General features: G+C 44.1%; 2 protein-coding genes across 3 annotated transcripts in view; both read left to right on the top strand.

The window, feature by feature from the left end:
- The window catches only part of LOC137377449 (dedicator of cytokinesis protein 11-like), a 322,059-nt gene extending 305,618 nt beyond the window's left edge, over positions 1 to 16,441 (top strand). The window contains exons 53-54 of the mRNA XM_068047028.1: positions 1,511 to 1,649; positions 15,718 to 16,441. Coding sequence (XP_067903129.1) covers positions 1,511 to 1,649; positions 15,718 to 15,828 — 250 coding nt within the window. The 3' untranslated portion in view covers positions 15,829 to 16,441. The remainder of the gene's footprint in view (positions 1 to 1,510; positions 1,650 to 15,717) is intronic.
- A 22,561-nt stretch (positions 16,442 to 39,002) lies between these two features.
- LOC137377801 (interleukin-13 receptor subunit alpha-1-like) lies at positions 39,003 to 114,116 on the top strand. Of its 2 annotated transcripts, none has more exons than XM_068047870.1 (10): positions 39,003 to 39,329; positions 70,085 to 70,242; positions 72,204 to 72,351; positions 81,445 to 81,565; positions 81,656 to 81,840; positions 88,216 to 88,367; positions 94,971 to 95,100; positions 103,781 to 103,883; positions 110,406 to 110,490; positions 112,210 to 114,116. In XM_068047870.1, the coding sequence occupies exons 1-10, from the start codon at positions 39,236 to 39,238 to the stop codon at positions 112,411 to 112,413; spliced, it is 1,380 nt and encodes a 459-aa protein (XP_067903971.1). In that variant the 5' UTR covers positions 39,003 to 39,235; the 3' UTR covers positions 112,414 to 114,116. The 2 variants fall into 2 exon arrangements, with proteins under 2 accessions (XP_067903971.1, XP_067903970.1); XM_068047869.1 differs by lacking the exon at positions 39,003 to 39,329 and adding an exon at positions 69,677 to 69,972.
- The last annotated feature ends 30,063 nt before the right edge of the window (positions 114,117 to 144,179 follow it).

Here is a 144,179-nt window from a genome sequence, read left to right as displayed (position 1 = left end):
AAAGACAGGCATAACTAGGACCCATGCGGGTACCCATAGCAACACCTTTTACTTGAAGGACGTGAGTGGAGTTGAAGGAGAAGTTGTTCAATGTGAGAACAAGTTCAGCCAGGCGGAGGAGGGTGGTGGTGGATGGGGACTGGTTGGGCCTCTGCTCAAGGAAGAAGTGGAGAGCCCTCAAACCATCCTGGTGGGGGATGGAGGTGTAGAGAGATTGGATGTCCATAGTGAAGAGGAGGCGGTTGGGGCCAGGAAACTGGAAATTGTCAAAATGACATAGGGCGTCAGAAGAGTCATAGATGTAGGTGGGAAGAGACTGGACCAGGGGAGAAAAGATAGAGGCAAGATTGGAAGAAATAAGTACAGTGGGGCAGGAACAGGCTGACACAATGGGTCTGCTGGGACAGTCCTGTTTGGGGATTTTGGGAAGGAGGTAGCAGCAGGCTGTCCGGGGTTGCGGGTCTATGAGGTTGGAAGCTGTTGAGGGAAGATCTCCAGAGGGGATGAGGTCAGTGACAGTCCTGTGGACAGTCGCTTGATGTTCGGTGGTGGGGTCATGGTCCAGGGGGAAGAAGTGTCTGAGAGTTGGCGCTGAGCCTCTGCAAGGTAGAGGTCAGTACGCCAGACAACAACAGCACCATCCTTGTCTGCAGGTTTGATAACAATGTCGGGGTTAGACCTGAGAGGATGGAGTGCAGCAAGTTCAGAGGGGGACTGGTTAGAGACATGGTACAGAGATTTGGGTTCTCGGATTGTACAGGATACTAATTAGAGAGAAGTGGATTCTACAAAGGCCTTAACTTAAATTGTCACTAAAAATCCCCCATTGATGTGGCCTGCTAACACTGCTTGTTGTGAAAATTGTTTTCTTTGGTTTATTTCATCAGTGAAAAATGAAACCTGTACATAATGTGATCCCCTAAACCAGCTACTTCATGTCATTTCTTTGCTTTCTCTTCACTCACTTTCCTCCTCTTACCTTCCTTTGCTTTCCCTCCCACCCTCCTCTTCTCCCCTTTTCCCACCCGCCCCTTCCCCCTCTTTCCCTGTTTCCCCTCCCCCTCCCCCTGCTGAGTATTTCCAGCACTTCCTGAGATTTAACAGAGGTTTTTAAATTCCTCATGTGTCTTGATAATCTGGCCCTATTCACTATTTTTCCTCTTGTTGGGTAGCAGGTGACAAGGGATCATCAATTTAATACTATGACTGAGAGTGAGGAGTGGGTTCAGAGAAATCTCTTGGAGCATGGAATATATCATCACAGGGTGTTCTGGAGACAAAGCATTTCACCACTTTTAAGAGAAAATTGCATAAATATTTGATGCAGATGACGTTGCAGAGCTTTGGAGAGAGAGTTGGGCAGTGTGATTAGCTTGGATTGCTCTGGCAATGACCAGGCACAGTCAAGATAAGCTGATTGACCTTCTCCTGTGCTGTGTATGTCAAGGGTATAGCAAATTCTGTATAATGTGGAACATTAAAACTGATCTTTTTCTTGAATTGTCCACAGGGAATTTGTTTCAGCCTGTAGCCTGGCTCTAGATTTGAACGAGCGGCTGATCAAGGAAGATCAGGTGGAATATCACGAAGGGTTAAAGGCAAATTTCAAAGAGATGGTGAAGGAATTGTCAGAAATCACCCATGAACAGGTCAGTGCCACAGGACTGCTGAGAGCTGATGTCACAACTTTACTGACTAACTGTATCCCTTTTGTATAATTTGTGCCTGCTTTAAAAAAGATCTTTAATCATTAATATTCTCTGTCATGAATTTTTGCATAGGCAAACTTTCATAAGCTGTAAGGTGTTAAGAGGTTATGTGTAGCAAAGCAATCAGAGGAGTTTGTCTCATGCTATGTCCCAGGCCCACACTGTTTCATATCACCAAAAACCTCAAGTTCTTTCATTGGCCTGGATTTTGCGGTCACTGGCGAAGGGAAGGTGTGCACCGTTAACCTTGAGTAAAGCTGCCCACAAAGTTTTAGCAGGCTCTCAAGCATAGGCGTCCTCTGTTCTGATGTCCATTTGAATTCCGCACCTTCTAAGGGGATCTGTGGCATCTTTCAACAGGGCAGCCAGTAAGCAGGCTGATTAACCAATCGGATTAAAGAATTCTCACAGATGGCAAAGCAAGGAATGTGAATCACATTTAAATCATAGTACAGACAGTGGAATACTGATTGGGACATCCACAGGGGATTAAGGGAGAAGCTTTAAATAGAAAAGTACAAGCATTAAAAAAAAAATTCTTCTGAGGGGATGAGGCTCCACATTTCTAAAATTAGTTTTTGCAGGGCCAGATAGGGCATTCAGAAGTAATTATCATTTAGTATGCCATTCAAAACTTAATTACTCTTGATTGAACAAAACAGTGAGAATTAAGATCAGGGCAAAGAATGAGAGTGAGAGAGAAAGCGAGGTCAGGGCAAAGAGAAATTAGTGCAGAGAGACAGAGGAAGGGAGAAATCAGAGCAGACAGAGAGAGAGAGAAATCGGAACATGCTTCAGGAGCGGAATGTGTGAATAATGCTGATATTGTGTTATAAATCAGCAAGTGAAAGATATTTTAAGAATGCAGCTGAAAGAACAGGTAGTGTTGTAACCACAAAAAGTGAAGCAAGTGCTGCAGGATACAGTGCCAGTATCACATTGCTGACAACTTCAAACCTGAGGACAAGTCCAGACATACCCAGGAAAATGGATAAGAAAAGGCAGCACGCAGATTTTTTCGAGCGCATCTTTGTTATTTCTGCAAAATGGGCTTCTCTACCTGACCCTGCCAGTCTTCCAATGAAGCTATTCTATCTTTCACCTTCCAGAACTGGCTGCTCTGTGCAATTTTTGTTTTACCAATGCTGTGCCTTTTCCAGCATTTATCGAATTCCTTACTAATGAATCCAACACCCTTTCAGGCAGAGCATTTGCAATCACAACAACTCACTGTGTAAAGACATTTCTCCTCATCTCCCCTTAGTTCTTTTCCCAATTATCTTCAATCTGTGTCTTCTGGTTATCGACCCTACTGCCACTGGAAGCAGTTTTTCCCTATCTACTCTAATCAAAACCCCTCTTAATTTTGAACATCTGTATTAAATCACCCCTTAGGTTTCTCTTCTCTAAGGAGAACAATCCCAGTTTCTCCAGCCACTCAGCATAATTGAATCTCCTCATCCCAGGTACCATTCTTGTAAATCTTTTCTGCAATCTCGCTAAGATGTGCAACACGTTGTATAGAAGTGGCACATTGATGTTAATCAGTGCTGTTTTCAATGTATAAATGCACAGCGTATGTACAATGAACACGCTGCAGCCAGTGACTGACTTCAAAACAACTCTTGCTGGAGCCTTCTGCCTTTCAGTTAAGGTACTTTATCTGAATTTAATGATTATTCTGATTTCTATTTCTTGTCCTACAGTTTTATATTTCCTTGAAATTTGAAGAGCCCTCCGCTCCTGTTGCCCCCCCACCTCAGAAAGGCTAAACCAATCCGTCCGTGGTGGGGAAGAGCACAGTTCAAGTGGTCATGTTCCTTCGCAGCCATTGTAGATGCCATTTTCTGATCAGATTCCTGCTGGAGGGCGGGGTGCATGCGACTGATTTTACAATATCTCAGTGGGACGTAACCTGTTGTATTCACTTTCTACCAGTCCAGTCTGAAGCTGAACTTGCAGCTTTCATCAGCATGTGACAGGAGCAACTTGAATTTATGTAATGCCGTCGTGGTAAAATATTTTGTATTTGTTCGTGGGATATGAGCTTCACTGTAGAGAACCAGCAATGACATGAGAAAAATTTTGTTTATGCAGCGAGTGGTTAGGATCTGGAATGTACTGCCTGAGAGTGTGGTGAAGGCAGATACAATTGGAGCTTTCAAAAGGGAACTTTTTTTTTAACTCATTTATGGGATGGAAGCATTTCTTGCCCATCCCTGCTTTCCCTTGAGAAGGTGGTGAGCTGCCACCTTGAACTGCTGCAGTCCAGCTAGTGTAGGTACACCCATAGTGCTGTTAGGGAGGGCATTCCCAGAGTTTGACCCAGTGACAGTGAAGGAATGGCAATATAGTTCCAAGTCAGGATGGTGTGTGACTTGGAGGAGAACTTGCAGGCACTGTTATGCCTATGCATCTGCTGCCCTTGTCCTTCTAGGTCGCAGAGGCCACAGGTTTGCAAGTTGCTGTCGAAGGAGTCTTGAGTTGCTGCAGTGCATCTTGTAGAAGGTACACACTGCAGCCACTGTGTGCTGGTGGTGGAGGGAGTAAATGCTTAAGGTGATGGATGGGGTGCTGATCAAGCACGCTGCTTAGTCCTAGACGATAGAAATCATAGAAAGTTTACTGCACAGAAAGAGGCCACTTGGCCCATCGTATCTGCGCCAGCCGATAAACGAGCCACCCAGTCTAATCCCACCTTCCAGCATTTGGTCTGTAGCCCTGCACGTTAGGGCACTTGAGGTGCATATCCAGACACCTTATAAATGAGTTGAGGGTTTCTGCCTCAACTACCCTTTCAGGCAGTGAGTTCCAGACCCCCACCATCCTCTGAGTGAAAACATTTTTCCTCATCTCCCCTCTAATCTTTCGACCAATCACTTTAAATCTATGACCCCTCGTCACTGACCTCTCTGCTAAGGTAAACAGCCCCTTCACATCCACTCTATCCAGGCCCCTCACAATTCTGTACATTTCAATCTAATCTCCCCTCAGCCTTCTCTGTTCCAAGGAGAACAACCCCAGCCTATCCAATCTTTCCTCATAGCTGCATTTTTCCAGTCCTGGCAATATCCTCGTATATCTCCTCTGTACCCTCTCTAGTGCAATTAAATCCTTTCTGTAATGAGGTGAACAGAACTGCACACAGTACTCGAGTTGTGGCCTAACCAATGAGTTATACAGTTTCAGCTTCTTGAATGTTGTTGGAGCTGCACCCATCCAGGCAAGGGCAGAGTATTCCATCACACTCCTGACTTGTGCCTTGCAGATGGTGGACAGGCATTGGGGAGTCGGGAAGTGAGTTACTCACCACATAATTTCCAACCTCTAACCTGCTCTTGTAGCCACAGTATTTATATGGCTGGTCTAGTTAAATTTCTGGGCAATGGTGACTGCCAGGATGTGTTGGTGGGGGATTCAGCAATGATAATACCATTGAATGTCAGAGAAATGGTTAGATTCTCTCTTATTGGAGATGGTAATTGCTTGGCACTTGTGTGGCGCGAATGTTACTTGCCACTTATCAGCCCAAGCCTGAATGTTATCCAGCTTTTGCTGCATGCAGGCACAGACTGCTTTAGTATCTGAGGATTTGCAAATGGTACTGAATATGGTGCAATCACCAGTGAAAATTCCCAGTTCTGATCTTATGATGGACAGACAGCTGAAGATGGTTAGACCTGGGAACTCCTGCAGCAATGTTGCAGGGTGGAGATGATTTTTTTTTATTCGTTCATGGGATGTGGATGTCGCTGGCTTGGCCAGCATCTATTGCCCATTCCTAATTGCCCTTCAGAAGGTGGTGGTGAGCTGCTTTCTTGAACCACTGCAGTCCATGTGGGGTAGGTACACCCACAGTGCTGTTAGGAAGGGAGTTCCAGGATTTTGACCCAGCGACAGTGAAGGAATGGCGATATAGTTCCAAGTCAGGGTGGTAGTGGTATTCCCATGTATCTGATGCCCTTGTCCTTCTCTGTGGTGGAGGTCGCGGGTTTGGAAGGTGCTGTCTAAGGAGCCTTGCTGCTATGCATCTTGTAAATGGTACACATTGCTGCCACTGTGCATCGGTGGTGAAAGGAGCGAATATTAGTGGATGGAGTGCCAATCAAGTGGGCTGCTTTGTCCTGGATGGTATCGAACGTCTTGTTGGAATTGCACCCATCCAGGCAAGTGAAGAGTATTCCATCACGCTCCTGACTTGTGCCTTGTGGACAGGCCTCGGGGAGTCAGGAGGTGAATTACTCACTACAGTATTCCTAACTTCTGTCCTGCTCTTGTAGCCACTGTATTTATATGGCTACTCCAGTTCAGTTTCTGGTCAATGGTAACCCGCAGGATGTTGATAGTGGGGGATTCAGTGATCGTAATGCCATTGAATATCAAGGGGAAATGATTAGATTCTCTCTTGTTGGAGCTGGTCATTGCAAATGTTTTCCAGTCACTGTTGATTTATTTAAACAAGTCATTTCTTCATTCCAGCAACAGTTTAAAATTAATGTTCATATGATGAAATTAATATGCCTCATTCTTGGCAGGTGGGGTCTTCATGACAGCCGGGCATACCCTCCTACACTCCTCATTGAACCAGGGTTGGTTCCTGATGGTAATGATAGAGTGAGGGTTATGTCAGGCCATGAGGTTACAGATTCATAGGAGCAGTAACCCCAACTGCTCTGTCCTCCTCTCTCATTGACCTTTTTTGTCCAGTGCACCCAGTGGGGGCTAATCTTTCCTACCTCCCATCCCATCTCACTCACCCCTCCCACTGTTGACCCTGTGGACTTTTCCAGTGTATTAGCTGTCACCAATCCTCTTTGCATCTCCCTTCGGAATGTCCATTCGCTTGTGAACAGCGCCCTTGCCATCCAGGAGCTAATTGTGGATGATTACATTGACATCATGGCCCTGTCAGAAAACGGTGTTAAAAAGATAAGGACTAGGAGCAGGAATAGACCACATGGCCCTGGAGCCTGCTCTGCCATTCAAGATCATAATTGATCTTTTATGTCAACTCCACTTCCCACCCCACCCCCCCGCGCCGCCCCTCCTCTTCCCATATCCCTTGATTCCCTGAGAGGCCAAAAATCTGTCCATCACAGATGAGGCCAAATCTAATCACTTCCTTGTAGCACTCTCCACCCACATGCACCTTCCCTCTGCCAACCTTACTTCCTTCTGTAATACGAACAGAAAGTGCTGGACATACACAGCAGGTCTGGCAGCTTTTGTGGAGAGAGAAACAGCGTTAACGTTTCAGGTCTGTGACCCTTCATCAGAACTGGGGTGGTTGGAAATGTAATAAGTTTTAAGCAAGTGAAAGGGCGGAGGTGGGAAAAAGAGCAAAAGGGAAGGTCTGTGATAGGGTGGAAGACAGGAGAGATTAAATGGCAAAAGGGTTGGTGGGGGCAGGGCCAAAGGGAGTGGCCTGGTAAAGAAACAGGTAAAGAAACAAAAAGATTGTTTAGATGAGGTGTGAATTACAGAACGATGAACAGCTACCATCTGAAAATAAAAACAGGAGAAAAACAAGAGAATAAAACCAAAACCAGCAAAGAAAAAGGAAACAAAATCAGGGCAGATGTTATGAACCAAAATTGTTGAAATTCTGTGTCTGCCCCCAAAATAATTCTCTCCCCATTCGTTTTCAAAATCCCAACTATCTAGCCTTTGGCCCTCTGTTTGCCACAACATTTCTGCAGCTACTGAATTGCTTGGCTGCACCCTCGTGCTCACCTTTGATGCCTTAGTCCCCATTAAAACCATTACTCTCTCCTCTCACCCAGGCCATTCCCCCGCTACAGTCCTCAGCTGCACTCCCTTCGTTCCAAGGGACACAGCGTTACCGGCAGACAGAATTGCCAGGTCTGGCTGGATCACATAAAGTACTATTGGGTCCTGCTCTTGTCTGCTAAAACTGCTCACTATTCCAGGAATACAAAGATAATCCCTGGCTTCTTTTCTCTGCTGAAAACCATCTTCTTAAACCCTTCTACCCTGTGTCCTGCAACAACTGCAAGAAGCTCATGGACTTCTTTGTCACTCACATTGAGAGCCTCTGTCACTTTCTTCCTTCCGCCAGCCCACCAGGCTAAAGTTCCCTCCTGCCCTAGCCATGAACTCGCATCTTTCTCTACTTTCTCTCCTATCTCCCCTCATTCTGGTAATTCATTTGTCTCCTGGCTGAACTCGTGGTCCTGAAGTTTCTGGCTGGTAGAGGTGGCCACCTGGTTCAGGGTTTTCTTGGAGAGAGTAATGTAGATGGCTTTCTCCCCGGGGTCTCCGTCTGCAGCAATGATAGACTTGGACGTTTTGCAGCCTGCAAGTAGGGTTAGAATTTACAGTGTTGCCTGGAGAAAGAGACAGACAGACAGACCCCCACTTGGGTCCTGCACTGGTCAAAAGCAGGTGCTTGTCTGCTGTAGCCAAAAGAAACTCTTAAGTTTTCGCACAGATGGAGAGACTGTCACATGATTGTCCAGTGTATTCTCTCTTTTGCATCTTAATTAGTTCAAGTCTTAAGAATTCTAATCTCCCTCGGGTCCCATTGTTTCAGTGCTTACACTTTGAGGTTCATCTGCACCAGTGTTAATGTTCCAAGATGGCTTTGAATGTCTTGTTAATGGAGGTAAAGCAGGTAGCTCATTCAAAATTAGCCAGCCATTGTTCTGGTGGGAGATTAACTAGTCAATCGTCTCCACCTCGATACCTTGGAATGTGAGGTGATTCAGTGCAAATTGCAGTGGCCATTTTAGCTGCTTTTTAATAGTTTAATTTAGATTTCCAAACGATGGATTAAAAATCATCACTCGGCATAGCACGTGTTCGTGACAAGTCGTAGCCAGAGAATTACCTCCAGTGGCTTCTCTTCCTGGTCCCACACTGTTGCCTCTGGAGATCTCCAAGGATCTATCCTTGGTTCCCTCCTAATTCTCAACTATATGTCGCCCCTCGGCGACATCATCCAAAAACACGTCAGTTTCGACATGACAACAGCCAGCTCTACCTCACCACCACCTCCCTCAACCTCTCCACTGTCTCTAGATTGCAAGTAGTGGATGAGCAGAATTTTCTTCCAATTAAATATTGGGAAAACCAAAGCCATTGTTTTCAGTCCCACTCCAAACTGCATTCCCCAACCACCAACTCCATCCCTCTCTCTGGCAATTGTCTGATGCTGACCCAGATTGTTCGCAATCTTGGTGTCACATATGACCCTGAGATGAACTTCCAAGCACATATCCATGACATCTTTAAGATCACCTACTTTCAGCTTGACTTTGCTGCTGCATCTGCTGATCTGCTGCTGAAACCTTTAGTAATGCTACCTCTAGACTTGACTATTCCATTGCTCTCCTGATCGGCCTCCTATATTCTACTCTCAGGCCAAAACTCTGCTGCTCATGTCCTAACTCACACCATGTCCCAAACCCCCATCACACCTATGCTCGCTGACCAACACTGGCTCCCATTTAAGCATGCCTCAAATTTAAAATTCTCATCTTTGTTTTCAAAACCCTCCATGATCCTATCCCTCCCTATCTCTCTAATCTCCTCCAGCCCCATGACCCTCTGATATCTGCTTTCCTCTGATTCTGGCCTCTTGTTCATCACGATTTTAATCATTCCCACCATTGGCTGCTGTATCTTCAGCTGCCAAGGCCCTAATCTCTGGAATTCTCATCTAAACCTCTCCGCCTCTCTATTTCCCTTTGCTCTTTTAAGATGATCCTCAAAACCCATCTCTTCGGCAAAACTTTCGGTCACCTGCCCTAATATCTCCTTATGTGACTCAGTGTCAGATTTTTACTGATCATGCTACTGTGAAGTGCCTTGGGATGCTTTACTCCATAAAAGGCACTATATAAATGCACAAAAATCCTCAGCATGTCTGGCAGCATCGGTGGAGAGAGAAGCAGAGTTAACGTTTCAGGTCAGTGACCCTTCATCAGAACTGACAGATATTAGAAATGTAAAATGTTTTAAGCAAGTAAAGCGGGGGTGGGGCGAGAGATAACAAAAGAGGGGTTGATAGGATAGGGTCACAAGTGTTTTAGACTTCCGGCATCTGCAGCATTTTGCTTTTAATATATAAATGCAAGTTGTTGCTGTTGTAAAACATATAAGGAATTTTACAATAGTGTTATCAAAACAAAATGTAACAGAAATAGAGCGGCGAGGTCATGACTTGAGTTTCTTTACACAGTTCAGGTTGCACTGGGCTTTCTGTTGCCTGTGCCTGTTAATGTTGGATTGTGCTAATGCAAAACAGCTCTTGATATACTGATAGCTCCAGAAATTACCTCCTGCCTGGACAATAGCCTCAGTAATAAAGTGCACAATGCTTTTTGCATCTGGTTCTCTCATGTACTGTACTTTGGTCTGATGACAATATTGTATTGTTCACTGAAGCTGGATATTATGTAAAAATTGTATTCACAGACATTTACCTGCCCATTTTATTTCACGCGTATTGAATGTTTAACGGCAAACTGTTTTTAACGTGATTTAAAAGCACCTGAATCTTAGGCAGGATTTCTTAAACAAGAAACCTGAATAAACAAAGCAAGAGTGTTGATTGTTGAACAGAAGTACTCAGTGATTTGCTAAAGATAGTGCGAGAACATCTTTTAATTAGTTCTTGAGGTGGAGGCATCAATGTCAAGTTGGCTTTTATTGCCCATCCCTTGTTGCCTTGAGAAGGTGGTGAGCCACTGCCTTGGACTGCTGTACTCACAGTGCTGGTAGGGACTTCCATGACATTGACCCAGCGATGGGGAAGGAACAGAAATATAGTACAAGTCAAGATAGTGTGTGACTTGGAGGGGAACATGGAGCTGATGGTGGTCCCATGACATTGCTGGTCTTGTCCTTCCTGGTAGACGCCACAGGGAAGAGAGAGATGTTGTCGAAATAACTTTGGTGAATTGATGTTGAAGGTGGTTGAGTCCACTATCAGTGGTGCCAGTCAGACAAATTGGTGTGTTGTGGATGGTGTTGAGCTTCTTGATGTTCTTATGTTTACACCCATCCAGGTGACTGTTGAATAGTTTGTCACACTCCTGAACTAGACCTTGTAGATGATGACAGAGAGTTTAAGGGGTCAGGAGGTGAAGCATTCGTCTCATTACCCAGCTTCTGCCCTTCTCTTGTAGCCAGAGTGTTGATCTAGCTGGTCCAGTTAAGCATCTGGTCAGCGATAACTTCCCAAGATTTTGGTGGTGCTGGACTCAGTGATCATGGTACATTTAAAGATGGTTGAACTTTTTCTTATTGGCGATGGTCATTGCCTGCACACTTATTTGGGTCAAATGGTACCGACCAATTCTGGACGTTGTCCCCGTCCTGCTGGCATGGGTGTCATTATTGGGGCTGTTTTGAATAGAGCTCTCTGCAATGGATCCATTAATGAACAGTAACTACTGCTGATCTTGCGATGGAGGGAAGGTCATTGATGATGCAGCTGAAGATCATTTCTGAGGGTCTGAATTTTACCGCAGGCTTCGGGACCCTGATGCCAGGCTGAAAGAAGGTCCTATGCCTGCACTTGCCAGCAGCAAAACGGGCGCAGCAATTTTATCACAGGCAGCCTCCTAATTGGCCCCCTGCGGGACCACCATTCAACTAAGAATGGCAGGCTGGCTCCTGATGCTGCTGTCCAATAAGAGGGTCAGCAGCTCTGAGGGCTCGGCAGCACAACTGAGAGAGGTGGGCCTGCTAAGGCAGGTCAGGAACCTCGGGATGCCTCAAGATGGTGGCACCCTTGTAGCAATAAATACAAACTAAAATTCAGGATGGCCAAGGGGAAAGGCCCTGCTGATTGTAGGGGGATCATTGGGATCACAGTTGCTGCCTTTCCTGTCCAAGCCCCGCTCTGTGGGACATGAAGCATCCGGCTCTGATGACACCCCCCCCACCGACCCCTGGACTGCCACATGGAGGCTGCCTCCATGAAGCTGGCGGCTTCCCACTGGGGTGGGGGGCAGAGGGGGGTGCTGCTGCTCAGCCATCAGTAAAAAGCCTGTGGCCCTGTAAAATGGCCCTTAATGAGGCCTTTAATTGTGTTAATTGCCTGCCTGTCTCCTTGGAGCAAACAACCGATCCACCTCAGAAACTTCCCAGGCGGTGGAAATGAGTTCGGGAGCCATTCCGACACAGCTTCCCCTCTGGCTCCCTTCTATTGTACTGTCCCCATTCCCCCACCCCACCACCTCCATTCCTGCCAGCCGAGGGCTGGGAAAGTTCTGCCCAAGGAGTCGCCTGGTCAATCTGGTGGTGTGTTACTGGATTGCCATTCAGACATTCTGCAGAAGGGATGGGTCTCACGTTCTGTTTGGTTTTCTCATTCCATGCTTTCTCATGTTTTTAAGGCCCAGTTTCCAATCCTAGCTTCAGTTGTTAGTAAAGATGAAGATCCTACGTCTTGGAGTTCTATACTGACATAGAGGTAGAACTCTTTCCAGAGTCAACAACAAGAGCTACTTGCATTTATATAGCACCTTACCATTATAAAACATTCTCAGGCACTTCACAGGAATGTAATCGGACAAAATTTGACACCGAGCCACATAAGGAGAGATTAGGACAGATGACCAAAAGCTTGGTCAAACAGGTAGGTTTTAAGGACCATTTTAACCAAGGAGAGGGAGGTAGAGAGCTGGAGAGGTTTCAGGAGAATGGGGCCCAGGCAGCTGAAGGCATGGCAGCCAATGGTGAAGTGATGAAAATTGTGGATGGGCAAAAGGCCAGAATTGGAGGAACACAGATCCCCCTCCCCCCCACCCCCCCCCCACTGGTGTCAGGTTCCATGGCAATGGGGCCCAGAAGATTGGAGCGGCAGTGGGCCACCACGTAGCCCGAGACTGGGAATGCCAGGCCTGATCTTCCCTGCAGGGGGAAGCTCCGTGGCAGCCCCTCCGGCATTCTGTGATGGGGCCCAACTTAGCATATGTAAAACAGTCATCTGCATTCATTACTATGTGGCCTGTCACAATCTAACTAGCAGTTACCGATCTTCAGGTGGACGTGCGGCACTTACGTGTCTTCAGTTTGCCGACCTTGAAAAGCCGGCTCCGCCGAGGTGAAAGTCCTCAGATCCGGTGAAGGCCGGGAGGTATTGTGCTGCTCTCCTCCGTGTTTTTTGCGAAGCTGAGTTAAATGTCCGTAGGGGGTCAAACTCTGCACTGTGTTTTTGGCAGCTGGGGAGGGGAGAGGGGTATCGAAACTCAGCATCCATATTGGGAGTGGTGGGGAATCCTGCACCCTTGTTTTGTGAAGAGAGCAGCGACTCTGCATGATTGGTCTGGAGGAGGGGTGTCAGCGGTGAACTCTGCATGATTGGTCTGGGGGCGGGGTTGTCAGGGGTCACTCTGCATGATTGGTCTGGGGGAGGGGGTGTCAGGGGTCACTCTGCATGATTGGTCTGGGGGCGGGGGCGGGGGTGTCAGGGGTCACTCTGCATGATTGGTCAGGAGGAGGGGGTGTCGGGGGTTATGTTGTGCACAGGGGAGGGGGGGAAGGGGCCAGTTAAGTTCAGCGCTCTGCAGGGCTGGCAGCCTTTTACAAATGGCACCAGTTCCTACTCCAGTAGCAGGTGATGCCATTTATGGCGACTCCGAGGCCACCCCGCCACGTGATTGGGGGGGGTGTGGGTGGTCGTCCTCCATATTATAATGAGGCGCCAGGCTGAAGATGGCGGCAGCGCGTGGCCTGGGTGCACGGGCCACCATTTTGCGCGCCTGCCGCCGCTCCCAGTGCCGCGAAAACAAAATCCAGCTCGGAGTGGGGCGAAGCCACGGAAGATTTGAGCACTTGAATGAGATTTTTACATTGAATGCATTGCTGGGCTCCTTCACTCTGCCATTTCTGAAGTGATGATCTGGTGTGATCCCAAAATATTTCTTGTTGGTCCTGTGTAGAATTAATTGAATTCTCACAAATCCTGACTCTTTGGAGACTGAAAAGGCCATGCAATTTAAATTGTTACATGTGTATCTGAAAATGAGAAGCAGCTTGAAAGTTTCTCTTTCCCAGCAGTGACACACACACAAGTGCTGGGATTTAACTCACCCACCAGTTCATTGTGCGTAGGATGTATATAATATCAAATGGCAGAAATACCAAGAAATAATTTCCTTCTGTGCTTTCACAGAAATGAACGTTTTCTTCTGGCAGCAGCTAACTTTGTAGCAGAAAGTATATGAGTCAGCTGTGATTTATGGACAGCTTGGGCTCCATAGGATTTAACAAGTCAAGAATCACTTAAAAAAGGGCTTGGCCAAAATGTTTGAATTTTTAAACATTTGGCCTTGTGCAATCAGCTAATGGAAACAGCTTTCCTTTGTCAACCTTTTATGTAAAGCTGTCATAGTCTTGTGCACCTCAATCAAATCTCACCTCAATCTCCTTTGCTCCAAGGAGAACAATCCCTGCTTTTCCAACCATCAATATAAGATAGTCACCAAGAAATCCAATAGGAAATTCAGAAGAAACGTCTTTACCCAAAGAGTTGAGAATGTGGAATTCGCTACCACAGAGGGTGGTTGAAGTGAATATAGATGCATTTAAGGGGAAGCTAGGCAAGAATATGAAGGAGAAGGGAATGGAGGGTTGTGATGATTTAGGTGAGGAATGATGAGAGGAGGCTCCAGTGGAGCATAAACACTGTTATGGACTGGTTGGGCTGAATGGTCTGTTTGTGCCATATATCCTATGTAACCTAACCTAATTTTGGTGGAGATGGGGAAAAGGGGAATTGAAAGCAAACTACACAGAGAAGTTTTTATGGAGGTAAGACAGGTAAATGAAGTTGAGGTATAGAACGGCCTTGATCCAGTTGAATCGCGGAACATGATAGAGGGGCTGAATGGTCGTCTCCTGTACCATGCATTTGCACAAAGCATTTTCACTGATCACTCGGTGTACTAATATCTTTTCCATTCTTTGTTCAGCTGTTTCCACTGTGAGATGTTTATTAACCCTTTGCTGTCTCCCTTTATTTCAAACATGCCTGCTTATTATGAAGTGCTGAAGACTTTAACGGGTAAATGCACTCCACAATTTATGCTTCAAAACTAAATATCTATGTAAAAGCCTGGATCTAGATGGGGGGATATTTGAACAGACATTCCCTGTGAGTTCCACTCATCAATAGATGGAAAGCTTTGAGCTGTGTGCACCTGAATTCCTGAGAGAGAGTGCCCACAGGCTAAGCCCCTCAAACAAGTGAGATTTTGTAAAATCTGCGGTACAGTGACGCAGTGGTTAGCACCCTAGCCTCACAGCTCCAGGGACCCGGGTTCGATTCTGGGTACTGCCTGTGCGGAGTTTGCAAGTTCTCCCTGAGACTGCGTGGATTTTCGCCGGGTGCTCCGGTTTCCTCCCACAGCCAAAGACTTGCAGGTTGATAGATAAATTGGCCATTGTAAATTGCCCCGAGTATAGGTAGGTGGTAGGGAATATGGGATTGCTGCAGGGTTAGTATAAACGGGTGGTTGTTGGTCGGCAGAGACTCAGTGGGCCGAAGGGCCTGTTTCAGTGCTGTATCTCTAAATAAATAAATGTATAGCTGTGCCCCTCTCATACCTCAGCCCTATGCCACTTCAGAATTTTCCTTTTGGAATAAAATACTTGTGCCTGTATATATGTCACCCTTTTAGCAAGTAGTGTGGAAGTTTTGGCTTTATACGTTCGAGTTTGTTCACTACCTGCTGGCTGTGTTGCCTGGGGTAGAATTAGGCAATGGCCTCTTCTGCAGGACAGCACATGCCCTAACTGGGAGACCTGAAACTCAATTAAAATTATTTCATAACTTGAACCAAGTGGCAGATAAAACTCAGTTGCTAGCCTGATCCTTGCTCGACATGAAGTCTTTTTCTATTCCAGGGCTGAATGCTGTTCTAAAGCTGTGAGATAAATCTTTGTAATGCATGTGTATTCAATATCTTGTTTAGTTTGAAATGTTACTGCATCCCTACTAACCGATTGTTTTCCTTCTTTGCCTCTTCTCTAGATTTTGACAGAAGACGACTTGTTGAAGTCCCAGCTGAGGAGCTCCCTCCACGTTTTCAGCGCTATTAGTGGGACTGCGAGAGGTCCCTCTGCCTTCCCCTCGACACTTTGACAGCTCACACTGTGGGGGAACATACAGACAGTTTGTCTTTAATTGGTTCTCAGGAAGGTTCATTTACCCCCAGGCTGTGGGGAAACTGTTAGCTCTGGCCGATGGACATCACAACACTGGAGAACGGATTCCGTCCAGCCGTGTTGTTTGCGATAGTCACTGCCTGCTCCAATTACAGCAACTGCTCATCTCTCTCTCTCTCTCTCGAAGGAAACTCCTCGTAGTCACATTCGGAAGAAGCTGCTCCACTGTCGATACACCTGAGGCTTACCTAACTGTGCAATTCATGCATTTTAAAGAGTATTCTTGTTATCAGCATGGCTGCCTAGGCAGGGCATGTGATGCACAAACTTACAGATTTGAAAAATATTGATCAATTTAAAAAGTCACATGTTTTCACAAATAGGATGTTAAAACTGCGCTTCAACATTGCCAATTCTCCTGCAGTTGTTTAATATACGAGGGTATAAAATGGGAACAGTACAACTTAGCTCTATGTACCGGATTGTCATCTCAAAGTATTGTACATTTAAACTGTAACTACAAGTAGTGTTACACTGCGACAGCTTATGTAAAGAAAACCTTAAATATATTGGATGTTTTATATATTTCATATGGAGATTTCTTACTTTATGTGGAGGGGAAAGGTGGGGAGTTTCATAACAAATTGAACTGCAGACCACGGCATCGAGGTGTTCCAGTCGCAATCCTCCTGGATGTTAAGTGTCGAGCGTGCTGCTTTCCAGGCCCTCGATTAGCTCAGCTGTTGTCGGTGGTATTAGAGGACTTACCAGAGAGAATTGCCCGATTGTTACCATCTTCCTGGCAGAGGTTGTCCAATCCATAAAGCATCTTGTGAACCAGTTTGCTTTCTCGGGGGAATGGTTTCTATTCCCTGCATCTCCCCAGAAGCTGTTGAGTGGATGAAAATCTTGGGTGTCACAAACCATCCCAGACACTTCTTGCCAGTCTATTAAATAACTCACCTGATTCCTGGAAAGAATGTGTCCACAGTATTGACTTTTCCTTTAAGGAAAATCAGGAATTGAAGCCCTGAAATTACAGTGTGAGGGGCGGGGGGTGTTAGTATCTGAATCGTTTCTGGGGCAAAAGCAAAATACTGCAGATGCTGGAAATGTTTCTGGAGCATAGAGTCATAGAATTATACAGCACAGAAACAGGCCTTTCGGTCCATCTTGTCTGTGCCAGCCATCAAGCAACTAACTATTCGATTCCCATTTTCCAGCACTTGGCCTGTAGCCTTGTATGTTATGGCGTTTCAAGTGCTCATCTAAATACTTCTTAAATGTTGTGAGGGTTCCTGCCCCCACCACCTCTTCAGGCAGTGTGTTCCAGATTCCAACCACATCTGAGGAAAAAAAAAATTCCTCTAAACCTCCTGCACCTTACCTTAAATCTATGCCCCCTGGTTTTTGACCCCTCCGCTAAGGGAAAATGTTTCTTCCTATCTAATCTATCAATGCCCCTCATAATTTTGTATACCTCAATCATGTCCCCCCTCAGCCTTCTCTGCTCTAAGGAAAACAACCCGAGCCTTTTCAGTCTCTCTTCATAGCTCCATATGCTCCAGCCCAGGCAACATCCTGGTGAATTTCCTCTGCACCCTTTTCAGTGCAATCACATCCTTCCTATAGTGTGGTGCCCAGAACTGTACACAGTACTGCAGCTGTGGCCTAACTAGCATTTTATACAGCTCCATCATAACCTCCCTGCTCTTATATTCTATGCCTCGGCTAATAAAGGCAAGTATCCCATATGCCTTCCTAACCACCTTATCTACCTGTGCTGCTACCTTCAGTGATCTATGGACAAGTACACCAAGGTCCCTCTGACCCTCTGTACTTCCTAGGGTCCTACCATCCATTGGATATTCCCTTGCCTTGTTAGTCCTCCCAAAATGCATCACCTCACACTTCTCAGGATTAAATTCCATTTTTCACTGGTCTGCCCATCTTACCAGCCCACCTATGTAGAAAATTGCCCAGGTATGACCCGTCCGCAAAAAGCAGGACAAATCCAGTCCAGCCAATTACAGCTCCATCAGTCTACTCTTAATCATCAGCAAAGTGATGGAAGGTAACATTGATAGTGCTATCAAGTGGCATTTACTCAGCAGTAACCTACTCACATGCTCAGTTTGAGTTCTGCCAGGGGCACTTGACTCCAGACCTTATTATAGCCTTGGTCCAAACATGGACAAAAGCGCTAAACTCCGGAGGTAAAGCGAAAATGACTGCCCTTGACATCAGGATATCATTTGACCAAGTGTGGCATCAAGGAGCCCTAGCAAAATTGAAGTCAATGGGAAGCGGAAGAAAACTCTCCACTGGCTGGAGTCATAGCTAGGGCAAAGGAAAATGGTTGTGGTTGTTGGGGGCCAATCATCACAGCCTCAGGACATCACTGCAGGAGTTCTTCAGCGAATGTCCTAGGCTCAACCATTTTCAGCTGCTTCATCTATGTCCTTCCCTCCATCATAAGGTCAAAAATGGTGATGATCACTCAAGATTGCACAGTGTTCAGTGCCATTCGCAACTCCTCAGATACTGAACAGTCTGTGCCTATATGCAGCATACGGACAACATTCAGGCTTGGGCTTATATGTGGCATGAATGTTACTTGTGACTTAAGTGCCAGGCTTTCCAACAAGGGAGAATCTAATCATCTCCCCTTGACGTTCAACAGCATCACCATCACTGAATTCCCCCAGCATCAACAACCTGGGGGTTACCATTGACCAGAAACTTAACTGGACTGGCTGCAAGAGCAGGTCAGAGGCTCAGAATTCCATGGTGAGGAACTCACCTCCTGGCTCCCAAAGATCAGACCACCCCTCACTTTTCAATATTCAGGGGTCAATCACCATATTTGGGGGGAAATCTCCTATACATATAACTGGAACAATGCTGTATAACGTGATACCAGCTGTGCTGCATCTTCATGATGTGCTGGACAAATCTCATTGGATTACTGTGCACAGTTTTTGGTCGCCATGTTGGAGAAGATGCAGATAAGAACAGGAAAACTGCCCCCAGTTACACAGCAAATTAGCCATGAGCAATGACAATGTTGAGAGCAGAATGTCAGGATGGAGGTCTGATCGAGAGGGCTAATGTAAGCCTAACCATTCCTTTGTTAACCAGGCCAGTAGAAGAGGAGTTAAGTGAGTGAAAAATGCATTAAAATTGATCTCAGTAAATGTGCCTTTATTCAAAAGACAATTACAATAAGGTAGTCGGACCAAAGGCGTGAGGGGACATCAAGATGGATTGGACATTCAGGCTGCTCCTTTGTGGGGGAGGGGCAGGGGGATTGGCAGCAGGTCTGGTCGAGTCTGGGATCAGGTGGTCCAGACTGGGAAAGGAGTGGGGCTGGCCAGGTCTGTGGGTGCGTCGGACTGGCCAAGTCTGTGAGAAAGGGAGTCTCAGTGAGAGGGAGTGTCTTTCCCAGTCTTGGGAAGAGCTGATTGAGTTGAAGTACCAGAAGGCTGAGCTAAGAATGGCCTTTCTTGTTCACTCATATCTTAATAAGAACATAAGAAATAGGAGCAAGAATAAGCCATGCAGCCCATCAGGTTTGCTCTACTATTCAATAAGACCATAGCTGAACTTCTGCATTAGCCCCACTTCCCCAGCCTATCCCCATTTCCCTTGCCCTATCACACACCTTTCCTTTTGTTGTCTTCCACCCCACCCCCTTACTTGCTTAAAACCTAATACTTTTCTAACCTTTGCCAGTTCTGATAAAAGGTTACAGAACCTCTGCTTCTCTCTCCACAGATGCTGCCTGACCTGCTTAGTATTTCCAGCTCTTTCTGTTTTTATTCCATGAGTCCTAATCTTGTGTGACAACTTCCTGTGTGACACCTCATTGAATGTGTTCTGAAAATCCAAATATACTACATTCTTTGGTTTCCTCTTATCCACCCTATTAGGTGCACCCTCAAAAGACTCTAATAATTCATCAAGCATGCTCTCCCTTTTATAAAACCATGTTGACATGTCTAGTCACATTGTAATTTTACAAGTACCATTACCACGTCCTTACTAATACCCTACAATATCCCTACAAAAGGATATAAATAGGAAAAGTGAGTGGGCAATGATCTGACAAATGGAGTATAATGGGGGAAAATGTGAAATTGTCCATTTTTGCAGGAAGAATAAAAAAGAAGCATAATATCCAAATGGTGAGAGATTGCAGAGTTCTGAGATGCGGAGGGATCTGGGTGTGAATCACAAAAGGTTAATATGTAGGTACAACAAGTAATTAGGAAAGCTAATAGGATGTTATTATTTATTGCGAGAGGAATTGAATACAAAAGTTATGTTTCAGTTATACAGGGCATTGGTGAGACCACATCTGGAGTACTGTGTACAGTATTGGTCTCCTTATTTAAGGAAGGATGTAAATAAGTTGTAAGCAGTTCAGAGAACATTTACTAGACTAATACATGGAATGGGCAGATTGGCTTATCAGAAAAGATTGGACAGACTAGGCTTGTATCCACTGGAGTTTAGAAGAGTAAGAGGTGACTTGATTGAAACATAAGATCCAGAGAGGTCCTGACAGGATTGATGTGGGAGAATCTAGAACTAGGGATCACTGTTTAAAAATAAGGGGTCGCCCATTTAAGACAGAGACGAGGAGAAATGTTTTCTCTCAGAGGGTCGTGAATCTTTGGAACTCTCTTACTCAAAAGGTGGTGGAAGCAGAGTCTTTAAATATTTTTAAGGCAGAGGTAGATTGATTCTTGATAAGCAAGGGGGTGAAAGATTATTGGGGGTAGGCAGGAATGTGTAGTTGAGGTTATAATCAGATCAGCCATGATCTTGTCGAATGGCGGAGCAGTCTCGAGAGGCTGAGTGGCCGATTCCTGCTCCTAATTCGCATATTCGTATGTTGGTAATACATTCAAACATTTTCACTTTTGTAATGTCAGGCTAACTGATCTATAGTCCCTGTTTTCACTCTCCTTTCTTAAACAATGGTGTTGCATTTACTCCCTTCCAATCCACAGAGACGATTCTAGAATCTAGAGAATTCTGAAAGATCAAAATCAATGCATTTACCATCTCTGCAACTGCCACTTGTACATGTCAGTCATCCGATCCAAGAGATTTGTCGGCTTTTAGTACCATTAATTTCTCCAGGGCTTTTTCTTTACTAATATGATGACTTTTAAGTTCCTCATTTTCTTTCTGGCCATTGGTTCCCCACAATTTCTGATATGGTTTTTGTGTCTTCTGCTATGAAGGCAGACACAAAATATTTATTTACATTTTCTGCCATTTCCTTATTTCCCATTATAATTTCTCCTGTCTTTGCCTCTATGGGATTCATGTCTACACTACTCTCCTTTTTACATTTTTGTAAAAACTTTTACGAACAGTTATTATATTTCTTGCTGCTTTATTCATTCTATTTTCTCCCTCTTGTCAGGCAAGCCTCCCACCTGCCAAGACTGAAGCACATATTATTTCAACACATGAACATTAAAACTTAAAATTGTGGCTGGGAATTGCCAGGCCCCTGACTGGAAAGACATTTGCATGCTCGCAGACAGTGTTGGAACAAGGGACCCAGTTCTTGCTTCCACAATACACAGAAGAAGTGGTCAGACCAGTTTAGTCACAAGACTGACTGGCTGTTGGTTTTTTGAATTTGAACTGGCCACAAAATTTTTAACTCAGAAGGCTGTTTGCTCCTAGACTGAGAACACCTCTCTCCTGTCTGCTCCAATCTCTTTCCAACATCGCGGAAGACCCATTAAAGACAGGGTGAACTCAAACAGAGAAAAGTCTCCTTACGTGAACAAGGTTTAAGAAGAATACTGGGCCCCAACAAAAAGTAAGAGCTGTCTACAATCAAAGACGGTACAGCGAGCTGGAAACACAGAAACAGTAATAAGAAACCCCCCTTCAGAATGTCCTCAAACCTTTCTACTTTATTTTTCTTCTGCTTTTTTCTGTCCCTATTTGCATGTGTGTATCACGTATGCATGCTAGCATGGGCATGTTGTATATTCATAGGCGTTAACCAAGTTAATGTTTAAGTAAGTTTAATAAATTTCACTTGTTTTCTTTAAACCTAAGAAAACCTGGTGTGCTCATTTCTTTGCCTTATAATTGGAAAGTGGTGAACAGGGATTCACCAAGGGGGAGCTCAAAACACAGTGTGTTTAAAAATTAAATCCTGTTACAATAAGACCAGGTGAAGACGGTAAAAGACCCCTGGACACATTCCTCACCTGGTCGTAACAGACTTTATCAATTTCTTGGACATCCTTTACTGATTTTTAGAACCCTCCTAATTCTCAGGCCAGCTACTCTTATTAGCAACATTTTAAGCTTCTTTTAATCTAATATAATCCTTAATTTCTTTAGTTAGCTATGCCTGTACCCCAATTTCAGTGGAGTTTTTATTTCTCAAGTGAATGTATTTTCATTTAAGATTATAAATTTGTTTATGTGGAACACAGTACTTTTCTCTTTTTGACAATAAATGCTGATGGTCCAATTGTGTTTGCATTTACAAGACAAAGAATGGTCATTGTTGTAAGCAATGCATTTACTGCTATCCAGTACAGGTTGTGCAATGCAAAGCTCATCATTTCCTTAAATAGCTTGTGATTGGACTCTGCTGATTGTGCTAAATGGAGTTGACAATTTTGTGGCCTAAAGGAAAGTCCCATTCGAAGATTGAGTTTAGTCACTGGCCACTTCCTCAGTAATGCACAGCTGGGTGCCTTGGCCCTGATGGGAGCTGTTTCCTCTACCCCCATCTGTTCACTGGATCTATTGCCACTCTCACTCCCACATTTATTTCCTGTGACGCCTTCACCAATTTTCATGTAATTCAACAGCTTGGGCATTGCACAGCCTGATCTATACTAACACGGAATGCAAAGCATGTCTCCTACCATGGCAATGGACAACTCGTGCTCAAACAAGCTTGCCGCTCCAGAGTCAACCATCAGACTCTGTGGTGTCCATGACTATGTCAGATACAGCCACTTCCTCTGCTGCTGGGCAGTGTTTCCACTGTTAAAGGAGACTGGTACCAGCACCCAGATAGTGAGGACTTTTGATCGACTTGGCTGGTTATGCTGATTTGATGCCTAGGTGACAACTGAGTGGTCTGTCTGGTACCAGACACTGCTTTCAGCTGCTCCATTGATGAACAGGTCATGAAGATTGTCAGTAGAGCATCCGAAAGAACACTGGTGTGCCAGTTTCATACAATGCTTTCTCACCCCAAAGGTCACTCAGTGTAGTGGTTTTGCTACTGGATGAGTAATCCAGAGAATGTGAGATAAAATATCACCACAGCAGTTTCCAAATTTGAATTCAGTCCTAAATAATATATCTGGAATAAAAAGCTGGTATCAGTAAAAGGGATAATGAAGCTGCTGAATCGTTGTAAAAACGCAACTGGTTCACTAACGTTCTTTAGGAAAAGAAAGCTGTTGTCCTTACCTGGTCTGGTCAACATGTGACTCCTGTCCCACACCAATGTGGTTGACTTAACTGCTCTCCCAAGTTGTCTAGTAAGCCACTCAGTTGTATCAAACTGCTACAGTGAGTTAGAAGAATAAAACCAGACAGACCACTCGGTTGTCACCTAGGCATCAAATCAGGATACCCAGCCAAGTCGATCAAAAGTCCTCACTATCTGGGTGCTGGTACCAAAGTTGGGAGAGCTGTCCCACAGACTATTCAAGCATACCAGATACATGATTCTGTAAGAATGACTATCAGCCAATATCCCAGACTCCTCCAACATCTAACATCAAGTTCTGATGAAGGGTCACTGACCTGAAACGTTAACTCTGCTTCTCTCTCCACAGATGCTGCCAGACCTGCTGAGTATTTCCAGCAGTTTCTGATTTTATTTCAGATTTCCAGCATCAGCAGTATTTTGCTTTTATCCTCCAACATCCATCCCTGCTTATGGCCTGTCACATCAATATTCTGCCTGTAGAGCTGATGACCTGCACTCCAGAACTAGCTGAGCCACTAGTCAAGCTGTTCCAGTACAGCTACAACACTGGCACCTTGCCGACAATGTGAAAAATTGCCCAGGTATGTCCTGTCCAAAAAAAGCAGGACAAATTCAATCCAGCCACTTATTGCCCCATCATTCCGCTCTCAATTATTAGCAAGGTGATGGAAGGAGTCGTCGACTGCCATCAAGCAGCACTTACTCAGCAATAACCTGCTCACCGATGCTCAGTTTGGGTTCTGCCAGGACCACTCAGCTCCAGATCTCATTACAGCCATGGTCTAAATATGGATACCAGATCTGAATTCCAGAGGTGAGGTGAGAGTGACTGCCCTTGACGTCAAGGCAGCTATTGACCAAGTGTGTCATCAAGGAGCCATAGTAAATTGAAGTCAATGGGAATCAGGGGAAAAACTTACCACTGTTCGGAGTCATACCTCGCACAAAGGAAGATGATTGTGGTTGTTGGAAGCCGATCATCTCAAGCCCCAGACATCATGGTAGGAGTTCCTAAGGGTAACATCCAAGACTCAGCTATCTGCATCTGCTTCATTCCAGCAAGTGGAATGAAGAATTCTATCACACAATTGACTTGTGTATTATAGACGATGGAGAAACTTTGGGGAGTCAGAAGGTTAGTCATTGACCTTCCCACCATCATAAGGTCAGAAGTAGGTATTTTTGCTGATGATTGCATATTCGCAATTCTTCAAATAATGAAGCATTCCATGTCTGCCGGCAGCAAGAGCTGGAAAGCATGCAGGCTTGGGCTGATAAGAGGCAACTAACATTCGCACCGCACTAATGCCAGGAAATGACCATCTCCATAAAGGTAGAGCCTAACCATCTCACTGAATTCCCTACCATCAATATCCGAGGGGTCACCATTGACCATAAACTTAACTGTACCAGCCATATAAATACTGTGGCTACAATAGCAGGTCAGAGGCTGGGTATTTTGCAGTGAGAGACTCACTTCCAGATGCCCCAAAGCCTGTCCACCATCTACAAGGCACAAGTCAGGAGTGTGATGGAATCCTCTACACATGCCTGCATGAGTGCAGCTCCAACAACACTCAAGAAGCTTGACACCATCCAGGACAAAGCAGCCTCCTTGATTGGCACCTTATCCACCACCTCCAACATTCACTCCCTCCACCAATGGCAGATCATGGTTGCAGTATGTATTATTAACAAGATGCACTACAGCAACTTACCAAGGCTCCTTCGACAGCACCTTCGAAACCTGCAACCTCTACCACCTAGAAGAACAAAAGCAGCAGATGCATTTGAGCACCACCACCTGCAAGTTCCCTCCAAGCCACACACCATCCTGACTTGGAATTATATCGCCATTCCTTCACTGTCGCTGGGTCAAAATCCTGGAACTCCCTTCCTAACAGCACAGTGAGAGCACATTTATCACATGGACTGCAGCGGATTAAGGAGCAGGTCCACCACCACCAGCTTTGCCAGCGACACCACATCCTGAGAATGAATAATTTTTGAAAAAAATTATGTCTTGAGGTGCTACTTAGTATAAATGACACTAACATCTGTTGGCTGAATCATACATATTAGGGGTAATTATGAATTGGGTCAGCTGGGCACTGATACAATGGGACAGATAACCCTCCCACTGTAGACCTCATCTGATTATCATTGCCATTGAAACATAGTAAACTGTTCCAAATCACTTCACAGGAACCAAGCCACTTAAACAGACAGTAGGACAGGTGACCAAAACCTGGGTCAAAGAGGTAGGTTTAAAGGAGCATCTTAAAGAAGGAGAGAGAGGTAGAGAGGTTTCGGGAGGGGATTCCAGGGCCTTGGCAGCTGAAGGCATGGCTGCCATTGGTGAAGTGATTAAAATCAGGGATGCTCATGAGGCCAGAATTAGAGGAATGCAGATATCTCAGATGGTCGGGGGCTGTAGGAGATTCAGAGACCATTAGGGACAATGCCATAGAGGGATTTGAAAACAAGGTGAGAATTTTAAATTTGACACTTTTCTTAACTGGGAGCCAGTGTAGGTCAGTGAGTACAAGGCGTGGGCAATTCACAAGCTGAATAGGACATGGTGTGGGTAAGCATGCAGATGGCAGAGTTTTGGATGACCTCAAGCTCATGGACGTAAAATGTGGGAGGCCAGCCAGTAGTGTATTGAAATAGCCAGGTCTAGAGATAACACAGGCAGGGATGAGGTTTCTGTAGCAGATGAGCTCAGGCAGATGTGGAGGTGAAAAAAGGTCTTAGTGATGGCATGGAAAGGCGGTCTGAAGCTCATCTCACGGTCAAATATGACACCTAGGTTGTGAACCGTCTGGTTCAGCCTCAGACAGTTGTCAGGTGGAGGTATGGAGTCGGTGACTAGGGAACTGTGTTTGTAGTGGGGCCCGAAGACAATGGCTTCAGTCTTCCCAATACTTAATTGGAGGAAATGTCTGCTCATCCAGGACTGGAAATTGAACAAACAGTCTGATAACTTGGAGACAACGCAGGAGTCAAGAGAGGTGATAGGGAGTTAAAGCTAGTTGTTGTCAGTGTATGTCTGAAAACTGATGCTGTGATGTTGTTGAGGAGCAGCATATAAATGAAAAATTTTTCAAATTTCTCAAATGGCGAGTGTTCCAGGGGCAGGACAAAGAAACTGCTTCAAAGACACTCTGAAGCTCTCTTTGAAGCACGGCAGCTTTGACATTGATGACTGGGAGGAGCTTGCAACCAATCGTTCCGAATGGCGACAACTTGTCCATGAAGCTGCATCATGTTGCGAGTCCAAATGCCTTAATGATGAGGCAGAACAGTGACTGAGAAGGAAAGAAAAGGAAGCAAATCCTGCACTCAGGATCACACGTCCTACCCCATCCTACCCTGAATCAGCCTGTTCAGTCACATGAAGGCCCATGGCAGAAACCCATGATCCTGAGTTGCTGTCATCCTTGAATCGAGGGACAGCTGACAATCAACTGATATTCACTGTAAGCCCACAGCTACCTGGACTTCACTTCCTCACACCCCACTTTCTGTAAGGACTCGATTCCATTCTCCCAGTTGCTCTGTCTCTGTCACATCTATTCGGACAATGGAACCTTCCATCCAATGCCTCTGATGTGTCTTCCTTTTTCCTCACCCTCTCCCTTGCATATGGCACCTTTCCATGCAAGCGCAGGAGATGCAACGTCTGCCCTTTTACCTCCCCCCTTCTAACCATCCAGGGCCCCAAACACTCCTTCCAAGTGAAACAGCAATTTGCTTGTCCTACTTTCAGCTTAGTATACAGTATTCACTGCTCACAAAGTGGTTTCCTCTACACTGGGGAGACCAAATGCAGACAAAGTGACCACTTTGCGAACTCTTCTGTTTAGTTCACTAGTGGAAGCCTGAGCTTCCTGTCCCTCATTTCAGTTCTCCACCTTGCTCCTACTCTAACCTCTCTGTCCTGGTCTTCGGCAGTGTTTCAACGAAGCCCAATGTAAGCTCGAGGAACAGCACCTCATCTTTCAACAGGGCACTTTACAGCCTTCCAGACTCAACATTGAGTTCAATAATTTTAGATCATAACCTCTGCCCCCATTTTTTCTTATGTCTTTTTTTTGCTGCTTCTTATTTCCTCCAGCCTCCCCCACCACTCACCCACCACCCCCCCGTCCCCCACCACACTCGCCCCCACCGCACCCACCACCACCCTCAGCTCTTTCTTATTTCCTTTACTTTGTGTTCTGATGGCTGCGACTCTGCCATTTATACCTCATCCAGGCAAGTTTCTTTACTTTGTCCCATTACCACTCCCTTTAGTTTTGTACCATGAAACCTTTTGTCATTTAATCTCTCCTGCCTTCCAACCTATCACAGACCTTCCCTTTTGTTCTTCTTCCCCCTCCACCCTTTCACCTGCTCAAAATCTGTTAAATTTCTAACTTTTGACAGTTCTGATGAAAGGTCACAGACCTGAAATGTTAACTCTGTTTTTCTCTCCATGGTTGCTGCCTGGCCTGCTGAATATTTCCACTAGTGCTTTATGTGGTCCAGTCAGATCTGACAGTGAATGGCTAAACCAGTTGTCTGCCATATCCAATCAAGTGGTCGGAGATGAGGGCTGTACTGGGAGGCTGGCCAGACTGAGAGAGATCAGTAGTTGCAGAAATATTGTGGTGAACGGAGGGCCATAGGCTAGAGAGTTGGGATCGTGAAAGTGCAGGTGTAAGTGAATTGTGGGAGAGTTTTTTTCAGGGACAGACACAGAAGAAGCAGGGTTGGAGAGGGGAGGGGATGTGGGTGGAGAGTGATGCAAGTAAGTGATCAGAGATGGCCTTATCTGTGATTGATATGCTGGGAATAGCGAGGCCAATGTGAGTTGACAAAATCAAGGGAGTGGCTCTAAATATGGGTTGGGAGTTTATATGAAGGGAGAGATTAAGGGAGGGTAGGAGGACAGTGAATGCACAGGAAGGAGAGCATGATGAATTGAGATGGAGGTGGAAATCACCGAAGATGGGAAGTTCCTCAGGCTGAGGGAGGAAAGTAACGTCAGTACCTCAGTGAGAACATTTTTATGGTACTTGGGTGGGTGGTAGAGAACGAAGATTTTAAATGAGAGGTGAGAGGGGTGGAACAGGGTGAGATGATCCAAGGAGGAGAAAGTGCCAGAGGGGTAACAGGATAGGCCAAGGTGTGATTAGTTGATAGGAGCCACACCACCAGCAGCACCACCATGACGGTCTGGCTGAGGCAAGTGTGGAAGGTTAGCCAGACAGAGAGGCTTGAGTTAGGGGGGAGATGTCATTACCATTCAGCTAGCTTTCCGTCATGATGTTGATGCAATCATCCACAATAAACTCATGGATGGCAAGGGTTTTGTTCACAAGCGAATGGACATTGCAGAGGGAGGTACGGAGTAGAGCGGTAAGAGTAGCGCGGCACAGTGGCGCAGTGGTTAGCACCGCAGCCTCACAGCTCCAGGGACCCAGGTTCGATTCTGGGTACTGCCTGTGCGGTGTTTGCAAGTTCTCCCTGTGTCTGCATGGGTTTTCGCCGGGTGCTCCGGTTTCCTCCCACATCCAAAGACTTGCAGGTGATAGGTAAATTGGCTGTTGTAAATTGCCCCTAGTGTAGGGAGGTGATAGGGAATATAGGATTACTGTAGGGTTAGTATAAATAGGTGGTTGTTGGTCGGCACAGACTTGGTGGGCCGAAGGGCCTGTTTCAGTGCTGTATCTCTAAATAAATTTAAAAAAAAAGTTGATCCACTAGCAGAGTCCACATGGCAGCAGTGGAGGGGTGAGCACAGTGTGAAGCTGTAGGCTTATCTGAGTGTGAGTCGAGCCTGGGATGGGGGTAGGAGAATAGGAAGGTTGAGGAGTGCTGTAAGGTTGGGAACAGGATTTTGGAGGGCAAAGTACCCGAGAGGGGAGAAATGAAAGGAGGCATGATGGTGGGAGAGAGAGAGGTCTAGGAGGGGTAAAGAAAAAAGTAAAAAATAAGGAGAAAAAAGTACAAATAGAATGATAGGCTCGTGTCCGGAGCAGGAGCAAACTGTGTACATGAACGGACACAGGGAAAACTCGAGTTATATCGACCTATTTAAATAGCAATTACTGGGATACATATTTCCTGGTTGTAAAGGGGGAATAGAGAGGAGACAATAGGAGTCCAGAGTTAAAGTCAGAGGCCCCATAGTGGGACAAAGTTGATGTAGCTAGGTTGGGGTCAGCATGGAGCATCAACAAACTGTTGTTCAAGTTTGGAGACAGGTGTGGCTGGTGAGTGAAGTCCAGAAGCCATTTAAAGGGGAGCGTATCAGAGGATGCACTGCTGGTGGTATTTCCATGGGAACGAAGATACAGGAGGTGTACAGAATCGATGGCAGGGTAGAAAGATGATTGCGACATTGGAGGTCACTATAAGTCCCAGAAGCAGCAGAGAAATATACTTTGGCCCAGGAGAATGGAACTCTGCTCAGGAACAGACTGTGGCTGAAGCTGATAAACCAGTAGAGCCAGTGACCAGTGACAGGCTCAGCAGGAAACAGAAACAGTCAGGGAAGGGCTGTAAACTGATCACATTTACCTTAAAATTTAAGCAATAGAGCAGCAGATCAATGGCACAGCAACTGAGTCTTACAGTGTAATACAGTGTAGTCCAGTGCAAAAGTGTAGGCTTGATATCCAGAGATGTCCAGGAATTTGAAACCAAATTTGAGAAAGGATCCAGAGCTCACCGAGAAAGGCAGAGAGCAGGCATGATTGGAGAATGGCTAGTAGGAGTTTCAACTAGCAGTTAACTTGGTAGTTGAGGTATAAATGCATCCATTATTAGAGGCAGGGGGACTCAAACAGAGAAAGAAAGGACATTGGGGGAGAAAGAGGAAAGGATGGCAGTGGATAGCCAAGGATAGTGAACTATCAGGAGCTCCCTCGGGAGCTGACAGTCCAGCAGCCACCATGAATAGTTAAATAGCTCACTCCAAATGTGCAACTTCACTAACTCAAAACAACATCATGCTTCACTGGAGCATTTTCAAAAATTGAACAAGTTATTCAGACAGGTAGGGAGTGTTTTAAAGGAGGCGAGCATAGTGGAGGGACAGAGATATTTAAGAAAGCTAACCCAGAGCTTAGGGCCTAGGCAACTGAAGGTATGGCCACCAATGGTTTAGCGATGAAAATTGAGGATGTGCAAGAGGCCAAAATTGGAGGAGCACAGAAATCTCAGAGGTTTGTGGGACTAGAGGAGGTTACAGAGGTAAGGAGGGAAAAGGCCACACAGAGATGTTCCCAACTGTTCCGACTTATGAAAGGATAAGAACGAGAGGGCACAGATTTAACGTAATGGGTAAGAGAAGCAAAAGTGACAGCGAGTGGTTAAGTTCTGGAATGCGCTGCCTGAGAAAGTGGTGGAGCAGGTTCAATTGAAGCATTCAAAAGGGAATTAGACAGTTGTATGAAAAGGAAGAACGTGCAGGGTGATGGGGAGAAGGTGGGGAAATGGCACTGAGTAAATTGCTCTTTCGGAGAGCCGGTACGGACACGATGGGCCGAATGGCTTCCTTCTGCTCTGTAACAATTCTGTGATTCTCTGAGATTTAAACATGAGGTTGAGACGTTTAAAAGCAAGGCTTTGCTGGACGGGGGTGCTAATGTAGGTCAGCAAGCACAGGGGTGATGGCAAACAGGATTTTGGGCGAGTTAGAATATAGCCATCAGAGTTTTGAATGAGCTGTACTTCAAGGGTTCTCAACCAGGAGTCTGCAGCCCCCTAGGAATCCGTGAGAATGTTTCGAGTGGTCCACCAAAACAGTTACAGGATATACATCCTCATTTGAAAATCGAAATCTATACAAATGGCTTTGAATTAGTTTGTCTTCACAGGCAGACATGTGTGTGTTACAACCAGGTGAGAAAGAGGTCTAGGGTTCCCTTTCAGCTTTCACCTGGTCATACTGTAACAGGGTTTAATTTTAAACACGCAGTGTTTTTAGCTCCCCCTTGGTGAATCCTTGTTCACCGCTTTCCAATTATAAGACAAAGAAACCAGCACAAAATGGCTTTCTTAGGTTTAAAGAAGAAAAGTTGAAATTTATTAAACTTAAACTCTAATTCGGTTAGCGCCTACGGATACACGATGCGCCTATGCTAGCATGCACACGCGATACACACATGCAGAGAGGGACAGAAAAGAGCAGAAGAAAAAATAAAGTGGAAAAGTTTGAGGCAATCTCTGAAGATGGTTTTTTGTTACTGTGCTTCGAGCTCGCTGTGGAGTTCTTGATTGTAGGTAGATCTTTCTTTTCATTGGGGTCCAGTATTCTTCTTAAACCTTGTTCACTGGAGGAGACTTTTCTCCCTTGGACTTCATATGTCTTCAGTGGGTTTTGGAGTTCCATGAGAGAGAGATGGGAGCAGACAGATAGGAGAGGAGGTCTGCTTCAGTCCAGGAGCATTCTGCTTTCTCTCTCAGTTCAAACTGTACAAATCAGAAACCCCCAGGTTGCCAAGCAGGTTAGTCATCTGACTAACTGGTCTGACCACGTCTTGGCTCTGCGTATTGTATCATCTTAGCAGGGAATGGCATGCGCTTCCCTGCCTTCAATGTCTGTTAATATGTAAATGTTTTTTTCCAGCCAAGGTCTGGCAGTCCTTGTAACAGGCCTTCTCTTCTTCCCAGCAACAATTTGAAATGTAATGCTCATCTGGTGACATTAATATGCCTTATGCTTGGCAGGTGGGAGCCTGCATGACAGTAGCTTAAACATACATTCTTGCAGAATTATAGAAACAATGGAAACTAATGTGGAGTGACAATCTAACTAAAGAAATGCTTGGTAATACATCCTGTTAAACAAGTAAATATGTCGCCTGCCTTGGCAACATGTGCTTTGTGATGCATGTAGATATAATGACCTAGACGGGGCACAATTTCAAAATTTGCAGATGACACAATACTTCGAAGCATTGTGAACAGTGAGGAGGGTAACAATATACTTCAAGAGGGCATAGATAGGTTGCTGGAATGGGTGGACATATGGCAGGTGAAATTTAATGCCGGGAAGTGTGAAATGATACATTTTTGTAGGAAAAACAAGGAGAGACAATCTAAACAAAAGGGCACAATTCTAAAGGGGGTGCAAGAACAGAGAGACCTGGCTGTATATGTGCACAAATTGTTGACAGTGGCAGGACAGATTGAGAAAATGGCTAAAAGGCATACGGAATCCTAGGCTTTATAAATAGAGGCATAGAGTACAAAAGCAAGGAAATTGTGATAAACCTTTATGAAACACTGTTTCGGCCTCAGCTGGAGTATTGTATCCAGTTCTGGGCACCACACTTTAAGAAGGATGTGAAGGCTTTAGAAGGGGTGCAGAAAAGATTCACAAGAATGGTTCCAGGGATAAGGGACTTCAGTAATGTGGATAGGTTGGAGAAGCTGGGGTTGTTCTCCTCTGAGGAGAGGGTTGAGAGGAGATTTGATAGAGGTGTTCAAAATTATGAGGGGTCCAGACCAGTCCAATAGGCTCGTCACTAACCACATGTGGTGAATTGACCACAGAAATGTGCTGAATTGTTGCTGTTATTGTTCAAAGCTACACAATACTGAGCTGCTTTAAATGGGTGTGAGTATGAGTGTCACTCGCTAGATCGCTATTTGTCGTTCGTCCCTAACTGAGTAAGGAAGAATCAACCACTTTGCTGTTAAACTGGAGTTACATGTCAGTCAGGCAGTGACTACTTATCGGATTATAGTTCAGTTGCTGGGTTTCTAGTGATGCTTGCTCAATGAAACAAGAAAATAGTCCGCTATTTGTTACCTTCCCTGTTACTGTTTTGTCTGGGTGCCCCTAAGTGACGATATATTTCGATCTGCGGGACCGCTCAGAAAACAGGAGTCAGATTATTCTTGAAATGTTCTTGAGGAATCTAATGACACAGGGGATGATAACTGAAGAACTTGGTTTTGTTTAGCTGGTAGTTGACAGTTTCTGCAAAACAGTTGAGGTGCATGAGGTTCTGAAGAAGGGTCTCTGACCTGAAACGTTAACTCTGCTTCTCTCTCCACAGATGCTGCCAGACCTGCTGAGTATTTCCAGCATTTCTTGTTTTTATTTCAGATTTCCACCATCTGCAGTACTTTGCTTTTATATTATTGAGGTGCATGAGTAATGGACAGTGATGGACAGTGCTGCATGGCTACCAATGAGGGTTGAAATGTGTACGTTTCTGCTCAATGTGCAAGCTGGCAAGGTGCAGCAACATTCAAATATGTTCAGCCTTCACCTTAATAGATCTGTTAGAACAAGCTAATTTTTTTTTTATTCATTCATGGGATGTGGGCGTCACTGGCCGGGCCACATTTATTGCCCATCCCGAATTGCCCTTGAGAAGGTGGTGGTGAGGTGCTTTCTTGAACTGCTGTAGTCCATGTGGGGTAGATACACCCACAGTGCTGTTAGGAAGGGAGTTCCAGGATTTTGACCCAACGACAGTGAAGGAACGGCGATATAGTTCCAAGTCAGGATGGTGTGTGACTTGGAGGGGAACCTGCAGGTGGTGGTGTTCCCATGTATTTGCTGCCCTTGTCCTTCTAGTTGGTAGAGGTCGCGGGTTTGGAAGGTGCTGTCTGAGGAGCCGTGGTGCATTGCTGCAGTGCATCTTGTAGATGGTACACACTGCTGCCACTGTGTGTCGGTGGTGGAGGGAGTGAATGTTTGTAGATGGGGTGCCAATCAAGCAGGCTGATTTGTCCTGGATGATGTTGAGCTTCTTGAGTGTTGTTGGAGCTGCACCCATCCAGGCAAGTGGAGAGTATTCCATCACACTTCTGACTTGTGCCTTGTAGATGGTGGACAGGCTTTGGGGAGTCAGGAGATGAGTTACTCGACACAGGATTCCTAGCCTCTGACCTGCTCTTGTAGCCACGGTATTTATATGGCTACTCCAGTTCAGTTTCTAGTCAATGGTAGCCCCTAGGATGTTGATAGTGGGGGATTCAGCGATGGTAATGCCGTTGAATGTCAAGGGGAGATGGTTAGATTCTCTCTTGTTGGAGATGGTCATTGCCTGGCACTTGTGTGGCGCGAATGTTACTTGCCACTTATCTGCCCAAACCTGGATATTGTCCAGGTCTTGCTGCATTTCTACACGGACTGCTTCAGTATCTGAAGAGTCACGAATGGTGCTGAACATTGTGCAATCAGCAGCGAAAGGAATAGGGAGCTATTGGTGTAAATGGAGAGATTACAGGAGGTTGGCCAGAAGCCAAATGTCTATTGAATGTCTTGCACAGTGATCGGAAATGACAGGCGACAGAGTGAAAACAAAGCCGGAGTCCAAGAGCAGAAGTTAATACATAGAGATTTGTCAATTATTTTCCCTCCCCCAGTCTGCTAATAGATCAATTCTGATAAAATAGAGACAGTTTGCTCTTGACGATGAAATAAAGTGGAGCACATTGTCAGAAACAGAACACTTCAGTTCACAGATTATCACCACCCTTTGAGAGTGTATACAGCAGGTTTGCTTGTGGAACAGTTGGATTGCAAAACCCTTTTGAAGCTGTTCTCCTGGCTCTGGCAGTGAGTGTATTGGTCTTGATTGTTGACGGTTTAAAACCTCAAACCTATTTTCAAAAGATTTCACATTTTTTTTATTCGTGTTGCATATATTTTGCTTCATGTGGCAAATATGGTGACCTGATCCCCACAAGTTTGTCAAGCAACAAAATCCTATGGGACAGCAGTGGTCTAGACAGAGCAGTTGGAGAGAACCAGTTTACATTGGCAGAAGCGTTGAGAACCAGAGGACACCGATATAAGGAAAAGAACCAACAGTGACATGAGGGAAAACCTTTTTATGCAGCAAGTGGTTAGGATCTGGAATGGCACTGCCTGGAAGTGTGATGGAGGCAGATTCAATCATGGCTTTCAAAAGGGAATTGGATAAGCACCAGAAGAGAAAAAAATTGCAGGGAAAGGGCTAGGGAGTGAGACTAGCAGATTTGCAGGGAACCGGCATGGACACAACAGACAATGGCCGCCTTCTGTGCTGTAGTCATTCTATGATTCTATGACTCTATTCTATGATATAGTGAATATATAGGCCTCCATTGATGCATTGCTGTGTAAATACACTAGCCCTATGTGATACTAGCATAGGAGTGTCCCGTTAAATCCCAGGGATGACCTCAGTTAGCATTCTGTGTTGAATGGCAATAAGAATCCCTCCAACATCAAAATAAAGCCAATCAGGCTCCCACTCCTGATTGCCATCCCATGACCCCTGCTGGAAAATGCATGTGTGGACATCACATGAAGCAGGATCATGTTGACCATGGTGCAACTGAATATAGGCATTGAAAGTGTTGCTTCCATTTAGTACTTATGTGAAGCTGAATTTTCAGTAATTACAACAATGAAACTTGGTCAGGATAAACATGGACTGTGACCTGTGTGTATGTTTGTCAAAGCTATTTCCATGTCTTGACAGAATTGTTGCTGAGTAGCAGCAACAAGTTTCACATTAAGTAAAAGCAAAATAATAGGCTGAATTGTATAAATAATTTTTATGCAGAAAAGATGCTTGTGTTTGAGAGATTTTTTATAACATTGGAGGGGCTCTTGGAAGCAAAAAGGTTGAGAACTCCTTCTTTACTTTATGCAGGGTGAGAAATGGGAGGCTGGCTCGGAGAGTGTTGGAATTGTCAAGTCTTGAGGTAGCAAAAGCATGGATGAGGGTTTATTCTAAAGATGAGAATGTTTGTTTTTATTTTCACTACTGCAATGTCTGCAGCAATAAGAGTGAAAGCTACCTTCAGGAAGCAATTCTGCAGCATGGGCGGGGTGGGGGGGGGGGGGGCTGGGGGGATCTTAGATCAAATTGCAAGATGGTTAAGATAGACCAATTTGTGAACCTACATCCTTGTAACTTGATCTCTCTTTATTATATCTAAAACTAAGACATATTTGATCATAGATCACTCCCACTGACTGTTTTCCATACTACTGAATGTAGCTATTATTTATCTTGGCTGGTTTATGTGTGAAATGATATTATATGTCAGAATTAAGGCTCTTTTAAACTTCAGGACTGACATGGAAAATGCAGTCATCAATTGAATAAGAATTATTTCTTCAAGGGAGAATCTACAGGAAACTCATTTAAGTTAATGCACACCCCAATCTACCAGTGTAGGAGTTAGGTATTACACAAGTGGCGATTACACCATTGTTACGACCAGGTGAGGAGGGGGTATCAGGCTCCCTTCTTGCTCTTCCTCTTATTTGACTGCAACAGAGTTTATTCCTTTTTAAAAACAGTGGTTGTGCTTACCATCTCAGTGAATGTTTTACCTTTTACCTTTAATGTGACCGTGAAGGAACCAATCGGACAAGTTTTATTGAGTTTAAACAAGAAAGAGGTGAGTTTATGATACATAACACTCTAACCCAATTTAAGATACTAAAGATACACTAGACATTCCCACACACATTCACACAAGAGTCACACACACACAAATAGATTACAGAGGCAAATAAATTTGGTGGTTGGATTGAAGTCCAGAATAAATGGAACTTGAATACAGTCGGTAAATCCGGTAGTCCTCAGTTGAAATTCTTGAATTATTGTATTCTTGAAGTCCTCGCTGGTCAAAGTGCACTTTGGTTGAATTACATTGCTCAGAGTTCCTGAAGGCAGAATTCGTCGTTGATTCTCTTCCCCTGGTTGCTGGCTGTAGCGGTCTGCAGGCTTGGAGGGTCTCCCAGTCATAGACGGTTCTTTTCTTGATATTTTCTGGGGAGAGAGAGAGAGAGATGGGGAGCAGCCGCCATCTTTGCTTCTGTCCACTCAGTTACTGCTAGTCTGCTGTCTGTGTCACAAAACTTCTAGTTTCTTCAGAGATGAACAGGCAGTCACATGGTTCTATCGATTCCTTTTGTTTTTAATGAGGTCCAAAATCTAAAACCCAAAACTCCTCTTGGCAGGTGGGGTTGCCAGTGAGTATCCCACCTCCCCCAGGAGGGACGTCTCCACTTATGAAAGCCTCAGGATGACTTTGAATGGCTCACTAATGAGGATCATCTAGCTAATCTACTCAGTTAGCCAAAGCATTGTTCTGGCTGGGCTTCTTGTTAGACTTTTTGTCTCCAGTTCAATCTCCTGGTATTTCAGATGTAAACTGCAGTGGCCATCTTGGCTGCTAGTTTTTTGAAAGTTAACTTGTTGGATTTTTTCCTTTAAATGTCTTAGGCAAGTTTCCAACCAATGAAATTAATATTTCCCATTTGACATACAGGGTTTTCCTGACAACATGGATCAGTAAAAATCCACTGCTCTTCTAAAAAAAACCAAGCTATCACTTTCCTTTTCCTGCTTTTTTGAATTGAAATCAGTTAATTGCCAAATATAAAAGAAGCAGAATGCATCACTTTTGGCTAAAACAAAAGCTGAATTTTCAGAAGGAGCATGAACCTAGACCCCTTGAGAAATAAAAACAAGAAATGCTGGAAATACTCAGCAGGTCTGGCAGCATCTGCGGAGAGAGAAGCAGAGTTAACGTTTCAGGTCAGTGACCCTTCTTCAGCACCCCTTTAGAAATGCCTGGCCAATTTTCGACCTTCATCTTTGGAATATCCTCCTTCAGCCTTTTGTTTAGTTATGGTTGTTTTTGTGTCAATAACAAGTAAACCAATGTTGTAACTGACCAAAGTTGCAAAGCCAGTCAAACTACTTATTGACAAGTTGTGAGGTTTTTTTTTGCAGGTTGGGTTGGACGTTTTTTGCTTAATTTGCTGGTCAGTTTGAGTTCGTCTCCTTTGGGGCTTGTTGTAGCAATTCCAAGTTGTTGCAGGCCCTTGGAACTCCCACAAAGGGATCAGACAGTCCACTATCTCTGACATTTATCAGCTGGGTGAAGTAAAGCCAGAGAGTGCTATCTGTTTACGGGTAGGGGAGATAACGGAGGTGTAGTGGCCATGTTACAGGACTAGGAACCCAGAAAATGTGTGTTTAATTCCTGCCATGGCAGTTTGAGAATTTGACTTGAGTTTTTAATAAATCAGGAAAGTAAAAGCTGGTCTCAGTCAAAGTGATCACGGAGTTGTTGCATGTTGTAAAGAAAAACGGGTTCACTCAAGTGTTTGAGGGAAGGAAACCTGCTGTCCTTACCCAGCCTGGAACATACGTGATTCCAGTCCCATAACTCAACATGTCTGATTCCACTACCCTCTGAGGCGGTCTCTTTTGCATCAAAACAACTTCAAGAAGGCAGCCCACCACCATCTTCTCAAGGTAATAAATGCCAGCTTTGCCAATGATGATTCTGAAGAATGAAGTTTTAAAGACATGTCCGGGACTGCATTCACTGGGGGAAGCCAGGTTTTCCACATCAATATATTTAGATATATTTTAGATTCATCAATATTTCGTTACATTTTGTGGACAATCTTTCTAAGCTCCTGGATACCACCTTGTGGGGGATATTTTGGTAAATGTTATATTGAAATAACACTTTAACAGCATTAACCAAAGATCGACTTGCTTTTGCACTCCTGTTTAAACAACTGGGGAGTTTTGCACAACCTGAAAGTAAAACAATAAATTAGAACTACATGGGAGTGTGGTTACAGATAAAATCTGAGCAGCCCACGCCCCACTGACGTTGCTGGGTGACTAATGTCGAAAAACAGTTCCGCTTCTTGGGAAACAGTGAGACTGAGCTGGGATCGAACAGGACCGATTCCCGGGACACAGCGAGTCCGGTAAAGGTGAGCGAAAGAAAGGACACATGGCCGTGTGAATCTCCGTCCTCACCAGGGAGAAACTGAATTAAAGCCACTGGAAGGAAAGTGATTGGAAAGTGGAACCGAGAGGTGGCTAAGTTCGAGATGCCAGGATCGGTGCCCCGACTATTATTGGTCTCGATGTCCTGTTTGCTGATTCTACCCCGGACCGAGGGCAAGAACTGCTGCACCTGGTCAGGTAAATGCGCTCTCCTTCGCATCTATCGGTGTTATTGCCGACTCCTTGGTCTTACAGTGTGCCCCGACCAGATTGAGAGCACCTCCCAAGTTGTGTGGCTGCTGGCAAGTAACGTAGGCGAGCAGCGCTTGCAGTAAAATTGCTAGGAGGCTCCTCACTCTGTCCGAAATTCAGTGTTCTGGGTGTAGACCCTTATGATAGTGATCACAATTCGGTTAGGTTTATCTTAGCGATGGGCAGGGACAGGTATATACCGCAGGGCAAGAATTATAGCTGGGGGAAAGGAAATTATGATGCGATTAGGCAAGATTTAGGATGCGTAGGATGGGGAAGGAAACTGCAGGGGATGGGCACAATCGAAATGTGGAGCTTATTCAAGGAGCAGCTACTGTGTGTCCTTGATAAGTATGTACCTGTGAGGCAGGGAGGAAGTTGTCGAGCGAGGGAGCCGTGGTTTACTAAAGAAGTTGAAGCGCTTGTCAAGAGGAAGAAGGCGGCTTATGTTAGGATGAGACGTGAAGGCTCAGTTAGGGCGCTTGAGAGTTACAAGCTAGCCAGGAAGGATCTAAAGGGAGAGCAAAGAAGAGCAAGGAGAGGACACGAGAAGTCATTGGCGGATAGGATCAAGGAAAACCCTAAGGCTTTCTATAGGTATATCAGGAATAAAAGAATGACTAGAGTTAGATTAGGGCCAATCAAGGATAGTAGTGGGAAGTTGTGTGTGGAATCAGAGGAGATAGGGGAAGTGTTAAATGAATATTTTGCGTCAGTATTTACAGTAGAGAAAGAAAATGTTGTTGAGAATACTGAGATTCAGGCTACGAGGCTAGATGGGATTGAGGTTCACAAGGAGGAGGTGTTATCAATTTTGGAAAGTGTGAAAATAGATAAGTCCCCTGGGCCAGATGGGATTTATCCGAGGATTCTCTGGGAAGCTAGGGAGGAGATTGCAGAGCCTTTGTCCTTGATCTTTATGTCGTCATTGTCGACAGGAATAGTGCCGGAAGACTGGAGGATAGCAAATGTTGTCCCCTTGTTCAAGAAGGGGAGTAGAGACAGCCCTGGTAATTATAGACCTGTGAGCCTTACTTCGGTTGTGGGTAAAATGTTGGAAAAGGTTATAAGAGACAGGATTTATAATCATCTTGAAAAGAATAAGTTCATTAGAGATAGTCAGCACGATTTTGTGACGGGTAGGTCGTGCCTCACAAACCTTATTGAGTTTTTCGAGAAGGTGACCAAACAGGTGGATGAGGGTAAAGCAGTGGATGTGGTGTATATGGATTTCAGTAAGGCGTTTGATAAGGTTCCCCACGGTAGGCTATTGCAGAAAATATGGAAGTATGGGGTTGAAGGTGATTTAGAGCTTTGGATCAGAAATTGGCTAGCTGAAAGAAGACAGAGGGTGGTGGTTGATGGCAAATGTTCATCCTGGAGTTTAGTTACTAGTGGTGTACCGCAAGGATCTGTTTTGGGGCCACTGCTGTTTGTCATTTTTATAAATGACCTGGAAGAGGGTGTAGAAGGGTGGGTTAGTAAATTTGCAGATGACACTAAGGTCGGTGGAGTTGTGGATAGTGCCGAAGGATGTTGTAGGGTACAGAGGGACATAGATAGGCTGCATAGCTGGGCTGAGAGTTGGCAAATGGAGTTTAATGCGGAAAAGTGTGAGGTGATTCACTTTGGAAGGAGTAACAGGAATGCAGAGTACTGGGCTAATGGCAAGATTCTTGGTAGTGTAGATGAACAGAGAGATCTTGGTGTCCAGGTGCATAAATCCCTGAAGGTTGCTAACCAGGTTAATAGGGCTGTTAAGAAGGCATATGGTGTGTTAGCTTTTATTAGTAGGGGGGTTGAGTTTCGGAGCCACGAGGTCATGCTGCAGCTGTACAAAACTCTGGTGAGACTGCACCTGGAGTATTGCGTGCAGTTCTGGTCACCGCATTATAGGAAGGATGTGGAAGCTATGGAAAGGGTGCAGAGGAGATTTACTAGGATGTTGCCTGGTATGGAGGGAAGGTCTTACGAGGAAAGGCTGAGGGACTTGAGGTTGTTTTCGTTGGAGAGAAGGAGGAGGAGAGGTGACTTAATAGAGACATATAAGATAATCAGAGGGTTAGATAGGGTGGATAGTGAGAGTCTTTTTCCTCGGATGGTGATGGCAAACACGAGGGGACATAGCTTCAAGTTGAGGGGTGATAGATATAGGACAGATGTGAGAGGTAGTTTCTTTACTCAGAGAGTAGTAAGGGCGTGGAACGCCCTGCCTGCAGCAGTAGTAGATTCGCCAACTTTAAGGGCATTTAAGTGGTCATTGGATAGACATATGGATGAAAATGGAATAGTGTAGGTCAGATGGTTTCACAGGTCGGCGCAACATCGAGGGCCGAAGGGCCTGTACTGCGCTGTAATGTTCTAAAAAAAAAACTAACTCCGTTCTGGGTGTAGACCCTTAACCAACTCCACACATTCCGGGTGTAGACCCTTAACCAACTCCACACATTCCGGGTGTAGACCCTTAACCAACTCCACACATTCCGGGTGTAGACCCTTAACCCACTCCGCACGTTCCGGGTGTAGACCCTTAACCCACTCCGCACGTTCCGGGTGTAGACCCTTAACCAACTCCACATGTTCAGGGTGTAGACCCTTAACCCACTCCGCGCGTTCCGGGTGTAGACCCTTAACCCACTCCGCATGTTCCGGGTGTAGACCCTTAACCAACTCCACACGTTCAGGGTGTAGACCCTTAACCCACTCCGCGCGTTCCGGGTGTAGACCCTTAACCCACTCCGCATGTTCCGGGTGTAGACCCTTAACCAACTCCACACATTCCGGGTGTAGACCCTTAACCAACTCCACACATTCCGGGTGTAGACCCTTAACCAACTCCACACATTCCGGGTGTAGACCCTTAACCAACTCCACACGTTCAGGGTGTAGACCCTTAACCCACTCCGCACGTTCCGGGTGTAGACCCTTAACCAACTCCACACATTCCGGGTGTAGACCCTTAACCCACTCCACACGTTCAGGGTGTAGACCCTTAACCCACTCCGCACGTTCCGGGTGTAGACCCTTAACCCACTCCGCACGTTCCGGGTGTAGACCCTTAACCGACTTCACACATTCCGGGCGTTGACCCTTAACCGACTTCACACATTCCGGGTGTAGACCCTTAACCGACTCCGCACGTTCCAGGTGTTGACCCTTAACCGACTTCACACATTCCGGGTGTAGACCCTTAACCGACTCCACACATTCTGGGCGTTGACCCTTAACTGACTTCACACATTCCAGGTGTAGACCCTTAACCACCTTCACGCATTCCGGGTGTAGACCCTTAACCGACTTCACACTGGAACAGTTCCTACAGATTGGAGGGTAGCTAATGTAACCCCACTATTTAAAAAGGGAGGTAGAGAGAAGGCAGGGAATTATAGACCAGTCAGCCTGACATCAGTAGTGGGGAAAATTCCAGAGTCCATTATCAAAGATTTTATAGCAGAGCACTTAGAGAACAGTGGTAGAATCGGGCAGAGTCAGCATGGATTTACGAAAGGGAAATCATGCTTGACAAATCTACTAGAATTCTTTGAGGATGTAACTAGTAGAGTTGATGAGGGGGAGCCAGTGGATGTGGTTTATTTGGACTTTCAGAAGGCTTTCAACAAAGTCCCACATAAGAGATTAGCATGTAAAATTAAAGCGCATGGGATTTGCGATGGATAGAAAATTGGTTGGCAGACAGGAAACAGAGTAGGGATAAATGGGTCTTTTTCCGAATGGCAGGCAGTGACTAGTGGGGTACCACAGGGATCGGTGCTAGGACCCTAGCTATTCGCAATATATATTAATGATTTAGATGAGGTAACTGAATGTAATATCTGCAGATTTGCAGATGACACAAAACTGGGTGGGAGGGTGAGTTGTGAGGAGGATGCAGAGAGGCTTCAGGGTGATTTGGACAAGTTGAGTGAGTGGGCTAATGCATGGCAGATGCAGCATAATGTGGATAAATGTGAGGTTATCCACTTTGGCAGCAAAAATAGGAAGGCTGATTATTATCTGAACGGCTATAAACTGAGAGAAGGAAATATGCAGCGAGACCTGGGTGTTCTCGTACACCAGTCGCTGAAGGTAAGCATGCAGGTGCAACAGGTGGTAAAATAGGTAAATGGTACGTTGGCCTTCATAGTGAGAGGATTCGAGTACAGAAGCAGGGATGTCTTGCTGCAATTATACAGGGCCTTGGTGAGGCCACACCTGGAATATTGTGTGCAGTTTTGGTCTCCTTATCTGAGGAAGGATGTTCTTGCTAGAGGGAGTGCAGCGAAGGTTTACCAGACTGATTCCTGGGATGGCGGGACTGACGTATGAGGAGAGATTGAGTTGGTTAGGATTATATTCGCTGGAGTTCAGAAGAGTAAGGGGGGATCTCATAGAAACCTATAAAATTCTGACAGGACTTGACAGGGTAGATGCAGGAAGGATGTTCCCGATGGTGGGGGAGTCCAGAACCAGGAGTCATAATCTAAGGATACGGGGTAAACCTTTCAGGACTGAGATGAGGAGAAATTTCTTCACCCAGAGAGTGGTGAGCCTGTGGAATTCGCTACCACAGAAAGCAGTTGAGGCCAAAACATTGTATGTTTTCAAGAAGGAGTTAGATATAGCTCTTGGGTCTAAAGGGATCAAAGGGTATGGGGCAAAAACAGAAACAGGTTACTGAGTTGGATGATCAGCCATGATCATAATGAATGGCGGAGAAGGCTCAAAGGGCCTATGTTTCTATGTAACTGACTGCATACATTCCGGGTGTAGACCCTTAACCGGCTCCACACGTTCCGGGTGTAGACCCTTAACCGGCTCCACATGTTCTGGCTGTAGACCCTGAACCGACTCCAGACGTTACGGGTGTAGACCCTTAAAGAACTCCGCACATTTCGGGTGTAGACCCTTAACCGACTCCAGACGTTACGGGTGTAGACCCTTAAAGAACTCCGCACGTTACGGGTGTAGACCCTAACCAACTCCGCATATTCCAGGTGTAGACCCTTAACCAACTCCGCACGTTACGGGTGTAGACCCTTAACCGACTCCAGACGTTACGGGTGTAGACCCTTAACCGACTCCAGCCGTTCTGGGTGTAGACCCTTAACCGACTCCAGCCGTTCTGGGTGTAGACCCTTAACCGACTCCAGATGTTTCCGGTGTAGACCCTTAACCGACTCCAGACGTTTCCGGTGTAGACCCTTAACTGACTCCGCATGTTCCGGGTGTAGACCCTTAATCAGCTTTGTGTCAGCCGTAACTCAGTCAGTAATAGTCTTGCCTCTGCGCCAGATCGTGGGTTTAAGGCCCACTCCAGTACTTGAGCACAAAAATTAAGGCTTAAAAACCAATGCAGTATAGTGGGAGTGCTACATTGCCAGAGGTGCCGTCTTTCAAATAAGATGTTCAACCGAGGCTCTGTCTGCCCTTTCAGTGGATGTAAAAGATCCAATGGCTCGATTTTGAAGAAGGGCAGAGTAGTTATTCCTGGTTCCCTGGTCAACATTTATCTGTCAATCGACAACAGATTGGTCACTGTCACATTACTGTTGATGGGAGCTTGCTGTGCACAAATTGGCTGCCATGTTTCCTACATTATGACAGTACCTACATTTCAAGGTAAGGTGCATTGGGATGCCCTGCGGTTTTGAAAGGCACAACAGAAATGCAAATTTCTTTCACATGTTTTAGGTGGAGACCGTTCATTATTATTGACAAAGGCTCTGCATACTAAACATTAACAACAACAATTTGCATTTATATAATGCCTTTAATGAAATGAAATGTCCCAAGGTGCTTCACAGGAGCGCTATCAGACAATATTTGACACTGAGCCACACAAAAGAAAAATTTGTATTTATGTAGTACCTTTACAACAAAGGATGTCCCAAAGCACTTTACAGCCAATGGAGTACTTTTGAAATGTAGTCACTGTTATAATGTAGCAAACACGCCAGCCAATTTGTACACAGCAAGATCCCACAAACAGGAATGTGATAATGACCAGATAATTTGTTTTTGTGATGTTGATTGAGGGATAACAATTGATCTTCAAAATAGTGCCATGGGATCTTTTACATCCAACTGAGTGAGCTGACAGCACCTTGGTTTAATGCCTCATCTGAAAGATGGCACCTACAACAGTGCAGCACTCCCTCAGTATAGCACTGGTAGTGTTAGCCTAGATTGTTTTGCTTGTCTCTGGAGTGGGACTCAAATTCATATCCTTCTGACTTCAAGGTCAGTGTGCTACCAATTGAGACACAGCTGATACATAAAGAGGCGTTCCATCTTTTCCCTTTGCAGATGCCTGCTGTCTTACTTCCAACATTTGTCTGATTTCTTTCAGGTTTTAGGTGCTCCTGGTGCTCAGGCTGATGTGAGGGTTTGGGGACCTTGGCAGAAGCCATTCTTCAGTTCCTCCTCTCCCCAGTTCATGCCGATTCCATGTTAAACACAATAGGGGAAGGCAATGTCCTTTTGTGGAGCTATTGTAAATTGTCCATATTAACAGAATGAGTGTTAAAGGACACATACTCATTAGAACAGCCCCAGAAATATTTAGAGAACCTCAGAGCAGTGTTCTTTATCGTAGCTAGTTGTGTCATTGAAACAAGTAAGATTCTGAGAGGGCTCTATAGGGTAGATTCTGAGAGGCTGTTTTCATTGGCTGGAGAGTTTCACTCGGGGTCAAAGTCTGAGAGTAGGGGGTCAGTTATTTAGGATTGAGATGAGGAGACATTTCGTCACTCAGAGGGTTGTGAATCTTTAGAATTCTGTACCCCAGGGAGCTGTGAATTGTCAGTCATGAGTATATTCATGATGGAGAGCATTTGATTTTTGGATACTGGAGATAATGTGGGGAGGTGCAGTTGAGGTAAAAGTTCAGCTACGATCTCACTGAATGGCAAAACAGGCTCATTGGGCCGTATGGCTGACTCCCGCTCCTATTTCTTATGTTCTTATGTCACATAGCTAGCTGCTGGGTGGAGTTTCCTTACAGCATTACACTAGAGAGCTGACCACTGGCAACATGTTCTTGCCTGCCCTCTTCTAGACTCTAAACAAGCCTTTGTTCCAGGGACCAATGACATTCACGATCTATAGAAATATGGGTCTATGAATCTGCTCTGAAACACAGGGTGTTTGGCCCACTCGATTACTTCTTGTGGGGTTCACATGTTAAGAGCAAAGCTCAATATGCCCCCTGAGCCTGACTCCACATTCCTAATGTAAGAACAGCATTCAGTCATTTTTTGTGCCACATAGCACATGAAACAACCCATTTCTTTTACTGACATTACAGCCTGGCTTTTTCCCATAGCATAGCCTTCCTTCAGTGAACAGTTTGTTAGTCTGATTTACAATCCATTCCAGGAGAACTGCTAGATCCAATACGGGGGACGAATTATCATTCCACTCCCATCAGACTCAAGTACCTCACCAGACCTCAACCCAGTATTCAGAGACCCACTCACTGTGACTGCCTGGAGTACAACTCAAACCCATAGCCTGGAGTCTTACAACCATCCGCAGGAGCGGGCTGGAGGCGGGAGGGTCATAAAATTGAGTGCGAGACGGGGGGCCATTCCCGTCACCTTCCCACCCCGCAGAAATTTTACGAATGGGCGGCAGCGGTGAGAAATGGCTTGCCCACCTCAGGCTAATTAAGGCCCTTAAGTGACCAACTAACTGCCACTTAAGGACCTCCTCTCAAAAATACCAGTGGCGGGCGGGCAGCTCAGGCCGCCCTGGAGGCCTCCCAGTAAAACCTGTCAGCCTGCTTGCGGGCTGGGGGGTGGGTTGCTTCCTGATCGGGTACACGGAGGCCCCCCCCCCCCCACAACAGTCCAGCCACCCCCACCGAAATACATTTCCCCGCAACTGACCCTGCCTTGCCTTGCCTCGCCGGGGCACGGCCGATTGTCCCTGGCAAGGCTCCATAAACTTGCCTTTTTTCCAGGGCCAGCATCCCTCTTGTTCCATTCCCTGGTTGCAGTCCCAGCAGTGGCCACCGCTCTTGGAGACGGGACTTCCTGATCAGGGCGCAAGTCCCACCCGGGGCCAAGTAAGGGCCTGGGCCATGTAAAATCATCGCTTGACTCCCAGGCCTGGCGGAGGCGGACCTGCCCCTGCTGGTGGGCAGGGCCACCATGCTGATGTAAAATTCTGGCCATCCTCTTTAGACTCAGAGGTGGGAAAACTACCATGGAGCCACAGCTGACTCGACACAGACTCTGAACTCGCATTATTGCATGCCTTATCAATATGCATTTCAGAACTCTCCATACGCATTAATAAGTGGAATAAGCACTTTCAGCCAATTTTAAAATGTTTATTCTTGTTTTCAAATCCCTCCAGGGCCTCATCCCTCCCTATCTCTGTAATCTCCTCAACCCTCCGAGTTATTTGGGCTCATGCAGTGGTTAGCACCTCAGCCTCACAGCTCCAGCGACCCGGTTTCAGTTCTGGGCACTGCCTGTGTGGAGTTTGCAAGTTCTCCCTGTGACTGCGTGGGTTTTTGCCGGATGCTCCGGTTTCCTCCCACAGCCAAAGACTTGCAGGTTGATAGGTAAATTGGCCATTATAAAGTGCCCCTAGTATAGGTAGGTGGTAGGAGAGTGGTGGGGATGTGGTAGGGGAAAAATGGGATTAATGTAGGATTAGTATAAATGGGTGGTTGATGGTTGGCACAGACTCGGTGGGCCGAAGGGCCTGTTTCAGTGCTGTGTGACTCTGTGACTCTTTCTAATTCTGGCCTCTTGAGCATCCCCGATTTTAATCGCTCCACTATTGGTCGCCATGCCTTCAGTTGCCTCGGCTCTAAGCTCTGAAATTCCCTCCCTAAACCTCTCTCTCTCTCTACCTCTCTCTCTCCTTTAAGACACTCCTTAAAATTTACCTCTTTGACCAAGCTTCTTGTTACCTGACCTGATATCTGCTTATGTGGCTCGGAGTCATATTTTGTTTAATAATGCTCCTGTGATGTGCCTTGGGACGTTTACTACAAAAGCAAAATACTATGGATGCTGGAAATCTGAAACAAAAACAGAAAATACTGGAAATATTCAGCAGGTTAGGCAGCATCTGTGGAGAGAAAAACATGTTTCAGGTCTGTGACCTTTCACCAGAGCTTTTCCTGCTTTTGAAGGTGCAAGTTACTGTTGGTTATTAGTGTGGACAAAATTGGAATGCGAGTACTGTCGATGAAAAGTATGTTTGAGGACTCACTGTGCCTGTCAGTCCCTCACTGAACCAAATATAAAGAACTTTCTCCTTCAGTACTATGTACCATACACACCCACTCAAAGCAGCCCATTTAACCACTTCACACATACTATTACAATGTTTCTGGTTTCACCAATGTTTTTTTAGTCACCTCGTCTAACACCTGGAAGACGTATTGCAGCTGCAGTCTGACATACGAGTGTCCTTTACTCTTGCACTCTTTTTGAAAAGTATGTTAACTGTTCTCAGTCGGACTACTAGGTTCATAGGTACTCACCCCCACAACCCTATATCTCCTACCCTTTATGCTGGCCAACCCTCCCAGAACTTCCCGGAACCTGCAGGGATTAAAGGTTAATCTCCCACACACAGTTCCCAGGAGAACAATCATAAAGGCATTCAAATATATCACAGTGAGGGAAAAACTGACAGTCATGAATCATCCAATTGGGTCACAAAGCATGTGTTGTCTTTCTGATTGGTGTGGGAAGGCAGTGCTTATCAAGGACAGACATGGGCGGCACAGTGGTGCAGTGGTTAGCACCGCAGCCTCACAGCTCCAGCGACCCGGGTTCAATTCTGGGTACTGCCTGTGTGGAGTTTGCAAGTTCTCCCTGTGTCTGTGTGAGTTTCCTCCGGGTGCTCCGGTTTCCTCCCACATGCCAAAGGTTGATAGGTAAATTGGCCATTAGCAATTGTCCCTAGTATAGGTAGGTGGTAGGGAAATATAGGGACAGGTGGGGATGTGGTAGGAATATGGAATTAGTGGAGGATTAGTATAAATAGGTGGTTGATGGTCGGCACAGACTCGGTGGGCCGAAGGGCCTGTTTCAGTGCTGTATCTCTAAACTAAACTAAACTAATCAATGGGGGAGGGGTGCATGAGGGTGGGGCATTGGAGTTGTGAGGTCATGTGATGAAAAACAGCAAACCAGAGTTGGGAACACTATAACCCCTTCCACCACCAGAGGCCTCACGAAATCGCTTTTAAAGGTGATCCGGCCTCGCAAGAGGCTCCAACTCTTCGTTATTGCCAAAAAACTTACTTTCCTCTGTCATTTTTAAAAATTCATTCACGGGATGTAGGTGTCACTGACAAGGCCATCAGTTATTGCTTATCCCTGTTTGCCCTCGAGATGGTGGTGATGAATCACCTGCTGCAGTCCATGTTTTGGTATACCCAGAGTGCTGTTAGGGTGGGAGTTCCAAGTCAGGATGGTGTGTGACTTGGAGGGTGTTGTGTATTCAGAGTAAAACCACATGAAGTCTTAACTGGGAGCAGCCATGCCGAAAACTTTTATTTACACCTCCAAACAGAGGGCAGCAGAGAGACAATATCCAAAAGATATTACAATACAATAAGCCAGTTTAATACAGTATACTACACTCCTTCCCCACTCAAAAAAGTTTTTACATTAAAATGTAAAATGATACTTATACATAATTTCCCAGAATACAATAATACTCTGAAATTGAACAGGTTGGGTTGCATGCCTGTTATTACTGTAATCACAATGAAAACATATATAGCCAATATTTCCAGAGTAATTCACATGTTAAAACATTGTTTTCCTTAACACCAGTATATAACAAAAATATTATCATTGACAAGAAGCAATGAAAAGAACAAAGTATTTCATCTTCTTTCCTACATACAGTTAATTAACCTATCTGGCTTCTTCCTCTTTCTGTTTGTGTATCTTCTTCAATTTCCATTAGCTTGACTCTCCTCTCCCAACATTTCAGACTGTGTCGATGCTGAACTTTGACTTTGACTACCAACTCCACTTAATGGTTGAGGCTGCGAAAGTGATTGAGTAGTCTTAATCAAAGGCCCTGACTCACTTTGCTGTACCGGTGGTGTTACGGCCATGTGGTGTGACGTAGGTGATTCCCACTGTTCAACTCCCTGCCTGACTGTAACAAGTGTACTTGTATGCAGAGTTTAGCCCCTTTGTGTTTTATTTTTCAAATAAGCAGACAGTGACAGGTTTTCTTGTAGGTTTTAAAAAGCAGAAAATCAATTGTTTATTGATCAATATGCCTTATCCTGAAATTGTCAGAAAGGAGTAGGTGGGTTTTAGCAGGGGGAGAAGGCTTATGATAAACCTGTTGAATTCTCCTGAGAATCAAGTTATAGAGGGTTGCAACCTGTGATGATTGTAGATTTCCCCTTTGATTGAAGGCTCTGTTGAAGACGGTGGGCCACTTACAGCTCTCTCTCTGCTGTATGACGTAGATGTTGGATTTTTTCCAGCAGGGCATGTGCTTTCTGGAGTGCCAGCAGTTACAAGTAGCTTCACCTTCTGGGTCAGTGTCTCTCTCTCTCTCTCCCTCCCTTTGTCTCTCTTTCTGGCTGTCTTTTTTTTTAAAAGGTAAAACTGTCACTTCTCACCTCCTGTTAGGAGACATTCTGGTTTTGTTGCCAAGGTGATTGCACAACAGTGCAGGACGTGGCTACTTCACACCTCCTTTATTTTAGAAGACATTCTATTCTGGAATGTTTCTATGATAAGTGTGAGATGGGTTTCATTATCCCCCTATGGTTTTGAAGATTTGTCCTTCGTCTTTGTCAGGCTGTTTGAATGTACAAAAGGTTCATCCCCTTCTTTAAGGTGGCCATTTTGGACCATTGTTCACTTTTAAAAAAATGGTTCAGTTTTTAAAGACAAAATCCATGATTTCATAACTCTTCAGAGTTACTCTGTGAACGTTGTATCAGCACTCCTCCGATGTGCATAATATTTCCCCCAAAAAGGAAAAATGCAATTCCTTGGATTTCTTTTTTATGTTTTTTGGGGGGGTTTTAGAAAGAGGGAATAGAAACAGTAAGACAGTTTAGGATCACATCACTTCACACATTCATTTCATTTACTCCTCAGGCTTCCAGCCCTGAGTCTGATATCAATTGATTTACACAGTGCTCTTTTTCATTCTGGACAGTCTGTCCCCGCTATGTGTGAACGTTTTAACTTGAATGGTTGGTGGAGTAAACTCCATCAAAAAAAGCCTGGCATTTTTTACTTTGAATTTTTCCAGGAAGGTGAGTGGGTTGTGGTCCATATGAATTTGAATCTCTTTGTGCCCGTTATTGGCATAAGCTGTGAACTGTTGAAGAGCTAAGAGGAGCCCTAATTCTTCCTTTTCTATAAGTGGAGTATTTCTTTTGGTGTCTGTTCAGTTTTTTTGAGAAATCGCCAATTGGTCTTTCCATCATCATCCTGGAGTAGGATGGCACCTACTCCAACATCACTGGCATCAATGGCCATTTTAATTCGGAGCTGCCAGTACTGGGTTGTTTCTTAGAATTGCCTTCAACGTTTCGAATTCCAGCAGGCACGGATCTGACCACACTACTTTTGCACTTTCCTTTAGCAGGTCTGTCAGGGGAGCAGCTAAGGTGCTGAAATTGGAACAAATTTGCGATACATTCCTAGGAAGTGCATGATTTCCTTCTTGGTTTTTGGAATGGGGAAATCCACCAGGGCCTGCACTTTTGTTGTCCTTGACAACACTCATCCTTGGCCCAAGATAACTTTGGCTTTGGCGAATTCACTTTTTGCCATGGTGGCCACTGTAAATGATTTAAATGGTCTTCCCAGGTGTTGCTGTAAACTAGATGGTCATTGAGGTAAACAACACAGTTATTTAAACCAGCTATCACTTGATTCATTAACCTTTGGAATGTGGCTGGGGCATTACTTTACACTGAAATAAGCCATCGGGGGGGTAGGAGTTAACAAAGGCAGAGATTTCCTTTGCCTGCAGGGTCATTAGTACTTGGCAGTGACCTTTTGGTAATCAATACAGAGCCTGGTTGAACCATCAGGTTCGGTAACTAATACTATAGGAGATCTCCAGATACTCTGATTGTGTTCGATTAAATTATTTTCCAGCATGTACTGGATTTCCTGGTGGGTCTGAGCTAGCTTGTCGGTGTTCAATCTGTTGGGGTTGTGTTTTATTGCTGGGGTTTCTCCTACCTCCACATGGTGTACTGTTAAAGGTGTGCTACCCGGTTTGCTCCTGCAGACTTCCTTGAACTGCTTTAATAATGCGATTAGGCCCTGTCTCTGTTGTTCGGAAAGATAGTCCAGCATTGTGTCTAATGTTTTCCCATTTAACAGCAGGGGGTTCAATCTTTGAGTTTTCAACGTTCTTGTCCTCATCCAGTTCATCCCCACTACTGTTCGCTTTCTCTATCACTTTTACTATCTGGCACACACTTACTGATCTGTCTAGTTCCCAGCTGTCGTATCTTTTCAGCATGTTAATATGACACAGTCTTTTTTTCATTCTGTCAGGAGTGTTAATTAAGTAGCTTAATTAATTTACCTTTTTCCCGACACTATATGGGCCACTAAGACTGGCCTTTAAATGTTCGCCCTGCATGGGGAAGCAGCAGCAGAACCTGGACTCCTGGTTTAAACTCACGGACTGCAGTTTTCTTATGTGCCTGCATTTCAGTTTTTTCTGAGAGGAATTTCCTACCTGATCTATGCAGTCTTTGATAACGGGGGATTGGGTATGAATCTGTCTTTGTAACTGAATTGACCTTTCGGTAATCAATACCGCACAGTTCTGGGAAAGTCTCTCCTGGAGGGTGGTCACATAGTTTAGTATTGTGGTTCCCTCTCTTTGCTCCAGAAACCTTTCCTTGATCCATTTTAGGGGCCTCTCACCTCATGTCCGAAAATCAATTCGAAAGTTTTATTGGGGGATTCCTTGGTAGCAAACAACAAGAAAATTACTCCTTTGTCCCAGTCGTATGGGTATTCACTGCAATATGCTCGGAGCATATTTTTTCAGGTCTGATGGTACCGTTCCAGAGCCCCTTGTGATTGGGGGGTGATAAGCTGAGGATTTCAGTTGGTCAATACTGAGGATTTGTATGACCTGGAACATTCGGGACATGAAATTAGTTCCCTGATCGGACTGTATTTCTCTGGGGAGTCCGTATCTGGTGAAGAACTGGGTTAACCCCTCAACTATGGTTTTGGTAGTAATTTTCCTCAAGGGTCTGGCTTCTGGGAATCTGGTGACCATATCCATGATAGTTAACAGGTACTGATGACCTGTCTTGGTTTTGGGTAGGGGTCCCAAGCAATCGATTAGAACTCTGCTGAAAGGTTCTTCGAAAGCAGAACTGGGGATCAGTGGTGCAGGTTTAATGGGAGGTTGTGGTTTCCCAATAATCTGGCAGGTATGGCAGGTCTGGCAGAATTTAGCCACATCCTTGTGGAGTTGAGGCCAGTAAAAGTGCCAGTTAATTCAGGCTTGGGTCTTTCGGATACCCACGTGACCAGCCGTGGGGATTTCATAGGCAATTTGCAGAATCTTTCTGTGGTATTTAGGGGAAACCACAATTTAATGAACTACTGTCCACCTCTCCTCTGTGGGTCGCTGTGGGGGGGGTCTCCATTTCCTCATTAAAATTTCATTCTTTAAATAATAACGCTGAGGCAGCTTCTGTGCATCTGCCTCAGAATAAGCTGTCTGTGCTATCCTTTTTAAATCAGGGTCTGCTTTTTGGGCTTCAATTGTGGCAGGTCTGTCATATATTTCTCCTAAATTTCTGGAAAAAGTTTCAGCTGCCAGACCTCATCCGGCTGATTTCCCAGCTTAGCTCTCTCTGGGGGAGGTGGCTTGGCCATGGCTCTTGCTTTTTTTAATATTTTAAATAGATTTTATTTAGACTGAATCCATATGGCAATGTGAGCAAATCTGTAAAACAGGAGCTTCATATTTAGGCCGCTGCCTTTTGCTTCTTCTCCAGCTTGGCTTTGCGATTCTTTTCTTGCAGAAGGATTGCACGGTGTTGTGCTGTCTTGGCATACGGATTCAATTTGGTCATGATCCTCAAGTTCTTCAGTGGATTCTTCTTGAGTACCCTGCGGTGAACCTTTTTGTTTGGTGGACAAAGAGCCTTCTGGATTTCCTGACTCTTCATGATGCGACTCAGATTACTGCACAGGGAGGAAAGATTCCAGGAACTTCCTTCTGTATTTGTCCTTGGCCTCATTTGGCTGGTCTAATATCACTGGGGCAGTGACCACCTTACCTCCAGCCAAATCATTGCTGAGTAGCAAGGCTCATCTGGCCACAGGTAGACGAGGGACAATCCCTACACTAACTGGCCCAGAAACCACGTCACACTGCAAGTGAACCCGATAAAGGAGTACAGATATGTATCCTGCTTCAATCCCTTTTACCAGAACCTTTGCTTTTAGTGAGCTCTCTGGTGGGAAGGTCATTCCTTTACCCAGCACAAAGGATTTAATGGCCTCAGTGTCTTGATGCAGACAATGGGTTTACTTGCCTCACTGGAGGGGTATGGAGACACTGTTCCTTTTAAAACGAAATTCTGATAGTCTTCAGGAATTTTCTCTACTTTTCCCTTACCTATGGCAGTATTCTTTGTGGGGTTCTTTCCCATGGCTAGGGCCACAGATGGATCTGGTGGGGCACCCTTTTCTTTGTTAACCTTGTGCACCCCTACAAGATTAATAGGCTTTCCCTTTAACTTCCAGCAGTCAGTTTTGCTGCAATGGGAACACAAAGGCTGTGGTAGACATTTCTGCCCTCTGCATTTTCTTTCCTTCCTGGTGGAGGTTTTCTTGTGTGCTCACCTTTTGTTTCTCTGTCGCTAACACCCCATCTTTTATCACTTTCCCACTTTCTGCCCTTTCCAAACCTCTAGGAATTATCATGAAAGACTTTTCTCTGAATAGAGGGTTTATGTGTGTGATCAAAGTCATCTGCCATGGCGGTGGTTTATCTCACTCTGCGAATTCTTTGTTCTTCAATGTGAGTTCTTATACTACTTGAGATGCTATTTTTAAACTCTTCCAGTGACATAATTTCTCTCAAATTTTCATATCAGGGTTCCAGCTTGAGAGATTGTGTCCAGCGATCAAAAGCCATATGTTCGATTTTTTTCGAATTCAAGGGAAGTCTGTGTGAGTTGTTACAACCAGGTGAGAAAGGTGTCTAGAGGTCTTTTGCTGTCTTCACCTGGTCTTATTGTAACAGGGTTTAATTTTTAAACACACAGTGTTTTGAGCTCCCACTTGGTGAATCCTTGTTCCCCACTTTCCAATTATAAGGCAAAGAAATGAGCATAAACAGGCTTTCTTAGGTTTAAAGAGGAAAAATGAAATCTATTAAAAGTTAAACTCGAATTCGCCTAACGTCTACAGATACATGCCACGCCCCATGCTAGCATGCATATACGATACGCTCATGCAAATAAGTGCAGAAAAAAGCAGGAGAAAAATAAAATGGAGCGGTTTGAGGCCATATCAGAAGAGTTTCTTGTTTACTTTGCTTCAGGCTCACTGTAGTCTTTTTGTAAGTAGTCTTGCTTTTCGTTGGGGCCCAGTATTCTTCTTCAACCTTGTTCATTGTAGGAGACTATTCTCTCGTTTGGGTTCATGTGTCTTCAATGGTTTCCGAAGCTAGTGAGAGTGAGATTAGAGCAGACAGGAGAGAGATGTTCTCAGTCTAGGAGCAAACACCTTTCTCAGTTTCTTTCAGCAAATTAAAATTCAAACAGCCAGTTAGTCATGTGACTAAACTGGCCTGACCCGGTCTTCTGTGTATTGGAGAAACAGGGACTGGGTCCTTTGTTCCAACATTGTCTGCCAGCATGCAAATATCTTTCCTGTCAGGGGCTTGGCAATTCCTTGTGATAGGCTCTCTTTTCTTCCCAGCCACAATTTTAAGTTTTAATGTTCATGTGGAGAAATAATGTGTGCCTCGGTCTTGGCAGGTGGGGGCCTGCATGACAGAGCCTTTTCTGCGCGTGTCAGTATTTCTGTCCATATGCTTCCGGTACCAGTTCATATGCATTTAGAATTGTAGTTTTAGATTGTTCATAATCAGAGGAACCTTCTTCTGATAACAGGGAAAAAGCTTCATGAGCCCTACGCACAACTTAACTTGTAAGAGGAGAGCCCAAAATTCTCTCAGCCATTTTAGACTCAACCTTCTCACTGCTTCCTCTCTTTGCATCTCCCTTTCCTCTTTTTCCTTCTGAAACTCCCTGTCTTCCTTTTCCTTTTGAAATTGCCGCTCTACCCTTCATAACTGTAACTAGATTCTAGCTAAAGTTATTTTTTCAGACTCTGATTCTAGGCTTTCTTCTAGTTCAAGGGTAAGTTTAAAATGGTTGTCCAGACCTTTCACCAGTTCAAGTTTCTTTGTTTTTTTGTCAGAAAGTGATTCCCACCTCTGTAGCTAAGCTAAGAAAACCTGTTCCACAATTTTAGAGCTCCCATTTTCCAAATCTCTCGTTTATCTGGCGGTTCAGATCCTGGCTTTGAGCCCCCAATTTGTTACGGCCACGTGGTGTGATGTGGGTGGCTCCCACTGTTCAACTCCCCACCTGACCACAGCAATGTGTTTTTGTATTACAGCTTAGCCCCTTTGTATCTTTTCAAATAAACAGACATCGACAGGTTTTCTTGTAGGTTTTAAAAAAACAAAGTAATGTGTTTATTGATCAATACAGCTTGTCCTGAAATTGTTGCAATGGCATTCTCTCACGCAGGCGCATGCACACACAAATGAAGAAACAAATAGAGAAAGGAAAGTGGTAGGTGGGTTTTAGTGGGGGGAAGGGTTACGATAAACCTGTTGAATTCTCTTGAGACTCGAGTTATAGAGGGTTGCAGGCCTGTGATGATTGTAAAGTACTCTCTTGATTGGAGGTTCTGTTGAAGATGGTCACTTATAGCTCTCTCTCTCTGTTGTATGATTTCGGAGTTTTTCCAGCAGGACATGTGCTTTCTGGAATGTCAGCAGTTACAAGTAGCTTCACCTTCTGGGTCAGTCTCTCTTCCTTCCTGTCTATTTTAAAGGTGAGAGTGTCACTTCTTACCTCCTGTTAGGAGGCATTCTGGTTTATTTCCCATGGTGATCGCACAATGACCCAGGACATGGCTTCTTTACACCTCCTTTGTTTTAGCAGAAGACATTAAATTCTGGACTGTTTCTATGATAGGAGTGAGATGGGTTTCATTATCACCTCCTGGCTTTGAAGATTTGTCCTTTGTCTTTGTCAGACTATTGGAATATACAAAAGGTTCATCCCCTTCTCTTTGGCAGCCATTTTGGACCATTGTTCACTTAAAAAAAAATATAGGTTCAGTTTTTAAAGACAAAGTCCATTTTTTCATAACTCTTCAGAGTTACTGCGTGAATGTTGTATCATCCCTCCTCCAATATGCGTTACAATGGATTCTCAGATACGGGCAAACTTTCATTCTGACTTTCTCTTGGGACTGTAGGAATTTGGACTAGAGGAGGTTTCTCACACCCTCACTTTTTCAGATTTTCTCTTTCAAGCAAATATCTACATGACCCTGAGAGAGTTTCTCTCCAGCTTTCACTAGATATGTACCTAGTCTTTTTACAACAACTCCAAACACATACTTCTCGTTATCACCTCGGTGGTTTTTCACCTTGACCTTCTAACCAGCAGCGAACTCTCTAATTTCATGCCTTGAGTATCACGACTCATCTTCGCTCAGTCTTGCTTTTCTTTTACTTTGTTATTGACGTCAGGCTTAAGCAAACTAAACTTTATCCTAGGAGTGTGTTTAATCACTAACTCGTAAGGTGAGCAACCTGTTGTGGGGTTATTCTGTAAGAGAGCAGAAAATTGTCTAGCTGATGTCAAAGAGACACATGGAAATTACTGCCTAGCTTGTCACCTAGCAAATACTTCTGCAAAGACCTCTTCACAATTTACACACTTCTTTCTGCAACACCATTCGATGCTTGGTGATATGGTGATGTTAGAGTGTGTTTGACTCCATTCTTACTCAGAAATATTCCAAATTCTTCTGATGTAAAGTATGAACCATTATCTGATGCCAACACATCTGGCAACCCACAAATTGCAAACCAACTTCTCAAAACCTCAATAGTTTTGTCACTTGTGGTATTGGACATAGACTCAACATTTATCCACTTGCCATATCTATTTGAAAAACAAAATTCTCTTTCCCTTCTACTTCAAAGAAATTGACATTCTACTGTTTTCTGGTGATGGACCATGGAATGAAAGGGTCACTGTTCTGATGAAGGGTCACTGACCTGAAACGTTAACTCTGCTTCCCGCTCCACAGATGCTGTCAGACCTGCTGAGTATTTCCAGCATTTCTTGTTTTTATTTCAGATTTCCAGCATCTGCAGTATTTTGCTTTTATTATGGAATGAAAGGAACTTTGGTTGGATCATTTCTCATTCTGAGACACATTCACAACTTTTCACCAACCCTTCAATATCTCTATCTACCTTTGGATATTAAAAATAGCTTCTTGCTGCAGCTTTCGTGCAGACTATCGCTGTGTGCTCTTGATTAAGTTCCTCTAACAGTCTTGGTGGAAGAATGACTCTTAAACCCACAGAAGATAGTTCATATCTCTGTGTGAAATCCTCTTGCAATTTCTCACCATCACACTCTTTAGCCATTCATGACATAATTGAGTACTTTACTAAACACCACATCCATGTGAGTTTATTCAGAATTTTTTTTTGGCAAATACTGGTATGTCATTTGTGTAGGTAAAGTAATTTATAGATAACTCATGGGCTAAAAATGAATCAGTCTTCACTTTCTCAATGTCAGATATACTCTTACTGATACTAACTGTAAGTAACTTAACCCAGCTTAAATATATTTTGTTAAGCTAATTTCTTCCCAACAGGGAAACCTTGTTCCCTCCTACTACTATCAATGTCAATTAATAGAATGCATCATTGTATTCCACCTTAACCCTCACTTCATCTAATACTGGAACACTGTTTTTGGAATAACTGGTCAGTTTCACACCAGTTTTAGGGATTTCTTGTATTCTCCTTCCAGATAACAGACGCTGCTTAAGCTGTATCACCAATGAACCCAAGTTGTGAATCTCCAATTTTCATTTTTACTGTGGGTGCTGGAATTATATCTGCAGCCTTTTCTCTCTCAACTTCGATGTTCTGTTTTCCTTGTTCTCTCAGTACAACTCTTGATTTTCCTGCTCGATAACCTCAACTTCTGTTTCCAGATTTATCACATGTGCATGCAAGGACATCCTGAACTAGCTTTATGTCTACCAAGACCTCGACCTGGTGCATTGCTGTGTCCTGGAGCTTCCCTGCAACATGGAGCATCACTATTTCCTCTACTCCTGCATGCCATTTTGATATGACTGACTTTCCCACAGGCATAGCACTTTGACTGGAAATGGGAGCATTTGGATGGTTGGTAGCTTCCATGGCAACAATAGCACCTAAATTTCTGACTCAGAGTCGGTGAACGTGGCTGACTGGTTACTGCTGAATTCCAGTAGACCTCCCCTGCCAGCTTAAGAAAACAACTTCCTTGCAATCTGCAGCTCTCTCTTGCTGCCATTTCCTTGGCTGTGGCCTCATCTGTGGCCTCGTTCCATGTCAGCTTATTGCCTTTACTCAAAAGTTTGGCCTGGATTTTACTGTTCTTTAGACCTCCAACAAGTGTGTCTCTGAGGTTGACTTCCAAGTTCGCAGCATAACCCACGTGATGAGAACGTTTCTTTAATTCAAGAACATTATCTGCAATAGACTAATTTGACAACTGCTTCCTTCCATAGAATGCCATTCGCAGTACAATTTCCTTCTTATTTGTGCCATAATATGAGTCCAGAATCTTATTAATTTCAGAATAGTCCAAAGTACTGGGGTCTCATGGGCAGCAATTGATTAAACACCACCTCAAACACATCCAGTCCCATCATGGTGAGGAAAACATTCACCTTATTCTCAGCTCGGATTTTATTTGCTTACAGCCAAATGTGTAACTTTTGTTCATAATTACACCAGTCCTCTTTGTTAGGGTTGAATTCCCCCATTGTCCCAAAGTATGCTTTCAGTGCCATATTTTTAAAATTATATACTCACTGAGTTGTACCTGAACACAAATTGCAGACACACAAAGTGATCTTTCAAATCACTCAAACTTCCTCAAAATTGCCTTTGGGAGTTCCAAAAAGTGTGTCAGGATGTTCTTCAGATTGTAATCTCTTGAATGAGATTTTTTTTTAAATCAATTTTCGTCGTCATGTTTCTGTTGTGTATTCAGAATAAAACTACATGAGGTCTTAACTGGGAGCAACCTTTATTTACACCTCAAACAGAGAGGGCAGCAGAGATGCAGTATAAAAAAGATATTGCAATACAATAAGCCAGTTCATTACAGTGTACTGCAGAGGGGAACTTGCAGGTTGTTGTGTTCCCATGTGTCTGCTGCCCTTGTCCTTCTAGGTGGTAGAGTTTGCAGGTTTGAAAGGTGCTGCAGAAGGAGCCTTGGTGAATTGCTACAGTGCATCTTGTAGATGGTACACATTGCAGTCATTGTGCACTGGTGGTGGTGGATGTGAATGTTTAAGATGGTGGATGGCATGCCGATCAAGTGGGCTGCTCTATCCTTGATGGTGTCAAAGCTCTTGAGTGTTGTTGGAGCTGCACATATCCAGGCAAGTGGAGAGTATTCCGTCACACTCTGACTTTGCCTTGTTGAAAGGTTTTTGGGTATCAAGAGGTGAGTTACTCGCCCCAGAATACCCAATCTCTGACCTGCTCTTGTAGTCATTGAGCTGAATTTTATAGGGGCCTCGACGTCAGGATCCGTGGCATGGGGCAGGGGAGTGGCATGAAGATTTCCCGAGATGAGGCCTGCCACTGACCTTGACGCTGGCAGGGCCCGTCCCGATCTTGCTGCCGGTGGCAAGGCCTTGTGATTGCCCCCCGCCACTCGGCAACGGGACCGTCATTTAAATATTCCGATTAATTTACTTACCTGAATTAATGACGTTCCTGTCGCCTCCTGAAGTGCCGCTGCGATCTTCATCCTGGCGGACGGCATCGCCGAGCCTTTGAATCCCCATCTGGGGAAACGAGGCGCAATACCTGTCGGGGAGGGGGAGGAGGGAAATTTATTAGTGTGGGAGGCGGGGAGCGGAGTCAAACTTACTTGATTGGTCTAGTGAGTGATGGGAAGGGGTAAAGGTCAAAGGTTCTGAACTTTGCGGGAGGAGAAGGTCATATATTCAAGTATTTTGCGGGGGGGAAAAGACAGGAATAACATGTAACGTTATTGTGGGGGTGGGAGAGGGGCTGCAAAGATTTTTTTTATTCTTGTTAATAATGTTAAATTCACTGTTCCAATTAGGCCTGTAAGCCTTTTAAAAATGGCACCAGTACCTGCGCAGTGGCACCGGACACTGTTGCCGGGGACAGCTTGTCCGCCCCCTCCATTTCATCATGGGGTGGGGTCCGTCCGCCCTGACCATGTTAATGAGGCGCTGTATATAAGGTAGCGCCGGCTCCGCGGAAAGAAAGCCGCCCGCGCGGGCCGCCATCTTTTACAGCTGCCGCCGCTGGCAACTTAAAATCCAGCCCATTGTGTTTATATAGCTGCTCCAATAAGTTTCTGGTCAATGGTGACCCTCAGTATATTGATGGTAATGATAATGCAATTGAATGTCTGGGGCATGTGGTTAGACTCTATCCTGTCGGAGATGGTCATTCCCTGGCATTTGAGTGGTGTGAATGTTACTTGCCATTTAGCAGCCCAAGCCTAAATAGTTTACAGATCGTGCTGCTTGTGGGCATGCATGGCTTCATTATCTAAGGATAATATCCTCATTTATTTTTGTTGTTCCCTTTACTGCATGTGTCCCTGTATATTAAGGTCCCTCTGTTATATTTCATTAAAACTCGTTCTGCATTCTATTTTCTAGAATGTGTTTTTCCTTACAGTTATTTATGTGGAGCTACACAGGCTTCTTTCCTGTTCATCCTGCTAGCCTGTCGATATCCTTCTGCAGTCTTTCATGGGCTTGAGACAATTTGCCTTGTCTATCAATTTGATGTCACGAACAGCTTTGAGTTTGCTCACTCATTCAACATAATAAATAATAGCAGTCCCAAAGCAAATCCCTGTGGAACACCATTCACCACCTTCCCAGTCTGACAACCTTCCTGGAACTGCTACTCTTTGTATTTTGTGTCCTTTGTATCTTATTCCATGTGTCATTATCTCCGCCATAAATCTCATATCTTACCTTATCAAATGCTTTCAATACACCCACATGAAGAGAGAAATCCATACAAAGCACATCCGTTGCATCTCCTTTAATGATGTTTCTTCAAAGAACTTTACACAGAGCTTTATTTTAAAAAACAAAGCTCCACTAACTTTTCTACACCTACCTTTTCGTAGCTCTACATCCCCTGTTATTTAGTTAGAGTATCTGCCATTCCCTCACTATCCACTACAAACCTGTCTCCTTTATCTCTTACTGACGTTACCTGGGCTTTGTCCAACCTTTGCCTATTAACATGACTATAGAAAGCCTTTTCAATACCCACTTTTTATTTTACTAAGTTTTTTTGTCTCATGCTTCCTCCCAACCTTTTGAATCTCCCTTTTGTAGCTTTCCTGTATTTGTCCCAGTTTCCATTTCATCACCTGCCCTCTAAGCACAAACTGCTCCATTTACTAGTTCCAGTTGTGCTCTAATGTCCCTATTCAGGTGTGGAAATCTAATCTTCGACACATTTATCTTTTTTTTCCAACCACAATGCACTTGATTTGTGATCTTTTCTTCTCTTGTTTAAATAATTCCCATTAACTTCAGTTGCTAGTTTTTCTTTCCATTTAATCTCTTTCACCCACTGAACTTTGCCTTTTTTCAGCCATATACCTTTGTACGCAACTCTCCCTTTCTCATTTCTATTTTTATACTCGCTGAATAATATTGTGGGCATTACTCTCTAAATGTTCCCTTACTTTTAGATTGCCTACTTTCAGAATTCATGTATGAGAATTAGACCATCTATTCTTTCCTTTCTTGTAGGAGAGGCAACATATTATCCGAGAAAATAGCCCTGATCACGTTGGGGAAGAAAATCCTTTTTCACCACAATCTTTCCAATATTACAACAGTGACTACACTTCAAAAGTACTTAATTGTCTGTAAAGTGCTTTGAGATATCCTAAGGTCATGAAAGATGCTATACAAATGCAAATTCTTTCTTTTGCAAACACTTACCCTTATCCCAATTTGTTTTGAATACATAAAATTCCCAGCAATTATAAATCTCCTGTTAATACATAAATGAATTGCACAAGCTTGCGGGAAACAAATCTAATATTGACTTCCTCTCTAATTTATCTACAAATTTCACTCCCTTTCCAGCAATCTGTAATATACTTCCAAGAATGTGATTTGCTCAATCTACAAGAATTGGCTCACTTCTCTGTTTAATTCCTTCTGTTCTAGTGCTATAATATTGCCTCGAATTAATGCTGCTATCCCTCTCACCTTTCCTTCCTATCCCTCCTCAAATTTTGGCATTCAATTCCTCGTGGAAGATCATTAATAAATGCGTTGCCCCCAATCTTATAGAATCGCACGGCTCTTTGAAAGAACTATCCAATTAATCCCAACTCCTGTGTCCTTTCTCCTGTCTTGTAAACTTTTCTGTTTTTTATCCAATTCTCTTTTTAACGTTACTGAAGAATCTGTTTCCATTACCCTTTCCAGATCATAACAACACTGTGTGAAAAAAACTCAATTGCTCATTTGGAGAGTCGGTGCAGACACGATGGGCCGAATGACCTCCTTCTGTGCTGTAGCGATTCTGTGATCTATCCCAGTTCTATTGGCAGTCACCGTAAATCTGTGTCTCCGGTAACTGACTCCCCCCTGACAGTAGAAACAGTTTCTATTTATTTACTTCATCAATTTCATCATTTTGAACCGCTTTATTAAATCTCCCATTAAGCTTCTCTGCTCAAAGGAGCACAATCCCAGCCTCTGTAGTCTCTCCACATAATCAAAGTCCCTCATCCCTGGTCCCATCCTAACAAATCTCCTCTGCTCTCTTGTCAAGGCTTTGCCATCCTTCCTAAAATGTGGTGCACAGAATTGGCCAGAATATTCTAACTGAGGCCTAACTAGTGATTTATAAAAGTTTATCATAACTTCCCTGCTTTTGTTTGCTATGCCTTCATTAATAAAGCCAAGGGTCCTATATAATAATAACAGAAAGTCCTGGAAATACTTAGCAGGTCTAGCAGCATCTGTGGAGAGACAAACAGAATTAATGTTTCAGGTCTGTGACCTTTCATCTAGTGTCCTATATGACTTTTTAACAGCCTCATCATCTGCAAAGATTTGTGTACATATACGCCCAGATGTCTCTATTCCTGAACCCCTTTTGAAATTGTATCATTTAGTTTATATTGTGGTTGCACTCATTAAGTCTTGTTTGAATTGCAAGTGGTTAAAATGACATATTTGGGAAGTGGCCCTCAAGCTTCCCAGAATGCAAATGTTGGCTCTGTAGATTGTGTGTCCAAAGACAGTTACCTGGACTTTCCGTGTAGAAAGTTATTGAAAAAGGGCAAGGCAATAGTGCAGGGTAGCAATACGTGTAATGATAACCAGTGTGTGACAGGAGGGAACAGAGTGTACAAACATAAGAGTGTACCAGCAAATAAGGTCAGAGTAGGGAAAAAAGTTAAAAATTCAGAATTAAAGACTTTTTACCTGAATGCATGTAGCGTTCATAACAAGATGGATGAATTGATAGCACAAATAGAAATAAATGGGCATATGATAGCCATTACAGAGATGTGGTTGCAAGGTGACCAAGGCTTGGAACTAAATATTCAAGGGTATTTGACATTTCAGAAGAACAGGATGAAAGGAAAAGGAGGTGGGGTTGCTCTGTTAATAAAGGATAAGATCAATACAGTAGTGAGAAATGATCTTGGCTCGAAAGATCAAGATGTAGAATCAGTTTAGGTGGAGATATAAATAGAAAGGAAAAAATGCACTGGTGGGAGTAGTTTATAGGCTCCCCCTAACAGTAGCTACCCTGTACAGTATAAATCAAGAAATAATGTGCTTGAAGGAGAGCTACTGCCATAATCGCAGGCAATTTTAATCTTCATATGGATTGGACTAATCAAATTGGCAAAGGTAGCCTGGAGGATGAGTTCATAGTGTGTATTAAGAACAGTTTCTTGGAACAATACATTGTGGAACCAACCCGGGAGCTGGGAATGTGCAATGAGACAGGATTAATAAATGAGTTCATAGTAAAGAATCCTCTAGGTAAGAGTGATCATAACCTGATAAAATTTCACATTCAGTTTGAGGGTGAAAATTCTGGGTCTGAAGCTAGTGTTTTAAACTTAAAGGTGATTATAAGGGAATGAAGACAGAGTTGGCTAAAGTGCACTGGGAAAATAAGTTAAAGGTAAGACAGTAGAGAAGCAGTGGCAGACATTTAAGGAGATATTTCATAACTTTCAACAAAGATACATTCCTTTGAGAAAGAAAGACTCTATGAGAAGGCTGCACCATTCATGTTAAGGATGGTATCAAATTGAAAGAAAAGGTGTACAATGCTGCGACGTTTAGTGGGAGGCCAGAAGATTGGGAACATTTTTGAAACCAGCAGAGGATGACAAAAAATAAAGAGGGAGAAATTAGAGCATGAGAGTAAATGAGCAAGAAATATAAAAACAGACAGTAAAAGATTCTACAAATATATAAAAAGGAAGAGAGTAGCTAAAGTAAACATTGGTCCCTTTAGAGGATGGGACTGTAAAATTAATAATGGGAAACAAGGAAATGACAGAAACTTTGAACAAGTATTTCATATCTGTCTTCACTGTATAAGACACTAAAAGCATTCCAAGTACAGTAGAAAATAAAGAAGCAAAAGGCAGGAAGGAACTTAAAACAATCACAAGAGAAAAAGTACTAGGAAAACTAATGGGACTAAAGGCTGACAAGTCCCCTGGACCTGATGGCCTGCATCCTAGGCTCTTAAAAGAAGTGGCTGTAGCGATAATGCTTGCATTAGTTGTAACCTTCCAAAATTCCCTAGATTTTGGAAAGATCTCAGCAGCTTGGTAAACTGCAAATTTAACACCTCAATTCAAGAAAGGAGGGAGACAGAAAGCAGTAAACTATAGGCCAGTTAACCTAACATCGGTCATTTGGAAAATGCTGGAATCCATTATTAAGGAAGTAGTAGCAGGACATTTAGAAAATTATAGTGCAATCAGGTAGAGTCAGTATCGTTTTATGAAAGGGTAATTGGGTCTGACAAATTTATTGGCGTTCTGTGAGGATGTATCAAACTGGGTGGATATAGGGGAACCAGTAGATGTAATGTATTTGGATTTTCAAAAGGTAGTCAATAAGGTGCCACATAAAAGGTTACTACACAAGATAAGAGATCATGGTGTTGGGAGTGATATATTAGCTAGGATAGAAGATTGGCTAACTAACTGAAAACAGACAGTCAGGATAAATTAGTCATTTTCAGGTTGGCAAACTGTAACTAGTGAGTGCCGGGGCCTCAACTATTTACAATCTATATTAATAACTTGGATGAAGGGACTGCGTATATTGTAGCCAAATTCACTACAAAATCGATAGGAAAGAAAGTTGTGAAGAGGACACAAAGTGTCTGCAAAGAGATATAGATAGATTAAGTGAATGGGCAAAAATTTGGCAGATGGAATATAATGTGGAAACTGTGAAGTTGTCTACTTTGGCGGGAAGAATAAAAAAGCAGAAAATTATTTACATGGAGAGTGATTGCAAAAATCTGTGGTACAGAGGGATCTTGTACATGAATCACAAAAAGTTAGGCAGGTACAGTAAGTGGTTAGGAAGGCAAATGGAATGTTGGCCTTTATTGCAAGGGGGTTGGAGTATAAAAGCTACAACTGTATAGAGCATTGGCGAGACTGCATCTAGAGTACTGTGGACTGTTTTGGTCTCCTTACTTAAGGAGGGACATTGGAGGCAGTTCAGAGATGTTCACTAGGTTGATTCCTGGGATGAAGGGGTTATCTTATGGGGAAAGGTTGAGCAGGTTGGCCTATACTCATTGGAGTTTAGAAGAATGAGAGGTGATCATATTGAAACATATACAATTCTGAGGATGCTTGACAGGGTAGATGCTGAGAGGATATTTCCCTTCGTGAGGGAATCTAGAACTAAGGGGCACAGTTTCAATATAAGGGGTCTCACATTTAAGATGTAGATTAGAGGGAATTCTTTTCCCCAGAGAGCGTGGAGGCTGGGTCATTGAATATATTCAAGGCTGAGTTAGACAGGTTTTTGATCTGCAAGGGAGTCAAATGTTATGGGGGGCCAGCAGGAAAGTGGAATTAAGGCCACAATCAGATCAGCCATGATCGTATTGAATGGCGGAGAAGATTTGAGGGGTTAAATGCCTACTCCTGCTCATATTTCTTATGATTCATATTTTATATTGTCTCACCTTGTTCTTCCTACCAAAATGTATCTCTTCACACTTCTCTGCATGAAATTTCATCTGCTACGTGGGGCTGGAAGCATAAGTGAGCAAGAAAATTCTCCTGTACATACTTGAGAAACTCTTTGCTCTTTGCACTAATACTATCCCAGACTATATTAGGATAATTTGTAGTCCCCCATTATCATGACTGTATAGCTTTTGTGCCTCTCTGTAATTTCCCTGCAAAGCTGCCCCTCTATATCTTTCCCATTAGTTGGTGGCCAATAGAATACACCCAGTAGTGTAATGGTACCTCTATTATTTCTTAACTCTATTCAAATAGATTTTGTCCTTGACGCCTCTAGGACATCCTCTCTCTCCTGCATTGTAATATTCTCGTTAATCATTGCAACCATCCCTCATCCTTTTTTTCTTCCCCTATCTTTCCTGAACGCCTTGTATCCAGGAATATTCAGTACCCAGTTTCTGCCCTTTTTTGATGCCGGTCTCCATTATCACCACAACATCATATTCCCGTGTGGCTATCCACGCCTGCAGCTCACCAACCTTATTTACCACACTTAGTGCTTATACATACATGCACTGTAAACTTAATTTCGATCTTATTGCATCCCCTCTTTGTCTGACCTAACATGTTACTATTTCTTACTCTAGTCTCTCCCAATCCTTTGTACAGCTTGTTTATGCTTCCTAGTGCTACATTCTGGTTCCCATTCTCCTGACAAATTAGGTTAAACCTTCACGAACAGCACTAGCAAACTGCCCCATGGAGACATTGTTCCTGGCCCTGCTGAGGTGCAACCTCTCTGGCCTGTTCATAGAACATAGAACAGTACAGCACAGTACAGGCCCTTCGGCCCACGATGTTGTGCCGAACCTTTAACCTACTCTGAGATCAAACTAACTATGTCCCGCCTTATCCAGAATCTGTCGCAATCTCCCAGGTGTCTAAAGCGCCCCCCTCCTCCTGCACCATCTCTCCAGCCATACATTCATTTGCTCTCTCCTCCTATTTCCATACTCACTAGCCTGTGGCACTGGGAGTAATCTGCATATTCCTACCTTTGAGGTCCTGCTAGCCAGTCTCTTTCCTGGATCCCTAAAATCTGCTTGCAGGACCTCATCCCTCTTTCTACCTATGTCATTGGTCCCTATATGAATCACGACCTCTGGCTGTTCACCTTCTCCCCTCAGAGAAGCTCCGCAGCAGCTCAGTAACAACCGTGACCCTGGCACTGGGGGAATACCATCCCCATACCATCGTGGATTCACGTCTGCGGCTGCAGAGATGCCAGTCTGTTCCCTTAACTATAGAATCCCCAATCACTATTGCTTTTGCAATCTTCCTCCTGTGCCCCTGTATAGCTGAGCTAGCCATGGCGTTGTGGACTTGGCTCTGGCTGCACTCCCCAAATGAACCATCACTCTCATCAGTATTCACAGACTTCTGCACTACCTGCCTAGTCCTCCTTTACTGCCTGGCAGTCACCCATTCCCTCTGTATCTGCACACCCTTAAGCTGTGGAGTGACCACATCCAGAAATGTACTATCCCCATAGCTCTCAGCCTTGCGAATGCAGCACAGTGACTCCAGCTGCTGATCACGCTCCAATACCCAGAGCTCGAGCTGCTCCAGCTGATAACACTTACTGCAAATGTTGTTGTCCAGGACATGAGAAATGATAATCAATATTTTTACAGTGATTTTGGTTCAGGGATAAATATTGGCTAGAACAGCCGCAAGAACACCACTGCTCTTCAAAATAATGCAGATTATCTGTCCACCTGAGAGAACAGATGGGGCCTGGGTTTAATGTCTCATCTGAAAAGAAACACTTTCAACATTGCAGCACTCCCTCAGCACTGCACATGGAGTGTTAGCCAAGATTTTATGCTTACATCTCTGGGGCCATGAGTGCTACCACTGAGCAAAGGCTGATACCTTTGAATCTGCCGATACTGCTGCCTCACCAACCCAGAGCTGAGCCACCATGGATGCCATTCCCAAAGACAGGTAATCATTCAGTGATCCTCTGTTGCTAGCTGTGTTCGCCGACTGCTACTTCTATGTCTAATATTTGGGTGTGAAGCGGACATGCTCAGTGATTGTTGTGATTCCATTGCAGTGGCTCTCCCGCCCCCGACTAACTTGACTCTGACATTGAAGGGGATTGGTTTCATTAATTCCATCTGGGCTTGGAAACCACCAAGTGACCTAGAAAATGCCACCAAGCTTTCTGTCAGATACGAAAGTTCATTTAAATACGATGGTGCTGAGTGGCAGGTAAGTTGAAATGTTCATTGTCTGCATTTTACATTGCGTGGTGTGTATTGAATGTCAGTTTTAGTTCCTTCCACATGGTGGGTTTGGATGAAAAGGCCCCTCTAGCCCATTTGATCTCATCCCACCAGAATGCCAACTCTACCATCGTCTCCTAGCTGCTTCCTACATGAACTCAATGTCCTGATCTCAACCTGGTAATTCAGATCAAGATCCGTGTTAAGAAATTCTTCTGATCATCTGTCTTTAACTGGCCCTTCAAAACCCTAGGCCCGTGCACTTGAGCCCTGCCATATTAACGTGTATTGCATCTGGTTTTACTTTTGCGGCTGCCTTTTAGTGTCTTGTACCTTGATAAGGAATCCTGTTACACGTCCTCTTTTCAAAGCTGAGTCATCTTAGCTTCTCAGTTTGGTTTCCTGGAGCCTTTCCCTCTTGCTTAGTGGATCCTGCTCATTGCCCTCCTCTCTCTACCTGCAAGCTCTGTGTTGGGGAAAGGGTAATTGAGTGTGTGTTCTTCCTTCTAATTTACTCCTCAAATCAGTAGAGTTTGCAACATTGAATGTCGGATTTCATAGGTTTATTAAACTTAGATCTAACAGGCAGAACTTATGACCAAGCTTTGCAAGTTTAGTTGGTGTGTTGGGGTGGGGGGGTGTTGCTCAAAAGTCTTTCAGTTCTGAGCTCAGTATACAGGCCGCAGACCTTCAAATCCTGAGTCTCTGTTCCAAAACCCACTTCTTACACCTTTTTTGTACCCCTTCCATGTGCCAATGCACACATTTCAACATTAAATAATACAGCTCTGTTTATGAAATTCAGAACAGAAAATGCTGGAAATACTCAGCAGGTCTGGCAGCATCTGTGGAGAGAGAAACAGAGTTAATGTTTCAGGTCTGTGCCCTTTCATCAGCTCTATTGAGCTTCTCCCCTTATCAACAACTTTGGTTTTCTAGAGACTGGGTAAACCTCCCGACTCTGTTGTCTAATTGATTGTTTCATTCTTGTTAATATTCCACCATGCTAAACCACTAACTACAAATCTTCATTCCAAAGCAATCTTCTGCTGCATAAAAAGGGCAATGATTTATCCTTCTATAGAACTCACTTGTTGTCAGCTGATCAATTAGCTTTATTGTTTAAACCGGCCATTGCTTTAAGGTCAGTCTTAAATCAACAGTTCAGTGGTCACTGCATCTAAATTGGCTTACTGATCCCTGTTTAGTAGGCGCCTGCTGATGACTACTAGTACTGTAATATATAGAGAAGGATAGTCTTAGGTGACCAAGTCAGTCTAGTTAATCCTTTACTTTTATATTTATACTGTATTGGGACATATAAAATGGAATGGAAGGATTGTGAGCAACTCACTCCTGTATTGAAGAAAACTGATTTCCTTTGTACTTTTTGGAATGTCAACTTGATGCTGTTTTGAGCTGTTTTGTAAGGTATTCTTTTACAGATTTTTACGAATAAAGTACATTTGTGGGGGGAAAAGTATTGTGATAACTGGAACTGGACCCGGTACTCCAGGCACAATCTGACCAGAACTGGACTCAGTACTCCAGGTACAGTCTGACCAGAACTGGACTCAGTTCTCCAGGTACAATCTGACCAGAACTGGACCCAGTACTCCAGGCACAGTCTGACCAGAACTGGACTCAGTACTCTAGGTACAGTCTGACCAGAACTGGACCCAATACTCCAGGTATAGTCTGACCAGAACTAGACCCAGTACTCCAGGCACAGTCTGACCAGAACAGGACTCCATACTCCAGATGCAGTCTGACCAGAACTGGACCCATTACTCCAAGTGCAGACTGACCAGAACTGGACCCGTTACTCCAGCTGTGGTCTTACCCGGTCTTTGTGCAGCTTCTGCATGTTATTTGGAGACTTGAACTGATTGGTGTGGTGTTGTAAACCAGAGTTCTGTAAATGTATTGTTTATTATTTCTCTTTAGGGAAGAAAAATAAATCCGCGTTTGAACCGTACTGAAATGGTGATTCTTAACCAAGGCATCACTTTCAGAGTGAAGGCATTATTGGAGCCTAGGAGCTGTGTTTGTCGAGAAAGCAACTGGACTGAGATATATATCCCTCCAGAAGAAGGTGATGAAATGTTTCATGTTTTTATATTATTTAGCACAAAGTTGTAAAATTCGTCCTTAAAATAGTTATAATTTCTTAGCCACAGGTTTTTAGATGACACAGACTGGCTCCTAAAGTGGGTAAAGGTGGATTTATATTAACATATTATTGGAAGATTTCTTGTATGGCTGGCCCCTCTCCTATCTGTTATCTTTTGTTTCCTGCCGTTAGATCAGGATCCGTACTCAGTAGCCAACCTTATATCACAAGCATTTATTGTGTTTATAGATGCAGAGGAGTTTTACTAGAGTGGTATTAGGGATGAAGGACTTCAGTTAAGTGGAGAGACGAGTGAGATTGTTCTCCTTAGAGCAGAGAAGGTTAAAGGGAGATTTAATAGAGGCGTTCAAAATCATGAAGGATTTTGATAGAGTAAATAGGGAGAAACAGTTTGCAATGGCAGGAGTGTTCGTAACCAGAGGACACAGATTGAAAAGAATTGAGAAAAGAACCAGAGAGGAGATGTGGAGTCAATTTCTCATGCAGCGAATTGTTATGATTTAGAATGCATTGCCTTAAAGGGTGTCGGAAGCAGGTTCAATAATACCATTCCATAGGGAATGGGATGTATACCTGAAAAAGTAGAATTTACAGCGCTATGGGGAAAAAGCAGGGCTGTGAGACTAATTGGATAGTTCTTTCAAAAGAGCTGGCAAAGCCACAATGGGCCGAATGGCTGTCTTCTGTGCTGTGAGTTTCTAATTCCTATGACCAACTTGGAGAAATAAATTTATTAATGAACTTCCACAAGGAATGGAAGGAAAATCCAGTGTGTTCAATAAAGGGTGTGTAATCCTCCCAGCTGGATATTCCTTTCTATGCTCTGGCCAGACAATAGTGAAATCCTAAGATGGAGCAGGAAGGAGGAAGAATGAGTAGGAAAATACATTAAATTCAGAAAAAGTGAGTGAGCACAGAGGCAGAATAGATAGGAAAATACAACAGTTAGTTTCAATTTAAAAAGATGCAGAAAAAGGAAGGAAAGTGTTTGGGAGGATACAGTGATGACTACACTCAAGTAATGCTTGTGTTGTGTAACACTGTGTTTCAGTCAGATCACACAGCAGTTTGGAGCTGACTATTCACAAAGGTCAATCTAGCTGAAGCAGGTTATTTACCCATATATCGCATCCTTCTATAGGATAACAACCTTGATTTCTATAACACTTTTAATGTAGAAAATGGCCCAGGGCACTGCTCAGGAGCATAAGCATTATTCTGTACCGCCTTCCCAAGTACGATAAAAGTCTTCTCACTGAGATATCTTCACTGTTTTCTTTCCTTACCCTTTGCACCAAGAGACTTCTCATGCTCGGTGATTTCAACCTCCATCATGCTCTCTCTCCTCTGAGTTCACTGCCCTCTTATCCTCCCTAAATCTTTCCCTCCATGTAAACTCCCCACCCTTACTCACGGCCACCCCTTTGACCTTGCCAGCTCACATGATCTTGCCAGTCCCACTGTATCAATTACAGATAAGACCATCTCTGATCACTTCCTTGTATCAGTCTTCCCCCACATCCCTCTTCCACACCCCAGCCCTTCTGTATCCAGCCCTTGACAAAGCTGTACCCCAATTCACTTATAACTGCACGTTTAAAATCCCAACTATCTAGCCTTTGGCCCTCTGTTCACCACAACATTTCTGCAGCTACTGATTTGCTCAGCTGCACCCTCACTATCATCTTTGATGCCCTGGACTCTAATTAAATCAATATTCTCTCTCACCCTGACCGTTCAACCAGTACGACCCTCATTTACACTCCCTTACATCCAAGGGGCACAGACTTGAAAGGATATGGCAGACAACTGGCTTCGCCATCCACTACCAGGTCTGGCTGGACCACACTAAAGCACTATTGGGTCCTGCTCTTGTCTGCTAAATATGCTCACTATTCCAGGAAAATCTTGGAATGCAGAGATAATTCCTGGCTTCTTTTCTCTGCAAATCATCTTCTTAAATCCCTCTCCCCTGTCCCCTCCACCCTCACCTCTGACACCAAGTGCGAGGAGCTCATGGACTTCTTTGTCACTAAGATCGAGACAATCCGATCAGCTGCCTCTGCCGTTTCCCTCCCTTCCACTAGCCCCCTGGGTCAAACTTCCTCTAAAGCTCCCCCCTACCTCAGCCCTGAACTCACATCTTTCTCTCGTTTCTCTCCTATCTTCCCTCACGCCCAAGCTGAAATTGTCCAGGAGACCCACCTCCTGCTCCCTCAACCCTATTCCCACTAAACAGCCGACCATCCAACTTCCCCCCTCTCCCTCCCCCCCCCCCCCCCCCCCGATCCTCTTGTTAGCTGATATTGTTACTAGTTCTTTCTCTTCAGGTGTGGTCACTCTCCTCTTTAAATCTGCCATCATCACCACTCTCCTGAAAAAATATAACCCTTGTCACCAACATCCTCGGAACTATTGCTCCCTCTCCGAATTCCCTTTCTTCTCCAAAGTCCTTGAATGTATTGTCACCTCCCAAATTCCTGCACTTCTTTCCGGAACTCCATGTTTGAATCCCTCCAATCAGGTTTCTGCTCCTGTCACAGTATTGAAATGGCTCTTGCAAAATCACAAATGACATCCTGTGTGACTGTCACCATGGTAAACTATGCCTCCTGGTTCTTCTCGACCTGTCTGCAACTTTTGACATGGTTGACCACACTGTCCTTCTCCAGCACCTCTCCACTTCTTGATGGCTCTGCTCTCACCTGGTTCCATTCTAATCAATCTAATCATAGCCACACTTGCAATGGCTTCTCTTCCTGCTCCCACACTGTTGCCTCTGGCGTCTTCCAAGGATCTATCTTTGGCTTCCTCCTATTTCTAATCTACATGCTGCCCCTCGGCAACATCATCTGAAAGCACAGTATTAGTTTTCACATGAATGCTGACGACACACAGCTCTACCTCAACGCCACCTGTCTTAACTCCTCCACTGTGTAAATTATCAGACTGTTTGACATCCAGTACTGCATGAGCAGCAATGAAATATTGAGAAGATTGAAGCATTGTTTTTGGTCCTCACTCCAAACTCCATTCCCTAGTAACTGACTCCATCCCTCACCCTGACAACTGTCTGTGATTAAACCAGACTGTTCACAACCTTGGTGTCATGTTTGCTTCCAAGATGAGCTTCTGACCACATAGTCATGCCATCACTTAGACCGCCTATTTCTACCTCTGTAATATTGCCCAACTTCACCCCTGCCTCAGCTCATCTGCAGCTTTGTTACCTCCAGACTTGACTATTCCAACACACTGCTGGCAGGCCTCCCACATTCTACCATCCATAAACTTGAAGTCATCTAAGCTCTGCTGCCTGTGTCTTAACTCTCACCAAGTCCCATTCCCCTATCACCCCTGTACTCGCTGACCTGCATTAGCTCACGGTCAAGCAATGTCTTGATTTAAATGCCTCCATGGCCTCGCCCCTCCCTATCTCTGTAATCTCCTCCAGCTCCACAACCCTCTGAGATACCTGTGCTCCTCTAACTCTGACCTCCTGAGCATCCCAGACTTTAATTGCTCCACCACTGGTGGCCATGCTTTCAGCCTGAAATTCCCTCCCTACACCTCTCTGCCTCTCTCCCTTGTATTTTTCCTTTAAGACACTCCTTAAAACCTACCTCTTTGACCAAGCTTTTAGCCATCTGACCTACTGTCTCTTTATGTGGCCCGGCTTCAAATTTTGTTTCCTAATGCTCCTTTGAAGCACCTTGGGTCATTTTATTACATTCGAGGTGCTACATCAATATAGGTTGTTGTAATGTGTCTAAAACTGACACTGAGCCAAAGCAGGAGATAGTAACATAAGCGACAAGTAGCTTGGTCAGTGATGTAGGGGTTAAGGCGTTGTATAAAGGAGGAGTGAGAGGTGGAAAGATTTAACCTATGATTCCTCATCACAGTGTCTTCCTGACTCTTGAATGAGTGCAAGGTTTTTGCCTTCACGACCCTAATGCTTCAGGGATTGATAACTCTCTGTGTAAAGAACTGCATCAGTGCTGAATGTGCCTTTAACCAGTTTGTGCCTCTGCTCCCCTGTCTAGCAGTCAGAGGTTTTCTAGCCTGTCCATGTTACTCAGTTGCCTGTGTTCATTCTCTCTCCTGTTTATAGGGTATTGAGGTTTCCCAAGGAGGTCAGTTTAGCATAACTCACCTGCTGGATTTGAATTCACTGACCGTGTTCAAATCCCTCCATAGTCTCAGCCCTCTCTACCTCTGTAACCTCCTCCAGACCTACAACCATCCAAGATATCTGCACTCCTCCAGTTCTGGCCTTTTGCACATCCCCAATTTTTAATTGCTCCACCATTGAAGGCCCTGCTTTTATTTGCCTAGGCCTGAAGATTTGCAATTCACTCCCTAAATCTCACTTTCTTTAAGATGTTCCTTCAAACCTACTTCTTTGACGTTTGATGCTTTCCAGTTAGCTGCCCTAATGCCTCCTCATGTAGCTCGGTGGCAAGTTTAGCCTGATTGCACTACTGTGAAGCATCTTAGGACATTTTACAATGTTAATGGCGCTATATAAATGCAAGTTGTTATTAAATCCATCTTGTTTATGTAGGCCAGAAATATTAAGTGTGCCAATTCCTGGGGTCTTTCTCTCAGGACACCTCCTCACTGCTCCACCAATCACCTGAACTAGTACCTACGGCCTCCTCTCTTTCAGCAAATTTTTCATTCATCTCTTATGTTATATCACGGATACCCACTGTCTTAGGTTTGTGCAACTGCCTCTCAAGTGAAACTTTCTGAAAAGTCTGGAAGACTAAAAGTACATTATATTATAGATCATGGTGTCTGCTGTGGCTCATTGGGTGCCATCCCTGCCTTTGAGTCATAAGGCCTAGAGGCTTGAACACATAATCCAGCCTGATACTCCCAGTGAACTACCAAGGGAGTGCTGCAATGTTGAGCATTTTTTTTATTCTTTCACGGGATATGGGTGTCGCTGACTAGGCCAGCATTTATTGCCCATCCTTAATTGCCCTTGAGAAGGTGGTGGTGAGCTGTCTTCTTGAATCGCTGAAGTCCGTGTGGTGTAGGTACACCCGCAGTGCTGTGAGGAAGGGAGTTCCAGGATTTTGACCTAGCAAATATGAAGGAACGGCGATATAGTACCAGGTCAGGATGGTGTGTGGCTTGGAGGGGAACTTGCTGTTCCCATGCATCTGCTGCCCGTATCCTTCTTGGTGGTAGAGGTCACTGGTTTAGAAGGTGTTGTCAAAGGAGCCTTGGTGAGTTGCTGCAGTGCATCTTGTAGATGGTACACACTGCTGCCACTGTGCGACGGTGGGGGAGGGAGTGAGTGCTGAATGGTGGATGGGATGCCGATTAAGCGGGCTGCTTTGTCTTGGATGAAGACGAGCTTCTTGAGGCTGCACCCATCCAGGCAAGTGCAGAGTATTCCATTACACTCCTGACTTGTGATTTGTAGATGGTGGACAGGCATTAGGGAGTCAGGAGGTGAGTTACTCATTCCAGAATTCCCAGCATTTGAACAGTGCTTGTAGCCACAGTACTTATATGGCTGGTCCAGTTCATTTTCTGGTCAATGGTAACCCCCAGGATGTTGATAGTGGATTCAGTAATGTTATGGTAATGCCATTGAATGTCAAGGGGAGATGGTTGGATTCTCTCTTGTTGGAGATGGCCATTGCCTGGTACTTACCAGTTGTCAGCCTAAGCCTGAATGTTGTCCAGGTCTTGCTGCATATGGACATGGACTGCTTCAGTATCTGAGGAGTTGCAAATTGTACTGAACATTATGCAATCATCAGCGAACATCTCCACTTTTAGATGAGATGTTAAACTGAGTTTTCATCACGCACTGTCAGATAGATAAGAAAGATCTCATGTCATTATTTCAAAGAAGAGAAGAGGAGTTCTCCATGGTGTTCTGACCAATATTTATCCCTCAACCAACATATAAAACAGATTATCTAGTCATAATCATATTGCTGTTTGTGGGACCTTGCTTTCCAACATTCCAAAAATAGCTACATTTCAAAAAGTACTTTATTAGCTGTAAAGTGCTGTGGGACACCCTAAGATCATGAAAAAGCTATATAAATATGAGTTTTTTCCCCATGCTTCTATTTGGGATGATAATGTTACTCCTTGTTCGGTTATTTTCACCTGTGCTCCTCGTTTGTCCCTGAATTTGCATGATTTTATCACTTGCTGATTTAAGACTCAGGGTCTGCAGTTACCTGGTTTGTTTTATTGCCATTGGCTTGCTTCCAAACCAATGGGGCCTCCCCTGTCTTCATTGATTTCCTCTTGGTAACTATTAGAACTTCGTGGGTTTTGTCCCTAGTCCATTTATTACTGTAATATTTGTTTGTGAAAGCACTGATACAGTACTAGAATTCTTCCAATCGTGTGAGCTGGTGTCAAAGAGGCAGCTTACAGAAGCACGTTCAGTCTACTATAAGCTGAAAGTTGTGCTCTTGCATAATCTTGCGGCACAGAAGGAGGCCATTCAGCGCATTGAGCCTATTTTGGCAGTTTGAATATGTCCCATTCCCCTTGCTCTTTCTCTATAGCCCTGCAAATTTTTCCTTTTCAAGTCATATATCCAATTCCCTTTTGAAAGTTACTATTGAATCTGCTTCAATCCAGCCATTCAGGCAGTGAATTCCGGATCATAACAATTCACTGCTTAAAAATATTATATCATCTCCCCCTGAATTTTTTTTACCAATTACCTTATATTTCTGTCTTCTGTTGCCAACCCTCCTGCCAATACAGTTTCTCCATAACTACTCTGTCAAAAATGTTCGTGATTTTGAATACCTCTATTAAATCTACCCTTAATCTCTCTGCTCCTAAGGAGAATAATCAAAACCTCACTAGACTCTCCACATAACTGAAATCCATTATTCCTGGTTCCCTTCGAGTAAATCACTTCCACACCCTGTCTAAGGCCTTGAGATTCTTCCTAAAGTGTGGTGCCAGAATTGGACACAATACTCCAGCTGAGGCCTCACCAATGAGTTACGAAGGTTTAGCATAATTTCCTTACCTTTGCTTTTATTTATAAAGCCCAGGATCCCATATGCTTTCTTAACAGCCTTCTCAACTTGTCCTGTCACATTTAAAAATTTGTGTGTGTGAATCCTCTCTGTTCCTGCAGGCCCATTAAAATTGTAGTGTTTAATTTCCATTGCCGCTCCTCATTCTTTCTTTAAAATTGTGAATGAGATAATGTTCCACAAGATCAACGATATCCCCATTCTAGAGATTTGTGGTCTGCCCACAATACTCTCCTGTCCACTCCAAAAAGTGATGAATATCACACTTCCAGGTGATAGATTTATTTACATTTAAAAATTACACAGAAACTGGACGTACAACAGTGGCTAGTGTGCAGTACTTGATTTAATTCATAAATGCTGAACATTCCCTTTGGAGCTCTCTCAGTTGGCCACTGTATCTTTGAACAAGTTCAGCAGAGTCACCAGACATGGTTTCTACTGAAGTTACAGTGGCTGTTCACAAGAACCCGAATAGGAAATTCCCAACAAAACTTTCAGAAGCTATCAAAAGTCTGAGATCTTACTGATACTTTACAGTAGCTTAGAACAGAGATAGAGTCCCTGATGAAACAACACATGGCAGACATGGTTGCCTCAATAATGGAATGTTCCATGAGAAACAGGGGCCTTAGAATACCAGTCCAATTATATCTGTTTTTTCTTTGAAACGGAACTAGGAACATTTGAAGATTCTTCTCAATCATCAGGCAATTAAGGTATTGACCACTTCTGACATTTAAGAAGTCGAGTTGAACAGTACTGTCTTGTCCTTCTGGTTGTTTGTTTGTTTATGCTCCTGAACTACCTCTTGTGTACTGTTTGTGTTTTTGGCAACATTTTAAATAACAAGACAATCTCAGGATTTGGCCATTAGATTCATGATTGCATCTACTTTCTTCCATCCGCAAAGTTTTGTACATTAACATTTCAAAAAGGCTGGTCCCAGATTTCTACTGATGTTTTGATGCCATGACTGAAAGTCAATGTTTAAAGACAGGTTGAGTCCAAGGCCAAGCTTTAATTCACATTAGTCTGTCTAAAATCATATAGAAATATTATACAGTTTAAATCTAATAATTCAGTTATATTTTTGCAAACAAATAATTGCATTGTAAATGATACAACTTGAGCAACTAAAGACGCAGCAGAGTGGGAATTCAGTGATAGAAATGTGAATTAAATGACTTTAATAAATGGAAGATTAGCTCATCCACCATTATAATCATTTTAAGTCGCATGGCATACGTATCCAAAGTTAGAAAAGGATCCACAAGGGGAAGTGAAGCTGAAGAGCGTGAGACCGACAGACTAGAATAGTGCGTAAATCTAGAATCTGAGTCGCTGTTTCGTGATTCTCCTTTTCAAACTTTACTTTGAACTTGATCATATTATGATCGCTATTGGATAAATGTTCACGCACCGTTCGGCTGTTAACTAAATCTGGTTCATTACTCATTACTAAATCTAATGAGGCATGCCCCCTTGTTGCGATTTTAATGCAGCAAAATAGTCCCCTCTACATTAGAAACAGGATCTTCGCCTCTCCAGCCACCACCCCCACCACCTCCCCCTCCCCCACCCCACTCTGGTGTTGCTCATGGTGAGTCTGGGGTGTGGAGTATGGTTGTGATGTTTAACTGATAACCTAGACAGAATGCTCCCTGTGGAAATCCAAGTAATTGTAACAGCTTGCAAATTGCTGAGGCCAATTACAAATTAGGAAGTCACTTGGAGATTTCAGACTGCAGGTCAGAAGAACCCAGGATGATACATCTAACTTTGTTTTTGATAAGCTTGTTTTGCATTTGTAACAAAGTTTGGTGCTGAGAGCTTGCTAGATGCACAAGAGAGATGATATTTATGTATATATATCCATATGTTTTAGTAAGACAGTGTGAGAGAGAGAGGCTTGGGATGGGCTGTAGTATTATGAGAATTTCTAATTCTGTTACTTTTGTTCTCTGTGATGTTAGTCTCCCTGACTTTCTTTCTGTTATTTCCCTATTTGTAGGTGATGCAGACACTGCTGTCAGAAACTTCAAATGCATTTACTACAACTTTGAATACATAAATTGTACTTGGGACTTCGGAAGTAAGACACCATCTGACACTGTCTATGACTTCCATTATTGGTAACTAAGTATTGAGTCTTTAAGTGGCAGAGAATGCATTGATCTGGTGTACATGTCTATGCAGACTAAATATGTTTTGTGATCATGCAGGCAAGATGGGATGGACGTCATTCAGACCTGTACCAATTCCATATCAAAAGATGGCAGGGCTGCTGGTTGTCACCTTCAACATGATCAGTTCAATGATCAACATGACTTGAATACTTGTGTCACAGGAGTAAGTGCTAGTGCAAAGATAAAGCCATTCTTCTGCAACCTGGAAAGTGCAAGCTTCGGTAAGTTGCACATTTTGAGCCATCAAATTCCTGTTAATGGGATGTGAGTGATTTCCTCAGTCAGTACCCTTCTCACCAGCAGAGTGGTGACTGAGGAATCTCGAGAGCAGATTTTCAATCCATAGCCCAAGAATATGGCAGCACCTCCAACCGTACAGCACTCCCTCTGACAGTGCAGAACTCCCTCAGTACTGTCTCTCCAAAGGTGCAGCACTCCATCAGTGGTACTGCCCCTCTGACAGTGCAGCACTCCCTCAGTACAGCCCCTCCAAAGGTGAAAAACTCCCTCAGTAGTACTGCCCCTCCGACAGTGAAGCACTCCCTCAGTACTGCACTGTGAGTGTCAGCCTAGATATTGTATTCAAGTCTCTGGAGTGGAATTTGAAGTCACAGCCTTTGGATTTACTGGTGAGAGCGCTACCACTGAGCCAAGGCTGTTATCAAAAACAAGTAACTGATCTCCAATTTTACACTGAGTCAGCAAGTTGAAAATCTATGTTTCTTTTCATAGTAAGTTGCATGTATCTGGGAGACTGGCTGGTAGATTGGAATAGCTCACTGTCCATTTATCTCCAGGACTTGCTATCAAATCCAACAGGACAGATGGGTTAGAGGGTATCTGTGTGCTACTTTTAAGGATTCAAAGGAAATTGAGTTGAGTTAGTCTTGAATTCCATGCCATAAGACAAAACTACCTCAAGCATCACCTGTGCTGGACAGATGCAGTTCATGTAAATAAATTGAGTGAATCTGCCTTCACTGTTGTGAAATAAGTTAGTTGATGTTGTAATAATCCTGCAGTTTTCTTTTCGGGAAAAATGCGGTATGCCTTTAAGGTTGGAAAAGAAGCCATACTGCTTAAAGGACAAGCAAGCCTCAGGAGTTAGAGAAAGTGCATTTTGGTTGCCGTTGGATACAAGCATATGGAGAGGGAACCAACCAGCTTCAAAGAATGCATCCTGGTTACCCAGCAACAGCCATTCAGGGACCAAGGACCAGATATACAATGTTGTAATTATCTTTTGAACTGGCTTTTTAGTTGAAACAGCCTGTTCTAACAGAGCCACAGACAGACAGCTGCGTGTTAGCACCTGAAAGAATAGCTCTCAGCCCATTTAAACTGAAGGAAGAGAATTTAGTCTGTTTATTTATTATTCTCTCTCAAAATTCTAAAAGGAAATCCAAAACAGAGATCTCTTATAATTTAAACTGAAGGAAGAGAAGTTAGACTGTGACAATCTTTTATCCCTCAAAAATTCTAAAGCCAGATTGATTCTATTGAAACTGGTTGCAATTTGTTGATCTACTGTGGTCATCGCTAGAGAAGGAAAGCATCACTTACTGCTGGAATTAGACTACAGACTATTCTACTGTTGAAGAACCTTTTTTCTCCCCATCGGACGGCTGTGAGGACTTCAAGCAACCTTAGACATTTTCACCTCCGGCAGGAGTGTAAATTTGCAAGAACTCTAATTTTTTTCTATTTTAAATTTTGTTTATATCGTCATAGTGTTTAAGAATTTCGTTTTTCGAAGTAAACAGTTGATTTGTTGATTTAAAGACACCTGGTTTGGTTAGCCTAATTCAGGGGTTAATAGATGGTACAATTTGGCTGGCTCTTTCTTTAATTTGGAAAGTTTAAAATTATATGTTAGGCAATCTGTGGAGGGATGGGATTGAATTAACAATGCATTTCTCCCACCACAATCAGAATCGTATATTTTGATTCGGGGCTTTGACAGGAACGGTTGGTCATAATATGTTAATTGGGGGCTTGCTCGAGATTTGAATCACATATTAATTCTGTTTCTTGTCCGGGATTTGAATCATATCTTAATTGGGGGCTCGCTTGCAGTTGAATCATATTTAATTCGGTGGCTCGTGTCTCGGATCAGAATCAGACTAATTTGGAGGGCTCGCATTTGTAATCATAGTAATTACTCATCTCTGGGATAACGTATTTAAATTGGGGTCCTGCGTTTGGCATCACATTAATTGCTCTCAGGTCTGGGATCATTTCAATTGGAAACTCGATTGTTGGGATCTAAATCTAACACCAATTACAAAGAAATTAAAAGAACCAGGTCTCTTGTATAATCAGGTACAGTCTACACCATTGTAACGGCATTAGTAGTTGTAGCAGAGTTTTTGGGAAAGCAGAATGTTTCCCTGAGTGACTTGATAACATTAACTAAGAACAAATTAATAGAATTGGCAGCAAAATTGGGGTTGGAATTGAAATCAGGTGCCAAAAAAAGCAGAGATAATTGACAAAATAGCCAAACATCTGGAATTAGTAGAAGAAGATGATGATGATGTTGATGATGATACAGATGAAGAGCAATGCGAGGAAAAGAAAGGGAATACGAGAGACATGAAGGTAGTAGGTCTGAGAGTGATACAGTGGTATTGGCTAGGATTCAGTTAGAAACGATAAAACTTGAGGCAGAAAAAGAATTAAGAAAACTTGAAATGAAAAGAGAGGAAAAGGAAAAAGAAAAAACAATAGCATTAAGAAAACTTGAATTTGAAAAAGAGGAAAGGGAGAAAGAGAGCATTTCGGAGAGGAAGTGAAAGAGAAGAGAGGGAATTTTAGTTAAAAGAGATGGAACTAAGACAAAAGGGTAATCTTGAATCCAGGGAAAATTTGGGTCATGAAGAATCTGAATTTAGATCAGGACCCCGCGAGAAGTTGTTTAAATTTATGCAGGCTCTTCCTAAGTTCGAGGAAAGGGACGTAGAGGCATTTTTCATATCTTTTGAAAAAATAGCCAAACAGATGAAATGGCCGAAAGAAAGCTGGACATTGTTCATGCAGGGCAGGCTGGTAGGCAGATCTCATGAAGCTTATACCATGCTTTCTGAAGAGGCTTCTGCAGATTATCAGATGGCAAAAAAGGCTATTCTCGCTGCGTATGAGTTAGTCCCTGAAGCTTACCGTCAGAAGTTTAGAAACTTAAGGAGATTGACTGGGCAGACATATTTAGAATTTCAGAGGATGAAGCAAATTACTTTTGACCGTTGGATACGGGCATTAACGATAGAAACCACGTATGACAACCTTTAAGAATTGATTCCCTTAGAGTTTAAAAACTCTATTCCTTCAGTAGTGAGAACTCATATAGATAACCTGAAAGTTTTGAAAGCTAGGCAAGCAGCAGAGATTGCTGATGATTTTGAGCTTGTGAATAAGCCAACCTATTTTGTCCATCACCCCCATAAACCCGAGAAGGATAGAAAGTGGGAGAGTGAAAGGAAGGCAAGTAGCTGGGGATAAGAAGGAACAGCTGGGAATGCCCCAGGGTCACCTCAGGTCAGAAAGGAAGGTGTTGAGGGTAGACGTGAGGTTCGCAAGCCAAAGTGTTATCACTGCAACAAAATGGATCATCTTCGTTCAGAGTGCTAGAATTTGTGAGGTTAACCCATAGAACTTGTTGGGGTATGCAAAGTTAGTGCAGAGGAAAAGACTCTGACTGAGAGTATAGCAGACCAGGCTATAGCTTTAACGACATCTGTGAATGTGAAATCAGATACTAAAACTAAAAGGAGTCTAAAGGTTAAGAATAAAATACCTGAGAGTTATAATGAATTTCTGTCAAAGGGAAGATTAACTCCCTATCCTGTAAGTGAGGCAGGAAAACCTATCATTATACTCGGATACAGGAGCAACCCAAACACTCTTGCTGGGGAAAGTTATGAGGTTTCCACCAGAGAGCACCTTGAACACTAAAGTTTTAGTTAATGGAATTGGCGGGGAGTATATACCCATACCTTTGTATGAAGTATGCCTGGAGAGTAACTTATTATCTGGGATAGTAACTGTAGGTGTTGTCCATAGTTTACCAGTAAAGGGAATTGATCTACTCTTTGGAAATGATTTGGCTGAATCAAAAGTATCAGTTTCTCCTATAGTTACAGAGGAACCAAGTGAAATTAAAGAAACGGAGCAATAACAGGAACAAGTTCTGGGAATATTTCCTGCCTGTGTAGTTACCCGAGCAATGGCTAAACAGGATCCATTGTTGGAGGTAAAAAAGGCATCACAAGTAGATAGCCAGGCATCTGAAACCTTATTTGGGGATTTAGATAATCCAAATGAGTTGTTTAACAGATCATCTATCATTGCAGCACAGCAAGCTGATTCAGAGATATACTGAATAGCACAGACGGCTCTGACAGAAGCTGAGGCGAAAGCAGTTCCAAAAGGCTATTATATGGCAGACGGGGTTTTGAGGAGGAAATGGAGACCGCCTCATAGACCTGCCGATGAAGACTGGACAATTGTTGAATAGATAGTGGTATCACCTAAATATTGACAAGGATTATTACGGTTAGCACACGACATTCCTTTTGCGGGACATAGAGGAATTCAGAAGACCAAATCACCCATAAGCCAACATTATTACTGGCCAGGTCTTTCAAAGAATGTGAGACAATTTTGGAGAACATGCCATACCTGTCAAATGGTGGGAAAACCACAACCTACCATAAAACCAGAGGATGAAGTATTCGTGTTGTTACGGTCACAGGGAGAACCATTAAAAGCATGGTTCAGTGGTTCATATAGAGTGATCAAAAGAGTGGATAAGGTAGATTACTTGATTGACACTCCTGATTGCCAGAAGAAGAACCTGTTGTGTCACATTAATTTGCTCAAACAATATTCCCGCAGGGAGGAGGATAAGCCAGTACAAGTATGTCAGGTAATCAGGACTGTTGAGAAGGAAAAGGATAGTGAGGATGAGGCAGAAGTAGGCCTAGGAAACTCTCAGATTGAACCTCCAACTATCCAATTAGCGAATACAGAATGGCTAACCAGCCTTTGCACAACGTTTGGGGGCTTTGACTGGAGTGGTCAGTCGTCGGTCGTAATAATGCCCACCCCAGACAAGAAACATCAATCCAACCACATCGAGGGGTGTGTTTACCATTCAAATAATATTTGCTGGAGGACTGTTGATATATGTCTGTTGATCTTGGTAAATGTGGTTGTTCAAATATTTAAACCTGGAAATTGGGAGTGGGTGGAATTGACTGTTAAATTTTCCCCATGTATAATAATCACACTGGAAGATAATCATTTTTATGTAGGCAGCCAGATCAAATAGTTATACTGTGTAAATGCCAGGTGACGTTGTAATACTAGGTAATGCCAATACTTTGAAATACCACCCACTGCTATTTCAGGATACATGTAAATCCTGGGAATAGGCATTCTGGGATCAGTGCTCTTGGCAGCCAAACAACATGAATATCACTCAGGATGTCCACTGCACAATTTGTTTAAAAGACTTGTATTTATATTGCTCCTTTCATGACCTCAAGACATCCCAAAATGCTTTATAGCCAATGACGTACTTTTGAAGTCACTGTTGCAGTGTAGGAAATGGAGCAGCCAATTTACACAGAGCCAGAGCCCACTAATATCAATGAGGTAATGACCAGGTAATATATGTTTTAGTGATTTTGATGCCATGGGATCTTTATATCCAACTGACTGTTTGTGCTATTACCCACTGTCCCTTTTATGGCCAATGTACAGCAGTGCACAAGGCATTAATGATGAGAATGGTAGTCTAGTGGGTATGGGGCTGGATTAGTAATCCAGAAACATGAATCCAAAATATGAATTCAAATTCTACTGTGACAGTTTGAGAATTTGAACTCAGTTCAAAAAAAAAGAAAAAAAGATATTAAAAATAAAATGACAATGGACTTGTCAGATTGGCATTAAAACTCAATTATTTAACTAATGTTCTTTGTGGATGGAAACCAGCCATCCTTAAACCGGTCTGATCTATGTGACTTGAGTCCCATACCAACGTGGTTGACTCTAAGCTGGTCTTTGAGTTGGCATAGCAAGCCACTCAGTGGTGTCAAAACTGCTACAAAGAAGGCCCACCACCACCTTCTAAAGGCAGCTAGGGATGGGCAATTAATGCCAGCCTTGCCAGCAATGCCCACATTCTGAGAATAAATAAAAAATAAATTGAGCTGACGGGGCTGTCTGTGATATGAAACTATTGAGATGAAGTGTTTCTAGTCATGACAACATTGTAAGCAGTGTGCAATGAGCATGTGCTAGCTGGCACAAGTGAATTGACATGATTTAATGAGGCTCTGTGGCATTAGCGATGCTGTGTGTTCCACCCTGACCATGGCACCCATTTCAAGATGACCTATTTGTCCAAATTTAAGGGTAGAAATAAGAAATACTATTTCCAAAATGCGAGTAAAAATCCTGTGTCATCAAGCACAAAATTTGACCTCACTTGAAACAGTGGCCCAATTATTGGAGTCTTGTGTTGCATTGGTCGTTGTGGTTGTTGGGCAACATTGGAGCTCATAATGTTGATATGTTCCACTTTCTTGTAGTGAAACTGTGTCCTCCTTGGGGAATAAATATATCAAATACCGGCAACGTGTTTGACTTGACCTGGGAGATCCCTGCTCATTGGAATCAAAGGTGTGTGACTTATCAAATAAGAAGGAAGAGCTGCATGAGCCGTAGCTGGATAGTCTATGATGTGAGTACTTTTATAATGGATATGTGACTGAAGCAGAGCTTTAGCAAACAGGAAATATTTCTGTATTTTTTTTTAATGTGACCTTAGAGAGCCATCTGAGAGTAATGTGAACAGGTAAACGACAAAGATTGGCATTTGGCTATTTATGCTTTTTGAAAGGAGGTTGTGGAGTGAAGAAGTGGAGGGAAGGTGATTGTGTCATTTGGGAGCAGTGGGAGGGGTGGGTGTTCGAAGGCCCTGACCAGTGGTGGGCACGTAGTATGGAGACCTGAGAGAGGGGTGCTGGATCATCAGAGTAGCAGATTGGCTACCAGGGTGGGTGGGAATACTGGATCTGGTGTGTTGGGACCTTGCCTTGGTGGGAGGCTGGTTGTAGAAATGTCAGGAGGGTGTTCTTAGAGTCTGGGTACCCTGCCAATTGGATGCCAGGGCCTGTAAGCAATAAAAGGGTTGACAAGATCTGAAGGTATTGGGGAAATGGATCTGGGAGTACAGTATTAAGATTGGGGGGATACCCAGTGATGGACAGGGGAACAAGGGATTCTGGAGCAGGTATGATGGCCATGCAGTGCAGAAGGACTTGGGTGGGAGCCGCTAGGGTCTGGGATTGTAGGGGAAAGAGGTCGTGATGATTGATCAGGGGTAGAGTGTAGAACTTTGGGGGGATGCTGGGATGTAGATGGGGTCGAGGAGATGTGGTAGTATTTTGTTTTGCTGGGGTGAGAGAATGGTGGATGCTTTATCTTCAGATTTTCCCTACCCCCACAAGATTTGGAAGACTGGTTCCCTTGGGCTGAACTAGGAAGCTTTACTTGACTTAGTTAAAGTACTTAATGCACTTTTCAGTGTAAGTGCAGTATGTGTTCTAAATAAGGGAGCATCCCTGCTACATGTTTGGAAAACCATTGGGAATTTTGCCCCCAAACCACAGAAACTCAACAGCTTCTATTTAAATAAAAGCAAAATACTGCTGATGCTGGAAATCTGAAATAAAACCAAAAAGTGCTGGAAATACTCAGCAGGTCTGGCAGCATCTGTGGCGAGAGAAGCAGAGTTAACGTTTCAGATCAGTGACCTGTTCTGATGAAAGATCACTGACCTGAAAAGTTAACTTTGCTTCTCTCTCCACAGATGCTGCCAGACATGCTGAGTATTTCCAGCACTTTTTAGCTTCTATTTAAATCTGTCGTGTTAACAGAAAGGCTTCCAGTTTCCTTGTTTTTGGAAGCTACTAATTGGCTGTGTTTTAAGTTGAAGTTCTTTTGCAATGATGTCTTGTGTCTCTCAGATGTCAAGTTTATGCCTTCTGTGGACTTTCTGCAATCATTTCTCTTCCCAAGTTTATCTGAAGTCTTCAGCTTTCCCCATGAATGCACTTATAAAGTTACACTGTAGATTTTCCAATCTGTGTGAACATTGGTCAGAAAATATCAACCTGTATTTCTCTCAGAACCTTATATTCTTGAATGAGTTGGTAATAATAACTGCTGGGCTCCCTTTGAACTAAAGTTAATGCTTTCAACCATTCTTGCATGCACCCCTTTATTGCAAACCTTCTCATCTCAGACCCTTTCTTTCCTTCCCTTTCCAAGTCTGACAGAATCCTTCTTCTGCTCTCTGTGGTTTTTGCTGACAGTATTTCATTCTTAATCTGCTCTGAAAGACTGAGAGAATTCCCATTTCAAACTTTGGGATTTGCTTTTAGGAATGTGGGAACAGGAGGCCATTCAGCCCCTTGAGCCTATTCTCCCATTCAGTAAGTTCATGGTTGATCTGTATCTTAACTCCATTGACCTTTTTTGGTTCCATGACCCTTAATAAAATCTCCCTTTTGACATTTTAATTGTCCCAGCATCCACAGTTTTTTAGGGGAGCGAGAGTTCCAGATTTCCACTATCCTTTGAATGAAAAAGTTTCTTAATTTTTAAAAAGCACATTTAAGCATTTGATGTGATTATTGATGAATTAGTGAGAGTGAAAGTCTGGGCCTAAGCTGACAGTGGATAACACGTCCAGACTACAATCCATTTGTTCCATCTTACCATTGACTGGTCTTACATATATTGTAGAGTCTAAGAGGCCAAGTTTACCAGGCCCTGGTAAGTGGGTTTAGAGACGGTGGGGACGGGGGCAAAGACAAATTAGAAAAAAGGCGCTGAACAGGAAATTTGATGTGTTCGTGCCTCCTCCCACTTTTCCCAGAGGCAGCTTCTGTGCGTTGGTGGCAACCTGCCTGACAAAGGCAGGAAGCCAGTGAGGATGTTAATGAAGCAATTAGCAGGTATTTTTTGAGGACAATGGAATTTTACCAGTGTTGCACAGAACCCCCGCAGTGTCTACAGCTCGGCAACTTACAGGAGGCGAGTACACAGCGGGAGGTCGTAGGGCCATGACATTAATATGCAGTCTGCAGCTTAAAGGTTCAAATCAGCAAACCTGAGGTATCTACTGGCAATGGCTTGCAATTGCATGATTATCTCCTGTAGACTGATGTCATGGATATTGCTGGTGGTGAAGAAATGGCTGCCATCTCCTCCAGCTGTTTCACACTTCCAATTTCATCCCATTCTCTCTCGTCCCACTCACCTCAGCAGCACTCTCACTGCAGACACAGTGAAGACTGCCGGCTGCCCTTGCAATCACACACACTGAATCACCATCCTGCCTCCTCAACCTGCCTGCCGTCCCTAGTTGGACAGTGATCCCAGAGGTGTCCTCTTAACTGGACACCTCCCGGAAGATTGTACCTGCAGTCCCAATGCTGCTGCGATTGGTTTCGCGACCTGGAAATTGTCCTGCCATCTAGAAAAAACCTAAGGTGAGAAAATACAGCCCTAAATGGCTGATGAATTGTGAGGTTGCCTCACGTCAAAAGTGTATTTTATACATGGTGTACTTACAGTACCTCAGATCAACATTCCCTCTAATATTCCTTTGCTGCGCACAGCCTGTTCATTGTACTGCACAGTCCCTTTAAGATTGCTATGCGGCCGTGCATGACCCATCTTAAAGGAAATGTTGGTTGTGCATGGCTTGTTTGTTCCCTGAGCAGTACTTTCCGGATCGCTGGCCAAGCAGCTTAGAAGGAACATAGCCTCAGATATCACACCCCCAAGAAAGTGTTGTAAATGAAGAAGGAACACGAGAGTCTGCACTTGAACAGGCTGGGACAAATATCCTTGCAGGAAGGTTTGCTAGTGCTGTTGGGGATGGTCATGGAAGAGGACAAAGGTAAAATAGGAGGAAAGGTTCTAAATTGGGGGAAGGCAAATTTTACGAAACTGAGAGGTGACTTGGCAAAAGTGGACTGGATACAGCTACTTGAAAGGAAATCGGTGGCAAACCAGTGGGAAGCATTCAAAAGCGAGATACTACAGGCACAGTGTAGACATGTCCCCACAAAGATTAAGGGTGGTACTGCCAAATCTAGAGCCCCCTGGTTATCTAGAAGCTTACAGGGTAAGTTAAAGCAGAAAAAGAAAGCTTATGACGATGACAAATATCTTAATACTTCAGAAAGCTTACAGGAGTATAGGAAGTGCAGGGTTGAAGTAAAAAAGGAAATTAGAAAAGCAAAGAGAGGACATGAAAAATTATTGGCAGGTAAAATCAAGGAAAACCCAATCAGTACATTAAGAGCAAGAGGATAACTAAAGAAAGGGTAGGGCCTATCAGAGATGTACAAGGGAACTTATGCGTGGATGCAGAAGATGTGGGCAGGGTTTTTAATGAGTTTTTTGTCTCTGTCTTCACAAACGAGAGGATTGATGCAGACATTGTAGTTAAAAAGGAGTGTTAAATATTAGATACGATAAACATAATGAGAGAGGAAGGGCTAGAGAGTCTGACATCCTTGAAAGTGGATAAATCGCCAGGACCAGGTGGATTACATCCCAGGTTGTTAACGGGATACGCTGAGCATCATCTTCAAATCCTCAGTAGATACAGGAGAGGTACCAGACGGTTGGAGGTCTGCGAACGTTGTACCATTGTTTAAAAAGGGTGCGAGGGATAAGCCAAATAATTATAGGCCGGTCAGTCTGACATCGGTGGTGGGTAACTTGTTAGAATCTATTCTGAGGGACAGGATAAACTGTCACTTAGAAAGGTATGGATTAATCAGGGATAGTCAGCATGGATTTGTTAGGGGAAGGTCATGTGTTACTAACTTAATTGAGTTTTTTGAGGAAGTGACAGGGAGGATTGATGAGTGTTGTGCAGTGGATGTGGTCTACATGGATTTTAGTAAGGCATTTGACAAGGTCCTGCATGGCAGACTGGTCAGTAAAATGAAAGCCCATGGGATACAGGGGAATGTGGCAGGTTGGATCCAGAATTGGCTCAGTGACAGGAAACAAAGGGTAGTAGTCAAGGGATGTTTTTGTGAATGGAAAGCTGTTTCCAGTGGCATTCCACAGGGCTCAGTGCTGGGGCCCTTGCTGTTTGTGGTATATATTAATGATTTGGACTTAAATGTGGGAGGCATGATTGGAAAATTTGCTGATGAAACAAAAATTGGCTGTGTAGTTGATAGTGAAGAGGAGAGCCATAGACTCCAGAATGATATCAATGGCTTGGCTGAGTGGGCGGGAAAGTGGCAAATGGAATTCAATCCAGAGAAGTGTGAGGTAATGCATTTGGGGAGGGCAAATAAAGCGAGGAAATACACAATAAATGGGAGGATATTGAGAGGGGTAGAAGAAGCCGAGAGACCTGGGAGTGCATGTCCACAGGTCCCTGAAGGTGGCAGGGCAGGTAGATAGAGTGGTGAAGAAGGCATATGGAACGCTTTCCTTTATTGGTCAAGGTATAGTATTCAAAAGCAGGGATGTAATGCTGGAACTATATTAATTGAGTTTTTTGAGGAAGTGACAGGGAGTGGCTAGGCCACAGCTGGAGTATTGCGTACAGTTCTGGTCACCACATTACAAAAAGGACATAATTGCTCTGGAGTGAGTGCAGAGGAGATTTACAAGAATGTTGCCAGGGCTTGAAGGTTGCAGCTTTGAGGAAAGATTGGATAGGCTAGGGTTGTTTTCGCTGGAACTGAGGAGGCTGAGGGGTGACTTAATTCAGGTGTACAAAATTATGAGGGGCCTAGATAGAGTGGACAGGAGGGACCTGTTTCCCCTGGCAGGGAGGTCAATTACCAGAGGACATAGATTTAAGGTGATTGGCAGAAGGATTAGAGGGGCATAAGGAAATACTTTTTCACCCAGAGGGTGGTAGGTGTCTGGAATTCACTGTCAGGAATGGTGGTGGATGCAGAAACCCTCAATTCTTTTAAAAGGTACCTGGACATGCACCTGAAGTGCTATAACCGGCAAGGTTATGGACCAGGTGCTGGAAGGTAGGATTAGATTGGGCGGTTAGTTTTTTTTCCAGCTGGCATGGACATGATGGGCTGAATGGCCTCCTTCTGTGCAGTAATTGTTCTATGGTTGTAAGAAGTGGTTCCTTTGTCAATCGTTTATAACCACTGCCCTTTGTTATTCTTCAGCTACAGCTATACAGGGCATTGGGTGCGACCACATCTGGAGTACTGTGTACAGTACTGTCTGCTTATTTAAGAAAGGATGCTTTTGGAAATTCCTTGACATTTCAGTCATCAATATTTAGATTCTGCACTCCAATAGTTTAAAATAAAAAAGGGTTAAAAACAAACTGGATCACATAGGAATATTAGAATTGCTGGACGCAAAAGGTCCATCTAGCTTACCTTCTACCATCCTGGTAGTCACATGATACAGTGATACTGGAGTTGTTGACTAATCATGACAATCAATTTCTTTCAACTAGTCTAAACAGACCCAGACAGCAGGCAGGGAAAAACCCCAGTGCTGGAGAGCTTTGGGAACCATATGTCCAAAGTCACATCTTCCTCCCAAGCCTGCTACACTTTCCACATGCCATGTTTCCAATTACTCATAAACTGTATCCCAAAATATTACTTTCTGAAAGCTGTTTATCTATTTTGTATTTGAACCCTGTAAAAAGACCGGATGTGGGAACAGGACGCCAGACCAGCACACGGCTGATATCAAGAAATTGCCTCCAATCCTGCCTCTGCCTTGGGATGAAAATTCTGCCCAACATTTCCATTGATTCATTTTGAATTTACCCTCCTTTAAATGCAGGCCATGTCCTCTGCTTCTACTGTTCTGGAGAAGGTGAAACAGCTGGTCATGGTCGACGTAACCTAGTCCCTTTAGAATCCTAAAAAATTGCAATCATATCACCTCTTAACCTTCTCTTTTCCAGTGAGAACATGACCAATATACATAATCGCTCTTCATAATCCAACCCCTCCAATCCCTCAATCATTGTGGTTACTCTCCTTGGTATCATTTCAATAACTGTAATATACTTTTTGTACTGCAGTGATCAGAACTGTGCACAATATTCCAAGTGGAGTCACACCACTGAGGATTACCTGACTAGTTGGGCTCAATATTGATCTGCATTGTTGAGATTGTTTCAATTTATTGTCAATCAGGTCCCCCAGATCTCTCTCATTTTCCATACATGATATTTTCTTTCCATTTGAGTAAGAGTCATGTCTTGGAATTTTTTTGTCACCGTGTGATGTTTTCTTCCTTCAAGTTCATGAACCCAGAAGCGAGGATTACTGATGCAGACCCAAATGTTAAGAACATAGTCCAAGTGCGAGCCAAGTACACCTATTGTGGAGACTGGGGAATTTGGAGTGAATGGAGCACAGAGAAATATTTTGGTAAGAGAAACATCACCATACATCTGGCCAACTAACTTCAGGAGAGCAAAGTAATGCAGAAACTGAAACTTAAATTTTCAAAAAAAATCCCTTTGTGATTTTCTGAACCAAAACTTGGAAACACGACAGCTAAACTGCTCACAGCAAACTCCCACAAACAGCAATGAAATAAATGACCAGATCATCTGTTTCAGTGACGTTGTTTGAGGGACAAATATTGTCGAGGATGCCAGGGAGAACTCACCCTGCTCTTCTTCAAAATAGTTCTGGGTGATCGTATACGTCCACCTGAGACGGCAGACAAAGCCTTGGCTTTAGCTGCTGCAGGAGAGTTTTATCTCAGTGTTCTGGTCAACATTTATTCCTCAACCAAGACCACTTAAAAAAAAAAATCCAGTGACTGGAAAGTTGGTGCAGGAGGGAGGGATTTAGATTTTTGGGACATTGGGACCGGCTCTAGGGGCGGTGGGACCTTTCCAGGCCAGACGGGTTGCACCTAAATAGAGCCGGGACTGAGTTCCTTGCTGGGCGATGGGGGGAGGGGTGCGGGGAGTGGAATCGGCAGACAATGGCCACAGTGCCACACAACAGACTTGAGAGAAAAGTTATAACTCATGGAATAAAAGGGATGGTAGCAACATGGTTAGGGAATTGGCTGAGTGACAGGAAACAAAGAGTAGTGGTTAATGGATCTTTTTCGGGCTGGAGGAAGGTTTGTAGTGGAGTTCCCCAGGGATCAGTGTTGGGACCCTTGCTTTTCCTGATATATATTAATGACCTAGACCTCGGTGTACAGGGCAGAATTTCAAAGTTTGCAGATGATACGAAACTTGGAAGCATTGTAAACTGTGAGGAGGATCTTGTAGAACTTCAAAAGTATGTAGACAAGTTGGTGGAATGGGTGGACAGGTGGCAGATGAAGTTCAATGCGGAGAAATGTGAAGTGGTTTATTTTGATAGTGGCACTGTATCAAACAACTTTTGGAAGTCCATGTACACCACATCAACAGCATTGCCCTCATCAACCCTCACTGTTACCTCTTCAAAAAAAATACAGCAAGTTAGTTAAACATGATTTTCACTTAAGAAATCCATGCTGTCATTCTTTAATTAACCTGCATTTGTCCATGTGACTATTAATTTTACTCTCCACTTGCCTGGATGGGTGCAGCTCCAACAAGACTCAAGAAGCTCGACACCATCCAGGACAAAGCTGCCCACTTGATTGGCACCTCATCTACAAACATTCACTCCCTCCACCACCGACGCACAGTGGCAGCAGTGTGTACCATCTACAAGATGCACTGCAGCAATGCACCAACAATTTCTTGGAACAAACATTCTTTTTAATAAAACAGTTTGATCATTGGCGACTTGCATTGACCCATTTAATCCTGGAGATTTCTTTTCTCTCCAACATTTCTTTTATACTGGCCAGGTCAATCCTTAATTTTTTCTTAGTGACACTAATTGTCAAATGAACGTTATCCCAAAGTGAACAGTTATCCACATAACATTCAATGAACAGACTTTTCTCAGAATGCCCCTAGTATACGATTTCTTTCAAAATGTTACATAAGTAAAATCCTATATCATTCGCTTCTACTAACGCCAGTGTCTCCGCATCAAGAGTGCTCTTAACTACTCCTTTCAAGCTAAGGAACAACACTTTTCATGTTTTCCCACCAAGAATATGATAAACCTGCTGTACTCGAATGTCCATCCGGAAGATTAGTATAAGTGTCACTACAAATGACTAATTTCATGTCTTTTGGATCACCCAATGCTGAAAACTTGAGTATGCATTTCTCAGAGGTTAATTTCGTTAATGTTTCATTTGCCCTCCAAACTCCTCAATTGTAGCATGTTTCATCATATTACTAAGTTCCAACTTTTTCCGGTACATTGATGACTGTATCGGTGCCGTTTCCTGCTCCTGCCCGGAACTGGAAAACTTTATCAACTTTGCTTCTAATTTCCACCCTTCTTTCACCTTTACCTGGTCCATCTCTGACATTTCCCTTCCCTTCCTTGACTTCTCTGTCTCCATCTCTGGGGATAGGTTGTCTACTAATATTCATTATAAGCCCACCGACTCCCACAGCTACCTCGACTACACTTCTTCACACCCTGCCTCCTGTAAGGACTCAATTCCGTTCTCCCAGTTTCTCCGTCTCCAACGAATCTGCTCTGATGATGCAACCTTCCATGACAGCGCTCCTTTTTCCTCAACCGAGGATTCCCCCCGCACTGTGGTTGACAGGGCCCTCAACCGTGCCTGGCCCATTTCCTGCACCTTTACCCTCACCCCTTCCCCTCCCTCCCAGAACCGTGACAGGGTTCCCATTGTCCTCCGTTTCCACCCCACCAGCCTCCACATCCAAAGGATCATCCTCCGCCATTTCCAGCATGATGCCACTACCAAACGCACCTTCCCCTCCCCTCCCCTGTCAGCATTCCGAAGGGATCGTTCCCTCCGTGACAGCCTGGTCCACTCCTCCATTACCCCCACCACCTCGTCCCCTTCCCACGGCACATTCCCCTGCAATCGCATGAGGTGTAATACCTGCCCATTTACCTCCTCTCTCCTCACTATCCAAGGCCTCAAACACTCCTTTCAGGTGAAGCAGTGATTTACTTGTACTTCTTTCAATGTAGTATACTGTATTCTCTGCTCACAATGTGGTCTCCTCTATATTGGGGAGACCAAACACAGACTGGGTGACCATTTTGCGGAACACCTCCGTTCAGTCTGAAAGCATGACCCCGAGCTTCCGGTTGCTGGCCATTTCAACACTCCCCCCTGCTCTCATGCTCACATCTCTGTCCTGGGATTGCTGCAGTGTTCCAGTGAACATCAACATAAGCTCGAGAAACAGCATCTCATTTACTAATTAGGCACACTACAGCCTGCCGGACTGAACATTGAGTTCAATAATTTCAGAGCATGATGGGGCCCCCTTTTTTATTTTTAGTTATTTAAAAAAAAATGTATGTGCTTATTTTATTTTAGTTTGTTTAGTTTGTTTCTGCTGTGCCTACCCACAGTTTTTTTTCATATTTGTGCTTGGGGCCAGGCTGTTCAGTTTTCTGTCAATTAACACCCTCTCTGTACTAACACTTTGTCTTTCACCACCCCATTAACATACCGTTTGTCTTTGCTCCATGACCTTCTGGTCAGTTATTCTCTGTGACCTTGTCCTATCAACCCCCACTCCCGCTTTACTTGCATAAAACCTATTACGTTTCTGGCTCTGCCAGTTCTGATGAAGGGTCACTGACCTGAAACGTTAACTCTGCTTCTCTCTCCACAGGTGCTGCCAGATCTGCTGAGTATTTCCAGCATTTCTTGTTTTTGATATACTAAGTTCCAATACGTTGTCACGCCAGTGTGCTATGATGAATGATATTTTTTAATCCACTGACTGAGACCTGAATTTTATTTTCAAATAAATTTGTAAAGTAACAGATAAGGAAACTAGCATCTTAAGATGGCCACCTAATTTGCAACGCTGTTTCCTATATTCCAAGACCAGTGAGGTGGAGATGAAGAGTCTGGCCCGTCACAGCAATAACCAAGATTTGGGAAGTTTAAGGGAACTGCCTGTTCCCATTAGCAAGGTATCAAGACTATCATTTGAACAATGGGACCCTGGTTGTGAGAAAGAAATCCCCAGACATAAGCTGTTTTAGTTGCAAGAAGAAACACACCACTAATTACCATGCTTGAATCACTGGGTGACTGTCATGTGACAAGCCACCCCCCCCTCTTCCCCACCCCCCCACTTCTTTGTTTTAAGCTGGTGAGTCTCCGCAGCAGGCTGACAAGCATCTGGACTCTTTCTATGAACTCAAACTCGACCAATCTACTCTTCCCCACTCTGTAACCTATTTGTGTGTGTGTGTGTGAAACTTGGAGCATAGTTTATTATTTTACTTAGTTTGGTTTAAGTATAATAAAGCTAACCTCTTCCTTTGTTAAACTCAAGAAAACCTGTCCGATTGGTTCTTTTTATGATCACAGCAAGTGCATCCACTTTAAAAAAGAATTAAAGCTGTTGTGGTCAAACAAGGAGAGGGAAAAGAGGGCAGCCCTCCGACCCCTCCTCACCTGACCATCTCAACATCATAACTGGCATCAGGCCTTTTCTGAGTACATAACTATCTTAACTCTTAGCTGCTCTGTTTCTTCTTTGGACATAAGATCTTCTTCTGTGACGACCTGGTCCGATTTATGGCGCTCTGATTAACATTTTCTAGATATGATTGTTGATTCAAGGTTATTCCTGACCTATTCTGACCAATGTCTAACCCTATATATTTCAAGGCCTAACTTCCAATCTTAAACTCCCCTTTTAACTTGTCTATAACCAATTGCTCAAATTCCGCAGAACCTCCCCATAGAAAATCATCAACATGCATGATAAAGAGTTTGTCTTTCTGATACCAGTAGAATATTACTGGATCAGCTTTCAGCTGACTACAGCCTTCTTTCAGCAAGGTCGACCTAATTGAGAAATACCATACTCGTGACCCATCATTCAATCCATAAACACATTTGTTTAATTTCCACAGCTTCCCTTCCACATCACTCACTTCTTTCGGTGGTTTCATAAACACTTCTGACTGAAATTTTTCACCCTGCAAAAATGCGGCTTTTATTATCAATCGACCGACATTCCCATGAGTATGTGGCCAAAAGAGCTAAGAAAATTTTCAAGCTCACTTTTCCTGCCATGGGGGAGTGCACTCTAACATCTTCATCACTAAGTCTCTCTTCAAAACCCCAGCCACTAGTCTCGCTTTAGCCTTATACGTCCTATCTAGGGGTACTTTTTCTGTACATATCCATCTGTATGATAAGGCTAGCTGTCCCTATCTTGCACTTCAGAATAGACATCAAATTCCTTCCAACTTTCCAACTCTTGTTGTTTTTCCTCCCATCAATGTTTCTTCTAATTTATTTGCAGCCACCATAACTTCCCAATCATAAGGTCTTCTACTTCCAGTAGCATTCCTAGATTGTTCTGTATTCCTTGTTCTAGTCAAGCTATGGTCTCTACTTGCCCTCTTATTTCTTTCTGAGCTACTGCTACAGGATCTCTCCCTCTCATGATCAGAGATCCTGTCACCAGTACATGATCGTTTCCTGGTGCTATAGTCACTTCCAGACTCACTATGGGGACTCGCACTGCAGTTTCTTGCTTTCCACCATTTCACCTCATTTTGCCAGTTTTTTTTATTGTTTCATGGGATGTGGGCATCGCTGGCAGCCCTGCATTTGTTGCCCATCCCTAATTGCCCTTGAACTGAGTGGCTAGCTAGGCCAGTCAATAGATCTTACCTCTTGTCCATCATCTCGTACGTTTAACCAATGTTTGAATTTGCCGGTGGCTTTCCTTGCTCTCCCTATAATGGTCGCATTTCTCCATTTAGTGGATCCCTCTGCTATGTACGTTACCCTAGTACCAACTTCAGGCAGTTGTCTTTTGGGTAAACTAGCCCTATCTTGTGCACCGGTATCACTTTGTCTATCATCATCCAGCCCCTTATCTACTGTAATAACTGTCAAACATATGAGTATGTGAGGTACAGGGTGGCCTCATCACCTTTGACTAATTGTTCAGATTCTGTAAGTATATAATCAATTCCAATTAACCTAGATGAATGGACCTTAATAGTTTGACTACCATATTGGAGAATCACAGTTTTCCCATCACTCCCCATCATTTTACCCAGACCTTTCCACAATTTCTGACCCTTTCTTTTATAATATACTAAATCCCCAGGATTAAAGTTCATCTCTGACAGTCTTATGCGATGCAGTAAGGCTCGCCAAATTTTCTCTGAGACTTCTGCCTTGATGAATGCCCTTCTCCCTTCATGTAGGACGTTCACGTGTTCAGAGATGGTGGAACTCATTGTCGTCCCTTCTAAGGCCAGGGGATGATCACACAGCACAGAAGGTATTTTGGGATTCCCTCCAAAAAACAACTGATATGGACTGTAGCCCCCAAACATTTGGAGTGAATTCTTTGCATGGACTGCCCACACCGAGACAGATGTTAGCTTGCAATTTGCATGGTCAGCTAAAATCTTACGGAGCATCTCATCAATCACTGCATGGTTTCTTTCACAAAGTCCATCACTGAAAGGATTTCAGCTGCACTGTTCATCACTACAATGTTTATATTTTCGCACGTGTCTGTAAACTCATCATTAGCAAATCCCCCCCCCCCCCCCAACCATTAACAGTCAGGAATTTAGCTGGTGCCCTCAGTCCAGTCCCTATCCATTTTTCCATGACTTTATCTACAATTATTCTTTTGTCTTATCATGTGTTACTGCCGAAAGACTGAATCTTGTTGCCATATCTATGAAATGCAAAATGAAAATATTTCTGTCCTTGTCCCACACTTTGAAATCTATAGCTACTACTTCATGAATGTCTCGTGCTAATGGGAGGCGAAAAATAGGCCATGATAGTTTTTTTTCACTTTTTTTACTAATTTTTTCCATAAGCTTTGTGTACTCATCATCAAACACCCCCACATCCTTTAGTAGGATTTTTAATCTGTGACAAGAGGGATAAACAAATTGTTCATGTAGCTTTAAGAAATTTGCTTTTTATCTCAAACTCCTATTATCTGATGCCATTATCACCTCTTTAACATTCTTATAAGAGATTCTGGTCTCTGTTAAAGGTATACAATATGTCCTTATATAATAAAAGCAAAATACTGCAGATGCTGGAAATCTGAAATAAACACAAGAAATGTTGGAAATACTCAGCAGATCTGGCAGCATCTGTGGAGAGAGAAGCAGAGTTAATGTTTCAGGTCAGTGACCCTTCTTCAGAACTTTTGCAATAATGTCCTGATTAGGCAAATTGCAAAACTACTGACTTTCCAAAGACAATTGCTTGATCATGTTCCTTGTCCAATTTCATTTGTGCCTTTTTCATGGAAGGCTTGCTCAGCTGCAAGGGTATGTCACTATAATACCACAGCTGTACTAATAAAGTTGCTTACTCTTACTTTATATGAAAGCACCACCTTTTCTGTGACTTTAACGTGTTGTCATCCCTGAACCTGAAGCAAGTAGAACTATCATACTCTCTCACCTTACTTGGATCCTTACTACTTAATGAATCTAAATAGCATTTCAGCCAATCCTTTCCGCATAGTGTGGATGTGCAATCACTGTCCAACATAGCGCAGTTATATGAATCCGCGACTAGTGCACTCATTACCGGACTGAAACTTCTTGTGACCAGTACAATTCCCTCAGACTGATCAATATCATCATCTTCCATTTGGTTAAGAAAATTGAAGCTGATGGAACAGATGACTCAGTGTCCAATTGGATAAAAAAAAATTGGCTTAAGGACAGGAAACGAGTCATGGTAAATGGTTGTATTTCAGACTGGAGGCTGGTGGACAGTGGTGTTCCCCAAGGGTCAGTGCCAGGACCACTGCTTTTTTTTTGCTATATATAAATGACTTGGATCTTGGAATACAGAGTAGAATCTCAAAATTTGCTGATGACACCAAACTTGGAGGACTTGCAAACAGTGAGGATTATGCGAACTGCCTGCAACAGGACATAGATAGAGTAGCAAGAATGGGCAGACAAGTGGCAGGTGGAATTTAATACAGATAAATGTGAGGTGATGTATTTTGGCAGAAGAGATAGGGTGAGGCAATATAGACATAATGATGCAGTTCTGAAGAGTGTGCAGGAACAGAGGGACCTGGGGGTGCATGTGCATCGATCTTTGAAGGTGGCAGGACATATTGAAAGAATTGTTAACAAAGCATATGGGATCTTGGGCTTCATAAACAGAGGCATTGTGTACAAAAACAGGGAAGTTATGCTGAACCTTTATAAAGCTCTGGTTAGGCCCCAACTAGTGTATTGCATCCAGTTCTGGTCACCACACTTTTATGAAGGATGTGAGGGTCGTTGAGAGGGTGCAGAGGAGATTTACCCGAATGGTTCCAGAGATGGGGGATTTTAGTTACAAGGTTAGGTTGCAAAGGTGGGGTTGTTCATCCTGGAGCAAAGGAAACTAAGGGAAGATTTGATAGAGGTGTACAAGATTAGGACAAAGCTTAGATACATTGGACAAGGAAAAACAGCTCCCATTAACTGATGGCACAAGGACTAGGGGATGCGGATTTAAGGTTTTGGGAATGTGAGGAAGACCTTTTTTATGCAGCGGGTGATAATGACCTGGAAATCGTTGCCCATGAGGGTGGTGGAAGTGGAGGCGATCAATGATTTCAAAACGAAATTGGATGGGCACTTGAAGGAAATAAACCTTCAGGATTAAAGGGATCAAGCAGGGGAGTGGGACGAACTGGATTACTCTGTGGAGAGCTGGCATGAACTAGATGGGCTGAATGGCCTCTTCTATGCCATAAATGACTCTATGACAACATGGCAAATGGTGCACTACCAACTGAAAATGTGCGCACGCTTCCTCCCAGCCATATTGGAGGCTTAGATGCCTATTTGGCGCCTGGAAAATGGGAGCGTCACAATTGCATTTCCAGACCCCGGTTTGTTGTGGAACAAAAATATACTACTGAGATATTTAAGAGAGTGAATCATGCAATTTTGAAGACAGCAAGATAAATTTGTTCCTCCATAAATAAAACAATGATATTCTTCACAGGGGAAGCCATTGGGCGAGGCTGGAATTGGAAGATTACTTTGCTTATTATCGTCCCAATACTGGTGGCAGCAGCTGCAATCATCCTCCTTACCTACTTGAAAAAGTAAGAGCTTTCCATTCTGGTTTTTAAAAAACTCTTTCACTTCTATTGTAAAATATTCTATTTAGCAAGAGCAGCCAAAAGACTCAAACTGCAGAGTACTCAGCTGTGCCAAGATTTTAAATGTTGCTGTGCAAGGCCTCCTGGTTGAAGCAGTGTTATTATTAGAATTTACGAGGCAGGCTGTTGAGATCTGACTGTTGGCATCTCCGATATAAAGAATAACTGGGTATTGGATAAGTATTTACAAAGGAAAAATATAAAAGGACACGGCAAAAGGGCTGGGATTAGAGCAGATAGCTGCAGAGCTGAGATTAGAACAGGCCATTCGGCCCTCCAAGCCTGCGCCGATCTTGATGCCTGCCTAAGCTAAAACCTTCTGCACTTCCAGGGCCCATATCCCTCTATTCCCATCCTATTCATGTATTTGTCAAGATGTCTCTTAAACGTCGCTGCTTCCACCACCTCCCCTGGCAGCAAGTTCCAGGCACTCACCACCCTCTGTGTAAAAAACTTGCCTCGCACATCCCCTCTAAACTTTGCCCCTCGCACCTTAAACCTATGTCCCCTAGTAACTGGGAAAAATCTTCTGACTATCCACCCTGTCCATACCGCTCATAACTTTGTAACCTCTATCATGTCGCCCCTCCACCTCCATCGTTCCAGTGAAAACAATCCGAGTTTTTCCAACCTCTCCTCATAACTAATGCCCTCCAGACCAGGCAACATCCTGGTAAACCTCCTCTGTACCCTCTCCAAAGCCTCCACATCCTTCTGGTAGTGTGGCGACCAGAATTGCACGCAATATTCTAAGTGTGGCCTAACTAAGGTTCTGTACAGCTGCAACATGACTTGCCAATTTTTATACTCTATGCCCCGACCGATGAAGGCAAGCATGTCGTATGCCTTCTTGACTACCTTATCCACCTGCGTTGCCACTTTCAGTGACCTGTGGACCTGTACGCCCAGATCTCTCTGCCTGTCAATACTCCCAAGGGTTCTGCCATTTACTGTATACCTCCCACCTGCATTAGACCTTCCAAAATGCATTACCTCACATTTGTCCAGATTAAACTCCCAAGTCTCCAACCGATCTATATCCTGCTGTATCCTCTGACAATCCTCATCATTATCCACAACTCCACCAACCTTTGTGTCGTCCGCAACCTTACTAATCAGACCAGCTACATTTTCCTCCAAATCATTTGTATATACTACAAACAGCAAAGGTCCCAGCACTAATCCCTGCGGAACACCACTAGTCACATCCCTCCATTCAGAAAAACACCCATCCACTGATACCCTCTGTCTTCTATGACCGAGCCAGTTCTGTATCCATCTTGCCAGCTCACCTCTGATCCCATGTGACTTCACCTTTTGTACCAGTCTGCCATGCGGGACCTTGTCAAAGGCTTTACTGAAGTCCATATAGATAACATCCACTGCCCTTCCTTCATCAATCATCTTCGTCACTTCCTCAAAAAACTCAATCAAATTAGTAAGACACGACCTCCCCTTCACAAAACCATGCTGTCTCTCACCAATAAGTTCGTTTGTTTCCAAATGGGGGTAAATCCTGTCCCGAATAATCCTCTCTAATAGTTTCCCTACCACTGACGTAAGGCTCACTGGCCTATAATTTCCTGGATTATCCTTACCACCCTTCTTAAACAAAGGAACAACACTGGCTATTCTCCAGTCCTCTGGGACCTCACCTGTAGCCAATGAGGATGCAAAGATTTCTGTCAAGGCCTCAGAAATTTCCTCCCTTGCCTCCCTCAGTATTCTAGGGTAGATCCCATCAGGCCCTGGGGACTTATCTACCTTAATGCTTTGCAAGACACCCAACACCTCCTTTTTGATACTGAGATGACTGAGACTATCTGCACACCCTTCCCTAGGCTCATCATCTACCAAGTCCTTCTCTTTGGTGAATACTGATGCAAAGTACTCATTTAGCACCTCGCCCATTTCCTCTGGCTCCACACATAGATTCCCATCTCTGTCCTTGAGTGGGCCAACCTTTCCCTGGTTACCCTCTTGCTCTTTATGTATGTATAAAAAGCCTTGGGATTTTCCTTAATCCTGTTTGCCAATGACTTTTCATGACCCCTTTTAGCCCTCCTAACTCCTTGCTTAAGTTCCTTCCTACTGTCTTTATATTCCTCAAGTGCTTCGTCTGTTCCTAGCCTTCCAGCCCTTACAAATGCTTCCTTTTTCTTTTCGACTAGGCTCACAATATCCCGCGTTATCCAAGCTTCCCGAAACTTGCCAAACTTGTCTTTCTTCCTCACAGGAACATGCTGGTCCTGGATTCTAATCAGCTGACGTTTGAAAGACTCCCACATGTCAGATGTTGATTTACCCTCAAACAGCCGTCCCCAATCTAAATTCTTCAGTTTCTGCCTAATATTGTTATAATTAGCCTTCCCCCAATTTAGCACCTTCACCCGAGGACTACTCTTATCCTTATCCACAAGTACCTTAAAACTTATGGAATTATGGTCACTGTTCCCGAAATGCTCCCCCACTGAAATTTCGACCACCTGGCCAGGCTCATTCCCCAATACCAGGTCCAGTACGCCCCATCCCTAGTTGGACTATCTCCATATTATTTCAAGAAGCCCTCCTGGATGCCCCTTACAAATTCTGCCCCATCCAAGCCCCTAGCACTAAGTGAGTCCCAGTCAATATAGGAGAAGTTAAAATCACCCACCACTACAACCCTGTTAACTTTACATCTTTCCAAAATCTGTCTGCATATCTGCTCCTCTACCTCTCGCTGGCTGTTGGGAGGCCTGTAGTAAACCCCCAACATCGTGACTGCACCCTTCCTATTCCTGAGCTCCACCCATATTGCCTCGCTGTCTGACCCCACTGAGGTGTCCTCCCGCAGTACAGCTGTGATATTCTCCTTAACCAGTAATGCAACTCCCCCACCCCTTTTACATCCCCCTCTATGCTGCCTGAAGCTTCTAAATCCTGGAACATTTAGCTGCCAATCCTGCCCTTCCCTCAACCAAGTCTCTGTAATAGCAACAACATCATATTTCCAAGTACTAATCCAAGCTCTAAGTTCATCTGCCTTACCTGTTATACTTCTCGCATTGAAACAAATGCAGTTTAGACCACCAGTCCCGCTGTGCTCAGCAACATCTCCCTGCCTGCTCTTCCTCTTGGTCCTACTGGCCTTATTTACACTGTCCTCCTCATTTATTTCACTAGCTGTCCTACTGCTCTGGTTCCCACCCCCCGCCACACTAGTTTAAACCCTCCCGAGTGACGCTAGCAAACCTCGCAGCCAGGATATTAGTGCCCCTCCAGTTTAGATGCAAAACATCCTTCTTGTACAGGTCCCATCTGTCCCTGAAGAGATCCCAATGGTCCAGATATCTGAAACCCTCCCTTCTACACCAGCTGCTCAGCCACGTGTTTAGCTGCACTATCTTCCTATTTCTCGCCTCACTGGCATGTGGCACAGGGAGTAATCCAGAGATTACAACCCTGGAGGTCATGTTTTTTAACTTACTACCTAACTTCCTAAACTCCCCCTGCAGGACCTCGTCACTCTTCCTGCCTATGTCATTGGTACCGATGTGTACCACAACCTCTGGCTGTTCACCCTTCCCCTTCAGAATGCCCCCTGTCCGTTCAGAGACATCCTTGACCCTGGCACCAGGGAGACAACATACCATCCTGGAGTCTCTTTCACGTCCACAGAAGCGCCTATCTGTGCCCCTGACTATCGAGTGCCGTATAACTATTGCAGATAGCAGCAGGGCTGAGATTCGAGCAAATAGCAGCAGAGCTGAGATTAGAGCAGATATTTCAGTGCAAGATTGGAGCAGAGAGCAGCAATGGAAGTATAGTTACAGGTCTCATTAAGTGAGTGGGCAAAACTATGGCAGATGGAGTTTGATGTTGGCAAGTGTGAGGCTAACCACGTTGGACCTGGGAAAGATACATCAGAATATGTTCGAACTGGTGACAAACTACAGACTTTAGAGGAGCAAAGAGATTTGAAGGCAATAGACAGGTTCAGAAAGCAATCAAAAAGGCGAATGGATTGTTGATCTTTACCTCAAGAGCGTTAGAATAGGAAAGGGAGGAAGTGTTGCTTCAGTTGTACAGAGTCTTGGTGAGACCCCATTTGGAGTTCTGTGTTCAGTTTTGAGCACCACTCCTCAGCAAGGATATTGGAGGGGGTGCAGCACAGATTCACCAGAATGATAATGGGGCTTTGAGGGTCAAATAATGAGGACAGGCTGCTTAAACATGTCACATATCCCTTGAGTATAGAAGGTCGAAGTGTGATCTGATCCTGGTGTTTGAAATATTGAAAGGATTTGGAAAAGCACATAAAGGTAAACTATATTCTCTGGTGTGGGTATCAGGAACAAAGGGGGCATAATCTTAAAATTGGAGCTAGGTTATTAAGGAGGGATATCAGGAAGCACTTATTCACACAAAGGGTAGTGTAGATCTGGAACTCTCTCCCCGAAATGCATGGATGCTAGGGGATAATTGGAGCTTTTAAGACTGAGATCGGTAGATTTTTGTTGGATAAGGGTATTAAGGATGTGAAGGAATCTGGCCATAATGAGCGGTTATAAGGTTAAAAGAGTCATTTTCCTACGTATGAGGGGTTAAAAATTACAAAAGAGTTCATCTTCCTAAAAGGTTGAAAATGTTCATATCTATAATCATAAAAGCCTCCGTGAAAAAGCTTGTTTCATCTTAAAGCCATAAAGGCTGCTTCTGATCAGAAGGATTCACTCCCAAAAGTCATAAGCCTCAGCACATGGTAAAACATTGATAATATAGTTTGCAAATTGTTAACGAAAGCTACCACAGTGTAATCATTGATAAGATGGTTTTATGCTGACAGCCCTAAACCACAGTCAACTAAGGTTTTGACAAAACTAGCCGAACCCAAAAATTGTATTGTAATCTTGAAACACAGTTTGAGATGACTAATGAAAATTGACCATCAAAAGGTTCACAGCTTGGCCTTTCTTAGAAATCAAAGTGGGACTGACTTTACCTAGAAATTGATAGTTGTACAACCTTTCTTAGGAATCAAAGAGGACAAATCTTATCTCGAAATTAACAGTAAAACAGTCCTTTTTAGAAAATAAAGGGGGATAAACTTAGTTGCAGTTGAGGTAACACCCCCATATGTAAGAAATGAGTTCTGCAATTTAGAAAACAGTATAAATATTGGAAGCGCACATTGGATTTTTGGATTCATTGGACAACCTCCAACTTCTCTCATGGTAAAGGAATGACTATTGGAGTGAGGCGATGATAGTTCTCCCCTTAACTGGGACAGAGGTATCTCACTAATTCTGTAGTCTTCTACTCGGGGATTTAAGGTAAACATTACTTGAATAATTGGATATCCTTGTTAAATATTTTACTGTAACAATATTTAGATTTAAAAATTGGATTCTCTACTAGAAAGAAGATTGTACTTTCTATCTCTTCCGACAACTATAACGTTGTACTTGACTATGTCACCAACTGTGAATTGCACGTTCGGTTCTTCAATAAACTTTTATATAAATTAGAATTTATATTACCTCACATAGTCTTCTGTATCGCTAACTTTTTGGTCAGGAGGTACATTACTGAGGAGAGATTCTCAGACCTTCATAAGATCTGGTTATTATAATCTAGCTGAAACTTGTTAAAAAGGCTACCTGGAGAACAGAATATTCTCAGCTGATTCCTTTCCTTTGGGGAAAGTTAGATCAGTCCTTCAGACCCATTCAAGTGTCTTTAGGATCTGTCTTTCTCAACCTTGAGTGAGAGAGATCATTTTTATTTAGAGATACAGCACTGAAACAGGCCCTTCGGCCCACCGAGTCTGTGCCGACCATCAACCACCCATTTATTCTAATCCTACACTAATTCTATATTCCTACCACATCCCTGCCACCTACCTGTACTAGGGGCAATTACTAATGGCCAACTTACCTATCAACCTGCAAGTCTTTGGCATGTGGGAGGAAACCGGAGCACCCGGAGGAAACCCACGCAGACACAGGGAGAACTTGCAAACTCCACACAGGCAGTACCTAGAAATGAACCCGGGTCGCTGGAGCTGTGAGGCTGCGGTGCTAACCTCTGCGCCACTGTGCCGCCCTAAAGATGTACGTCTGATCTGGGATAACCCCAAAAAGGGGCTAGGCTTATAATCCATTACAAGGGATATGGAGCTATGGTTGGTAAAGGGAGTTGAGGTACAAATCAGCCATGATTTAATTGGTGGAACAAGGGGCTGAATGGCTTCCTCCTGTTCATATGTTCCTGTTTGTCCTTCTGTGTTACAATCTCTCTAATTCTATAGTGGACTAGTTGAACACAGGCTAGCAAAATAATCTTCATAAATTTCTGCTGATTCCTTGGCGAACCACATGCTAAGTATCTTATATTACTGAACTGTCTTTGATGGGTGTGAGACCTTATTTATTTGATGAATGTCTCTCTTTCCATTTAGCTAATTTACTTTTTACTTTTAAGGCTTCAGATATTGATCCTTCCGCCAATTCCTGATCCGGGGAAACTTTTTAAAGGCATGTTTGGAGACTCGAATGGAGACTACTTGGTGGGTCAACATATGTTGCTTTCTGAAATTAACTACTTTCAACATTTAACAGTGCCATGGGAAAGGAAATCAGCACTGTACAGGAGGCCAGAACTGGAGGAGTGCAGAGATCTTGGAGAGTTGTCTGACTGGAGGAGGGTACAGAGATAGAGAGGAGCGAGGGTCCCCTTTTGTCCTAGACTAATTTCCACTATTACCCTATTTCTTTTCTTCCAATGTTCATCTGCCCTCATGTCACGGCTCATCGACATGAATCACATCTGTGTGAGCTGAGCCACTCAACTCACTGGCAGACAATAACTCTGCCTGGCCTGCGGGGACAGTGTTTATAGCTTAAGCAATAATGGAGTGCAGCTATCAGATAATATTGAACGTCCAAATGATTGAATTCAACAAGAGCGTCAACTAAATTGTTTTTCAATTTGTAATCTCCCCTTTTTTTAAGCAAAATTGGTCAGCCATGGCTTAGTGGGTAGCACTTATGCCTCTGAGTTGGAAGGTTCAAATCCCAGTCCAGAGATTTGAAAACATAGGGCTGGATTTTATTAGTGTGCTGTGCTCCGTGGCAAAGCCCTGTGAGAGTGGCGGCACTTCCATGTCACAGCCCCCGCGATATTGCGTGCAGAGGCTGATTTAAATAGAGGGGGCGAGCCATTTTTAAAGGGCTTTCAGCCCTGAACACAAATTTTAATTTATAAAGTTACAGTCGTGCTGATTTTAAAAAAATAAACAATTATGACATGGAGGTTCTGCCCCAACCCCTCCAATGGTCATTTAATTGACCGTCATTGACAAAACTCACTTTATTCCCAACCCGAACTTCCCCCCCTCCCCAACCTTCTAACATTTGCCCTTCAACCCCTTCGCAACATGCCCACAACCAATAAAGTGCTTTCCCCATTCCCCCACCCCTCCCACCCTGAAAATGTTGTTCCTCCCCACTCCCCACCAGGTTCCTGTCTTGGAACTCTGTACAGAGTTCCAAAGGCGCGCGAAGTACGAACGGCGGCCGTAAAATTGGGACGGCCACCGCCTGCAGGTAAGTTCATTTACATATTATTATTTTGAATTTAAATATTTAGGTGAAGGGCCCACCACCATGCAGCAGGGGGGCCCGCACCAAGGTCCCCCCACCGCCGGTAATATGCGGCGGGCCCTTCTCGATGGCGGGCCTCTTCCCACACAATCTTACTGGCCCCCCCCCCGCCACGACTCGCGGCGTCGAGGGGCTGGTAAAATTCAGCCCATAGTCCAGGCTTACATGTAAGTGCAGTTCTAAGGGGTTGCTGCTCTGCCATCCCTCTCACATAAAATGTTCAAAGAGTGTGAGATTTCTCCTGGGTTCCTGGCCACTATTTATCCCTCAACTAAGGCCACTAGAACAGATGATCTGGTCATTGTCCCATTGCTGTTTGTGGGATCTTGTTGTGTGCAAATTGGCTGCTCCATTTCCTACATTACAACAGTGGCTACAATTCAAAAGCAATTCATTGGGTGTAAAGCTCTTTGGACATCCCAAGGTTGTGAAAAGTGCTAAATAACTGCAAGTCATTCTTTTTAAACTTAGATTTATTGGAGCTTCCTTTAGCTATTGTTTTTATTCACAAAATAATAATGCCATATCGAGTTTTAAGAGATCTGACTGAATTATATAATGTTCGCAGTGAAATGGTAAAGGGCCAAGAAAGGTTAATAGACCGAGTGCTTTTTTTTGTACAGGCATGGAGTAAACAACCCAAGGGAAGCCTGACTTTCAAAGCTGAAGAAGAAATAACCTGCAAGGTGACGACTGTAGAGCAATTGAAGTCTCCTGCAGAAAGTAAAGGGAAACTGGGTGAGAATGAGAGATCGGAGGAGGACATTTCCTTTGCATTTGTGGATGAGGATAATGATAGCATGCATTATAACCTGGTGACATCATGAATGGAGCATTTTGCTCTTTATATAGGTGAAGCCACCTGACTTTTCTCACGTGTGAACAGGAAATTCTTACTCGCAAAAATTCGCACTAAGGATCAGTATAGTGCCAGTTAGTGGATTTCAGTAAATGAGTTGTCGAGCTGTCAGATTTTGGTACTTTCTAACTGTTCCTTATACACTTAAAACACAACAATACGTAACAGATCACCGCAGGTCCAGCTCTCGGCCCACTTTGCTCCAGTTCATCAAACCATATATGGTTCTTGCCTCATACAGTTGGTTCCCAGTCAGTGAATTGCTCGCCTGTCAGTGTTCCTAATTGTCAGCTCTGGCAGGGAGCTAGTAGGAGTTTTCCATTATATAATTTGGTGCGTGACAGACACATCATGGGCAGGCTTATCGAATGTAAACTAACCACTTAGAGATCAAGTCTGTCAAATAGCAGTACCTGGAGCAGAGGATTTCCAAGTGTGTTTTATCTCACTTTGTCACTAGGTGCCATTCACTGTCTTTTGTTAGATTTCAGAGGTTCATGTATCAGAAATCAGCACATTATTTCTCACACAAAAACACACACACACAGCAGATATACACACATCCACAGAAGACACCCACACCCACATGCAGATACACACAGACACACACGTACATACACTTGCATTATCAGACATGCACACAGTGGACAGATATTATTTGGAATTTTCAAACTTGCTTGAGCAGAGTTTACTGACAGTGTATGTTTTTGTTTCTTCTAATGCATTAACTTAACCAAACTTTAAACAGTGGCATAAGGCAGAATTGTTCTTTGCAGAGTGGATGCAGATTTGACAGACCAAACTTCAAAAGGTCCATTTTTCGGACAGGAATTTTACGATAAGGTTAAAATGGAAACAACAATACTTCCATTAATCTAACAATTCAAATAAAGCAAATGAAAAGATCCATCAGTCTTGTCAGATCAAAGCTCTGTACGTTAAATTGGAGCCCCAGTTATATGTCGCTAATCTATCAATAACTTTGCTATAATTCACTGCACTAACCCAGTGAACAATTAAAAGCACAAACCCAACTAATTGTTTTACGCTGGTTGAATTGTGGAATTTGCTAGCTTTGGAAAAGCATCAGTTGTTTTTGTTTTTCTATTGAATGATCTAAGGAAACAATGAAAAAAAGATAGAAATTTCAGTGGCAGGGGAGGGGGGAAGGTGGGAGGGTAGAGAGCAGAGGAAGGGGTGTGTATACATCCTGAGTATCCCTCCTGCTCAATTTGAATGAAGTATTGTAAATTCCTTCCTCGCAAGTCAGACTCTCCAGATGGAACAGGCCTCTTTCAATGAATGATATTCCCCAGTCTACCTTTGGCACTGTTTATTTTAGTGTTTGTTTTTAAAAGCCATTTTGCAATTATCCGTGCATGTTTCAACTGGCTGTGTGTTCAAAAACTGAAGCTGTGCTCTGTGGAGAAACCACACCAATTATATTGGTGTGTTTGTTTTGGGTCTGCATTGCTTTGGGCACATTCTGCTGCAAAGCAGCCCACTACATAGTGAACTTCCTGATGATTTCAGATAAATTGATCTTTATATTAACTGTGAATAATTGTGCCTGGGCATTCTTGATTTTCTGCTCTTAAAGAGAAATGTTTACTGTATATATTGTGACAATCTTCAATGCCAGTCAAATCTTCAATAAAAATTTTTTTACAATGGACTATTTTCATTTCCAAACATGATTGTCACTTCAGAGTTTACTGGGTGGATAGAAAGAACGTGCATTTATCTAGCACCTTTCAAGTCCCCGGGACATCGCAAAGTGTTTTACCACCAATCAGGTTCTTTTGAAGTGTAGTCACTGTTGTAATTTAGGAAATGTGACAGTCAACTTGTGCACAGCAAGCTCCCACAAACACCAATGAGATAATGGGCTGGATTTTAAGCTGCCTCGACATCGAGATCTGTGGTGGGGGCGGGGACTGAAGATGGTTCCGGATGAGGCCAGCCACAGATCTCAACGCGGCAGGGTCCAACCCGAACCTCCCGATGGCGGTGAGGCACCATGGCCGCCGCCCCCCCCCAATCTTAAGCATCTGACATTACCACCCCCCTCCACCCCACGAACTGCAAAAGTTTAAAGTACAACTCTTCCCACCATCCCCTACACCCATGACGTTTATTCAACCCTGTTCCCCCCCCACCGCCATCACCGCACTGAGAAACTTACCTCCTCTCCCCACCCCACCAGTCTTCTTCTTTGGTCTCCTTATCTCGAGAGACAATGGGTAAGTGCCTGGAGGTGGTCAGTGGTGTGTGGAGCAGCGCCTGGAGTGGCTATAAAGGCCAATACTAGAGTGACAGACTCTTCCACAGGTGCTGCAAAAAAATGTGTTTGTCGGGGCTGTTACACAGTTGGCTCTCCCCTTGCACTTTTGTCTTTTTTCCTGCCAACTGCTAAGTCTCTTCGACTCGGCACACCTTAGCCCCGCCTTTATGGCTGCCCGCCAGCTCTGGCGATCGCTGGCAACTGACTCCCATGACTTGTGATCAATGTCACAGGACTTCATGTCGCGTTTGCAGACGTCTTTGAAGCGGAGACATGGACGGCCGGTGGGTCTGATACCAGTGGCGAGCTCACTGTACAATGTGTCCTTGGGGATCCTGCCATCTTCCATGTGGCTCACATGGCCAAGCCATCTCAAGCGCCGCTGACTCAGTAGGATGTATAAGCTGGAGATGTTGGCTGCCTCGAGGACTTCTGTGTTGGAGATACGGTCCTGCCACCTGATGCCAAGTATTCTCTGGAGGCAGTGAAGATGGAATGAATTGAGATGTCACTCTTGGCTGACATACGTTGTCCAGGCCTCGCTGCCATAGAGCAAGGTACTGAGGACACAGGCTTGATACACTCGGACCTTTGTGTTCCGTGACGCGCCTCATTTCCCCGGCCAGGGATCCAAAGGCAGGGGAGTGCCGGCCGCCATGATGCCCTCAAGATCTTAGGTAAGTATATGTAAATATATTAATTTTATTAATTTGAATATGGTGAATGTGGTCCCGTTGCCTAGCGGCGGGGCGTGCCACCACAGTGCATCACTGCTGCTCGGAAGATCGGACCAGGCCCTGCCAGCGTTGAGCTCCATGGTGGGCCTCATCCGGAGCCATCTTCAGCACCACAACCCCCGCCCATTCTTATTTTTAGTGATTTTAGTTGAGCAATAATATCAGCCAGTTATAAGGGCTGGCACGTTTTCTGCCACTGCTTCCACCTGTGCGCTTAATGCCTTCCTGCTAATCACCTGCCTCGTAGTACTTGTTGGGATGGTTTAAAGGAGCATTACTACTTCAACAGAAAGCAAGGGTCACTTCATAGCAGAAGCAGGTGGAGTGTTGTCGTGTTTTGAAATTGCTATTGCATTGTACATTCTGTACTCTTGGGGCAGCTGTAGAACACACACGCTAGCAAAGGGAAAGTGAAAGTAAAACAGAATAAAGAAGAAGCCTTTGTGCTAAACAGCTTGATGCTACTGTCTCAGTCTCTGTCTCACATATCTTATACCAAACCCGGGTAAACATCACTCCAGTCCCGAGGACATCACAGCAGGAACAACATACTGTGTAATACTCTGTCATCCATGACTGAATTGACAGGTAATAATCTCTGGCAGGACTGACTGTAAGCTTTATCATCGTGCATCACTTACAAATGTAACACAAACCCACATGGGTCTCATCTGAGCTGCTGCGGGGCAAAACCCTAAAACAGAACGCACGATGACATGAGGACTCTCCTTTAGTTTTTTTTAAATTAAAACTGATACTTGGCACAGGACTTAGAAGGAAGTTTTTTTTTTACACTTTTTGCTTTGTGAAATACAACAGGATCCCTTGATTTTGGAAAGAAGCCTCAAGCAAAGTTTGGGAATAGAAAATAGACGCTTTTCCTCTTTTGGATTAGTGAACTGAAAAAGGAATTGATGGGTGATCATTTGGAAACTTTAAAAGGGAAGTAGATTGATATTTACAGAAGTAAGGATAGACACATAGGCCGGGATTTTATCCAGGCGATGGGGGTCTCGACCTCTGGCAAAAGAGCCTGCGAGAACCCTGCGCCGACCCTTCTATGGGAGACTGGCCGAATCAAGTACCAATTAGGCACTTTACTGGACAGCGGTGGACCTTCTGCGGGATCAAGGAACCCGGGATGAGGTCCTACAAGCAGAATTTAGGGATTTAGGAGCCAAGTTAAAAAGTAGGACCTCAGAGGTAGTAATCTCAGGATTGCTACCAGTGCCACGTGATAGCCAGAGTAGAAATGAAAGAATAGTCAGGATGAATGCGTGGCTTGAGAGATGGTGCAGGAGGGAGGGGTTCAGATTTTTGGGATATTGGGACCGGTTCTGGGGGAGGTGGGACTATTACAAATTGGATGGTCTACACCTGGGCCGGACTGGAACCAATGTCCTTGGGGGTGCTTTTGCTAACGCTGTTGGGGAGGTTTTAAATTAATGTGACAGGGGGATGGGAACCAAATGAGGAGGTCAGTGGACAGGAAGGAGGTAGTAACTAAAGCCTGTAAGGAACTAGATAATGAAGTCAGCGTGACTAAGGGAAAGAGTAGGCAGGGAGCAGATGATGTACGCAAAGGGACTGGTGGTCTGAGGTGCATTTGTTTTAATGCAAGAAGTGTAGTAGGTAAGGCAGATGAACTTAGGGCTTGGCTTAGTACCTGGGAGTATGATGTTATTGCTATTACTGAGACTTGGTTGAGGGAAGGGCATGATTGGCAACTAAATATCCCAGGATATCGATGCTTCAGGCGGGATAGAGAGGGAGGTAAAAGGGGTGGAGGAGTTGCATTACTGGTCAAAGAGGATATCACAGCTGTGCTGAAGGAGGGCACTTATGGAGGACTCGAGCAGTGAGGCAATATGGGCAGAACTCAGAAATAGGAAGGGTGCGGTAACAATGTTGGGGCTATACTACAGGCCTCCCAACAGCGAGCGTGAGATAGAGGTCCAAATATGTAAACAGATTATGGAACGATGTAGGAGCAACAGGGTGGTGGTGATAGGAGATTTTAATTTTCCCAACATTGACTGGGATTCACTTAGTGTTAGAGGTCTAGATGGAGCAGAATTTGTAAGGAGCATCCAGGAGGGTTTTGCAGAGCAGTATGTAAATAGTCCAACTCGGGAAGGGGCCATACTGGACCTGGTGTTGGGAAATGAGCCGGGCCAGGTGGTTGATGCTTCAGTAGGGGACTACTTTGGGAATAGTGATCACAATTCCGTAAGTTTTAGAATACTCATGGACAAAGACGAGAGTGGTCCGAAAGGAAGAGTGCTAAATTGGGGGAAGGCCAACTATACCAAAATTCGGCAGGAGCTGGGAAATGTAGACTGGGAGCAGCTGTTTGAAGGTAAATCCACATTTGATATGTGGGAGGCTTTTAAAGAGAGGTTGATTAGCGTGCAGGAGAGACATGTTCCTGTGAAAATGAGGGATAGAAATGGCAAGATTAGGGAACCATGGATGACAGGTGAAATTGTGAGACTAGCTAAGAGGAAAAAGGAAGCATACATAAGGTCCAGGAGGCTGAAGAAAGACGAAGCTTTGAAAGAATATCGGGAATGTAGGACCAATCTGAAACGAGGAATTAAGAGGGCTAAAAGGGGTCATGAAATATCTTTAGCAAACAGGGTTAAGGAAAATCCCAAAGCCTTTTATTCATATATAAGGAGCAAGAGGGTAACTGGAGAAAGGATTGGCCCACTCAAGGACAAAGGAGGAAAGTTATGCGTGGAGTCAGAGAAAATGGGTGAGATTTTAAACGAGTACTTTGAATCGGTATTCACCGAGGAGAGGGACATGACGGATGTTGAGGTTAGGGACAGATGTTTGATTACTCTAGGTCAAGTCAGCATAAGGAGGGAGGAGGTGTTGGGTATTCTAAAAGGCATTAAGGTGGACAAGTCCCCAGGTCCGGATGGGATCTATCCCAGGTTACTTTGGGAAGCGAGAGAGGAAATAACTGGGGCCTTGACAGATAACTTTGCAGCATCCTTAAACACGGGTGAGGTCCCGGAGGACTGGAGAATTGCTAATGTTGTCCCCTTGTTTAAGAAGGGTAGCAGGGAAAATCTAGGTAATTATAGACCGGTGAGCCTGACGTCAGTGGTAGGGAAGCTGCTGGAGAAGATACTGAGGGATAGGATCTATTCCCATTTGGAAGAAAATGGGCTTATCAGTGATAGGCAACATGGTTTTGTGCAGGGAAGGTCATGTCTTACCAATTTAATAGAATTCTTTGAGGAAGTGACAAAGTTGATTGATGAGGGAAGGGCTGTAGATGTCATATACATGGACTTCAGTAAGGCGTTTGATAAGGTTCCCCATGGTAGGCTGATGGAGAAAGTGAAGTCGCATGGGGTCCAGGGTGTAGTGGCTAGATGGATAAAGAACTGGCTGGGCAACAGGAGACAGAGAGTAGCAGTGGAAGGGAGTTTCTCAAAATGGAGACGTGTGACCAGTGGTATTCCACAGGGATCCGTACTGGGACCACTGTTGTTTGTGATATACATTAATGATTTGGAGGAAAGTATAGGTGGTCTGATTAGCAAGTTTGCAGACGACACTAAGATTGGTGGAGTAGCAGATAGTGAAGGGGACTGTCAGAGAATACAGCTGAATATAGATAGATCGGAGAGTTGGGTAGAGAAATGGCAGATGGAGTTCAATCAGGGCAAATGCGAGGTGATGCATTTTGGAAGATCCAATTCAAGAGTGAACTATACAGTAAATGGAAAAGTCCTGGGGAAAATTGATGTACAGAGAGATTTGGGTGTTCAGGTCCATTGTTCCCTGAAGGTGGCAACGCAGGTCAATAGAGTGGTCAAGAAGGCATACGGCATGCTTTCCTTCATCGGACGGGGTATTGACTACAAGAGTTGGCAGGTCATGTTACAGTTGTATAAGACTTTGGTTCGGCCACATTTGGAATACTGCGTGCAGTTCTGGTCGCCACATTACCAAAAGGATGTAGATGCTTTGGAGAGGGTGCAGAGGAGGTTCACCAGGATATTGCCTGGTATGGAGGGCGCTAGCTATGAAGAGAGGTTGAGTAGATTAGGATTATTTTCATTAGAAAGACGGTGGTTAAGGGGGGACCTGATTGAGGTGTACAAAATCATGAGAGGTATAGACAGGGTGGATAGCAAGAAGCTTTTTCCCAGAGTGGGGGATTCAATTACTAGGGGTCACGAGTTCAAAGTGAGAGGGGAAAAGTTTAGGGGGGATATGCGTGGAAAGTTCTTTACGCAGAGGGTGGTGGGTGCCTGGAACGCGTTGCCAGCGGAGGTGGTAGACGCGGGCACGATAGCGTCTTTTAAGATGTATCTAAACAGATACATGAATGGGCAGGAAGCAAAGAGATACAGATCCTTAGAAAATAGGCGACATATTTAGATAGAGGATCTGGATCGGCGCAGGCTTGGAGTGCCGAAGGGCCTGTTCCTGTGCTGTAATTTTCTTTGTTCTTTGTTCTCTTTGAGTGCTGCCGGCCAAACAGAGGCTGGCAGCTCTTTAACTTTTTTTAAATTTCCAAAATATACTTCATTCATAAAAATCTGTAAAAAAATACATTACAAAACAGTTCCAAAAAGCACCAAGTCAAAACAATACAAAAAGTGCAAAGGAGATCAGTTTCCTTCAATACAGGAGTGAGTTGCCTCACAACCCTTCCATTTCATTTCACATGCCATGTATATTTTACAGCAAACAAATATTTCCTCTTTAACACCGCAGAGGCAGCGGCTGCAGTGGGTGGAGCACACACTCGAGGCCAAAGAGCGGCACTGGACTCAGGCCACAGTTAGGTCATGGTGGGAGGGATCTCACGGGGTGTGGGTTGCGGGGTCGGGGGTGTGGGGGGGTCGACAGCAGAGCAGGGTGGTGACTCTCAGCAGGCCCTCCCCCCCCCCCCCACTTCCTGATGCAGGGTCCCTCATTCAGACACTTTTAACAAGGGACCCCGCCCTGCCGACAGGGAGCTGGCAAGCAACCCGCACGATTTTTCTTGCCAAGTGTGGTGACAGGCCCGCCTGCCACTGAGATAATTGCGGTGGCAGTGGGATGGGGCCCTTAATTGGGCATTAATTGCCCACTTAAGGGCTTCAATTGGTGGCGGGGCAGGAAGGCCATTCACAGGCCTTCCTGTCACGGACTTAATTTCAGCGGAGGTAGGAGGGTGGCGGGTCCCACCACTATCCCACACGATTACAGGCTCTCCCCACCTCTAAACGCAAGGGAGATAATAAAATTTCCCCCATAGGGCTGGATTTTATAAGTTCGGCGGCGAGCTTCGAAAATTGCAGTACATCCATGAGGACCACACGTCGCAAAGGCACCATGATATTAAACGCGGCAGCTCATTTGAATGGTCGGGGCCGACTGCACCCCCCCTCCACCCCCCGATGACATGGAGGGGGTGGGCGGACTGTCCCTGGCAACGGTGTCAGGTGCCACTGCGGATGAGCCGACACCAGTTTTAAAGGGCTTTGAGCGCTACATTGCAATTTAAAATTTAAAAGGACATTGTTTTTATAAAATGAACTAACTTGATCCTGACCATCTCCCGACCCTTTCAATAACCACAGAGTTAAGAAGCTACCCTCTCCCCCTCCCCATAAAACACTTACCTGGTGCACCTGACCTTCCTCCCCCCCGGTAAAGTTCACAAACTTTAATCTTTACCCCTTCCCACCATCCCCTACACCAATCAAATCACTCTGATACCGCTGCCTCCCTCCCGCACTGAAAAATCTACCTGCTCCCCCCTCCCCACCAGTGTCCAGCCTCCGATTCCCAGGCGCGTATCCGAAGGCACGGAAGCGCCGGCCACCGGCACCAATATTACCCCGGTATGGATGGCAGGAGCGGGTAAGTAATTAATTCATTTATTTGCATTTGTTTTTTTAATTTACAGATTTGGCTCCCGTCGCCGAGCAGCAGGGCGGTGCGGGGGTGGGGGGGTGCGGGGGGAGCCGCCACGAGGACTCGCCGCCGCTGGCAATATCAAGCCAGGCCCATGGCATGCCTCTGCTGGTGGCATTGCCCGGCCCACCCCCTCCCCCACCACGACCCTCCAACGTCAGGCAGCAGGGGGCGGGCGAGCGGGCGGGCTGTAAAATCCAGCCTATAGACGTTATATAGCACCTATCATGACTTCAAGACTTTCCAGAAAATGAAGTACTTTTTGAAGTGCAGTCACTGTTGTAATGCAGGGAACTTGCACACAGCAAGATCTTGCAAACAGCAATGTGATAAAGACAAGATAATCTGTTTTAGTGATGTTGGTTGAGGGATAAATATTGGCTCAGACACCAGGGATAACTCTGTTGCTCTTCTTTGGAATAGTGCCATGGGATTTTTTATGTCCACCAGAGAGAGCAGACAGGACCTCAGGTTAACATTTTATCTGAAAGGCAGCACCTCCAACACTACTGCACACCCTCAGTATTGCACTGCAGTGTCCACTTGGATTGGACGTTCAAATCTCTGGAGTGGGATATGAACTTATGATTTTCCTGATTGAAAGGTGAGAGTGCTATCACTGAGCTACAGCTGATATCCATTTTACTAGTGATAGTGAGGAAGGGTTACAGCACTGTCAATATTATTTCCTATTCTTTAAAATAGGAGATCATTCGGTGGTGAGAGCAGGGAATCCCTAATAGAATAGTAAGACATGGAGTGTGGGTGGTGTAACCTTGATCTGATTTATCGATCTGTAATCTAACTCAGTGCAGGCTATTGAAGACAAGAAGCTGTTATCAGTGTTATAGACAGGTGGAAAATGATAGGGATCATTTCCACTTTTGACCTCTCAATTGACCGAAGACAGTGTGTTTTTATTCGAAATTTCTTTTAACCCTTGAGCATTTTAATGGTCAATAAATAGACAAATGACAGGTTTTCTTGTCGATTTAAAGAAAGATAAATGTTTATCAAATAATATCCGAAAATAGTCGTAACTTCACCCACGCACACACATGTGCATTCATAAAAGAAAAGATGAGATTAAAAGATAGCATGCATTTAGGTCTGATGGTTTTTTTTTTAAAAGAGTTTGTTGTGAAACTTTGTTTGTTTCCCCTGAAAGAACATTTAAAGACAGAGCAAGCCTGTTTTTCCTTTTTCCTGGTTCACTGACGCCAAACTTTGCAAAGTTTCAGGTGGACAGATGCTTTGCTGCAGACTTCTTTGGCTCAGTCACAGTTCGATGGCAAAAATCTTGTTACAATTTGTCAAGTAGGGAGTTTTAAGGACACCTGTTGTCTCTGCCTCTAGGTAGTTTAAAGATGGTATTCTGGCAGGATCCTTCTTCTTGCTGGGATGGTTCTCTCTTCCTGCCTTCTGGCTTTTCACAAAAATGTCTCTTATTAAAAACTCCTTATCAGAGACCTGGTGGGGTTGGGGGGGGGGGGATTTTATCCTGGTGGCGGGGATCTCAATGTCAAGAGAAACTGATGCCGAGACCCCCGTGTTGCCTCTTTTCTGGAAAGCCCACCAAATTTTGTGTTAATCAGGCGCTTAAGTGACCAGCAGTGGGCCTTCCATAGGCTCTAGGACCCCGTTGTCAGAAGTCCCACCCTTGGAGGGGCAGCAAATGCATGGGAACACCACCATCTGCAAGTTCCCCACCAAATCACACACCATCCTGACTTGGAACTATATCGCCATTCCTTCACTGTCGCTGGGTCAAGATCCTGGAACTCCCTTCCTAACAGCACTGTGGGTATGCCTACACCACATAGACTTCAGCGGTTCAAGAAGGCAACCCACCACCACCTTCTCAAGGGCAATTAGGGATGGGCAATAAATGCTGGCCTGGTCAATGGTGCCCACATCCCGTGAAAGATTTTTTAAAAAGTGAGAATTAATTTTGACCTTGACAATGGCCCTAGTAGTTTTTCCACCACCTATGTCAGATTGATTGTCGTGAGTGACCAAGTTTATCTCTCCCCCTTATTTGGTTGTAACATTTGTAATCCACCAGTCCTCTGCACCACTCCAATTGAAAGATTGTGGTCAGTGCTTCAGCTATCTCCACCCTAGTTTCCCTGAACAACCGAGCATACCTCTGGACCTAGTGACTTGTTAACTTTGAGGGATGCCAACCTATTTAGCATGTTCTTTCTATCTATTGTTACCCTATCCAATATCTTTACTCTGGTCTCCTGTACTGCAACATTATCATCATCTTCTTCCTTTCTGAAGCCAGATGCATAGAACTAATTTCATACCTCAGTCATGCCCTCCGACTACACAAGAGGATATCCTTTTTCATGCCTAATTGTCCCCACAAATCCTACTAACTCTATCGCAATATGATTTATATCTTAATTTTATCGGAACAAATCTCTCTGAGATTAAATCACCAAGCCCAGTTATGAATAGATATTTGAGTCACATGAATCCTTTGTAATGTGTCAATCAGGAATTATGATGGTCAAATTTCTCACATTTTGGTGGCTGCCCGACTATTTTGTCAGTGTTTATATCTTTTAACATTTTGAAGCTACAGGTGGAGGCCTCCATTTTGGCTTTGATATTTCCTGACACACTTTTCTTATTTATTCAGATTAACCTAACAATCAGCCTTTCAGTCTCTTAACTTTGTTTTAATTCATTCTCAGGACATGGGCGTCGCTGGCCAGGCCTAGTTATCCAAGGTTTGGCACAACTTCCTTTCCCAGAAAGTGGGGTTTTATGACAATCCAGTAACATTATGGTACACATTTACTGATAACAGCTTCTATTGAAAGAATTTTTTTGTCTTGACATATTTGTGGTTGTAGATTCCTTGACCAGTGATTTGTTGTATGTGATAGTGTTTGTCCCTTCTGCTGTCTGAAGTTTCTGATTAACTGAGATCCCAGAATTAACCCTTTTTGATTCTCCCAGAATTCAGCGGTGCAGTTCACTATCATGTGCCTTTAGTTTGATTCATGATATGTTACTGAAGTCTCTGCAATAATTTCTATCTCCCAAGTGAGCACCCATCATGACCACTACTCATATCCAAAAGCAGGAAAACCTGTATCCAACCCTCAGCACTCAACGTCACTGATTCACTGGACAGTATTGCCTAACACGCTCGAGAGAAGGGAAAGCAAATGACTGGCAGATTGAGTAACTATTTGCAGGTTGAACTAAGTGTGACTGATGATCAATCGAAGCAATTAGGCTATAGCTTGATTAGCTACTGTGGAATCAGTCATCTATCAATGGAGAAATGGAATAGGCAGGAGAACCTCACGGATCAAAGAGTGGTAGTAAACAGAGCACATGGTAAACAGAGTGCACAGGTTGGGAAATTGATATGAGTGGAACTCTCTGATAAGTGACATCAAGATGAAATTTAGTTTAACATTTTGAGTTTAACTTAGAAGCTTAAAAATAGTGAAATAAACTGCAAGTTAGTCAACAGAAACTGCCTATCAGTGGTAGTTTTTTTTATTCATTCATGGGATGTGGGCATCACTGGCTAGGCCAGCATTTATTGCCCAGCCCTAATTGCCCTTGAGAAGGTGGTGGAGACTTCTTATTCTTAAACTGTGTCGCCAAGTTCTAGTCTCCCCCACAAGAGGAAACATCCTCCTGGTATCCACTCTATTAAGTCCCCTCAGGATATGTTTCAATAGGATCACCTCTCATTCTTCTAAACTCCAATGGATATAAGCCCAACCTGTTCAACCGTTCTTCATAAAATAATCCCTTCATCCCTGGAAATGTCGAGTGAATCTTCTCTGAACTGCTTCTAACACAATTATATCCTTTTTCAAATAAGGAGACAGAGTACTCCGGATGTGGTCTCACCAAGGTCCTGTACAGCTGCAGTAAAACATTTATACTCTATTCCCCTTGCACTAAATGCCAACATTCCATTTGCCTTCCTAATCACTTGCTGTACCTGCATACTAACCTTTTGTGATTCATGTACCAGGACACCCAGATCCCTCTGTACCACCAAGTTCTGCAATCCCTCTCCATTTAAATAATATACTGCTTTTCTATTCTTCCTGTCAAAGTGGACACGTTCACATTTTCCCACATTATACTCCATCTGCCAATTTTTTGCCCACTCACTTAACCTATCTATATCCCTTTGTAGACTCTTTACCTCCTCTTGACAACTTACTTTCCTTCCTATCTTGGTGTCATTGGCATATTTAGCTAACAGACATTCAATCCCTTCATTCAAGTTATTAATATAGATTTAAATAATTGAGGCCCCAGCACTGATCCCTGTGGCACTCCATTAGTTACAGCTTGCCAATCCGAAAAAGACCCATTTATCCCTGTTAGCTAACCTGTCCTCCATCCATGCTAATATGTTACTCCCTACACCATGTACTCTTTTCTTGTATGTAACATTTGATGTGGTACCTTATCAAATGCCTTTTGGAAATCCAAATATACCACATATACAGGTTCTTCTTTATCCACATTGCTTGTTAATCCCTCAAAGAACTGTAATAAATTAGCTAAACACAATTTCCTTTTCACAAAACTATGTTAACTCTGTCTAATCCCATTATGGTTTTCTAAGTATCCTGCTATAACCTCCTTCATAATGGATTCTAGTAATCACCCTGTGACAGATGTTAGGTTAACTGGCCTATAATTTCCTGCTTTCTGTCTTCCTCTTTTCTTGAATAAAAGTGTTACATTTGCTATTTTCCAATCCGCTGGGACCCGTCCAGAATCTAAAGAATTTTGGAAGATTATAACCAAAGTCTCGACTATCTCTGCAGCCACTTCTTTGAAGATACAGTCAATGAAAATTCGGAAATGCAGAAATGTTGAGTGTTTACAGTATTTAGAGTAGAGGAAGAAGTCAGCATGCTGCTAATCCCAAGCAAACTAATTGAATCAGGCACAGGAACTCATGAAAATTAACATATGCAAAATAACATTAATGTGAAGAAAATAATGGCACTAAAGAGTGACAAATCCCTGGCACCAGATGATTTCCATCCCAGGGATTTAAAAGAAGTAGAAACAGTGCAGATGCCCTGACTGAAATCGTCCAAAGTTCTCCTGCCTCAGGAACCATTCCTTCAGATTGGAAATTTGTGTATGCCACTCTACTATTTAAGAACATAAGAAATAGGAGCAGGAGTAGGCCTTATGGCCTTTTGAGGCTGCTCTGCCATTCAATAAGATCATGGCTGATCTGATCTTGGCCTCAACTCCACTTTCCTGCCTGTTCCCCTGAACCCTTATGGTTCAAAAATCTGTCTAATTCAGCCTTGAATATATTCAATCACCCAGCCTCCGCTGCTCTCTGAGGTAGAGAATTCCAAAGATTCATGACCCTCTGAGAGGAAATAAAATCCTCCTCATCTCCACCTTAAATAAGCAACCTTTTATTCTGAAACTATGCCCCCTAGTTCTATACCCCCCACAAGAGGAAACATCCTCCCAGCATCTACCCTGTCAAGCCCTCTCAGAATCTTATATGTTTCAATAAGATCACCTCTCATTCATCTAAGGTTCAATGACTATAAACCGAACATGCTCAATCTTTCCTCATTAGACAACCCCTTTGTCCCAGGAATCAACTTAGTGAACCTTCTCTGAACTGCCTCCAATGCAAGTATATCCCTCCCTGAATAAGGAGACCAAAACAATACGCAGTAGTCTAGGTATGGTCTCACCAACAGCCTGTACAGTTGTAGCAAGATTTCCCTATTTTATACTCCATCCCCCTTGCAATAAAGGCCAACATTCCAATTGCCTTACTAATTACTTGCTGTAACTGCATGCTAACATTTTGTGTTTCATGTACGAGGACACCCAGATCCCTCTGTACCGCAGCATTCTGCAGTCTCTCTCCATTTAAATAATATTCTGCTTTTCTATTCTTCTCACCCAAGTGGATAACCTTACATTTCAGGATGCCCACTGGAGACAGATTCCCTGTCCAGTTAACAACAGCAGGTGGGTTCTCGAAGCTGGAGTAACAATCAGAGGCCTTCCAACTTTAGAGGAGCAGCTGGCTGCAGTAAAGGGTAAGTAACCAAGAGAGCGCTTCAACATGAAGGTGCCCTCTCACCAACATTTGTAAAAAATGAAATAAAATATATAAAAATCAGCCCGGCCACCACAGTGGGGGTGAAGCTCTCTACAGGGCGGCCTTTGGCTGCATCCGCATCCAGGCAGGCAGGAAGGGCCTGTTGGTCTGCCTGAAGCACTGGCACCCTGGCCGCTACTGGGTGCCTGCCTCCAAGCAGTTTAATTGCCCTTGATTGCGTCGGGAATCACATAATCGCAGATTTACTAAATTATTACAGCACAGAAGGAGGCCATTCGGCCCATTGTGTCTGCATTGACTCTCTGAACAAGCAATTCATCCAGTGCCTTCCCCTGCCTTCTCCCCGTAACCCTGCACATTCTTCCTTTTCATATAACTGTCTAATTCCCTTTTGAATGATTCAATTGAACTGCCTCCACCACGTTCACAGGCAGTGCATTCCGGACCTTAACCACTCGCTGCGTGAGAAAGTTTTTCCTCATGTCACTTTTGCTTCTCTAACCAAACACTTTAAATCTGTGCCCTCTTGTTCTCGATCCTTTCACGAGTGGGAACAATTTCTCTCTATCTATTCTGTCCAGACCCCTCATGAATTTGAATACCTCTATCAAATCACCTCTCAGCCTTCTCCAAGGAAAACAGTCCTAACTTCTCCAATCTATCTTCCTAATTGAAGTTCCTCATCCCTGGAACCATTCTCATGAGTCTTTTCTGTACACTCTCCAAGGCTTTCACATCTTTCCTAAAGTGCGGCATATGGAACTGGACGCAATACTCCAGCTGAGGCAAAACTCGTGTCTGATACAAGTTCAACATAACCTCCTTTGCTCTTGTACTCTCTGCCCCTATTAATAAAGCCCAGGATACTGTATGCTTTATTAACCACTCTCTCAACCTGTCCTGCCACCTTCAATGACTTGTACACATATACACCCAGGTCCCTCTGCTCCTGCACCCCCTTTAGAATTTTACCCTTTATTCTATACTGTCTCTCCATGTTTATACTACCAACATGAATGACTTCACATTTCTCTGCATTGAACATCATCTGCCACCTGTCTGCCCATTCCACCAACTTGTCTATGTCCTTTTGAAGTTCTACACCATCATCCTCACAGTTCACAATGCTTCTGAGTTTTGTGTCATCTGCAAGTTTTGAAATTGTGCCCTGTACACCAAGGTCTAGGTCATGACTATATGTAAGGAAGAGCAAGAGTCCCAACACTGATTCCTGGGGAACTCCACTACAAACCTTCCTCCAGCCTGAAAAACATCCATTAATCACTACTCTCTGTTTCCTGTCGCACAGCCAATTCCATATCCATGTTGCTACCAGCCCTTTTATTTCATGAGCTACAAGTTTGCTTACAGGTCTGTTGTGCGGCATTGCATCAAATGTCTTCTGGAAGTCCGTGTAGACCACATCAATAGCATTGCCCTCATTAACCCTCTCTGTTACCTCTTCAAAAAAACTCCAACAAGTTAGTTAAACATGATTTTCCCTTGACAAATCAGTGCCAGCTTTCCTTAATTAACCCGAATTATTTTTTCGAGAAGTTTCCCCACTACATAAGTTAAACTGACTGGCCTATAGTTGTTGGGCTTATCTTTACACCCTTTTTTGAATTCTCCAGTCCTCTGGCATTGCAGCATTTCAGGAGATAAGCCTCCCTGCGAGTGGATCTCTAACAGAGTAAGACTACACCTTCTTCTGACAGGGTAGGGATCCTGAAGAACCAAGACAGCATGGAGTGGGCTTCGCCTTCAGAAACTCCTTGCTCAGCATGATAGAGCCTCCCTCAAATGGCTCGGAACGCATACTGTCCATCCGACTGCTCACCACCTCTGGTCCAGTACACCTACTCAGCATCTGCATCTGCTGGGTGGCACAGTGACGCAGTGGTTAGCACCGCAGCCTCACAGCTCTAGCAACCCGGGTTCAGTTCTGGGTACTGCCTGTGCAGAGTTTGCAAGTTCTCCCTGTGTCTGCGTGGGTTTCCGCCGGGTGCTCCGGTTTCCTCCCACCTCCAAAAGACTTGCGGGTTGATAGGTAGATTGGCCATTGCAAATTGCCCCTAGTGTAGGTAGGTGGTAGGAGAATGGTGGGGATGTGGTAGAGAACATGGGATTAATGTAGGATTAGTATAAATGGGTGGTTGTTGGTCGGCACAGACTCGGTGGGCCGAAGGGCCTGTTTCAGTGCTGTATCTCTAAATAAATAAATCTGTGCTCCAACACTCTGCTCCCCACCTGAAGCTCAAGACCAGTTCGATGAGGAACTCCATAATATCATTAGTAGCATCCCCAACACCGAACATCTGTTCCTGCTGGGGGACTTTAATGCCAGGGTTGGGGCCGACCATGACTCATGGCCCTCCTGCCTTGGGCGCTATGGCGTTGGAAGGATGAATGAGAACGGGCAGAGACTGCTTGAGTTGTGTACCTATCATAACCTCTGCATCACCAACTCGTTCTTTCACACTATATCCTGTCACCAGGTTTCATGGAGGCACCCAAGATCGCGTCGTTGGCACCAGCTAGACCTCATCATCACAAGGCTAGCCTCCATAAACACTGTTCAAATCACACGCAGCTTCCACAGTGCGGACTGCGACACCGACCACTCCCTGGTGTACAGCAAGGTTAGACTCAGACCAAAGAAGTTGCATCACTTCAAGCAGAAGGGCCACCCGCGCATCAACACTAACAGAATTTCTCATCCACAGCTGTTACAAAAATTTCTAAATTCACTTGTAAAAGCCCTTCAGAACACTTCCACAGGGGATGCAGAGACCAAGTGGGCCCACATCAGAGACGCCATCTATGAGTCAGCTTTGACCACCTACGGCAAACGTGCGAAGAGAAATGCAGACTGGTTTCTATCTCATACTGAAGAGCTGGAACCTGTCATAGCCGCTAAGCGCATTGCACTGTTGAACTACAAGAAAGTCCCCAGCGAGTTAACATCCGTTGCACTTAAAGCAGCTAGTAGCACTGCGCAAATGACTACTGGCAACACCTATGCACTCATATTCAGCTGGCCTCAGACACCGGAAACATCAGAGGAATGTATGATGGCATTAAGAGAGCTTTTGGGCCAACCATCAAGAAGATCGCCCCCCTAAAATCTAAATCAGGGGACATAATCACTGACCAACGCAAGCAAATGGAGCGCTGGGTTGAGCACTACCTAGAACTGTACTCCAGGGAGAATGTTGTTACTGAGACTGCCCTCAATGCAGCCCAGCCTCTACCAGTTATGGATGAGCTGGACATACAGCCAACCAAATCGGAACTCAGTGATGCCATTGATTCTCCAGCCAGCGGAAAAGCCCCTGGGAAGGACAGCATTACCACTGAAATAATCAAGAGTGCCAAGCCTGCTATACTCTCAGCACTACATGAACTGCTTTGCCTGTGCTGGGACGAGGGAGCAGTACCTCAGGACATACGCAATGCCAATATCATCACCCTCTATAAAAACAAAGGTGACCGCGGTGACTGCAACAACTACCGTGGAATCTCCCTGCTCAGCATAGTGGGGAAAGTCTTTGCTCGAGTCGCTTTAAACAGGCTCCAGAAGCTGGCCGAGCGCGTCTACCCTGAGGCACAGTGTGGCTTTTGTGCAGAGAGATCGACCATTGACATGCTGTTCTCCCTTTGTCAGATACAGGAGAAATGCCGCGAACAACAGATGCCCCTCTACATTGCTTTCATTGATCTCACCAAAACCTTTGACCTCGTCAGCAGACGTGGTCTCTTCAGACTACTAGAAAAGATTGGATGTCCACCAAAGCTACTAAGTATCATCACCTCATTCCATGACAATATGAAAGGCACAATTCAGCATAGCGGCACCTCATCAGACCCATTTCCAATCCTGAGTGGTGTGAAACAGGGCTGTGTTCTCGCACTCATACTGTTTGGGATTTTCTTCTCCCTGCTGCTCTCACATGCATTCAAGTCTTCAGAAGAAGGAATTTTCCTCCACACAAGATCAGGGGGCAGGTTGTTCAACCTTGCGCGTCTAAGAGCGAAGACCAAAGTATGGAAAGTCCTCATCAGGGAACTCCTCTTTGCTGACGATGCTGCTTTAACATCTCACACTGAAGAGTGTCTGCAGAATCTCATCAACAGGATTGCGGCTGCCTGCAACGAATTTGGCCTAACCATCAGCCTCAAGAAAACGAACATCATGGGACAGGACGTCAGAAATGCTCCATCCATCAATATCGGCGACCAGGACCAAAGAAGTCCTCTGGCACCACCCCCGAGTTTAAGGAAGTCTGGAAAATCCCAGCCGGTCTCCTTTAGGTGCCGTTAACAAGGCTCTTAATGAGCCTAATTAGCTGCTCCCCGTGTGGGGGCAGGTCGCCTTGCTTGGCCCTGAACGCACCGCCCTCTAACTGGCTGGCACTGGGAACGGTGTTGGGAAACCAGCATACTGGCCCACACCGGTCGTTTCCCGACTTTGGCAGGGCCTGAAAATTCTGCCCTTTGTGTCCTTCTCACAATTTGCTTTCCCACCTGTCTTTATATCATGAGCAAATTTGCCTACAATACACTCAGTCCCTTCATCCACGTTATTAATATAGATTGTAAATAGTTGAGGCCCCATCACTGATTTCTCTGGCACCCCACTAGTTACAGTTTGCCAACCTGAAAATGACCCATTTATCCAAACTCTCGGTTCTCTGTTAGTTAGCCAATCCCCTATCCGTGCTGATATATTAACCCCAAAACCATGAGTTCATATCTTTGCACAATAACCTTTTCCTTATCTTTGGCCTCCTTGTCTCGAGAAACAATGGGTCAGCGCCTGGAGGTGGTCAGTGGTTTGTGGAGCAACGCCTGGAGTGGCTATAAAGGCCAATATTAGAGTGACAGACTCTTCCACAGGTGCTGCAGATAAAATTTGTTGTCGGGGCTGTTACACAGTTGGCTCTCTCCTTGCGCTTCTGTCTTTTTTCCTGCCAGCTGCTAAGCCTCTTCGACTCGCCACAATTTAGCCCCACCTTTATGGTTGCCCGCCAGCTCTGGCGATCGCTGGCAACTGACTCCCACGACTTGTGATCAATGTCACAGGACTTCATGTCGCGTTTGCAGACGTCTTTAAAGCGGAGACATGGACGGCCGGTGGGTCTGATACCAGTGGCGAGCTCGCTGTACAATGTGTCCTTGGGGATCCTGCTATCTTCCATGCGACTCACATGGCCAAGTCATCTCAGACGCCGCTGGCTTAGTAGGGTGTATATGCTGGGGATGTTGGCTGCCTCGAGGACTTCTGTGTTGGAGATACGGTCCTGCCACCTGATGCCAAGGATTCTCCGGAGGCAGCGAAGATGGAATGAATTGAGACGTCGCTCTTGGCTGACGTACGTTGTCCAGGCCTCGCTGCCATAGAGCAAAGTACTGAGGACACAGGCTTGATACACTCGGACTTTTGTGTTCCGTGTCAGTGTGCCATTTTCCCACACTCTCTTGGCCAGTCTGGACATAGCAGTGGAAGCCTTTCCCATGTGCTTGTTGATTTCTGAGAGACAGGTTACTGGTGATAGTTGAGCCTAGGTAGGTGAACTCTTGAACCACTTCCAGAGTGTGGTCGCCAATATTTCTGGATGGGGCATTTCTGACGTCCTGTCCCATGATGTTCATTTTATTGAGGCTGATGGTTAGGTCAAATTCGGTGCAGGCAGCCGCAAACCTTTCGATGACTCTCTGCAGACACTCTTCAGTGTGAGATGTTAATGCAGCATCGTCAGCAAACCTTTTAGTGACACCTTATCAAATGCCCTTTGAAAATCTAAATGCACTACATCTACTGGTTCCCCTTTAAACACCCCGCTTGTTACATCCTCAAAGGATTCTGATAAATTTGTCAAACACTAATTTCCATTTGATAAAACCATGTTGTCTCTGCTTGACTGTATTATGATTTTCTAAATGCCCTACTTCAACTTCCTTAATAACGGATTCCAGCACTTTCCCAATGACAGACGTTAGGCTAACTGGCCTTTGTTTTCTGCTTTTTGTCTTCCTCCTTTCTTGAATAGGGGCATTACATTTGCAGTTGTCTGAACCTCTGGGACATTTTCATAATCCAGGGAATTTTGGAAGATTACAACCAATACATCCATTCTCTCTGCAGCCATTTCTTTTAAGACCATAGAATACAGGCCATTGGGTCCAGGGGCATCGATGGGATAGATAGGAAGAAACTTTTTCCCTTAGTGGAGGGATCAATAACCAGGGGGCATAGATTTAAGGTAAGGGGCATCAGGTTTAGAGGGGATTTGAGGAAAAATATTTTCACCCAGAGGGTGGTTGGGATCTGGAATGCACTACTGAAGGGGTGGTAGAGGCAGGAACCCTCACAACATTTAAGAAGTATTAGATGTCTGAAACGCGATAGCGTACAAGGCTATGGGCCAAGTGTAGGAAAATGGGATTAGAATAGATAGTTGCTTGATGGCCAGCACAGATATGATGGGCCAAAGGGCCTGTTTCTGTGCTGTATAACTCTATGATTCTATGACTTGTCAGCCTTTAGTCATTAGTTGGCCTAGTGCGTTTTCTCTCGTGATAATGATTGCTTTAAGTTCTTCCTTCCCTTTTGCCTGTGATTTTCTACTATTATATGATGCTTTTAGTATCTTCTACAATGAAGACAGATAAGACAGAAACAAAATATTTGTTCAAAGTCTCTGCCATTTCCTTGTTTCCCATTATTAATTCCACAGTCTTATCCTCTAAGGGACCAACCTTTACTTCAGCTAGTCCTGCCTTTTTATATACATATAGAATAGGTTTGTCCAACCTTTTTGGGCGGAGGGCCACATTGCAGGAGGCCGGTGAGCAAATTTCGAAAGATAAAGACATTAAAAATTTATCTTACGAATAAAAATAACAACAAATGTGCATTTTTATGAAGAAGCTCGAAATGAGAAGACTAATTTATTGACTTACTTTCTCACCACTATATTGAAAACTGAATCTGTGACATTCCTGGCATTGTTTATGCTTTAATAAGTAGTCAGTCTCAGCCCGTACACTTGATGTAATGATGCAGAGTATTCTGGATAAATGTTCACCTTTCGGAGAGACTTTGATCTCTCTTGCCCCTTTCCCCGTGCTCTGTGTGTGTGTATCTCTGTCTCACTTTCCCTCCCTCTCCCCCCTCTAGGACCAGGGGACACAGATTGAAAGTTTTGTACAAAAGATGCAGGGGGAATATGAGGAAGCACTTTTTTACACAGTGGGTGGTAATGACCTGGAACTCACTGCCCACAAGGGTGGTGGACATGAAGGCGATCAATGACTTCAAGAGGAAGTTGGATGGGCATGTGAGAGAAATAGACTTGCAGGGCTCCAGGGATCGAGCCAGGGAGTGGGACTGATTGTATAGCTCTGCTGAGAGCTGGCATGGACTAGATGGACAGAATGGCCTCCTTCTGGGCCATAAGTAAATGGCTCCTTGACTCTCTCTCCCCCTCCCTGTCTCTGTCTCTCTCTCCCCCTCTCTGTCTGTCTCTCTGTCTCCCTCTCTCCCCCCTCTCTTCCCTCTCTGTCTCTGTCTCCTTCTCCCCCCTCTCTACTCCTCTCCACCCCCTCTCTCTGTATCTCTCCCATCCTCTCTCCACCCTCCCATGTCTCCAGTGTTCCCTGCTTCCCGCTCAGTTTCCCCGCTCTCTCTGTCCCCCTGTCTCTCTGTTCCTCCCTCTCTCACTGTCTCTCCCCTCTCTCTCCCTCTCTCCCCATTTCTCTCTCTCTTTGTCCCCCATCTCTGTCTCTCTGCCCCCCCTCACTCTGTTCCTCCTCTCTCTCTCTGCCCCTCTCTCTCTCTGTCCCCGCCCCCCCCCCTCTCTCGCTGTCCCTCCTCTCTCTCTCTCACAGTCCCTCCTCTCTCTCTCTCTCTCTCTGCCCCTCTCTCTCTCTGTCCCCCCCCCCCCCACTCTCTCTCGCTGTCCCTCCTCTCTCTCTCTCACAGTCCCTCCTCTCTCTCTGTCTCCCTGGCCCTCCTCTCTCTCTCTCTCTCTCTCTGTTGGCCTTTCTCTCTCTCTCTCTCTCTCTCTCTCTGTTCCCCCCTCTCCCTATCTCTGTTCCCTCTCTCTCTCCCCCTCTCTCTCTGCCCCTGTCCAATTCCCACTCTCTGTCACACAGTTGCAGAGAGTGGAATGCTCAGCAGATGGTTGGTCAGTTCTTTAAAAAAAGATCGCTGTCAGTTTCAAAGCTAGCAGATGCTGACATTGGGAATAGCCGTTTCCCAACAGACTTGGGGTTTTCCAGCTGGCTTTTCAAAAAAGATGTCAGAACCCGCCGGAAAACCCCGAGTCTGTTGGGAAACGGCTATTCCCAATGTTAGTAGCTGTAAGCTATGAAACTGGCAGCACAATAGGTTAAAAGCTGGTCTGACAATGGAAATTTTGCATCTTCAGTCACGGTGAGGGTGAGGAACGGTCCCGGGTACAGTTTAGATCAATGGGCCGGATGAAAACGTTTGGCAGGCCGGAGCCTGGCCCACGGGCCGTATGTTGGACAACCCTGATGTAAAAGCTCATGCTGTCTGTTTTTATATTTCTTGCTAGTTTACTCTCACGTTATAAATTTTTCCCTTTTCTCATCATCCTTTGCTGATTTCTAAAATTTCCCCAATCTTCTGGCTTACCACTAATCTTCACAGCATTGTACTCCTTTTCTTTCAATTTGATACCATCATTAACTTCCTTAATTAGTCACGGATGGTTCATCCTTCTGGTAGAATCTTTCTTTCTCAATGGAATATATCTTTGTTGAGAGTTATGGAATATATTCTTAAATCTCTGCCACTGCTTATCTATTGTGTTACCTTTTAACTTATTTTCCTGACCGACTTTAGCCAACTCTTTTTTTTATTCATTCATGGGATGTGGGTGTCCTTGGCATGGCCGACATTTATTGCCCATCCTTGATTGCCCTTGAGAAGGTGGTGGTGAGCTGCCCTCTTGAACTGCTGCAGTTCATCTAGTGGAGGTCCACCCACAGTGCTTTTAGGGAGGGCGTTCCATGTTTTTGACCCAGTGACAGTGAAGGAACGGCGATATAGTTCCAAGTCAGGATGGTGTGCGGCTTGGAGGGGAACTTGCAGGTGGTGGTGTTCCCATGTATCTGCTGTCCTTGTCCTTCTAGGTGGTAGAAGATGTGGATTTGGATGGTGCTGTCGAATGAGGCTTGGTGAATTACTGCAGTGCATCTTGCAGATGGTACACACTGCTGCCACTGTGCATCGGTGGTGAAGGAAGTGAAGGGTGGTAGATGGGGTGCCAATCAAGTGTGCTGATTTGTCTTGGATCATGTTGTACTTCTTGAGTGTTATTGGAGCTGCACCCATCCAGGCAAGTGGAGAGTATTCCATCACACTCCTGATTTGTGCCTCGTCGATGGTTAACAGGCTTTGGGGAGTCAGGAGGTGAGTTACTAGCCACAGAATTCCCAGCCTCTGACCTGCTCTTGTAGCCATTGTTTTTACATGGATGATCCAGTTAAGTTTCTGGTCAATGGTAACCCCCAGGATATTGATGGTGGGGGATTCAGCAATGGTAATGCCATTGAATGTCAAGGGGAGAAAGCTAGATTCTCATTTGTTAGAGATGGTCATTGCCTGGCACTTGTGTGGTGCGAATGTTACTTGCCACTTATCAGCCCAAGCCTGGATATTGTCCAGGTCTTGCTGCATTTCTACACGGACTGCTTCAGTATTTGAGCAGCTGCGAATGGTGCTGAACATTGTGCAATCATCAGTGAACATCCCCACTTCTGACATTATGATGGAGGGAAAGTCATTGATGAAGCAGCTGAAGGTGGTTGGGCCTAGGACACTACCCTGAGGAACTCCTGCAGTGATGTCCTGGGGCTGAGATGTTTGGCCTCCAACAACCTCAACCATCTTCCTTTGTGCTAGATATGACTCCAACCAGCGGAGAGTTTTTCCCTGATTCTGTGGACTTCAATTTTGCTTGAGCTCCTTGATACCATACTCAGTCAAATGCTGCCTTATTGCCAAGGGCAGTCACTTGCACCTCACCTCTTGAATTGAGCTTTTTTGTTCATGTTTGGACCAAGGCTGTAATGAGCTCTGGATCTGAGTTGCCCTGGCAGAAACCAAATTGAACGTCAGTGAGCAAGTTATTGCTGTTTAAGTCCCACTTGATAGCACTGTTAACGACCCCTTCCATCACTTTGCTGATGATTGAGAGCAGACTGATGGGGTGGTAATTGGCCGGATTGGATTTGTCCTGCTTTTTGTGGACAGGACATACCTGGGAAATTTTCCACATTGTCAGCTGTACTGGAACAGCTTGTCTAGGAACACAGCAAGTTCTGGAGCACAAATCTTCAGTACTACTGTCAGATATTGTCAGAGCCCATAGCCTTTACTGTATCTCGTGCTTTCAGCAATTTCTTGATATCATGTGGAGTGAATCGGATTGGTTGAAGACTGGCATCTATGATGCTGGAGGACCTCAGGTGGAAGCCAAGATGGATCATCCGCTTGGCACTTCTGGGTGAAGATGTTTGCAAATACTTCAGCCTTGTCTTTTGCACTGACATGCTGTGCTCCCCCATCATTGAGGATGGGGATGTTTGTGGAGCCTCCTCCTCCAGTTAACTTTTTAATTTTCCACCACCATTCACGACTGGATGTGGCATGACTGTAGAGCTTTGATCTAATCCGTTGGTTGTAGGATTGCTTAGCTCTATCTATCGTATGTTGCTTCCACTGTTTAGCATGCATGCAGTCCTTTGTTGGAGTTTCACCAGGTTGGAACCTCATTTTTACAAATGTTTGGTGCTGATCCTGGCATGCTCTCCTGCACTGCTCATTGAACCAGAGTTGATCCCCTGGCTTGATGGTAATGGTAGAGTAAGGGATATGCCAGACCATGAAGTTACAGATTGTGGTTGAATACAATTCTGCTCCTACTGATGGCCCACAGCGCCTCATGGATGCCCAGTTTTGAGTTGTAGATCTGTACTGAATCCATTCCATTTAGCACAGTTGTAGTGTCACACAGCACAATGGATGGCTCCTCAGTGTGAAGACGGGACTTCATCTCCACTAATACTGTCATGGACAGATGCTTCTGTGGCAGGTAGATTGGTGTGAACGAGGTCAAGCAGGTTTTTCCCTCTTGTTCGTTCCCTCACCACCTGCCACAGGCCCGGTGTGGTAGATATGTCCTTTAGGACTCAGCCTGCTCAGTCAGTAGTGGTGCTACCGAGCTACTCTTGATGATGAACATTGAAGTCCCCCATCCAGAGTGCATTCTGCGTTCTTGCCACCCTCGGTGCTTCTTCCAGATGGTGTTCGCGATGAGGGAGTTCTGATCATCAGCCAAGGGTTGGGGGGTGGGGGGGGCGTGTAGTTGGTAATCAGCAGGAGGTTTCCTTGCCTATGTTTGGCCTGATGCCATGAGACTTCATGGGGTCTGGAGTCAATGGTGAGGATGCCCAGGCCACTCCCTCCTGACTATATACTCTGTGCCGCCATCTCTGGGATCATTTTTCTCATGCCTGACCAGACCCGATAAAAATCTCCTTCATCTGTTCCAGCAGCAAGCTAGTCCTGCAGCTGGAGTTGTGGGGAATCATAGGTAAGCCTGATCCCGTGCCTTCCTGGAAGCAGTGTCCAGCCCGACCCGACCCGAGCCTGAATGCTGGACTCGGAATTTTGACCCGACCTGACACGAACCCGTAGTCGGGTCCAGTCGAGTTCAGGTCAGGTAGTCAGGCTTTACTTGGGATGTGAAAAGGTGTTTCAGATGCAAATTGCAGTGACCATCTTGGCTGCCAGTCTTTTTAAAAGTTAACTGCAGGATTTTTACCATTAAAAGTTTAATGTAAGTTTCCAACTGATGAATTAATATTCCTTATTTGGCATATAATTTTTCTTGACAGATGTAAAGTAGGTTGTTAGTGCATGATGCTGGACAGACCACCCGGCATCAACCGAGGCACTGGAAATGACTATGGCACACCCTGCCCAGTAGACACTGCAAATCCTGCTCACTAACATCTGTGGGCTTGTGCCAAATTTGGAGAGCTATCCCACAGATTTGTCAAGCAACAACCTGGCATAGTTATACTCACTGAATCATACCTTACAGCCAATGTCCCAGACTCCTCCATTATGATCCCAGACATGGCAGTACAGTGGTATACAGTTAGGAAGGAGTGGCCTAGGCATCCTCACCATTGACTCCAGACCCCATGAAGTCTCATGCTCGCAAAGGGAAAGTGAAACTAAAACAGAATAAAGAAGAAGCCATTATGTTCAACAGCCTGCAGTCTTTGCCTCACGGTTCTTATACTAAACTCAGCTAAACCTCACTCCAGTCCCGAGAACATCACAATAATGACAAGGTAAATCGAACAGGATGGTGGAGAAACTGGAAACATTGCTTTCAGGTATGAAAATTTTGGAAGGTTTTTGTCTACTTTTACAGACAGCATCTTAACTTGCACACTGTGTTTGAGTGACACACAGGAAACTTGTACAGTGCATACTCACACACTGATCTCTCCAAAAGAACCATCCAATCAAAAAATATATTTAGATAAACTCCGATCACTGCAGAGAAGTTTCCTCTGAACGAAGTGCGATCCCAGATCCTTTATCACTGTACTGCAGATCAATATGGTGTTGTCTATGCCCAACCTACCACCTTTTGATGTGCAATCAGAGCCATCATCTGTATTCCCATGTTGCTAAAAGTGGCTGCAACATTTCGAAGGCGCAATGGCAGGTTTCACAATCATTGATGACAAAAGGGGAATGGCCTTACCTCTGTACTATGGATGTGAAGAATGAGAAGATATCTTTGAGACACATATGCCTGAGCAAAATGACAAAACTCAGCAATCATGCACTAATGACCTACTTTACACCTGTCAAGAAAAACAATGTACGAAATAAGGAATATCAATTCATCGGTTGGAAACTTACATTAAACTTTTATTGGAAAAAATCCTGCAGTTAACTTTTTAAAAACTGGCAGCGAAGGTGGTCACTGCAATTTGCATCTGAAACACCTTTTCACATTCTAAGGCTCAACAGGAGACAGAAGTCTGAGGAGCATGGACCCAGAACAATGGCATGTTCTAACTGATTGAATTACCTAAGATTGCTTGATTAGCACAATATTCATGGCAATCCCAACACCTTGAGTTTGAAAGAACAAAACCCTCCAAATGTAAAAATTGGCATCCCGGGGCCTGGGAAACCAATTCCGAACCTTTAATCTTATTAGAAGGTTCCAAAGAATACATTGAGGCAGCCATGTGACCATCTGTCCATGTCTGTGAAAGCTGTGAGTTCCCTTGAACAAAGACAGTCAAGCCAGTAACTCAGACTGTGCAGCAGCAGAAAGACTGTGAGTCTCCCTCCCTCTCTCTCTCCAGCTAACACCACAAGTTTGAAAAGCGTCTGTGACTGTGGACTCTCCAAGCCTACAGATTGCTACAGACAGAGACCAGGGGAAGAGAGCCACCTACAAGTCTGCCTCCAAGAAAGCCTTGAGCCAAGCGGGCCAGCCACAAAGTGCACTTTGACCAGCCAAAGACTTCAAGGATAAAACTTTATCCAGAAGACCACTGAATCATCCAATGTCACAGACTGTGTATTTAATTTCCATTTACTCTGAACTCTAATCCAACCACAAAATCTACTTTTCACTTTGTAATCTATTTGTGTGTGTGTGATTCTTGTGTGAAGGTGTGTGTGAATGTGTAGCTTTTTAAAAAAATTTTTAGATCGGGTTTAGATTGTTAAGTATCATAAACTTACCTCTCTCCTGTTTAAGATCAAGAAAACCTGTCTGATTGGTTCTTTCATGATCACATTGAAGGTAAAACGTAAAACATTCATGGAGGTGGTAAGCGCAACCACTGTTAAAAAAGCAATAAACCCTGTTCTGGTCAAATAAGAGGAAGGGAAAGAAGGGAGCCCGTGACCTCTTCCTCACCTGGCCATAACAGCGCCCAGGAAAAACACCATATATGAAACCATTGTCTTCTGATGCACTAAGCAAGAAGCAAACAAGACAATATTACATGTGATCGAGGCAACTAGCAAAGGAATGTGACTTCGGTGACGTTAAACATGTCAAATGGGAAATCAAGACACAAATAGTTCAATGCAGTCTCTCATTAACTACACCGATAAGCACTCAAGAAAGACAGAAAGCTGTCAGAGCTCTTGGAGTTGGTCACATCACTATCGTTTTCAGAGTCCAGGGCTACTGAAGTTAAGGTTGCTAACAGTAACTATCACACTAAATGTTTAACATCTGTGAATACTAATCATCACTCACACTCACATGCCAGGAAACCACATGCAAAGCAACAACAGCCATCTTACAAACAGAGCTGTGACTTATCCAAAGAATGTTTCCTTTGTGGCGGTGCTTACCCATACCAGACAGAGTGTCCTGCTACTGGTAAACAATGTAAAGCTTGTGGAAAACAGAACCACTTTGCTCGTGTTTGTCACTCATTAGCAAAATCAACTACTAAGACCAATACCTACAGAAGGGTGCCATATATGCGTACCACAGCCAAAAGGCTAGAGAATGTAGCTCATGTAGAGGCAGATGACCTTGAGCATACTTTTGTCCTGTCTGTCAGACACAGCCATGTGTAACAGTGACCATTGGCTGCTTGGACATAGATGCCTCAGACACAGGAGTGTGCAGGAAACAAAACATTCAACAAACTTCAGGATTGCCCCATTCTGTGCAAACCAGGGAATACACAAATTTTCCCTTACAGCAGAGACAAACTGCTTAAAATCATAGGGACGTTTGAAACGCCAGTCGCATTCAAAGTCACTAGAACAAATGCTGTATTCTATATCATAGCTGAAGAATGTTCACACTTATCAGTTTCCACACAGCAACAGATCTGCACATGATTGCAATCACATACATGATTCCTTCACAGAACAAAAACATTCTCAAATTGTATGCTGATCGCTTTACTGGTAGTGGCAAACTGAAAGGTGTTACATACAAGCTGCATATCAACCTTAATGTGCCCCAGTTGCTCATCAATGGTGACGGATATCATTTCATGTCAGAAAACTGACAGAGAAGGAACTTCAACACATACTTGACCTTGACATTATTGAGAAAGTTGGGGATGAGCTGACCCCTTGGGTCTCACTCATATGTGATGGAATATAGGTATAATAGGCTTAATTAAGAACAAAGAACAAAGACAATTACAGCACAGGAACAGGCCCTTCGGCCCTCCAAGCCTGCGCCGATCCAGATCCTCTATCTAAACCTGTCGCCTATTTTCTAAGGGTCTGTATCTCTTTGCTTCCTGCCCATTCATGTATCTGTCTAGATACATCTTAAAAGACGCTATCGTGCCCGCGTCTACCACCTCCGCTGGCAACGCGTTCCAGGCACCCACCACCCTCTGCGTAAAGAACTTTCCACGCATATCCCCCCTAAACGTTTTCCCTCTCACTTTGAACTCGTGACCCCTAGTAATTGAATCCCCCACTCTGGGAAAAAGCTTCTTGCTATCCACCCTGTCTATACCTCTCATGATTTTGTACACCTCAATCAGGTCCTCCCTCAACCTCCGTCTTTCTAATGAAAATAATCCTAATCTACTCAACCTCTCTTCATAGCTAGCACCCTCCATACCAGGCAATATCCTGGTGAACCTCCTCTGCACCCTCTCCAAAGCATCTACATCCTTTTGGTAATGTGGCGACCAGAACTGCACGCAGTATTCCAAATGTGGCCGAACCAAAGTCTTATACAACTGTAACATGACCTGCCAACTCTTGTACTCAATACCCCGTCCGATGAAGGAAAGCATGCCGTATGCCTTCTTGACCACTCTATTGACCTGCGTTGCCACCTTCAGGGAACAATGGACCTGAACACCCAAATCTCTCTGTACATCAATTTTCCCCAGGACTAGAATTTAGAAAGAGTTAAATATTATACTTTTTAGAATTAAAGATTGAATAAATGGTCAGTTTTTAGAACTCACTGACATTCCCCTTTAAGAAGGTAGAGTTGGAAAATTTCAATAATAGCAAAATACTGCGGATGCTGGAAATCTGAAACAAAAACAAGAAATGCTGGATTCACTCAGCAGGTCTGGCAGCATCTGTGGAAAGAGAAGCAGAGTTAACGTTTCGGTCAGTGACCCTTCTTCGGAACTGACAAATATTAGAAAAGTCACAGATTATAAACAAGTGAGGTGGGGGTTGGGCAAGAGATAACAAAGGAGAAGGTGCAGATTGGACCAGGCCACATAGCTGACCAAAAGGTCACGGAGCAAAGGCAAACAATATGTTAATGGTGTGTTGAAAGACAAAGCATTGGTACAGATTAGGTGTGAATATACTGAATATTGAACAGCAGCAAGTGCAAACCTGAAGAAAAACAACCTGAAAAAAACAGTGGGTAAGCAAACTGAACAAACTAAGATGAAATGAAATAAATGCAAAAAAAGATTGTAAAAAATGTAAAAAGGAATGTAAAAAAAAAAAGAAGAAAAAATAACTAAAAATGACTAAAAATGAAAGTAAAGACTTTACTTTCATTTTTAGTCATTTTTAGTTATTTTTTCTTCTTTTTTTTTACATTCCTTTTTACATTTTTTACAATCTT

The sequence above is a fragment of the Heterodontus francisci genome, chromosome 15 (assembly GCF_036365525.1).
Source record: "Heterodontus francisci isolate sHetFra1 chromosome 15, sHetFra1.hap1, whole genome shotgun sequence".
Classification (NCBI taxonomy): Eukaryota; Metazoa; Chordata; class Chondrichthyes; order Heterodontiformes; family Heterodontidae; genus Heterodontus; species Heterodontus francisci.
Note: the sequence above shows the minus strand (reverse complement) of the source record. Positions and strands in the feature narration are given on the sequence as shown.

What these genes read in the sequence shown, in the direction of transcription:
- LOC137377801 (XM_068047869.1), top strand. Translation starts at nt 69,870, where the DNA reads ATGAGTGCTACCACTGAGCAAAGGCTGATACCTTTGAATCTGCCGATA. An exon ending in GTAGCTGGATAGTCTATGAT is followed by an intron (nt 88,368 to 94,970) that starts GTGAGTACTTTT and finishes TCTTCCTTCAAG; the next exon opens with TTCATGAACCCAGAAGCGAG. An exon ending in ACTCGAATGGAGACTACTTG is followed by an intron (nt 110,491 to 112,209) that starts GTGGGTCAACAT and finishes TTTTTTGTACAG; the next exon opens with GCATGGAGTAAACAACCCAA.